Here is a 142,557-nt window from a genome sequence, read left to right as displayed (position 1 = left end):
TATTGAGGACTATGAGACATCGGATGATGAATCAGATGTGGCTGTAAGTGATCAGGATAAATCACTTAGCAAGATGAAAGGAGTAGATATTCCACGAGAGAATCACATCCTTTGTGATCCTGATACTCCTGAGGTTCCATCTGTTGAGAAGCAAGTGATTGATCCTGTCAAGGTTGATAAGACAGGTGTGTCTACTGTTAAAAGCAGTAATGTGCTGTACACCTTGGTTGGAGATAATAAAATCTATTCAGATCATGTTTTTCCAATTAAAAATGTAAATAAATCTTTGATTGACAAAGTCTTTGAAGACAATACAAACAAATTTTTGGGAAAAACACTGCCGGGAATTGTGGTAACACAATGTGATCCAATTCCTAAGGCTGAGATTAGGAAACAGTTTGGCAATCAAAAATCTCCAACCACTCAACAACCGACTGCTTCTAAGGGTAAACAACCACAACGAGCTCCAAAGCCAAAGGCTAAAGTTGAATCAAAAGGAGCTCGTTACATGAAGAAAGGAAAAGATGTTAAGTTTGTAGCATCAAAAGGTACAGATAAAATTGAGACTTTTGAAAACAAATCAAACACTGATTTTGTACAACAAGTCAAGATTTTGAAACGAAACAGTGATAACAATTACACCCAACATACAAACGGGTGTGATGAAAGAGCAAGTACCTCAGGTTCTACAAGCTCAACATCTGGTAGTCGATCAAGTTCTCCTAAGTCTGTTGAAAGGAGAACTTGTTTCAAATGTGGAGAAATTGGGCACATTATCAGAAATTGCCCAAATGCTCCAAAGAAGAAACTTGTTGAGAAAACTCCACCTGAAACAGTTCACCCTCAACGTCGGTCAGTTTCACCTAAACAAGATAAACGAACTGTAAAAGAACAAGAAACTAAACAACGACGTAAGAACATAAAAACTGTTGAAAAAGCTTTAAAATCTGAAGTTAAAACAGTTCAGAAGGAACCAAGAGTGTCACAACCTGTAAAACCAGAATCTTCAAAAACTGGTGGGCACAGACAAACTTGGTTACCTAAGTCGGGTGACAATTCCGGGGGTGCAGTTGTTCTTGAAAACCATCAAGAGATAGAGTTTACGTATCGTGATGCCAAGGGACGACCCAAGACCACTAAGGCTTGGGTCCCCATTCTCAACTGATGTGTTTATTTGACATGTGCAGGATGTTCTAGGAGGAACTATTAATAGTCATTGGATTGTTGATAGTGGAGCATCCAGGCACATGACTGGCGACTTACGGCTCCTGTATGACGTGAGAAATATCAGAGGAGGGTATGTTGCCTTTGCGGGTGATAAAGGAGGGTACATCACTGGAGAAGGAAGTATCTCCAATGGCATCGTGTGCTTTGATAAGATCAATTATGTGAAGCAAATTGATCACAATCTTCTCAGTGTGTCGCAAATCTGTGATAAAAAGTTCTCAGTGATTTTTGATGATGCTGGCTGCTATGTGCTGAAACCTGGATTCAAAATTCCACAAGAATGGGTTCTCTTATCGGCTCCGAGAGTTAATGATCTTTATATTCTCGATATGAGCCAAGCAATTACTACATCTGCACAAGTTACTTGTTTTGTCTCAAAAGCCACAGAAAAGGAGTCTATATCTTGGCACAGAAGAATGGGACACATTCACTTGAGAAAAATGAACCATTTGGTGAAAAATAATCTTGTGAATGGTGTGCCTGTAAGAAGTTTTCATCTACAAGATATCTGTGTCTCGTGCCAAAAGGGGAAGCAAACAAAGAAGTCTCACCCTTTGAAGAAAATCAACACTGTCAGCATGCCTCTCGAACGTCTTCATATGGACCTTTTTGGACCTATGAAGCACAAGACAACGTTTGGTGATGCTTATTGTTTAGTAGTTACTGATGACTACTCTAGATTTTCTTGGGTATCTTTTATGGCACACAAAAGTGAAACTCCTGGCATCCTCAAGGATCTTCTTACAATGTTGGAGAATCTCTATACGTTGAAAGTGAAAAGGATCCGAAGCGACAATGGAACTGAATTCAAGAATCAAGTTATGGATGAGTTTTGTACTTCTAAAGGCATTCTTCATGAGTACAGTTCTCGTTATACTCCACAACAAAATGGTGTCGCTGAGAGGAAGAATCGAACTATTATTGAAACTGCAAGAACAATGTTAGTAGAGTCGGAACTCCCTATTCAATTCTGGGGAGAGGCTGTATCGGCTGCTTGCTACACGTTGAACAGAGTTCTTACAGTTAAGAGACATGGCAAGACTTGCTTCGAACTCCTTCAGAGAAGGAAACCGGATCTTTCTTACCTTGAACCGTTTGGTGCTCCTTGTACTATGATTGAACCGGATGGAAAGTTTGGTGCAAGAGCTATCGAGGGTTTCTTCCTTGGATATGCAACTCCGAATTTTCGTGTTTGGAATCTAGCTACCAAAAAGATTGAGCTATGGAGCGAAGTTAGGGTTCAAAGGTACACGAGTCCTGTTAGGGCTCCGGGTGATCCGTGGATGTTCGATTATGATGGGCTATTTGACTCCTTTAATCTGCCAACCTTTGACGAAGAATCAGCAGCGGCTCGAATGTTGTTGGAAAGTGACAACGCTGCTGTTTCGCCATTGGTTAGACCTATTGTTGTTGACCCTCAAGCTTCTTCGTCAGTCAACAATATGGTTCAAAATGAGGTTTATGAAGATGCTGCTGATTATAATGACTCTTCTGAAGATGATGAATATCATGATGCAGCCGAAGGATCTTCAGCTCCAGCTGCTCCTGTTCAAGGTGCCTCTGGTGATACACCTCATACGCAGAATGTCGATACTGCTGAAGGAAATGCATCCACCTCTAACCACATTCCTGGTGTGGAGTTGGTTGTTGATCTTAATCTGAATAATTTGGGTATCAATGCTCGTGTACCGGATAATCCTGAAATGAGGATTCACGATACCCATCCACAGCAGAATATCATAGGAGATGTCCATCGCGGCGTGCAGACGCGTAATCAGCTGAGAAACAACCGGAATGCTGGTTTGTATTCAGCTATAAGAGAATCTGGCCAACAGAATGACTGGTCCTTCGCGTGTTACGTGTCACAAGAAGAACCAAAGTCGTGGAAAGAAGCATTGAAAGACAGTGCTTGGGTTGAAGCCATGCAGGAAGAATTACAGCAATTTCACAAGCTGGGTGTTTGGAAGCTGGTTGAAAAGCCTGAGAATTACAAGAAGATTGGCACTCGATGGGTATTCAAATGCAAGAAAGACGACCGTGGAGTGGTCATTCGAAACAAAGCTCGTTTAGTCGTTCAAGGTTTTCGTCAGATAGAGGGTATCGACTACAACGAAGTCTATGCACCAGTTGCACGTCTGGAAGCTATTCGGATCTTTCTGGCTTATGCCTCATTCAAAGGATTCAAGGTTTACCAGATGGACGTCAAAAGTGCATTTCTACATGGTGTGGTTGAAGAAGAGGTATATGTCGAACAGCCTCCTGGTTTTGAAGATCCTGTCCATCCCGATCGGGTTTGGTTGCTCAACAAAGCTCTCTATGGTCTTCATCAAGCGCCACGAGCTTGGTATGCAACCTTATCTACATATCTGTTGGAGAACGGTTTTCGAAGAGGTCTTATCGATTGTACTCTCTTCATCAAAGAACAAGATGGAGATCTTCTTCTGGTACAGGTATATGTTGATGATATTATTTTTGGTTCTACTAATGATGTTTTGTGCAGGAATTTCGAGCGCATCATGCAGGATAAGTTCGAGATGAGTGCTATGGGGGAAATGAATTTCTTTTTGGGCCTACAAGTGCAACAAACGGAGTCTGGGATATTCATCCATCAGACTAAATATGTTGGAGACATCCTGAGCCGGTTCCAGATGTCCGATGCAACGCCCATTGGTACCCCATTGCCAACTAATCATGGAATTACTCCTGACTTGAAGGGTGAACCTGTTAGCCCTTCATACTATCGCGCGATGATCGGATCCCTTATGTACCTCACAGCATCAAGGCCAGATATAATGTACCCAACATGCCTGCTTGCCAGATATCAAGTCAACCCGAAGGCCTCACATCTTGCAGCTGTCAAAAGGATTTTTCGTTATTTGAAGGCTTATCCAGACACCGGTCTGTGGTATCCTAGGGATAATAACTTTGACTTGGTCGCATTCAGTGATTCTGATTTTGGCGGGTGTAAAATCGACGGCAAATCCACAACGGCTGGATGTCAGTTTTTAGGAAATCGCCTAGTCACCTGGCAGTGCAAGAAGCAGACGTGTGTCGCTACATCAACATGCGAAGCTGAATACATTGCTGCCTCAAGTTGTTGTTCACAAGTTCTTTGGATCCAACAACAATTGCGGGACTACGGTTTTGAATTCCTAACTACTCCTATATACGTTGATAATTCTGCTGCTTTAGATATCACTAAAAATCCTGTGCAGCATTCAAAGACCAAACACATCGAAATCAAATATCACTTCATACGTGATTGCTTTGAGAAAAGGCTAATCGATGTTGTTAAGGTCCACACCGATGACCAACGTGCCGACTTATTTACCAAAGCTTTTGACAAATCTAGATTTGATTTCTTATTATTGGTAAACGGTATTAAGGTCAAGCAAGAGTAAACCAACATCGGAAAATCATTTTTGTAAATATCTTTGTGTGTTTTTAAATTTATCTTAGTTTGTTGATTTTAGGGGGAGTAAATCCAAAAATCGGAAAATACAAAAACATCGAAAAATTTCAAAAACACAAAAACAATAGAAAAACAAAAATGAGTTTCCTGGCGAGCAAAAGAGAAAATGATAGTACATCAGTGGTCTATCCAAACCTCTTTAAACCTTAAATGCAAATCGATAAGCAGCTCTATATAAGATGTATCGGTAGGCTCACAATCATTTTAAAGTGTGCAGGGTGATATAAATCTTAATCGACTGAAGATCAGGTGGGAACCATTCATTGGCATATGGTCTTGGTACCGAAATTTCGTTTGATAGATTGCCGAGGTTCTGAGATATTCGGTCTTTATGCTGCTTATCATCTGGGTATCATGGTTGTATCTTTTACCGAAAAATAACGGGGACGCAAGTCTAGATCTTCCATGATACTATACATACGTGTACATATTTACATACTGCATTCGACCTCAATAAGTGATAAACAATCACATGTCCAAATCAAATAAGTGATAAAATATCACATTTATCCGGGTGTCAAGTTCGTCTCTCTGCTGTACGGAAGTACTGACCTGTTCACGGACTTGCACCTGTGCCCTCATGCATACGAAAATCAAGTACCTCATCAATAAGTGATTATATCACATAGGACTTGTTTTCAAATCAAAATAAGTGAGTATCTCACAATTTATACGGTCAAACAGATGATAATCGGTATACTCACCGGTAAGATGAACTCTCGTGCATACCTTGATACGGGAATGTGTCGTGATGTGGATGAACACCGGTCGGTAAGTATAAATCATACATTAACGTATCCTCTAAACATGATTACATCTGATAAGTTGAGCTTAAGTGGACAACAATACCGATAATTGTTATAGGATGCTTATCTTAATGTTAACTAACCGAACAACAAGAGTGTTTTGGCATGACCGTACACTGATATGATTCTCTTACCCTCGAAACTCGCAAAAAGAATGTCTGTATATATTTATTTACTGCTTAACTTTTATTGTTTTTTCTTTTAAACAGTTTCGTCGTTTGGTGCATATCAGCACGACATTAGCGGTGATGTCGTTTGATAACACTCAAAGGATTTTAAATTGTTGTCTTTTAATTTCAAAAACACACCTGAAATCTGTGTTTTAACATAAACTTTATAAAAGCCAAAAAGATTTTATTTCTACTTTATTTTCGATCGTACGATGTTGGAGCTCGAGTCTTCGTTACCTGAAACCTGAACGAAAACCGAACTGACTAAATCTTCATAAACGGTCGAAATTTGCATGTTTTGAAAGTTAAAGACTAAAATTGACAAATTTTATTAAACTTTCAAACTGTCGGACGGTGTTTGATTGTGACATGGTTATTCGTGTGTCATTTGTTTATACAATATTCCAAGCAGTTGTTCTCATTACGCGTTTAGATTTCTTGCATGTGCAGATTCTAAAGGCTAGGAGAACATGGTCGATGACAAGCTTTGGAATGAAGACACGACGAGAAGGCGCTCAACTGATGAAGATGATCGAGTAGCCGCTGACCATCCTCAACACCACAAGGATCTCACTTCATAAAGATAAAGTCTTTTCACGAGCATAACTCAAGGGGGAGCTTATGTTAAGGGGGAGTTTGTCAACACACTTCCTACATGATACAGGTAGTTTGTTGATACACTCTCTGCTTTCAAGACGTGAAGACTTTGAAGATCCTCCGACATTGAAGACTTGAAAGGACATCAGAGTTTTGATAACTCGAAGACCAAAGACCGTCGAAGTTCAAGACGAGTCTACAACCATAGAAGATAAAGACAAAGCTACAGCCAAGGGGGAGTTTGTTGGTGCACTTGTGTCTGTACTTTGTCTGTATTCGGTCTGTATGTAAACGATGTCCAAAGTCAGTCTGTAAGTTGACCAAGTCAACTATCCTCCTAGTTTGACTTGGACAACATGATGCTGTCTGGATCGAAGGATAGCCTCGAAGGATACAACTGATCCTTCGAGGTGCTCGAAAGATATGGTTCGACCATAGTTCAACCATTAGACATCGAAGGATGATCCTTTGATGTCCATGCTGATCGTTCGAGCTCCCTGTCATCGATAGATGATCCTTCGGACCATCTATCGATCCTTCGACCAAGACCTGCTATGTATGGGTATAAATACCCATGCAGTGTGTTAGTGTTAGATAGATGCACACTTAGAGAGTTAGAGAAACTCTGCTGGAAAACACACACACACATACTTTAGAGAGTTTGCAAACAGATTGTAAACCTTGTGCTTGTAACCGTAAACCTTCATACGTATTAATACAGTGGTGTTAATCGGTGAACTTTGTGTGTTCTTGTGTTTGTTCTTGCTTCATCCCGGTTTGCCTACTAGCTTGGATTCCGCACTCGCTAGTGGGTTAGTATAACAAGGTTTAGGTTTGTTCTCGATCCTCCGAGAAAAGGGACCTACACCATTGCATATAATAGCTGTGATAATAAATTTGCAGGACCCATACCCTACACCATCACTACGGGCAGTACAAACTATCCCCCTCACCCCTCTCTTGAACAACCCAATTTTGATACGTAGGGCATGTTTAAGAATACCGGCGTTCTTTAAAAACCAATTATTGAGGTTTTCTCTGACAAAAGGCGTCCATATGCAACATGGGTTTTTGAAGAACACCAAACCCTTCGAAACTTTCTTTTTTGTTTTTTCTATTTTCAAACAAAGGGTGAAATCATAATAAAAAAAAATACTAGAAACAAACATTCAATGGGTTACGACGAAGTATAAATATAAAAGACCAAAATTAAAATTTAACCACACCTGGTAGTTTACTCTAATAATAATAGAAGTGCTATCAAAATAAAAGATTAATAATTACGTAAGTAAACTCTTAATAAATTAAGCAATTAACAAATAGCATGTCTAAAGAGGTTGCAAGTCAAAAACGGCTAAACATAAAAAAAAGTTAACATTCAAAGTATAAATTATTATTTCCATCGTTACATACAAAAAAGTGTATAAATAACGCGTCAACCGAACCAGTCCGTCTGATTCACTATGAATGCTAAAGTGTCGGATTTTGGTAATCTCAATTTCATACCCGGTTATAAATTGTGTCTAATATTTAGTATCGCAGACATAGTCGCACACATATTCATTATCCATCGGCTACATACAAGGTATATCCGCACGTATCATGTATACCTCGTATAGTCATATGGGGTAAAAAAATTACCTGTTGGGACACCCATTACCCAAAATCCAATCATCAACTCACCAAAACCCGACTTAAAGTATCAAAAACTCGCACAAAAATCTAACAATTTTATGTATTTTTACTAATATCAAGTTTGTAACTGAAAGATGCTATTTACTATATGTCTTAAAATCATATATATCATATTTTGATGCGGTTAATTGGACAGGATCAACTAATACCATACATATCCCAAACTTACAAAATATAAAAGTGTGTTACCCATCCTGGATGTTTCGTGTTTTTTCATTCATTTAGATTTCTTTTACCATCCTATTTTGGCGTACTTTTGAGTAGAATAAGATATAAAAATACAGATTCAAAAGGAGAATTAGTATGCATGAATGATGTACACCAAAAAAAAGGATAATAAAATAGGAAAAAAAGTCTTACAATATTTTCACGACGCAACTGAAGTTCCAATGCTTTCTCAAGTTTAGCCATAATATAGTGCATATTTGGGCGGTCTGCTCGATCCTCATTTAAGCAAGAATATGCTACCTTTGAGTATATGAGGAGTGATTGCCGGAGACAATATTTGATTTAAAAGATGAGGATGGATTATATCATGCAATGTACCATTTTCATAACCATACTTGGCCATCTGAGCTAGAGACCTATCAGCCTCGTTCTTAATTACTCGTTCTGAATTACTGCTTTCCTCCCACACAATGTTTCGAATAAAACAACACCGAATGAGTAGATGTCCGACTTGTGGGTCACACCTCCCGTCTTTTCGATTGCTGGGTCCATACACCCCATTGTGCCAGCGTGTTCACAAGGGCACACATGATCCTTATAGTTTAGTGATTGTTTGATGGAAAATTCAAAACTGGATAACTTGGCTTCCCAGTTATTGTCTAACAAAATTGTGTTGCTATTGATGTTACAATGTAGAATAGCATAATCACGTCCCTTGTCATAATGTAGGTAACTTAACGCACGAGCCACACCTAGACATATCCTCAATCTTTGCTTCCATGTGAGGTTCAGGCTGTTTAGATACTGGCCTAGACTTCCATTGGCCCCATACGTGGTTACAATGATCTTTTCATCTATCGCGTCACAAAACCCAATAATAGAGACCAGATTTTTATGTTTGAGATCAGAAAGCGCTGAAATTTCTGCCAAGAACTCGAGGTCTCCATCCCCATGCTTACAATCAAACCTCCGTGCAGCAATCTCCATCAACCTCCCAGACCACAAGAGTCGTCCTTTATATACGATACCAACTCCACCATGTTCGATGATGTTATCATGATGATAGTTGTTGGTGGCCTTCGCCACATCTTCAAGTGGGATTTGTAAGTGAGCAAACTGGTTCATTGTTGATGCCATGTTCTGTTTATCAAGCAGAAGGGAGTGTTAAAACAACTTGTTACAAATGAAAGAGAAGGTAAGATCTAATAAGATACATGAGCAACCACACATACATAAATATATCAGATCTAGCAACCTGAATCCCTGACTTTCTATTCCATTAATTAAATAAGCTTAAAAATTGAATAAATATAATGATTTATAGGTAGTCACGACTTTAAAGGTACACATAATATAATAAACACTTAAGTTTACACGTACATTAGGATTTGCATACTCTTTCTATTCGGTTATCAATTACTTTATAGATATTCAAATATAACAAAAAATGAAAAATTTCAAGTATTTTTACAACAAAGATATAAATAATTAAAACGTAAAACAATACACTAAAACATCTAGAATGAATACAGTTTCTAATATACACACACATGTCGTTAAAAGATTAATCTATAAAAATATCATTAATAACCTTTTGATGAACACAAGTTAAAGTCATAATTTGTATTAATGCACTTAAAGGAACCCTGCTTTCATAAAATTGCGATAACTTACTTGAAATACCAATGCTTTCTTGAGTTGCATTAAAACTTTTTCTGTTGTTGGTCGTTTTTCTCTATCAAGATGTAGGCATTGGTAGGCAATCTCTTGAAATGTAATTAATGATTTGGGCATGATCTGTTCCCTCATTTGTTTGAACACCACCTCACCATGCTTTCCTTCTTTAATGCTTTTTTCAATGAAATCTGGTAGATAGTGGCCCTCATGTTTTTGGATTTCAAATGTTGATCTCCCGCACAAAACCTCAAATAAAACAACACCAAAGGAGTAAATATCAGACTCTATGGTTAGGAATCCCGATTGTCTATAAAGTGGGTCCACGTATCCTCTTGTGCCACACGCATGATCCATGATATAGTCTGTTTCCTGATTTATTGAACATATTAGCGAAAGCCCAAAATCAGCCAGTTTTGCTTTCCAATCATTGTTTAACAGGATGTTTTCAGTTTTGATGTCCCTATGTATCACCTTTGCTTGTTTTCCCACTCCTCTGTGTAGGAAATCCAACGCTCTTGCAACATCAATGCATATATTAAGTCGTTTCATCCATGTAAGAGAAGTATCATTCAAATACCTATCAAGACTTCCCTTGGACAAATACTCATAGATAAGGACTTTTTCATCATTTTCATCACAGTAGCCTACAAGACCAATGACATTCTCATGTTTATAATCCAAAAGAATTTGGAGCTCACTAAAGAATTGTTGTTCTCCTTGACCAAACCTTGTATCCAATCGCTTTGCAACAATGGTTTTAAATCCATCTCCATCTTGAAGGTTTCCTTTATAGACTTTGCCAAATCCTCCCCCACCGATGAAATTGTCATCATGAAAGTTTTGTGTCACTCGTTTTATATCTTCAAGTGACATTTTGGGGTTATCCTTGTTGTTGTTCTGTGAAACATGACACACCAAATGAAATAAATATATTAATAACTATAATAAAGTGGTAATAGAAAACTAAATTGGTATTATCTTTTTCTAAATATTATGAAAAACTATAAATGATGAGTAAATTGATAATCGGGTCATATCATTGATCACAAAGAGTGAACAACATGATTTTAATATGATGATAAATGTCCATTATGAATTAAATATGCACGGTACTATGTTTCTAAAGGTTTTGGATTGAATTCTTATTAATTGTTTTACTTGTCATAGCATATCATCTTTGTTCATTGCACAACCCATAGGCTTGACCCGTTAGTAAGTCCTAATTTGTCTTAATAGCTCAACTGTAGTTTCTGTCCAACTAGTCACCAACATAAATTTAACAAATAAAATTTTGAATTTAACGTCACACGCAACAGTTAAATTTCATGTATAGCAGGTTTCTATCAAGTATTGCAGTTGGAGTCAAATAAAAACAGAAGTCAGAATCCAATGTCTGCAGATGAAGTATTACAATCACGCATAGCTTAAACTTCAGATTTCAACAGTTTCTCTTCAACCACCTGATTGTGTGATTCACTGGACTTATAGTCAACAACAGTTTAAGATGCAATTATAATTAGGCTATTGAAGTTATATCCATCAACAACTACGTTTTCCACGTTCATTGAATCATCATCACCCATACTAGCACTTATTTCACTTCTAACATGGTTCAGGCATTTCATCAAACACCTTGTGGTCACACTCGACTTTTTTAAGTCAAGAAGAATAATAAATCAATCAATCAATCATACCCAGTAAAATCCCACAGATAGCAAAGCTATTTGTAGGGTCTGGGGAGGGTGGGATGTAGGCACACCTTACCTCTACCCCTAGGGATAGAGAGGCTGCTTCCAGTGAGACCCTCGGCTCCAAAACACCCAGAAAAGAAATAAATAGAACATGAGGTGTATGTGTGTGTACGAAGCTACCAACATAACATGAGTGGTGAAAGAGTGCATGGTAAACAAGACAAATATAATACAAACAGCCTATACAAATAGCTACAAATAGCCTATACAAATAGAACATGAGGTGTATGTGTGTATGTACGAAGCTACCAACATAACATGAGTGGTTAAAGAGTGCATGGTAAACAAGACAAATATAATACAAACAGCCTATACAAACAGATACATATCTACGACCATACACTATACCTAGAAACACAATTGTACCCTCTCCTAGAAATCCTTAACCTTAATCCTATATCTCCACGAGCTCCTATCATGGACCATGTTCTCAGAGAGGTGCAATTTTTGCAAATCCTGCCTAATCCGCTCATCCCAAGTAATTTTGGGTCTGCCTCTACTCCTCCTCCCTTCCACCTCGAGATTTTCAACCACTCTAACGGGCTCTATCGTCTGCCTCCTCTTCACATGTCCAAAGCACCTCAATCTTCCCTCCTTTATCTTATCTGATATACTAGCTACTTCTAACCTCTCCCTAAAAACATCGTTTCTTATCCGGTCTAACCTTGTGTGCCCACACATCCATCTTAGCATTCTCATCTCTGCCACCTCCATCTTGCGTGCTTGTACTTCCTTAATGGCCCAACAGTCGGTTCCGTATAACATAGCAGGTCTAATTGCAACCCTATAAAATTTCCCTTTCAATTTTGTTGGGAACCTCTTATCGCACAATACCCCAGTGGCAGCTCTCCACCTACACCATCCAACCTGGATGCGGTGGGCAACGTCACTATCTATCTCCCCATCCCTCTAAACAAACGATCCTAGATACTTGAACTTATTGACCTGCGGAACCACTTGCCCGTCAATGGTGATCTGAAAGTCCTCATCGTTGTCTACTCCACTAAATCACAATACAAGTACTCAGTTTTAGATCTACTAATCCTTAAACCTTTGCCCTCTAAAGCTGCTCGCCACTCTTCTAACCTCACATTCAGGCTTTGTTTACTATCAGCAACTAACACAATATCATCTGCGAAAAGCAGGCACCACGGAAGAGCCTCCTAAATTAACTTTGTCAACTCATCTAGGATAACTGCAAATAGAAAAGGGCTCAAAGCAGACCCTTGGTGAAGTCCTACCTCCACAGGGAAAGAATCAGTATCCCCTACAGGCGCTCGGACAGTAATCTTAGTCCTAACATACATATCCTTAATTAAGTCTATATACTTCCCAGAAACCCCTCTACTCTCCCAACTATCCCAAATCAGTCTACGTGGCACACTGTCATAGGCCTTTTCAAGATCAATGAACACCATGTGTAGGTCCCGTTTCTTCTCCCTATACTTCTCCATCAATCTCCTTAGAATATGTATTGCTGATAATAGTACTATTTTGATGACGGAGAACAGAATCAGTTACATGAGTACTTTGTTACCTTTAACCATCAAACCTAGCACCATTTTATAACCTCTTCCCATATCCAGGAGCCAAATATAACAACACTTTTTATTTTTACTCTGACACAACTAAAAGTCACTAAAAATTGAATATTAGTCCCTTTCAACGAATTCTGCCGTTCCCTGTCCTTCCACATGATAGAACTTTTTTTTTTTTTGATCAAGATATATAATAAAAACTTGCGCCATGAACTAACTGGCAATTGGCCTGCTAGTTTGATATAAGATATTGTTAAGGGATAACAATGTTTTATAACATAAGGTATAAAGTATAAACTCCAAATGTCAATCGCCCTCCCGTCCAACTTGTCTAACATCTATGATGACAAGAAAGCATCCTCCGACTACCAAAAGATATTTACAGAAGTCATGAACATATCATATTATTATAGAACAATAAGTAACTGTTACAGAGAACTCTTATACGAATCAATCCCGCAGAAGAAAGTTGCAAGGTCATGTGATGATAATTAGCAGATTGCAGTGATCTGTCTTTGATGTTTGAAGGGTTTGTTTTGTAAAGAGAGTATAATTTAATACGCATCTTCTTGAACTCTTAAATGTGTAAAAAGACTACTCAACCAAGATATATCATCAACAATGGAAGTTTACATATTGTTTCGGTCTACCTCGGCTATGGCTAAAGGGAATGGAAAAGACCAAAGAAAAGAGACAAATGGTGAATCATTCTAATAATGGAAGTTACATTTAAATACATGTCTAATTTACTTAAAATTACATCCGAAAATACAGATTTTATGCTTCAGAAACAGAGCGTATGGGATCATATTTCTTCTTAAAGTCGAGAAAACACCCAAATCTCCTACAATTTGAAAGTGAATGTTTTTTAATTCACCATTAATCCACTCAGCTCAATCTTAGTACCGCAAGTCACAGTGTAAGACTGTAATAAGAACAAAGACGCCAGATACTCGTATGAATACGTCTAAGAAATTCGACAACAAAAGGAATAACAAATCAAACCTTCAGCATTACAGAGTAAACTAAAAGAGAAACCATATAAAACAATGCTTGATAATGTATCGACACAACAACCCTTATTTTGGATTTCAAAATCAACAGCAGACGCTACGCAATTGCAAGTATAAACCAAAGAAACGCCAACGAAAATGGTAGTTTAATCAACATTCAACTAAATTTCGGCGTGGTAAACAATTAGCATACCAGGTACAAACTGAAAAAGAAAAGGCCAGATACAAAATAATCGGCTGAAAAGTCAAAAGTCAACTCTGGGAAGTCAAATGCAGCAACATCTGACATTTTCTAGCCTACATCACAAGAGCAATCAAATTGTTACTAGTTTTGTATTTGCATATTTTTGTATACAAGTTTGATCAAAATAGGTTCTTTTAAGTCATACACAATTGTTGATATGTACTTTGAACTGTTGAGTTAATCGGTTTACTCACAGGTAACACGGGCAGGTTAGCGGGTTACGAATGACGGGTCAACAGGTACAAGTCATATCAGGAGTTTATTCACATTGCATGGTCTTTTGTTATTTAAAGTGTTAGTTTATTAATAGTATCTGTACTACTATTCAAGTATGTACGTGTTTCAAGATTTTACATATTTTTATAATCTGATATGGTGATTTTACTTCCCCAATTTTACATAAAATGCTGACTTTTTTTTGGTCAATGCTGACCGAAACGTCAACAGAAGTCACAATCAATTGGCTGGAAGACAATTTTAGTGCAGCGGGGAGTGATAAACCTATAGGCTTGTAATAATTGGATTAAGTGGAATTTTTTGTCTATTGGACCGTATTCAAGCCCAGAGTGTATGATTGTTTTGGTAGTGATGTCTGAATTTTCAATGGTCCTACACCATATGGATAATTATTTAAAGCAGATTTGCAAATTGTATAGAGAGCCCATAAATAAATCGGCATGGTGGGCTAAGATTAAGCCCATAAATAACTCTTTCTTCAAAGTTAGACTTATTAAAGCTTCAAGTTTGTCCATTTTTGGGAAAGTATATGGTGTACATCCTAAGAAAAAACTCTTGTTGAAAGGGTTATTTCTTCAAAGTTGGGGCAGTATAGGTGAAATAAACATTTATTTTTACAAAAGATTCTAGCTTATTAAGGTTGCCCAATTTGTTACAAGGCCAGACAACCCACTAAACAAATACATATAACTCAAATGTAGAAAGACCTGTTAGGCTCACCAAAAAACCTTGCGTTTATTCTTACATTGGTTGAAAACTCAAGGACACATACAATAAGCCGATAAGGTCAACATTGTCACCAGTCATAACTATTGTAAGTTTCAAATTCACAAGAATACTTGCGATTATTCGTACATTGGGTAACTAAATGAAAGTTCATTATCAAAATAATAATCAAGCTGTAAATAAAGAACTAGAGAAGCATCAATGTGACATTCACTTATACAAACAAATTAAGTTATATGCAAAAACGTCCAACTCAATCCACCCAGCCTGTTTAAACTTAACCTATATGAAACATGACTTGTTTCAACGCGAACCGTTATCCAGCCGACCTCACCTAAAACAACAACAAAAAGCACCTGCAATTTACCCTCCTTTTCATATTTGTGCATTTGTTTCCGACATATTTAGCCAAGAAGGTGTAGTAGCCTTCCTAGGAGTCTGACGTTCCTGTACCCACATATCACCGGCTTAAGACTCCACTTGATAAATCAAAATTAAAAATTCAAAACACAGCAAACTTACAACATTCAGGTTCAGCTGGGTCATCGGCTTGGTCATGTAACATATGTTCCTTGTTATGAATTACAAAAATTTCAGATTTGCTAATCATGTTCATACTGTTCAGTTCATTGGAAAGCTCAACTACTTGTGTCTCGATTATGGAAGCATGAGTCTTCTCCTCCACATAATCAGATTTAACCTCTGTATTCAGCTGGGACAATGTGAAAGCCAAATGGATATTAAAATTGTGATTAGACAATAGCTGCCCCCGGGGGATACTACATCAGGGGATTAATAACTTCATCAATAGTTAAGGAAAAAGAGTAAGTTTGATTAAAAAAAGAAGCTTTGATAACTTCATCAACAGTTAAGAAGGGGCTTAGGACTGGAACACTAGAAGTTAAAAATTGAAGTGTTTTTTCAATATAAATGTAATGATTTGAGTACAAATACTATGGTACATATGAAAATTGGTTTGTGCTTTATTAATTAGTCTACTATTAACAAGCATTTTGCATGTGTATAAAAAAGATTAATTTTTTGGAACTTTGACTTACTTGAAGTGATAATGCTTTCTCAAGTTCCTTGACAACGACTTTCAATGTCGGACGTTGGTCTTGGGTTTCTGCCACACACTGGTATGCAATTTTCATAAATGTGTGCAAAGAATCTTTGTTGGGTCTTCTATTTCGAACATAATTGTTTTCATTGATTTCTTCTTTTAATATAGGATCTATCATGTCCTCTAGTGTTTCTCTGCAAAAGTTTCGTCTTGCTACAGGGCCGAGCCCTTTGTCAATCTCCTTCTTGTAAATTGGGTCATAGGCTCTCCTCCCACATAGAATCTCAAACAATACAACTCCAAAACTATAAACATCTGATTCTCTTTTTAACTTATTGGTCTTCTCATACTCTGGATCTATGTAGCTAGGTCTGCCAAGCCAGTTTATATAGAGAGCTTCGTCTTCTTGATTTGGAGGCAGGAATACGGACCACCAAAAGGCAAAAATCTTTGCTCCCCAAGTCTCATCCAACCCAATGCTGTAGCTACATATATCACGGTGTATTATCGTCTTTTGGTCTTCCATCTCAGAGTGAAGGTACTCCAATGCGTGTGCGATATCAATGCAGATTTTCAAACGCTTTTCCCATGTCAAAATGCGCATATCATTGACGTTTCCCAAATAACCATCAAGGTATCCATTAGAAACATTCTCAGTGACAATAATCATCTCAGAATCTTCAACACAAAATCCAATTAAAGTGACTATGTTAGGATGCTTGACACTCGTAAGCATCTCAATTTCTGTATAAAGCTCTTTTTCTCCATACCACTCATTTCCAGAGGTGTACCGTTTTATAACCACAATGTTGTGTGCCTTGGGATGTTCTCCTATGTTCTTCCCCTTTTCGGATGAAGGATTTTCTTTACCAAAAGAGTGGAGTTCTGCTCTGTACAAAGTATAATCATCATCCGAAGATGCAATTGTGTATGCCTCTGAAAAATTATTTGTTGCTGATTTAATATCATTGAGATGAATCTTGAAGTGCCCCAACGTGTTTTCCTGCAAATATGTGACAAAGGGAAAAACAGAGTTACAAAACTGACATAAATTAAGGAGTGAATTTCAAGGATTGTCCTTTATCTTTATACCAATTTTCAGGCGCTATCCTTTATGTTTAAAATTGACAAGTTTTATCCTTTATGTTTTCATATCATACACATTTTGTCCCTTAGGCCTAACCTAGTTAGTTTTTTCGGTTAAATTTGGTCATATGCTTTGCACATGAGGGCATTTTTGTCAAATTCAAAGGTAAGTTCAACGGCATATTTACAGCTCAAAGCTTCTGCAATCTTTGAATTGACAGAAATGCCCTCATTTGCAAAGCACATGACCAAATTTAACTGAAAAAACTAACTGGGTTAGGCCTAATGGACAAAACGTGTATGATATGAAAACAAAAAGGACAAAACTCGTCAATTTTAAACGTAAAGGACAGCGCCTGAAAATGAGTATAATGATAAAGGCAATCTTTGAAATTCACTCTAAATTGAGAGAAAAAAAGTGTTGTTAAAACTTTTAGAAAAAACTACAGGCTACATTGAATCTATACAATTAGCCACTACTGCAATTATACAAGGCAAATGGGTTCTGCTCTGCTCTGTATAAAGTATAGTAACCCAACTCCACCTCAGTGCCATCTGATTAAACTGTAGGAGACTGGAGCCTTCTGATAGACATATACGAATTCATATATGTTGTTTGGAACATCAATAGAAGTGAATATGTTGCCAAACCTGCTTCCTTTTTACCCTATATTTCGTGTGCCCTTATTTTCCATCTAAGACATAACAGTTGGGCCTTGGCACATTGCACAAAGTTTTATGCTTACCCAGTTTGTAGATAAGACCCAAACAAAATCTTGAATTAGTTAAATACATACATAATATTAAATTATTTATAGTTAGATACATTAGATGATAATCTAAAGGGAATCCAAATCTTGTGTTTTATACATTAAATGTTAATAATCTAAAAAGAATCCAAATCCTGTGTTTTTAGTAAGATTTAATTAAATTAAAATTTCCATTGCATATAAAAGCCATCATAATAAATTTGGACGACCCCTACCATACACCACTGAATACTCGCACAAACTTCTAACAAATTTATATTTTTTTTAGTAATTTCAAATTTGTAACAGCTTAAACATATTATTTGCTATATTTCTTAAGATCATATATCATATTCTATGCTGATGGCAAAAAAATACCCCAGCCTGTAGAAGAATTAGAGACGGGTATACCCGATACCCGACGGGTATTGGGCCGGATATGGGTATGTAAAATTAATATTTCACGGGTATGGGGCGAGTATGAGATTAGATGATACCCAACCTAATTACCCGAAATTATATACCCGTTTACCCGATATATATATATATATACCCGAAAACTTTAAAGTTTAATATTTATTTTCCTTTAACTTTTGTTAGTAATGTTTCATTCTTGTAGTTTTATTAATTAAAAAATAAACTTTTCATTTAAAATCTTGGTTTTAAAAAGCGCGCCCTAGGCGCGTCTAGGCGCAGGGCCTGGGGCTTTTTTGTTTCTCGCCTTGTGTAATTACAGGAAGCGACCAAAAGGCGCATTTTTTGATTTTTTTTGTGGGCTTTTTGGCCTGAGGCGCACGCCTCATGTAACTTAGGCGTTTTACTGCATAAAAATGTTGTACCTTGGGTTTTTTGACTTGTACATGTAATTAAAATGGTATAAAAGCCTTACTTATAGCTATATTTTGGTTAAAGGAAGCTAAAAACCTATGGGATATGTATGGGATATATAAAAAAAATTATATAAACATCTTGCTCCTCGGGTACGAAAAGCCCACCGCTTTTGCGCTTTGCGCTTCTCGCCTCAATTGTAAACCCCTTCGCTTTTGTGCGCCTCTCGCTTTTTAAAACCAAGTTTGAAATATATATTTTGATGACATTATTCGTATTTATATGCTATGAAATACAAAATTATTTTTTGAGATTAATATTGTAATATATCTACATTTTCAAATATATCAAATCTTATGATGGTAATGATGATATGTATGTTATTTAACATAATTTAATAAGTTAAACAAATTTTTAAAACATAAAACCATAAAGGAAAGTAAAAGTATATACACATGAAATCCAAAGGGGTATACCGGATACCCGTGGGTATGCACCATACCCGACTGGTAAATACCCGCCAAATACCCAATGGGTAACGGATCGGGTATAAGACAAGATTTTACAACCTGGTATGGGTATAGGATTGGTCATACCTGGCCCATTGCCAACCCTATCCAAAACACATAATCTTTATTTGACGTTATCACCTAATACCATACATGTCCAAACACACAATTTCATACCAACGCGTCAACCCAACCACTCCATCTAATTCACTATGAATGGCAAAGGGTTGGTTTTGGTGATCTCAATTTGATACCCGATTATAAATTGTGTCTAATATTTGGTATCAGACATGTATACATTACCCGTGGGCTAAAGGGTATACCCGCACATATTTTGTATACCTCATATATACGGTCATGTGGTAAAAATTACCCCTGGGACACCCATTAACCATAATCCAATCATAAACTCACCAAAAATGGATCGTTACTCAAACAAACTTCTGACAAAAATTATATTTCTTTAGTAATTTTAAGTTTGTAACAACTTAAAGATATTATTTACTATACTTCTTAAATTCATATATCATATTCTATGCGGTTAATTGGACGGTATCACCTAATACCATACATGTCTAAACCCACAAAAAATAAAACTATGCTACCCATCCTAGATGTTTCGGTTTTTTCTTTCAATTTGGATTCTTTTACCATCCTATTTTGACTTACTTTCAAGTAGAATAGAAAATAAAGATACTGAAACAAAAGAAAAATTACCATCCAAGAATAATGAATACCAAAAAAAATAGATAATAAAATAGAAAACGGGTCTTACAATATTTTCATGACGCAACTGAAGTTCCAATGCTTTCTCAAGTTTAGCCACAATATGGTGCATATCTGGGCGGTGTGCTCGATCATCATTTAAGCAAGAATATGCTACCTTTGAGTATATGAGGAGTGATTTCGGAGACAATATTTGATTTAATAGAGGAGGATGGATTATATCATGCAATGTTCCCTTTTCATAATGATGCTTGGCCAACTGAGCTAGAAACCTATCAACCTCATTATGAATTAACGCTTTCCTCTCACACAATATTTCGAATAAAACAACACCGAATGAGTAGATGTCCGACTTGTGGGTCACACCTCCCGTCTTTTCAATTGCTGGGTCCACACACCCAAATGTGCCAGTGTGTTCACAAGGGCACACCTGATCCTTATCGTTTACTGATTGTTTGATGGAAAATTCAAAACCGGATAACTTGGTTTCCCAATTACCGTCCAACAAAATAGTGTTGCTATTGATGTTACAATGTAGAATAGCATAATCACGTCCCTTGTCATAATGTAAGTAACTCAACGCACGAGCCACACCTAGACATATCCTCAATATTTGCTTCCATGTGAGGTTCAGGCTGTTTAAATACTGCCCTAGACTTCCATTGGCCTCATACATGGTTACAATGATCTTTTCATCTATCTCATCACAAAACCCAATAACAGAGACCAGATTTTTATGCTTGAGATCAGAAAGCGCTGAAATTTCTGCCAAGAACTCGAGGTCTCCATCCACATGCTTACAATCAAATCTCCGTGCAATGATCTCCATCAACCTCCCAGACCACAAGAGTCGTCCTTTATATGCAATACCAACTCCACCATGTTCGATGATGTTATCATGATGAAAGTTGTTGGTGGCCTTCGCCACAGCTTCAAGTGGGATTTGTAAGTGAGCAAACTGGTTCATTGTTGATGCCATGTTCTGTTTATCAAGCAGAAGGGAGTGTTAAAACAACAGGTTACAAATGAAAGAGAAGGTAAGATCTAATAAGATATATGAGCAACCACACATACATAAATATATCAGATCTAGCAACCTCAGTCCCTGACTTTCTATTCCACTTAATTAAATAAGCTTAAAAATTGAATAAATATACATGATTTAAAGGTAGCCACGACTAATAGTACACACAATATATTAAACTCTTAAGTTTAATACACACGTAAATAAGCAATAGCATACTTTTTTATCCGCTTATCAATAATTTTTTAGATATTCAAATATAACAAAAAAATTACAAAATTCAAGTAATTTACCCTAAAGATATTAATAATAAAAACGTAAAAAATACACTAAAACATTTGGAATAAATACAGTTTCTAATACACACACACATGTGTGTGTGTTTGTTCTTGTCGTTAAAAGATTAATCTATAAAAATACCATTAATAACCTTTTGATGAACACAAGTTAAAGTCATAATTTGTATTAGTGCAGTTAATGGAACTTTGCTTTCATAAAACTGGGATAACTTACTTGAAATACCAATGCTTTCTTAAGTTGCATCAAAACTTTTTTTGTTGTCGGCCGTTTTTCTCTCTCAAGATGTAGGCATTGGTAGGCAACCTCTTGAAATGTAATTAGTGATTTAGGCACGATATGTTCCCTTATTTGTTTGAACACCACCTCACCATGCTTTCCTTCTTTAAAACTTTTTTCAATGAAATCTGGTAGATAGTGGCCCTCACGTTTTTGGATTTCAAACGTTGATCTCCCGCACAAAATCTCAAATAAAACAACACCAAACGAGTAAATATCGGATTCTATGGTTAGGAATCCCGATTGTCTATAAAGTGGGTCCACGTATCCTTTTGTGCCACACGCATGATCGATAATATAGTCTGTTTCCTGATTTATTGAACATATTAGCGAAAGCCCAAAATCAGCCAGTTTTGCTTTCCAATCATTGTTTAACAGGATGTTCTCAGTTTTGATGTCCCTATGTATCACCTTTGCTTGTTTTCCTACTCCTCCGTGTAGGAAATCCAACGCTCTTGCAACATCAATGCATATATTAAGTCGTTTCACCCATGTAAGAGAAGTATGATTCAAATACCTATCAAGACTTCCCTTGGACAAATACTCATAGATAAGGACTTTTTCATCAGTTTCATCACAGTAGCCTACAAGACCAATGACATTCTCATGTTTATAATCCAAAAGAATTTGGAGCTCACTAAAGAATTGTTGTTCTCCTTGACCAAACCTTGTATCCAATCGCTTTGCAACAATGGTTTTAAATCCATCTCCATCTTGAAGGTTTCCTTTATAGACTTTACCGAATCCTCCCCCACCGATGAAATTGTCATCATGAAAGTTTTGTGTCACCCGTTTTATGTCTTCAAGTGACATTTTGGGGTTATCCTTGTTGTTGTTCTGTCAAACATGATACAACAATTCAAATAAATATATTGATAACTAAATAAAGTGGTAATAGAAAACTAAATTGGTATTATCTTTTTCTAAATATTATGAAAAACTATAAATGATAAGTAAATTGATAATTGAGTCGTATCATTGATCACAAACACTAAACAACATGATTTTAATATGATGATAAATGTCCTTTATGAATTAAATATGCACCGTACTGTGTTTTCTAAAAGTTTTGGATTGAACTTTTATTTATTATTATACTTACGTATAAGCAATTCTAGCAAAGTCCTAACTTGATAGTCTAAAAGGTAGGATTGATAAATTCCTACAATGTCTAAAAAGTAAACCTGATAGGTTGATGCAAGACATTATAAAGTGGAAAAGATTTTTAACAATGAATTTCATATAATTTGAACCCAACCTCATAAAGCATTCTAATTTTTTGTTTTCTATATAACAGGGAACCATAACACAGATTACTTCTAGGCGTTGATAAACTGAATTTAGAACAGTAACTTACTTGAAAGAATAATGCTTTTTCAAGTTCCTTGACTACGACTTTCATTGTTGGGCGTTGGTCTTGAGTTTCTGCCACACACTGGTGTGCAATTGTAATAAACGTGTGCAAAGAATCCTTGTTGGGTCCTCTATTTAGAACAAATTTGATTTCACCAATTCCTTCCTTTAATATAGGATCTATCATCTCTTCTAGTGTTCCTATGCTGAAGCTTCGTCTTGCCACAAAAGCCAGCCCTTTGTCACTCTCCTTCTTGTAAATTGGGTCATAGGCTAATCTCCCACATAGAATTTCAAACAAGACTACTCCGAAACCATAAACATCTGATTCTCTTTTCAACTTACCAGTCTTCTCATACTGTGGATCTCTGTAGCTTGGTCTGTCAATACGAATTTTGGGATAGAGAGCTTCGTTATCTTGATTTGGAGGCAGGAATACAGACCACGAAAAATTAATAATCTTTGCCCCAAAATTCTCGTCCAACCCAATGTTGTAACTGCATATATCACGGTTTATTATCATCTTCTGGTCTTCCATCTCATAGTGAATGTACCTTAATGCGTGTGCAACCTCAATGCATATTTTCAAACGGTTTTCCCAATTCAAAAGACGCTTGTCTTTGATGTTTCCCAAATTCTCACCAAGAAATCCATTAGAAAAATTGTCAATGACAAGGATCATCTCAGACTCTTCAAAACAAAATCCAAGCAGATTGACTATGTTGGGATGCTTAACTCCACCGGAAAGAATTTCTATTTCTATGAGAAACTCTGTTTCTCCATAGAACTCATTTCCAGAAGGGGGGTAGCGTTTGATAACTACAGTGTTGTGTCTCTTGGATGATGGATTCTCTTTATCATAATGCTCGAGTTCTGCTCTGTAGAAAGTATAGCCATCTTCGAAATTTGAAATTCTGTATTTCTTTGAGAAATAATGGGTTGCTGATTGAATATGAGTGAGAGGAATCTTCAAGTGTTCCAAGTTCTTCCCCACCTGCAAATTAAATATTTGACAAGGGTGTTACAGCTTAGATAGAAAAACGAGAAGGGAACTGAAAGAAATTGAATAGTTAATATCTCTTCAGATGAAATTAATATCCATCTAATTCCACCCTCTTCGCATGACAGTGAAATTGAATAGTTAATATCTCTTGAGTGAAAGTTTCACATTCGGTTGCCTTACAATGGTCCAGCCCACCACGTTTTTACAAGCCCACAAATCATTTATAGTTTAGCTCAATAAGTAAATAAGGCCCAGATAGATACATTGAGTGATAAAATGAAACCAATATAAATTTTATGGGTTAAGCTTTGTCAAATTTATTGTACGTTGCCTATAATAAGCCTAAGAATAGTTTTGCTAAAATTATATATTGCTGTTAATAATATATGTTGCCTTAGTGTTATTGAAGTGAAATAAGTTGTTAGACCAACTAATTAAGTTAATTGTTGGGAAGAAAGAGGATTATATATGTTAATCTTTATGTAATTTGAATAAAATTAAATAGTAAACTGTAAAATGGAAGTTGAAGAAGTATCTATTGTAACACTTGAAATTATACAACTTATATAACTTAATTCATAAATCAAATGAAAAATTAAATGTTATAAATAATTAGATGATAACGCATAGCAACAAGCATTTTGTAAGACAACTTAACTCAATAAGAATAAGAGAACTTACATGTTAGTTTAATATACCTTTTTTTTTATTTCAAGGTAGACTATGGGAGTTTAAAGAGAGATACATAGGATATGTGTTATGGGGCTCCATTGGGGGCACCAATGGTGTCACATTAGGTACAAGAGGGTCACGTGGGCATGCTTAGTGGGGATAGCAGGCGTGGGGCAGGGGCTTGGTGTGGATGGCGGGCAGGGGGCTCTTTGATGATACCCAATACCACATATCACATAAGGTCCCAACAATCCGGAACCTTTGTGGTGTGAGACTTATTTGACCCCCCCCCCCCCTCTTCCCCCTTTCGCCTAAAGGTCTAAGAGTTGAATTTTCCATTAGTTACGTCATTTTTTTTAACTCGAAGGCATTAAAGCTTGAAACTTTCAAATAATTTCATATACGAGGTGATTTTTTTGGGATCAGCAAATAGTATTTGTTAACTATTTAAATCATGTATGCGAACTCTAAACTATTTAACTATTTATTCTTTTCTGTTACTTTAGGTGTCAGCAAATACTATCAAGTACCGAAACCGAACAGGTGCTGGTTAATGTACCATACTGAACAATTTTTGGTGCCAATGACCTACTTTTTGCGTTTTTGAGGATTGGTGCTTTCAGTTCGGTACTGGTACTTTTGGTTGATTTCCTTCGAACACCGTTCCATACCGAAAACTTTCTGTTTTTACGATTTTCAGGATCGGTACTTTCGGTATTGGTATATTTGGAACCGAGCTCATCCCTTTGTCAGGTAACTTTATGGTAGACCGTATATAAACTTCTATGATTTCATGGATATCCTTAATAAATTAGGTTATATTTTATTTCTATTAAACATATTTAGAGTGAATTGCAAATTTTGTTCTTTATCTATATACATAATTTCAGGCGGTATCCTTTGTCTATATAATTGACGAGTTTTGTACTTATTGTTTCAAAATCTTGCACAGTGTGTCATTTACCCCTAACCTAGTTAATTTTTTTCTGTTATGTTAATTTTGATCATGTAATTTGCACATAAACACAATTTTATCATTTCACCTTTTGAAGGACAAATTATATGAATAACTTAAAAACCTATCCATTTTATTAAGAAACACCTCTCTCTATCTCTCTCTCTCTCAACTCTCTTTCTCTCTCTCTCATGAACCATATCCATCTCTGCAAATCCATCTACCAAAAGCTTAATCGATGGCACTATTACTCTGTGAAAATAATACTAAGGCTTTTTGTTTTTTATCTTACAAATTGGGGTTCAAACATTATACATGTCAAACTCATTGTCAATATTTTCTGTTTTAGCAACATAAATATGTGAAGTCCTTATATTGTTTGCCCTAGATGATATATACTTACAAAATCTCTATCAGTTACAATAGATTTTAACCAAATCCCACCCTAGGATTCAAACCCCCGTCCTACACCATCGCGATTTAGATCTGCGACCAACCTCACCTCTAATCCACCACCTGCCCACACCAACATGATTTAGATCTACGGCCAATCCCAAAATTAACCGCATATCTGACTTTGGAAGAGGCGGTAATGGATGGTTGTGTATGCATATATGTATATAAGAGGCAGTAATGGTGATCTGGAAATTTGGGAATTAGGGTTCTAGGTGGTGACGGGTGGGGGTGGTGTGGATGATGGTGGCGATGGTGGTTGGTGTTGAGGGCAGTGGTGGCTAATGGTGGCAGTGGTGGTTGATGGAGTAGAACTGATGAAAGAGATGAGTAGAGAGAAAGGTAGGTGTATACTATGTGTGTATACATATATGTATAATATTAAATTTATTTTTAAATTCAATTTTGTTTTAATATTTAGATTTTTTATATTAATGGATAATAAGACTAATATACCCTTGTGTTACCTGATTTAAGAGAAAAAAAATACCTTGTTAGCGGTGAAGGACATACCATGTAATATTTTATTATGATAAGTATAAAATTCGTCAATTTTAAAGATAAAGAACACCGCCTAAAATTAGGTATATAGATAAAGGACAAAATTTGATATATTTATAACCAAGTTGTGAGTTAAACCAGATAAGTTGAATTGATATAATAGAACAATGAAAGGAAAAAAATGAGGGTCTTACTAGAATTTTATTAATCAAAGTTCCAATTCTTTCTCGGGTTTAGTAATAACTTGGGTCATATTAGCAGGGGCGGCCCTCAGAATTCATGTACCATGTTCAAGCTCGAAAAAACGCGTCCTTAGTCCTTAACGGAATTGGGTATTTGGAGGTCTAAACCTAATGAAAATGGGCTAATAATTTATCTAAACCTTAAAAATAGTTTTGTAAGTGGGCCTATGTTGGTGTTTGTATGGGTATACCCTATTAATTTATTTTTTACATATACATATCAATTTTTTTTAAAATAACGTGTCCTTGGAAATATCGGGCCCAACCGGTGGTCCTCCCCACCCACCCTTAGGGCCGGCCATGGTACTAGGACGTTGTATTTGCTCCTCCTTTAAGCAATTATATGGAAAAAAAATTGTTATAAAAACTATAAATGTATATCTATATCTATCTATATTATATAGAAAAGTAAATAAAATTGAGGACACATGGAGCGTCATGTGATGATCTTCATAGAGTTTTTCCGCCTATCCCTACTAAATAAGCTAGTAAAATGTGTTTTTAATCTATATCTATCTATACTTTCTATAAAAGGAGAAATCCAAGTGACATAAGAAAAGCTGATGTGTCAGCAGGAGAGGGTGTCCAACAAGGCTTTTCTTATCTCATTATTATTACATCATAAAGCCTAATATATAAAGAGTTTAAAATTCAAAGGTGGCCCACATTCAGATTCCAAAGGTCTGTTGAGGGGAAACGCCTGCCCATTTCAAATAACTTTTGTTTAAACATCTGCCCTCAACATTTTATAATCAAACATCAGTTCTCAATAAACATCTGTTGAGATTTAAAATTCTGGCTCCACATTCAAAATTCAAAATTCAAACCATATATTCTAATCCTATAAATAAGGGTTAATAATTTGGCTCTACATTCAAATCTCTCCCGCTCACATCTGTGATCGTATCTCTCCCTCTCAAATCCATCTTTCTCGTGATTATGTTTATATGTGATCGTATCATTTAGCCCTAACTCAGTTAATTTTTGTGGTTAAATCTGACCAAATGGACCTCACATCAGGGTATTTTTGTGATTAAATCTGACCAAATAGACCTCACATGAAAGTAAAATAATCAAAATATCTTCATGTGGGGTCCATTTGATCAGATTTAACCACAAAAAATCAACTGAGTTAGGGCTAAAGGACATAACTTGCAAGGGTTTGCAAAAATCGAGTACGTTTTCTGTAATTATTGAAGACAAAGGACACAGTTTGTAATAAGTGACATACATAAAGGATGATTTTTGTAATTTACTCTTATTTATTTAGCAAAGATGTTTTCTTTACAAATCCTAAGAAAAACAATATAAAAACATTGTTTGTTTGACTTAAGTTGAACGACCTTATCTCTTTATTGAGTAAACTGCCATTTTGGTCCCTGTGGTTTAGGCACTTTTGCCATTTTAGTTCAAATCTCAAACTTTTTAAATCTGGGTCCCCGTGGTTTGCATTTTGTTACCATTTTGGTCCAAAAACGAAATCAGGTCAGATTTTCAAAACAGAACCTGCTATTTTGTCTTTATGCTCAGGGGTATTTTAGTCATTCTGGCTTTATTATAGAGTAATATTGATTAAAAATAATTAAACCCAAAAATCTGCCTCTCTCTCTAACACCCCTCTGCATTCTCTTTCTCTATCTCTAACACCCCTCTACCTCTCTCTCTTCTCTCTCTCTCTCTATCTCTTCTCTGAACTACCACCACCACACCACCACCCCCACCACCGCATCATCCCCACCACCACCATCCCATTGCCGCCAACACCACCATCCCACTCCCATCATCTTTCTCTTCTCTCTCTCCTCTCTCTCGAACACCACCGCCACCGAACTCCACCACCGCCGTCGTCCCTGCTGTAAAGGCTCCGACTACAACCTTCGTCCTTGAGTTTCAGATATGAGTTCGTGCCGATGGATCTGAAAGAATTTTCAAGATCTGAATCGACTTGGGTTGATTTTTGACGAGTTTTGGTGTAATCGGATTGATTACGGTTCATTTTCGATGCTCTGTAAACAAGTGTGGTAGTGAAGTTGCGAGTTATCCATTGTTATTTGTTTGCTTGAAGAGTATCAGTTGCAGAACTGATGTAATAGACATTGCAGCATTCTTGTTTGACTGGGCATTAAGAAGAAGAAAAGTGGACATGAATCTGGGTTGATGTTGTTGTTAATCGGCTTATTGTTGTCCATCGGTTTAATTTGATGGACTTGTGCAGACTTGGGATAAAGAAAGAGTGGAAGAGATGAGAGAGTAAAAGGGTTTGGGTCTGGGGAGAGAGAGAGAGAGAGAGAGAGAGGAGAGGGACAGATGACATTATGTTTAATCATAATTTTTTTTTTTTGAACGGCAAATTTGGATCACTGACGGACCACTGGAGTATAATTGTGCCACCAGCAGAACCACCCGATCATATCCATCTCCATTAGGCAATAATGCCTATACACCAATTCAGGAGGAAACCCAATAAATCTGGGAAAACCCCCTTTGTGGGAATCGAACCCATGACCTAATGGTCATAAGCCTTATCCCACCCCAAGATAACACTAGGCTATAATGCCATGGGTATGTGTAATCATAAATAGAAAAAGGTTTAATAAATATTTAGTTATAATAATTCTAAAATGACCAAAACACCCCTGAGGGTAAGGACAAAACAGGGGGTTTTAATTTGGGGATTCTGGTCAAATTTCACTTTTGGACCAAAATGGCAACAAAATGCAAACCACAGGCACCCAGATTTAAAAAGTTTGAAATTTGAATTAAAATGACAAAAATACCCAAACCACAGGGACCAAAATGGCAGTTTATTCCTCTTTATTTGCATATATATCTTAAAACAAGTTGTTGGCACTGTTCTACTAAGGGAAAGCCACGTTATAAACTACCTCTCAAGAATTTGCTGGCACTGTTCTAATAAGGGAAAGCCACGTTATAAACTACCTCTCAAGAATTTAAGAGACACCCATCCTAATCCACATATTCACTGCCTTTCTGAAAATTGTTATCAGGCTAATTAAATAAAGTCACATAAATTGTTTTTTTTTTAAAGTCAACCATTAAATAAACAATAGTATTTGGCAAAATAGTGATAGCAATAGTTACAATCACTTTCAAATCATCTTTTCCGCCTTTCCGGTGTGACGACTTGTCAGGGATATAACTTTATTTTTTTTATTATTTAAATAAGGGTTAGTGGGGTTGATTAGAAGAAATATTTTGAACTTTTAAAGTATTAGAGTTAAATGTCATTTTCCTCTTTCTGTTTGTGTCATTCTAACAGTTTAGTCCAAAGGTTTAAAACGTTGTTATTTTAGTTTAAATAATTTTAAACGTTATCATTTTAGTCCACTGGGTTAACTCAATCACAGGGTCTCTCTTGTTTACTTGATACTTATTTTCTCGACTATTTATTTTATTTTTAAGGTTTATTAATAACTATTTAATATTTCATTAACTCAACCCTCTATAATACACGAGTTTCTAACCCAGTTTATAATAATTGAGTATCTCTATTGTTTTTTATCTCGTAAATGATAAACGTGATTGTTCCAAATTTATCATTTCAAATTTTATCTAATGTATTTCAATTTATAGATTTCATCTTTTATAAACATTTCACTAACAAAAAAAAAATGAAGTAAAAAAAAGGAAGTTCTTAGTGTCTTACAGGAATTTCATGCCTTGCTTTCTCAAGTTTGTCGACAACTTGATCCTTACCCAATTGTTGTACTTGCTCCTCCTTTAAGACATCATATCAGAGAATAAACATTTCACTAACAAAAAATGAAGTAAAAAAATAGGAAGGTCTTAGTGTTTTACAGGAATTTCATGCGTTGCTTTCTCAAGTTTGTCGACAACATGATCCTTACCCAATTGTTGTACTTGCTTCTCCTTTAAGACATCATATCAGAGAAAAATAAGTTACTGCTCAAAACTGAAAATTTGAAATAATAACTACAAATTGGTGATGAAAAACTATGTACTAATTAAGTAAGTAACAAACTATAAAACAACGAAGAAATTGATAATATATAATAGATCATAAGATGTTGACAAATTAGTAGAAACAATAAGCATAAAAGCAATTAATTTAACAGTAAATTACCCGTCAAATTTGGTAGAAAAATAATGAGTACGGACAAGGATATTAAGAGATGATAGAAACAATATCATATGCCTTGTCTGATTAAAATGATATGCATATAGATTCTATCAGAGAAATTGGACGTTTCATTTGTAGCTTGTATACACGAAAACGATTGGTGGCGAGAATTCGTCCAGGATATGGGTGTAAAATGAAGATTAGTAGTTTTTTTTCTGGAAAAAGGTATATAATGTCATGGAATATGAACACATTTTTCAATCCAAATGAAATTGCGAGCAAGTAACAAAAACCCACTATTTTTAAACCTAAGGGGGCAGGCACACAATTGACCAAGGGCTTGGGATTCATCCATTGAAATCCCATAAGCTTCAAAGGATGTCCCATCCGAATCCCGTAAGCTTCTAGAAAGGGGCCAATCACGCCGGCCAGTTTTCATTTGTTTTCATTCTTCAAATGAAAACGGTGGAGACTTGGTTTCATGAAAAGTAGATTTTTTTTTTGTTTAAAAAAATATACATATACCATAATATTATTGTATATTTCGGCTTTTGAGCTTTGAAAGGTTTTGTGTTTAGATGGAAGGGTTTTTCTTTCAATTGTGTCTTCATATGGATATTTTAAAGTCCTTTCTATATAATAATCTAGCCAATTTTTTTTGGCAATCTATATGGGTAATATGTATTCCTTATGTGTTAAGATAATATGCACCCAATGATTATATACACACAAACAAACAAACCTAACTTACCTGAAAGACCAATGCTTTCTCAAGTTTATTGAGAACAACTTTCATTGTTGGGCGTTGGTCTTGAGTCTCTGACACACACTGATTTGCAACTTTTAGAAATATGTGCAAAGAATCCTTGTTTGCTCCTCTATTTGGAATACAACTCTTTTTATCGGTGTCTTCCTTTAGTGTAGGATCTATCATGCCTTCTATTGTTCCATTACGGAAGTTTTTTCTAGCCACATGAACGAGCCCTTTGTCACTCTCCTTAAGGTAAATTTGGTCACGAGCCTGCCTTCCACATATAATCTCAAGCAAAACTACACCAAAGCTATACACGTCCGACTCTCTTTTTAGCTTCCCAGTATTCGCATATTCTGGATCCACGTGGTACTCTGACTCAAAATATGTTCTTTTATACAGAGTTTCATCTTTTTTATCGGGGGCCAAGATTACTGCCCATTCAAAATCCTCAATCTTTGTCCGCCAGTTCTCGTCCAACCCAAGTTTGAAGCTAGCTATATTGCCATGTATTATCATTTTTTTTGTCTTCCATCCCAGAGTGTATGTAGTTCAATGCATGAGCAGCATCAATGCATATTTTTAAACGTGTTTCCCAAGTCAAGGTACACACGTTTCCTAAATAATCTTGAAGGAATCCATTAGCAAATTTCTCCACGATAAGCATCATCTCAAAACCTTCAACACAAAATCCTATTAGAGTGACTATGTTGGGATGCTTAACGGTAATAAGCACTTCAAGTTCTGTAAAAAATAATTCTTCTTCGTCCTCGTCATCTCGAGGAAAGAAGCGTTTTATAAGTACAGTGTTGTGTATCTTGGGTTGTGTAGTTTTACCCTTCTCTTCTACAAAGGAAGGAATTCCTTTATCAAAATGGTTGAGTTCTACTGTGTACCTAGCATTGTAATCATCGCTATCAGAATTTTTGTATGTGTCTGAAAAGCTATTGGTGGCTAACTTTATGTCATCGAGCTGAATCTTCAAGTGTTCCAAGTTCTTTAACTGCAAACATGTAAGAAAGGAAAAAGAGAGTTACAAATTATGAAACTATATATACTTGTTAGAAATATGAGAATGAATTTTTGTGGTTAATAGTTTTTTTTATCTCTTTAGAAAATATAGAGGAACTTAAATTTCTTTTTAGAAACTAAATAAAATTAACATAAATAAAAATCTTACAAAAAAAAAAATGTCAGGCATAAAAAGTTGTTGCAAGTGGGTTACACCCGCCCGGCTGCCCAGATCCAAGTCTGTTTAGCGATGGGAGTATGCTATGAAGGATCAACCAAACCAATAGTTACATAAGTAGATTATGCGGTTCTTGAGGTTGTACAAAGAGTTTTATGTTGTATTAATGAAAATATTACGAGGCTGAGGTAGATAAACTGGTAATGAATATTATTATTATAAACTACAAGTAGATTATGCAGTTCTTGAGGTCGTACAAAGAGTTTTATGTTGAAGTAGGCTGAGTTTCGTTAACTGGTGAAGATTATTACTATAAACTACAAATATTATGGAACACTTGAAGTTTGATTACAGGTAAAAAGTGGCTTATTTTTTATATGTATTTGTGTTTGCTAAAAGTACATTGGGAAGCTATACATTGGGGAGGGGTGGATCTACGTGGGCAGGGGTTGCTCATGAATATAATATTAGAGAGATGAAGCAGAAAAATAGAATATTTTGAAGAAAAAAGAGATCTCCAGCCGACGTTATAGTTTCAGATAGGGGTGTTCTTCGGGTTATTTTTTCGGGTTTCCGGTTTTTTGGGTCGGGTTGTTCGTGTTTTTGGCTAGGGAAAAGTGACACGATAACCGACCCATTTAAAGTTTGGGTTGTTGGGTATCGGTTATTCAAGTTCGGGTTACGTCGGGTTGGGTTGTTCGGTTTTCAGGTTTAAATGTCAAATGAAAAAAAAAATAATGTTTTTTTTCACAAAATATCATCAAATATATCATATATATCATGTTGTTAAATAAAAATCATCACAATTTAAACATTATTTAACAATATGGTATGTTAATATTCAAAAACTTAATGTTCGGGTTTTTCAGATCGGGTTGTTCGGGTTTTGTTGGGAAAAGTGATCCAACAACCGACTCATTTAAGGTTCAGCTAGGTCGGATTTGGGTTATCCGGGATCAGGTTTTTGGTTATTCTCTAATTCGAGTTTAGTGGCTTTGATTCGAGTCGGGTCTCTTTGCAGACATACAAAGAAGAAGACTCTTCCTTATCTAAAATGAAAAGATAATTATTATTTGGATTATTTTTCTCTCTTGGATGTTGGAAGTGCCTGAAACCCACCTGAGTTGACCAACCTATCACTCTTTTCTAATTTATTTATATTATTATTACTTTGATTCTATTATTATATTACTATGTGTTAATCGTTGTCTATTACTTCTGTGGTTCATTAATCAAAATCAAAATTGTATTTATTATTTAATATTTAATTTATTCGATAGTCTACTAGTAAATAATCAATTTATTATCAAATATTATATATTATTTAATAAATTTATTATCTGTTAGTTTGTTATTTTTCTGAGTTAAATGCTTGGTTGGTCCCTGTGGTTTGCAAAAATTTCATACTTGGTCCTAGTGGTTTACTAATTACACACGTGGTCCCAAAAGTTGTCAAAAATGAACTCGGTTGGTCCTCTGACCTAACCTCTGTTAAATTTCTCAGTTAACTATGTGTGAAATGACTATATTACCCCATCCCCACCCTTCTTCTTACCCACTCCACCCTTTAACAGCCATCCACCACTACCACCTCCCCAAACCACCCCCACCACCACCGTGCATTACCATCACCAACCACCATCTCCCCAAATCACCATCATCATCTCCATCAAACCTCCATCTCCCCAAACCACCAGCCATCACCACCATCTCCCCAAACCACCACCCCAACCGTGCATCACCATCATCACCCCTCAATCATCATCATCAAACCACAAACGACCACCACTGCCCAAAATGCAATTTCTGATTATGACAAAACATGATTAAATCTATCCAAATGAGTTTTGTAATTAGGATATCATTCATCTCTTCTCATGTGTGTACACTACAGTATCAATTTGTCCTATTTTTAAATAGACAATTCTGAGTTTTGCTACAATTAAACCCAAAGGGCACATTATTGATCTTCTAAAGCATAAAACAAAAATGGGTATTGATTATCAAAAAATTCTAAGGTTTTCTATACTTCTAAGTTGAGTTGCTTTATCCTACCCAAACGACCCTCACAAACATTCACAGACGTCCACCACTAGAAGTCCGAAACAGTTTCGGCAAGCTCCATAAACTCCGGCAACTTCAACTTCTTGTCAACTCCGATCCACAAGCTTCGCAACCTTAAACAATCCACCACTGAACACCTACCAACACCTTCATTGTAGAGTGAGAGAGAAAGATGAGATTGAAAAAGAGAAACAGTGAGAAAAAGTGAGAGGTCTGAATGCACAAGGTTTGATGTGGTGGTTTTTAAGAGAGAGAAAATTAGAGAGAGGGAGAAGATCAGGGTTGGTTACATCTTTTTATTTTATTTTTTATTGATTTTAATTGTCAAGGGGTAAAATGGACATTCTATATGAACTTAACTGAAAATTTTAACAAGGTTAGCTACTAAGGACCATCCATGTTACGAAAATGTAAACCTCGGGCCACTCGTGTAACATTTTTCAAACCATCGGGACCAACTATGTAATTATTGAACCACTGGGACCAAGTCTGCAATATTTGCAAACCATAAGGACCAACCAGGCATTTAACTCTTTTTCTTATTTGGATCTTACTAAGGCTATGGGTATGGGGTGCGGGTTGGAGCGTGGGTTGGGTACAAACGCCCACGTCACCACCTCAGGTGGGCTTGGGTTTCGGCGTGGCCCCTTGGACGGGGGTTTCAGCCCGGGCGTTGGGTGGGGCTACAAACACGACATGGCGGAACCTCGTTAGCCAAGACTACTAGCCGTGTGGGCTAGCCGTTGGATTTTTTATATATTTAAAAAAATATAATGATGTGGCTTGGCCACGCCACTCCAGCCACGCCCACCATACCCCTATGAAATTGGGTTTCGGTATTGGGTGCCCCATAATCCACGTGGACGTACTAAACCCCACCATACCCCATAATCCACGCCCACCATACCCCATGGTCTAATTATATAGTTTTTTGAGTAAATTACAAGTTTTGTACTTAATGTTCTAAAAATCTTGCAGGTTATGTCCTTTAAGCCTAACTCAGTTAGATTTTTTAGTTAAGTTTGCTCATGTGCAAGCACATGAGGACATACTTTTCATTTCTCTTTCTCTCTAATCTGAACTCACCACCACAACCAAATCTCTCTCTACCCACCACCACCACCACCACCCCACAACCTTGACCGTCGCCACCCACCCCACCCCACCTCAGCCTTCACCGCATCCACCCCCACCTACTGACCACCCTAACCCTACTACACCAACCATCACCACCGTACCCGCCATCACCATCACCACCACCACCCCTTCCTGACTGCTTCCCCCTACAACCCGCCGTCCATCACCGCTCCCCCTGCATCCGCCGTCCATCACTGCCTCCCCTGCAACCACAACCTCTCCCGTCGCACCTAAAAGTCAAAAACAGATCTGGGACCCCAAGAACTGTTACTCATTATGTTAGAGTTTGTTTGTTCGATTGATTGTGTGCATAATGAATGATTTGAACTGAGTGTTTGTGTAATTTGTGCATAAATCTGAAGCGATTGAAGGTGTGTTTGCTTGTTCAGTTGATTTGTATATGTTGTGCGAAAACTGAAGCAATTGAACGAAGTTCATGCTCAATTACTCACCGTGTTTATTTGTTCAATGTGTTTTGTGTGTTCAATTGATGGTGTTAGACCTTGGGGTATGGTGGGGCGGGGGTTTGGGGCATGGGTTGACACGTGGAGTTCGAGCCCCCCTCCCCCTCCTGCTCTGGTGAGTAACGTGTCCGTGGGGTATGGCGGGGCGTGGCTAGCCCGCGTGGGTTGACCAGGTTTATTAAAGTAAAAAAAAACCTAAAATTAAAAAATACACGCAATATTTAAAAAAAATTATTATTAAAGTTTCCTAAAAATTAAAAAATTCTACAAATTAAAAAAAAAAGAGTAAACTGCCAGTTTGGTCCCTGTGGTTTAGTCACTTTTGCCACTTTAGTTCAAAACTTAAACTTTTTGCATTTGGGTCCCTGTAGTTTCAGTTTTATATCCATTTTAGTCCAAAAATGAAAACATGTCATATTTATCTTATAAAATCCTGCAATTTTGTCATTTTTCTCGGGGGAAATCAGGTCATATTTGTCTTATAAAATATAGTATTTATTTATAAAAAAAATGATCATTTTGCACCTGCGGAAAATGACAAAATAGCAGGATTTTATAAGACAAATATGACCTGATTTCATTTTTGGACCAAATGGCAATAAAACTGAAACCACAGGGACCCAGATGCAAAAAGTTTGAGTTTTGGACTAAAGTGGCAAAAGCGACCAAACCACAGGGACCAAAATGGTAGTTTACTCTAAGAAAAAGACTATAGCGTTAGGTAGATTTGAAAAGGGCGAGCTTCTCAAACGGCTTCCGCTCCTTGCCTCGGAACTCGATGTTGGCCACCGTCACCCGGTCTTCGTGACTTATATCACCGCCAGGGACGCTGTCGTTGTAGGCTTTAAAATGATCGAGCTTCGGTCGTAGCTCGCGCCACTTGTGTTGGCACGTGTTTAAAATGTGGCGGTCGTTCCCCACGTTGTGTCGGTAGCTAGCGAAAGCTTTCGGCCAGTAACGACTCTCACCGGGTTGGCGGCCCTTTATCGCGTCACCGACGCTCGTGACAAGTGCTAGCTCAACCTCGTGTGTCCAAGAGACCATCGATCAAGTGTGTGTGGGTAGCGGGTTCAGGTAGGTGGAGTGACTTGGGTTGGGGTAGCGATGTGGACAGGCGGTGGGGTTGAGGGTTTTATAGCGATGTGGACAGGCGGTGGAGTTGGGTGAACCGTTTGGCTTGGCCAAACGGTTATATTTTAAAATTTAAACATAGCCCGTTATGCCCTCGCCAACAAGCCAATAAAAGTCGGCCACATAGGACCGCTAGGCATGCCCAACGCCCGGGCTAAATCCCCCGCCCAAAGGGTCACGCTGAAACCCAAAACCACCCAGGGTGGTGACTTGGGTGTTTTCACCCAACCCCCAACCCCGCCCCATACCCCATAGTCTTAATGGTGGGTTTTTATATAGAGAGATGGGGGAGGAGGATGTTTGCGTTTTAGAAAGAGAGAAAGGATAATGTGTGTGGAAATGAGTTTTTTATATTTCCTAGAAAAAAGATTTATTTATTATATTAAGATGTGAAAAGACAATATTACCCTCATATGGGGTCCATATGGCCAAACTTAACTAAAAAATCTAACTGAGTTAGGCCTAAAGGACATAACGTGCAAGATTTTGTAACATTAAGTACAAAATCTGTCAACTTTTGTGCTAAGAACAACGTCTGCAATTTGGTGTAAACATAAAAGACAAAACTTGTAATATACTTTAACTTTTTTTCATAACTCATCTATTTCTCATAAAAACCTTTTATCATAAGGGCATCTAATTTTAAAATTTGTAAATACGAGATGATACTTTTTGCCGTATAAAAATGTTTTGTAGTCGAGATTATTTAGTATTTAAAAACCTAAAACACTTCAATAAATATACTAATTTATAGTTCGTGAACTATTAATACATATTAGAAGATACAAAAACTTAGGTTAGGACCCGACGCGAACTGAGCCAAAAATTTTTATGTTCACTTGTATGAAATTGAAGCATCTAAAAACAGTGACTTCTACATATAAAATTTGGATCCGCCACTAAATGTACCGTAAAAAAATTGCTTGGTGTTTTATGAATCTATATATATACCATATAATAAAGTAAACCTATAAGTGACACATTTCGTATTACTATGCATCATCAGAATTGTTTTCCCGCCCTTTTCTTTCTCTAATTTAGTTAACATTCTTTAGGTTTAAATATAATTTATATAAGATTAAAAAATTATTGAATATTAAAAATAGTGATTATGTATATATTATTATCCAACCTTTATGTTCGAACGTAGACCAAATCAAATTTAAACGACAAATCAAAATGTAATATATATTTGACCTTGTTTTCAAATAAAATTTACGTTGAAACTTACATAAAAGTAAGCATGAAAACGTATTATATTTGACCTGACTCTTCAAATAAAATTTATATCAAAGGGTAGACCAACTCGTATTTATACCATTCGAATCAAGACGTATATTTGACCTGACTCTGAACAAAATTGACATTGAACGTACATAAAAAGTGAGCACGAAAACATATTATATTTGATCTGACTCGTTTCTAAACATTTTTTTTTATTCAAAATGCAGAACAACACCAATTTATAACAGCACGCAATAAGTAAACAAGAAATTAATTTTTTTAAGTTAACAAATACAATATGGAAACAGTTTTTAATTAATTAACAATTGTTATATAGTAGTATTAAAATAAAATTTAATTATAGCTTTCTTTTGTAACGGTAACTAACAACGAGTTATAGAATATGATTAGCAATACTAATTTGTTTAAAATCATTATTATATGGTAATCGTAGTTTTTTTCTCTTAAACTGTTGTTCTATAAGCAGTCAAGTTAAAAAAACACAATGGGAAATAAAGTTAAAAGACCTAAAGAAAAAACAAAATACAAAAAAAAAGACTTACAAAATTTTCAGGTCGCGGCTTAAAGTTTAATGCTTTCTCAAATGCTTTTTGAAGTTCATCAGCAATACTGAGCATGTGTGGGCGATGTGCTCGATCTTCCTTTAAGCAAGAATATGCCGTTTTTGAGTATTTTCTGAGTGAACTTAGAGATATTTGATTTTTGGACATTTGATTCTTTAGATGTGGATGGATTATATCTGGAATCGTTTCGTTTTCATAATGATACTTGGCCAATCCAGCTAGAAACTTATTTTCCCCCGTCTTAATATATGCTCTCCTCCCACACAATATTTCAAATAATACCACACCAAATGCGTAGACGTCCGACTTGTGGGTCACCCCTTTTGTCTTTTCAATTTCTGGGTCCATATACCCTATTGTGCCAATAGGTTCAGAAAGGATAACCCGGTCCATTCGGTTAAGCGATTGTTTGATGGAAACTTTAAAACCGGATAACTTGGGTTCCCAGTTCTCGTCTAATAAAATTGTCGAGCTATTGATGTTAAGATGTATAACACCATAGTCGCGTCCCTCATCATAATGGAGGTAACTCAAAGCACGAGCCACGCCTACACATATCTTCAATCTTTGTGTCCATGTGAGGTTCGGGTTGCTTAGATGCTCCTTGAGACTTCCATTTTTGGCCTCATACGTGGTCACAATGATCTTCTCATGTTGTTCATCACAAAATCCGACAATAGAGACTATATTTGGATGCTTGAGATCTGAAAGCATTGAAACTTCCGTCCAGAACTCGACGACTCCTCCACCGTGCTTACGGTCTAACCTCAGCGCAGATATCTTGATCAACTCTCCGGACCGCTGGAGTTGTCCTTTGTATACATGTCCCAATCCACCGCGTCCGATGATGTTATCATTAGCAAAGTTGTGGGTGGCCTTTACTACGTCTTCAAGTGGGATTAGTAAGTGAGCAAACTTGGGAATTGTTGTTGTCATGATTCTGTTTATAAAGTAAAAAAAAAAGAGTGAAATTTCAGTGAATGGGTTACAACTTACAAATGAATGAGAGAATGTAACTTATACATATGAGCAACCACACTATATATGAAAAGTTTTGAAGCAATTTGTTTTAGAAAAAAAAAATCTGTTAAAAATGATGCCCTTTACTTTTAGAATTCAAAAGTATATATAGTAACCGGGTTAGTAATCCCTGGTTCAAGTCTAGTTGATTTACCAAAACCACCTCAGCAACAAACATATTGTCAAAAAGGGTCGAACCTGGTGATGAGTAGAACGGATATGAAAAGGATCAGCAGCGGACGAGATCTGAATAGTAGCAGCGAGCGGTGGCGAAAGAGAAGGAGATAATATATAGTAGCAACAGCCGGGTCTGTAGGTGCAGCGGCAAGCAAAGTGATCGAGTGGCAGCCGGATGTAAAAGGTTAATTAGAAAGTAGCTAGTAAGATTAATTATTGGTACAAACAATTTCCCGCCAAATTTCAAATACATAGATCACCTCGGGGAATATAAAGAAGAAGCAAGTCAGGACATGGATTAATGTGAAACGTTGAACAAGTCACGTGATCCTTGTCTTACTTGCCTTGAAATTACAAAATGTTTCAGCTGCAACTACAAGATATCCTATGAAAAAAGTTACAACTCCGATGCAAATACTTTCCAGGAAAAAATTACAACATGTTATAAAATAATCATACACGCTGTGTATGGTTCACACCTATTTTTTTTTTTTTTTTTTATAATCAGATAGTATTCGGATATGCTCAACTGAGATTGGAGGAGATATGAAGATTCAGGGTTGAAGACGATAGGTCTTAAGTTTAAGTTTGAATCCGATCTCAACTAGGGGTTACACAGTGAGCCTTTGTGCTGCGGGTTTTTGCCTAGAACTATAGATAGTGAGCATGCTTGCGCTCAGGGCTAGCCCTGAGGTATTCAGATGCTCTGTTCGAGCTCAAAAAATGTGTCTCTTAAAGAATTCAGGTGGCTTGTCCGAGCTCGAAAAAATGTGTCTCTTAGGCCTTGATGAAATCAACGCCTAAATAATAGACAAAGTTTCTAACAAATTAACGCCTAAATAATCGGCAAACAACGCCAAATAACACCCACATAATCAACACTTAACGCCGAATAATACCTAACTAAATAACTAATCAACAATCGACACCAAATAAAACACAAATAATTATAACACATATTTTTTGTATTCGTTTATTTTATTTGCAATACATCATTCTTCAATAAACGTTTCGAGTTATCTTTTATATATATTACACTTATTTTTATAAAAATTATAAATAAATTTAAATAACTAAATCATTTCTATAAAAATATTTTACAATTCTAAAGTTTCAATATAAGATTTGTATTAAATAAAGTTTTAAAAAGTGAAGGACTAAACTTAACATTTAGGCAAAACTGAATATACAATAATACAAGGAAATTTTAAGTTTAAAACTTGTTTGAAAAATATTAGAAACCACAGGGATTGTTATTGTCAAGTCCATAAAACTTTCAAAACATAACAATCAAAACCCGCTTTTGGGGCCTTCTTCCTCGGCGGGATTCCGACAAGTTTCCGGCAACCCCGAAGCCGCTAATCGGATTCATTCATTTGTTTCTTTTGCGTCAACCTTTATCTACATCCTAAACTATTCTATAACCCAAACCATCCTCACGGTCGCTTATCCGGTCACCATCCCTAACTATTCCGGGGACATTTATGTGCCCCTCGGAATCACGGGCGCTGGTCGGGTGGTCCTCCCGGCCCACCCCAGGGCCGGCTGTAACACCCCGTGTTTCGAAAGTCAAAGTCAAAGTTAAGATTGAAGTCAAAGGAAGAAAAGATTGCTAATTGCGATCTGTTACTCCTTGCTCTAATCCTGTTTTGACTTCATTGACTTATAGTTAGCCTCTTTTATCGTTTACGCTAGTTGTATTATGTGGAGTATCTATTAAATAATCGATATTTATCGCTGTTTATCGCATGATTATCGTTTTATCGCCTATCGCAATCTTGCTCACAACTCGAAATACGCATTTTTGGTTAACTTTATATGTGTGTGTGCCTTATGTGTTACTTGTGCATGTTTAATTGTGTTATGTGTGGAAATCAATCGAAACGCGATCGAAACTCGAATCGCAATCAAATCACAAACGCTAAACGTAAGTGAATTAGGATGATTGAATGTTAGATATAGTAGTTGGGATTAAAAGTAATTTGAATAGGAAACCCTATCGCATTCGCTTCGCTCGCAATCGCAATCGAAACGGCAAAACTCGTCAAATCAAGTGACTGCTCGAACAGCCAGTCGGCCGGCCTGCATAATCGATCGATCAGCCTCACTCCTCACCTTTCCAATTTGGGTAAGCCTATAAATACCCCTTGTCACTTTCATACTTTCTACTTTTGGTAACTGACGTCCGACCAACGCATTTCTTCCACTTTTCTTCAGATTTCTCTCGATTCCGGTAAGATCTCATCCTAAATCTTTTACTTCCTTAATCTACACGCGCTCCTACACCTTTCTATCTTTTGAATCTTAACTTTTAACTATGAAATCATCAAGATTCAAGGTGTTCTAGGATGACGTCATCATGTGTTCTTGAAGAACTTCATGTTTTGACCTCAGTCCACCAAGAACAACTTAGATCTAACCGATTTCCACATAAACAAACAAAGATCCTTCGTAGATCTAGACATATTCACGGTGAAAAGGATTGAGAGAAGGTTTTCTAACTTTCTTTCAACTCTTTTACACTCAATGCACTGAAAACCGATAGAATGGGAGCTTGTGCCGGCTTACTACTCATCATTGTGGTTGTGTTGGTTCAAAGATCCGTTTCTATCCACGAGATTATTGATTCCGGGTTAACCAAGAACCAACGTCTTAAGCCGGTGGACTGACTGAACTTAGGTGATTCCTGTTCAATCGGGTCACTAGACCTTAGGATGGGGTTCCGTTGGATAGCACGATATCAACACATCTCGATAAAACGAAAACAATCAAAACAAACCAAGTGTAAGACGAACAGGTCGACCAGGACGGAGTGCCGTCCGATCGGACTGCTATCCGATCGAACAGCCAATTCGAACGACTGGCCTAACCGAACGACTTGCACCTTGGTCCCACTTTAACTCTCGAACTAAATCAACTCTCAAGAGTTTTGGAACACCGAACGGAATGCCGTCCGATTGAGCTACCACTCGATCGACCAACCATCCCAATTATGTGATGTTTCGAAACTTCAGCAATTAAACAATTTTCAACATGTTTAATGCACTAGGGATGCCACCCGATCGAACTACTGTCCGATCGAGTGACCACCTGCTGTGAATTTGTTCTCACTGAAGTGCCCAACCAATCGGGTTGCCGGCCGATCGAACGACCGTTCGATCGACCGACCTGAAAGGTAGAGATACTTCAATGTTTTCAAAATGCTACAACAAAAAATTCAAAAGTCAAGCCATCATACACAAACACATCCTTCTCAAAGGAAGAAACAATCCACTCGAATGACTATCCGACCGGACAACCGTCGGAACGGACTGTCACTCGAACGATCAGCTGTCCGATCGGACTACCATCTGATCGAACTGCTGACCAACCCACTCGCACTCCTTGTTTCGTTTTACGCGTCGCTTATCGTTAAACAATCAATCTGTTCAGGCTAATCTCGCTCTACGCACTCCCTACAATCCATTCAACCGCTGTGAGTATACTCGATCCCTTTTTGCTTTACGCACTTTTGGGTGTTACATACGTTACTTATACTGAATCACATCGAACACACTACGCAACACTTTAAATGTTAACCATTATCGCATGTTATACGTGACTTAATGAATGCTTATTTGTTATGTTTACACATAGAATGATGTCTACCTGCCTTAGCAACGGTAGTACTATTAGTTTGGACTCAACATCCGTTCACTCGGGGGTTGTTAAGGACAATTACCTACATGGCTCACAGTGGTGAGTATGTATCGCGAACTGCCTTGGGCAGTCAACCCGCAGTCATTGGTATCGATAGGTTCATGTCGATAACTAACATGCTTCGTTTTACTCAGTGTGCGTGTTGGTTATGCGTAAACTATTTCGAACTCTATAAGTTATTACAAAACTTGTATGCTCACCTTTACATTATGTGTATTGACTTCTATTTTAACGTATGTGACAGGTGCCTAAGATGCCTATTTGCTTGGAAAACAAGGCTAGGAAAGAGTCCTAGAAACTAACAAATAGTTGTCTGTACTAATGAAACCTGAGTTGTCGAAAGAACAATTTGCCTAGATCCTTTTTGTAATAATTGTATTATCTTATATGACATGGTATAGGACGTGTTGTTTCAAATATTTGGTAAATATAGTTGTTATGGAAACTTTTGGACAATCTGTTTCGCTTAGTGCCACGCCCCGATGTTTCCGCCATCGGTTGGGGCGTGACACCGGCCCTACTTTTGCTACCTAGCCCTGTCTGTGATCGTGGGTGTATAGGGTCACCTTTTGCCATTGGGTTACACCGGGTAGCCGGGCTTTTATTCATTAGCCGTTAATAAAGATAGAATTCGGATTCTATATCCTATTTTGGGGGGTCACACTTGTCCAACCGAATTGTAAGTATAATGTTATACAGTACGATACAACTATATAGTAAGCGTGGGATAAATTAAAAAGTGGCATGCTGAATGGAAAGCATAAAAGGGTACCCGTTTGGATACAAAACCTTCTACAATTACTGTCGATATGTTAGGTTTTGTATACATTACTTTATAAACTTCATTATTGGACGAAAGTTAGCCAATGAATGATATGACCACCGCCATGACGGCATTGCCACCGTGTGACAAATACTGATTGCGTTTTTGGTAGATATAAACATTGTAATCTCCTTCTTGATACTATAAAGATATAACAATGTGTCTATTTATAAAATGGAATAACTCGCCAATATTTCTTGCTGATAAAATGTTTTTCAAACGCGTTTCAGGTAACCCATTGTGAAGGTAATAGAAGCCACCTATGGACCACTGAAGGCTTAAATAAAGTGGCTATAGTTACCTGAATAAAAGAAGAAATTTATATTTTCAATAATTAGAGTTTATCCCTATAAATACATTTGAAATGGAATATGGGTTTTAGCCCTTATGTTTTATATTAAAAGTTTGGTGTTTTTACAAACTCTGAAATTATTTCCTAACTACGATCCTGATGATTTATTCCACTGCAAATTTAATAAACACCGATACCATCCGCCAGGCTCGCGGCACCTGCTCCCAGGGTGGGGTCGGGGGCTGCGACACCCGTTATTAATTTTAGTTATAATAACTACATTTTTATGGTAAGAATCAAATCCCTAGAGATTTTAACCTTCATCCGGGTTTACTAAACTTGCGTTTACGCTCCCATTTCCCAGTATACGTCTTCGCATTTATTTTGACCTGTCAATCAAACAAAAACTTAATCGACCCATATCTTAGTTTCCATTTATAATCCGCGTTTTCACTATATTACCTTTATTTATTTATCATCACAACTTCAATTGTGATGGACTGTGATATAATTTCATTATATTCCTATACTATCCTCAAGTGTGACAATTTTACGAAATTCATTTTGTAGCATTATGCCCAAATGGTTTAAACCTTCGACTATACACTACGAAAAGATTGACCAAATTATAAAACTCTTATTCAACTACCCTTAAGGGTCATTTTCCCGGTTTATCATCCAAGGGCATATGGTCAACTTTAGTCTTTTTAACAACGAAGGACATTTTGAAAATTTGTTTTGACCAAATATACTCTTTTAATCCCTATTCCATTCTAAATTCATTATGTCCCTAAGAACATAATATAAATTTTAAATTTGCTTGATAACTTCATTTTAGGCGAATCCAATTTTCACCCACAACTCACATAGCTCTCCTCGGCCCTACGACCTCATTAAGAGTTTGACCAAATTTCACATACCTGGCTCGGGCCAAAGCATTAACCCGTTTTAATACCTCACTTTTTTAGTTGCTAATTAATAGCAACACAATATTATACGCTATTCATTCCTATGAGCACAAGACTCGACAAGTAACCATTAGTCGTCATCACCATTTGACCCGTTTGACCTAAACGATCAAATATTATATAGATATATTACGAAATGGTATTTATTTACCATTTGACGCATTTGACCTATTACAGTTTTTCACCACAGGGTCAAATTCTTAGATGTCGTTTCCTTTATTCTTGTTGCCCATTATGGCTTACGCCATAATGTAACTTTTCGAAACTCGTTGACTTTCCGTCATCACATGGCTAAATTATCGTTTTACCCCTTTAACCTACAAACATGGTTTTCTACCATTTTTATTTGTTCCAATTCGTATTGATTCGCATCGGAACATCATATTTCAAAGATTCATTTCAATTGCTTAGTCGCTTATCATTAATCATATTGCAATAGTAGACGTATTATTTTAAAGTTGTAAGCTTAACTTACCTTTCAGCCGATTGTACTTTTCCCGCGTACTTGATTCGTTTGACCCGCTTCTTTCCCAAGCTTCCACCTAGCTTGTCAAGTATCAAACTATCATTTATCATTCGCAAGATGGTTAGATTAGTCGTTATTTATCATGACCATTCCACCTTACGAATTTTATATCAAAATTATCAATTGATCCTATTATAGGTCAAATTGACTCTTAGAAGTCAAACTGTCGTTTGACACTTATGAATGCATTAACAATTCAACAAAACTCGTTTAGGCGCTTTATCATACACTTAGTAGGTTTCATTTATAGGCCTTCATACTTGGCTATTTTTTCAATACTTGCTAACAACCATTTATAGAATTCTTGACGAATGATTTTCGCGAGTTGTTAGCATTTAGTTGTCACTTGGGCATTTTACCAAACACCTTATGTGCATAATTTTTAAACTATTCTTATTAGCTCACATTGTCATCATCCTACTACCTCATTACAATTCATCATTCCTTTCTTCAAGTAGCAACCAAATAAACATGTAAATTTCAGTTGTTATAAGCAATTACACAATTTGACCATCATAATTATGGGTTTTAATTCTTATGTCATAACCCAATTCTAATCACCTATATGAACACTTAACAAAATTCCTAATTGTTCAAGTAGTTCATACTTATGAGTTAGTATGGTGTTTATAAACATCGTACAACATCAATCTACATTATCTTACTACTATTTCCACAAGGCCATTCTAATTTCATGAAACTCTTCAACTAATAATTTCATGAATCATGAATTTGAAACATACCTTGTGTCAGGATGAAGTAGTACTCAACAAAACTTCAAACATGCATTATAATTGCTTCGATTTCGATTTAGATTGAGTGATTTTTGAGAGGATTGTCAAGAACAAGGGTTTCCCCTCCCACCTCTTCTCTGTACGCATATACACACATCTTCATGTGTGTTTTTTGTGTTTTGTTTTTCTTTTAGTTAAACAACTTTTCCAATTGTCCATTTATCCCTTCATGTATGGTTTTGTTATAAACAGGGCCACCGATATTACCTCTTATTAACTAGGTTAAACATTTCTAGTTAATTTCGTAAGTTCGGGGAGGTTATAACCCGTTTTATTTCAACTTCCGATAATCCGGGCTTCTTCTCTCTTTTTTATAAGCTTTATTTACTAAAGCATTTATTTATCTTTTATTTAACATTAGTTTTATTTAAATTAAATCCTAATGTTTATCGGGTTAACCTTTACCATTAACAGTATTTTACCTATTCATCTAAATTAATGTGGTTTGATTACCAATCCCGTTTTCAGGGTGTTACACTATATCAGACTTATTGATTTTCAGATGATGACGTATATTCAGTTTCGGTTAAAATAAATATACTTTCATCAGAATCTATATTATGAAAATCATTAATTTGTATAAACTCTCCTTCATCTATCATTTTTTCAATATCCTCATCTATTTCAAATACTTTAAGATTTTTATTAAACTTCTTAGGACACTTATTTGCAAAATGTCCCTCCTCATGAAAAATAAAACATCTACATTTTTTTAGATTTTGTTTTCTTTTTTTTTTTTTGTAGGCTTAAAAGTCTTTCTATATCCTTTTCTTTTATGTTATTTGGTTTTACGTTTTTTAAAATATTTTTTTCTAAAATGGCTTCTTTTCTTATATTTTCTTTTTATCTTTCCATAGTAAAAAGAACTATCGCATCCTATCATTAAAAACATTTTTGGGCTACTACAACATAAAAATATTTTTCTTTTTAAGTTTTTACTCATTTTAGCTAATATGGCGTCTGCACATCACTCGCTCAATTTATCTCTAGCATGTGTTCTTCTTTTTCCTAAAGTATCAATTGTTCCTGGGTTGTATGTACTAATTAGTTTTTATCCTCATGGGTCAGGTATCTTTGCAAAAAATAAGGGTAAATAATTACACGCATCTGGTACTTGATTATAGATATGATAATAATAATCTTAAAAAACACAAATATATTTATCAATTTCACAAATATCACAGAATTGTAGACGTAATAAAGTTGTCAAATATTTTTGTATAGTTGTTGGGTCTTTTATTATATTAGCTTCCCTATTAAAATTTTCATGGGTTTTAATATTTACAAAATTTTCATTTAACTCCATATCCCTTACTTTAGTTATTACGTTCTGTACCTCATAATCTTTTAAGTTAGGGATTATATTATTTTCACTTTCCTGAACTCATTTCTAATTTTCTTTATAACCCTTAGGTATTTTCATGTTTTGTAAGAGCTGGATCAAAGAATCTTGCAATCTAGTTACTTTTTCTATAGTTTTTAACACTTTATTATTTTATGTTATAACAATAACTATTTTCTTTATTATTTTTATCAACTTTAATGATCCTTTTATATATATTTTATATAGATATATTAATAAACGAAGCTTATAAATAGTATTTTCATTATTATAATAATACATATAATTTTTTAAACATTTTTATTATTTTAATATTATAAAATAATTATTTTTTTATTATTTTTCTCAACTTAATGATTTTTTTTTATCATCGTTTGGGATAAATGCTACCTAGTACCATCATTTGCTCATATCTGATCACGGGTACCATACAAATAACAACGGTATCGTAGAACTTTTTTTTGTTGATTTTCTTCGACTTTTAATGATTTCTTCTTTTTAGTTTCAAGGGTAGAAATGAGCTCAGTGCCAACTCATACTAAATTGGCACCGGTGCCTAAAATACCGATTACGGTACCAGTATATGAAAGTAAAAATCAGTAGTAAACCGGAACCATGAATGCCAAAATTCGGTACCAGATTGGTACTTAAGATCTTTCGGTTCTAGAAATTCGGTATCGGTATCCAATACCATTAGATCATCTCTTACTATGGGTTTCATACGAACAATATCATTATCATACAACTTTTTGGTTGATTTTCTTTCGGTTAACTTTTAGTGTGTTTTTCTACATAGTTCTTTATTCTTGTTAGCGGCTCCGTCCGCAACGTGCTCTTAGTGATTTCAAAACACATTTAAAAACATACTAAATAAAAAAATAAGTTTGCCGCAATGCGGCGACGTTGATAAACTTAGTGAATATTTAAACCACTATATATACAAGGAATCCTTAGTTTCAAAATCACCGAAAAAGCAAGATTTAATATATGTAGGAAAAAAAATAATAATATACTAGTATGTTCTAATACCGGATACGAAGCTGAGTAGTACAATGGGTGGGGAGCTCGCTGAATGTGTAGATTACTAGTATGTTCTAAATAATTTTAATATTGCTTATGCTAAAAATGGTTTAGTGCATGTTAAATGTTATTCAGCAGCTTTTCGATGACGTATTATTTTCAAAACGTTTTTAGTTAATCATAAATAGTTATAAATAGCAGGGTAATAGTGCTGAAAGGATGACAATTCAATAAGCACAAAGGAACCTTGTGGCTAAAATATCTTATAAAATTGTCATTAGACAGAGTTTTGATTACCATATATGTATGAAATGTTTTTTTTTATGGAAAAAGGGGTGTTTAATCCTCTGTTTATAAAAAAATATGTTGTGTTCAACTTACAAATTGTTTAAACAAAAAAAAATGAATACAAATGTTTTTCCACTATGTATTTATCAAAACAGATACCAACCAAATGATCGCATACTCAGAGTGTCGAAAATCCGGAATGTGACACCCAACGAGCTCACTGCTTAATGTCCCAAAACCCAAAATAAAATGATAACAAGCATCCCAAATTCACTTTTCTTTTATCGTAGATATTAATTTTTTTTTGTTACCATGAGTAACCCAGCGGAATTTGTGGTACTGTTATTTTCTTATTAATTCGTAGATTCTTGTTACCATGAGTAACCCCAAAGGAATTTGTGGTCCGATTATTTTCTTATTAATTCGTAGATTCTTACTCGATGTTGAGATTTCTGTCATTGTTTATACATAAACATTGAATATTTAAGGGTTTATATTTTTATAAATCATGTTATCAATATATTTCCACTTTTAACTTATGCATTACAAAGACAATGAAGCATAAGAAGCTCCTAACTTATACTATAGGGCACACACGATTATTATAAGTGGGGAAAGATGGATATGGTTAGAAGTGTGCAAAATTATCCGTAACCGAGAAAAACCGAACTCCAAACCATATTCACAAAAAAAGAACCAAAATCTTTTTCAATACCGTATAGTATCCAAATGTTATTCGGTGTTTGGTTCTGTTATCAATACCACAAATCTTGCTTATTTAGATAAGCAAACCAAATTCAATTGCGTACACCAAATTATAACTATAACTAGTTTAATTATTCGATCGTTTATAGATTTAGTTGGTTGAATTCGGTTTGATTAGACACATTTATATAGCTGAGTAAACACCTTTTGCTATTACCTGCATAAAACATCAACATGAACTACTATTAATACAATTTTATAGCACGCACCTTGTTTTGAGTGAATATATGCTGATTGTGTTTAGTTTATTGAGACCGTGGGGTATGGTGGGGCATGAGTTGACACGTGGAGTTGGAGCCCCCCACCAGTGAGTGACGTGTCCGTGGAGTATGGCGGGGCTTGGGTTGGGGGCGTGACTTGGCAGTTTATTAAATAAAAATTACAAAAAATTAAAAAAATACATACAACATTAAAAAAACCTAAAATTTTATTAATTACCTATTGCATCTTCTCTGTGTTCAAAATAAATAAATAAATATCGCAAGCTTCATACCTGACTTTGAGATGTAATTTGAAAGCCAAAGAAATATGCAAGCTGCGTTTGTCAATCGGAATGAATGGTGCTTGCCGATGAGTAATCGGAGATGGTGGCCATTTGCAGGTGAGGTGGTCGCCAGCCGTGAGTAGCACAGATCAACAATGGTTGATGGTGGTAATTTTGACAGTTTGATTTGTTCACCAGAGAAGAAAAGGAAGTAGGAGATAAGGTTTTTAAAATTCAAACACCCGCTATGATATGGCGGTGGACAGCGAATAAGAGGCCGCCACATTGGATCTCAAGCCTGCCCCACGCCCGGCTTCAAACCCAAGCCCCAAGGGCCACGCCCCAACCCAAGCCCACCCGGGGTGCTGGCTTAGGCGTTTTTCCCCAACCCACGCCCCAACCCAAACCCTATACCCCATAGTCTGAATAAGTATTAAAAATTCATCATAAAAGCTATAACTGATTATATTTATCCATTAATTTTAGTTGTTAATTTCAAGTGGACTTAGAGTTCTTTTTTATTCTTTTTACACCTTTGTCAAATAATGTTATTATATTTGAAAATAAAATATTTTATTTTTGAATTGTTTATTTGTTGATGTCGATCTCTCTTCCTTTCGTATCAAATCCACCGTCCCACATTTATTGTATTAATTTATATCGATAACTCTAACTCTAAAACCTAAATCACACATTGTAAAAAGCATGTATCCACCGTGTATCAAGTAAAATATTCATGCACAATGTAATTTGTTTTCTCTTGTTATTATTTATTATAAAAAGATTATATAAATATATAGGAAGTTTCTTGTAAATACTTCAATTGTTCAAATATCAAAAGACTATAATTTATGTTGACATTGACTTCTCACAGCTTACTTCCATATATACACATACCATCTAAACTCATCACACCCCACATCCCCGGAAAACCTTCCTTTCCGGCTAAAAATGAATTACAGCGGCTCCTCACCAACTCTCTCAGCTACATTCCAACGTTCCGCCAGCATCGATCCCACGAAGCACGTAAGCTATGCTCCCGAGCTAACAGCTCCAACCATCTCATCTCTTCTTAACGGACACTCCGAACCTCAGTTGACCGCAAGTAGTCAGCACTGGGTGCCTCCGGTACAGTCAGATGTGCGTCCAATAATGAAGTCAGCTAATCAAATTAGCGATCGCGGGTTGAGTTCAACTAGTTCCAGTGGTAAAGCACCAGGGCTTTCAGGTGCTGTGCACAATATCATGTCTGCGAATGAAGTCACCAGCAAGGTTTCTAGTGAAGAAAAAGCGCCCACAATGACCGGTGTTGCGGAACGAGATCGGAGTAACAAGGGAGAATCGGATGAAGCTGAGGAAGATCATGATAATGAACAGGAGCTTGTGGGAGTGAGTATGGTTGGAAAGAAGTTCAAGCCGGTTAACCCGGAGGCATTCTATGTGGAGGATGATGATGATGAATATTAGATGATCCATCTTACTGATTTTAATGTTAAAGTTTGCAACTTCACATGGGTCTGTGGTCATGCACGTGCATGCATGTGCATTGGCTTAGTTGTTTGTCTTTTGCTTTAATTGTTTTTAATTCATGCTAATATGTAGGAAGTTGTTAGTGTTTACTTAGTCTATTGGTGCTAGTCGAGTAGTGGTAGTCATGGGCCTTTGTATTTGCAACTTTTGAATAAATTTCGAAAAGCAACTGCTCTCTCTTTCATTTACAGTATTCTTTGAGTGCTTTGTGAGGTTGATTGTGTATCAACAAATATCACTTGAATCTTTCAAATTTAATTTGTGTTAAGTGTTTGCTTTAAATCTGAGATCAAAAGAAAATTCGTATTTGTATTTCTCTTTAGTGAATGGGTTGTCAGTTTTAGTTTGTGTTATTTGTTTGGTTTAAATGTGAGATCAAAAGAAAATTCTTATTTGTAATTCCTTTAGTTGAATATCTTTCATGAATGTGTTTTAAGTTGTAGTTTTGTTTAATTGTTTGACACAGTTGATTGTTGTTTTGGTCAACATTTGAACTATTATTTTTATGGGAACGATTCTCACATGTTATAGGAGTCATATGGTATGCAAGTAGTGTCAACCTAGTATATATGTTTTGTCTGATATTAACACATGAGGGGACGCACGAATAATCGATATATGGTTTCGGGCTCTGTAATGCGGGTTGTGATGGCGGGTAGTGGTGGCTGGAGTATATGGCTGGAGATAGACGGGTAGATGGCAGGTTTTTTTTTTGTTACAGTAATCGAAGCTTATAACTTATGCATTACAATGACATTGAAGCTCATAACTTACTCTGTAGGGGTGTGCAAAATTATCTGTAATTGAAAAGCCCCTAAATTCAAAACCGTATCGAAAAAAAAAAAAAAACAAACCCAAATCTTTTTGGTTTATTCGGTTTGGTTTTTGGTTTGCTTATCAGCTCCACAATAGAAGACTATTTGATTCTTGATGATATTTGCGTCGAAGTTTGAGTCTGTAATGTGCTTTTAGACTTCTTAGTTGTTTGTTTTCCCACTCATGAGGGCTTTATACAAATTGAGAAACAAACGGGCAAAGGAAAGAGATGAAGAAGTTTAAGGGTTGCAGCGCAATTGGACCGTGCATATGTGCATTGGCTTGCCAAATATTTGGAAAGAATTCATGGCCATGTTCCCGCAAAACCCCGTGCGGTAAAGTCACCAGACCATTAAATCGAATACGTGCAGATGCACGGATGGTTAGATCTGGACCTATATGATCCTGACCTCACACATTTGTTCTATTAACAATAACGCTTGAATTCAGTTTTGGGTGTACATTCAGCATGACATGTAGAATTCTGTTTTGGGTGTACATTCATCATTAAATCGAATACTGTTTTTTTTCTTATTACTGAAAATTGGATTACTATTTTTTTTTTATTTTTTTTTTTTGCAGCAGCCACTCCTTTTGACTTGAAATGAACCGAATCACTCCGTTCTGGGCTAGTTAGTTGCTAACTTCGGTTCACTTTCTTCAACAAAAATTTGCATTTTAGTTTTTCAGATTAGGACTGGCAATATCTGTGGAACCATGGAAGGTTAAGTTGACCAGTTTAGAATTGGTTTTAGATGTTTTCTTTTCTTTTTTTTTTTTAAAAAAAAAGGTCTTGGGGTGTTGCAAATTTTGTGAAATTTGTTGTCTGTAAGATCCGAAGATGACAAGTCAAGATGATCTGGTCCAAGTGAGAAGAGGCTAAACATTAATAGAGGCAAGGGAGGATTAGGGGTCTTGAAACTCAAACCTGTGAAAGTTAATGATTCAGTATTTACCAAAATGACCCGTGAAGTTTCCACATATGTTGGTGGATAGCATGATGGTGTTAAGCAGGAAAACTTTGACCATTTAGTTTATAAAATAAGGCATGATTGTGAACGTGTTTCCGAAGTGTTGAAGAAATCAAGACTGAAAAGCAGGAAAACTTTGACCATTTAGCTTAGGGGGGTGTCAGGTAAGATATTAAATTAATCATTCAGGGGGTGTGAGTGAAGATATCGAGCATGAAAATTGATCAAACCGTTTCAGTTTTAAATGAAAATGTGGATCTTGGTGCACCAAGTGAACAGATTCGTGAGGCTGCCAAGGAACCTGTTGCAGTATTGACCGAAAAACAAAAGAATCCTAAAGCACCCGAATTAGAAAAAGGCTCAAGAGAACAGTTTCGAAGAAGCTTTGACGAACACGTTGCTATTTTGATTGAAAAGGAGGATCTTGGGGGGCCCCAGATTGAGAAACACAATCAATCGATCACCCCCATGAAGTTGTAGGAAAGCCTGAAGGAACCTGACACAGTTTGGACCGAAAAAGAGGATTTTGGTGCTTCCGAATGAATTGATGAAGAAGCTGATTCAGTTATGAGTGAAAAGGAGGATCTTGGTGCACACAAGTTGGAAAAAATGCTCAAAACATCAAGTTATACAACAAAAAGTCAACAACAGCCATAATCTTGTTTATATGTATATGTTTGTTTCAGTGCTCACTATAGCTTCAACTGATGCCGAAACTTTACAATTGACAAAAAAAAGTCAAAAGTCAACTGTGGGAAGTCAAATGTAGCAACATCTGACATTTTCTAGCCTACATCATTTATGACACCAGTGGCACCAAAAAGAAAAGATAACAAAAGTCAACTGTGAGAAAGTCTCATTGGGATTGGAAGCGGGCGCCTTTGACTGTTGTGGAAGTGGATCAGTTTGGCCAGCTCAACACTGTTTTGGGATCTGTTTTACTTACCAATAATAAGGACCGCTGGGTGTGGGAAAGGGCTTCAGATGGTATGTTCTCGGTTTCGTCGTGCAGAGATTTGATGTGCAGGTTTTCGGTCTTGTTTTCCCCCTTCGATTGGGTTAAATGGGCCCCGAAGAAAGTCAACATATTCGTATGGCGGGCTGAACAAAACCGATTGGCGACACTTAAAGGTTTGCAAAGACGTAATGTTCATTGTGGCTCGACGTTATACAGATTTTGCGGTGAAGCGGAGGAAGACGCGGACCATCTTTTGGTATCTTGCTACGTTGCTACAGTGGTGAGACATAAGGTGTACACCTGGTGCAAGGTCCCTTGGAATCCAATTTCTAATGTAAGGGATCTGCTCAATTTATACAAGGCCGGCGATGTTTCGGGTCACAAAAGTAGTCTGCTAAGACTGATTTTTGTAGCTTCATGTTCGGCGATATGGAAAACACGTAATGAGTTAATATTCTCAGGCAAGTGGGCATCAATCGATCGGATTTTCAGGGAAACGCAGGCGATGCCATTTATGTGGATGAAGCACAGGGCGAAAGAACAAGGCTTAAGCTGGTGATTGAATAAAGTATTTTTTGCCGTCCAAAAAAAAAACAAAAGTTAACTGTGGGAAGTCAAATGTAGTTCCCAACGTTGACGAATGTCAACAATGCATATGAAGGAAGAGAAATAAAGAAGTGATGGAAAACTTTTTTTTTTCAGCAGCCACTCATTTTGACTTGAAATGAACCGAATCACTCAGTTTTGGGCTACTTAGTTGCCGACTTTGGTTCACTTTTTTCAACAAAATTTGCATTTTAGTTTTTTAGATGAAGGCCAACAATTTCTTGACACAAAACAACAAAATATGAATCCATTACAAAATAGGTGGGTTAGTGACTAGTTTAAAGTCTAAACGGGTTCGGGTTAGTCTTGTGTCAACTATGTGAATACGTTTAGCTAAACGGGTCAACAATGTTGGGTATAATCTTGATCGGGTCAAAGTTGGGTGAATGGGCACGGGTCGAAACCGAGTTTAGCTTTAACGGGTCGGTTAGGTTGATGCAAAATTGGTGTAGCTTGACCGAGTAAAACAGATGTGCACGTGTGAAGAAAGCTGAACATTTGAGTTGTTAGCTGGTTTTAAGGAGAATGTGGACTTAGTTTTTGCAGGTGATGGTTATATTTATATTATAAACAGTAGTATTATCTCAATTGTGATGTATCCATCTTTCACATTTTAATAAAGAAGCTTTTCATTTCTAGAAGTTCTCATAGAGTTCTTTTCTTTATATTTGAGAGCAATTTACTTGTGAGTTTGAGTGTGTGATTTTGGGGCCTGAACCAACAAACACCAGGTTGTGTTGACCCAGTCGTCTGCAACAAACACCTTGCTGCGTGGTTGATCCAATTCCCGAGTTTGTAGAAACCCTCCAATGACAAGACATGATGTTATTTTTGTTGGGCATTACGTCGAACAACTTCACTGCATTCCTCCGTTCACCAATCTTCACGTCTTTCATTGCCCTCATCACTTCGGTATAGGGCCTTGCTTGGAAGTTTACCATATCATCAACTTCGGAATTTGTTTATAGAGAATCCTTTCTTGGAAGTTTAAACTTCTCACCAATAAAGGTCATCACAACTTTGCTTAGTACATATAGGAAATCTTGACTGCTCACGTCCTAGTAAAACATCTTTAAGAACTGAAACTAATTAAAGTACTACAGAAGAATCTGAAAGTACAACTATGAAAGCTTTGAAATCAACTTGCATTAAACATGCTTAAATAAAAATGGAATAAAGTCGCACGTAGTGGTAATGGAGACGTGGGTGCTTGTAGCATATTATCAAAACATCTTTTGTTGCTGTTGACTATATTGACTTTTTTTTGGTCGAAGTCAACGTTAACTTTGTACACTTTAATATTTTTGCAGAATTTATGTTCAGCAGGTTTTCATTATCTTGATGGCTGTTGTTCATTTTGTCTCCTCTCAACCCGACAAGTTAGTTACAAACTAACCTACAAAACATTTCTGGGTTCTTAAAATCACTTGCACAAAAAATCAAGAATTTTACATTTTGTAGATTTAGAACAGGTTCGAAACAAAACAATCGATACTTCATATCTCATTGAAGTGGGTTTCATTCAAGCATTTCATCAAACAGATAGTGTGCATAGCAGATTATCACTTTGACATAATCAATATCGAAGAACCCATGCCATTTAAACACAAAATACACAAACTCTAATCTAGTCATGTGAACAAAATATAAAAGAATGTTAGAATATAGAACATTTGAAGTCTTAGGCATCAATCAGGATCAAAAAGACACTAATGTATCAAGGCCTCGCAATGCTTGAAATAAAGGATCCTAAATATTTTGCAAATCAATGTTTCTCTCAATTCTCGTTGATTGTGTTTTACCGGTGATTGATCACTAATTTCAATTGTTACTGCAACTTGGTTCTTCAAGAATTGCAGATCACATTAAAAAGGTTGATCAGGTGAGATAAAAAAAAATCAGATACATGTGAATCATTTAAGTGATCGTAGTCCAATAGTCTCAAAAAGTATAAATTACCTTTGTAGCAACTTTAAGGGCATACATGTTTAGTGGTAACAATAGGTCACAAATCATCAAACTTATGAAACCTATTGTTATAGTTGGATTCAAAATACTTATATATTGCATTATTGAGGGGGTAATTATCTCTCCTTTGAAGTTGTAATCCAAGTTTATTGTATATTAGACCCAGGACATTATTTGTCGCTTCATCCTTAACCACATCCATGTCACATAATTACCAATATAACCAGGAGACAAAATCAAAAGACTATCTAACAGTTGACTTGATAACAAACAATTCACCAAAAGTTAATAAAAGCGTATGAAACCTGTTTGACTTCCCAAAGCGTAACAACCAACTTTTGAACTTTGAATCCATCTCATCATAGTTCTCATCCATTAATAATTTAACTTTTATATGACCCGTTCAAAAGAAAACAGGTGAAATGTAGAACCAAATGGGAAGCAAGAACTCACAGAGGCATTTAATCAAACAGGTGGTGTGCATAAGTGCATGATTATAAATTAATAAAATATTGAAAATTGAACATGAATAAACCAAATCATACTTTACAATGGTGATAAGAAGTGTCTCATTCAGAAGATATTTTACACATGTTGGTGACTACGCACCCCTTGTTTTTGGGCCTAAAAACGTGTTGAGCTAGTAAAGAGTAAAGTAACTGAAGATGGATGAGAATAGTAGATGGGGTTTCATGTTGGGCTCAACACGTTTCACGCCCAAAAACAAGGAGAAATTCGGTATAAACAATTGGAACCCTAATTTTTATGAATCGGGTCATGATCTTCATACAATCAAATTACACATCAAACAATTTCTTAAGCATTAGAGTAAACTAGTGGGAAACCCGCGTCGCCGCAACCATTTACAATGCAGTACTTATTTTCTAATTAGTTTATCAATTCTTTCATGATACATTTTTCTTTTGCATTTTTACTTGGTCCCGCACATGTCACTAACTTTCCCCTGAAGTCTTTCATAGCTAAGACCAAGGGGTGTGGTCTCGGGGAGGATCGCGGGATGCTGAGGTTGAAGGTTTCCCTGACGGGGAACACCACCCCCACCGTAACAATTTCGGTGCCCACGGGATCTCCTCCCCGTCTGCCCCGATCAAATTTTATCTCTTGATTCTCTCTATCTTAATATTATTGGAAGGGGATGGATGGGGAGACCATACCCCTTGATGGGGGAAGAGGAAGGGGAAGAAGAAGGAGGTGAGGTGGAGGTGGGGGAAGGGAACCTTATTCACCAAAGTGGACTAAAGATACGTCAACTATTAGATAAGTCAAAATAGATAGATTGTTTTCTGATTTCAATTGCATAATTTGTATACATTTTGTATCAACTTAAACAAAATAAGTGAATGTAAATGAAGTTGAGCATCAGTTGATCTTTGTCGCAAAATGAATTATGCAGTTTTGTAATAAAAAAAAAAATCAAAGTTAATAGGCTTTGCAATAAAGAAAAAAAATCAAAGTTAACAGGCTAATGAGCATCACCTGTAGTTAAACAATAATCTTCACTAACATTGTGTTTGCATCCAGTAATCAACAAGAGTAAAAGGAAGAAACGCGATAACATAGTTGTTCTGTATGGATATTGGATAGGGCTTGAAAATCGATTTGATTTCAAGGGAATTCTCATATTAGAAGTTGAATAAAAACCCACAAATGGATCCTGATGAAATTGAAAACTTGTGGATAAAACTAAATCTAGGAAAACGGACGGTCGTGTGAGGTGCAGTGACAGGTCAGAACGGGTTGGGGCTGCGTTGAGTTCAGGTTGGAACCGGTTATTTAAATTAAGGGGTTCTTTTGGTTCAGGTCAGAACTGGCTTCTGACACGTTTTCAGGATAATTGTACCAGGGGAGGCTGATTCAATGAAAACAAACCTTAAAAACCCATTTTGTTATTGTAGGTAAACACTGGTGTTACTTTTTATTCTCAACTATATGCTTTGGAGGAAGCACTTGGTTATATAATTCCCTTAACCTATAGTATCTAATAATAATAATAACATGTTAGTCTAGATTAATTACAGTATATTTTAGCAGTATATATTAGAAATTTTCTGATATATGTATTCTCACCGTTCTTTAGTAACTATTACAAGTTTCAAATTCACAAGAATACACTCATTATATGTGTCGGACCTGGTTGACTTTCAATTTCTAAAAGTACTTATGCTTGAAGCTCAATCACCTTCTGATAGAGGTGTACAAAAAAACCGATCGTTTTTTTAACCGTTTTTTTTAAAACCGGTTTTAGAATCGAACCGAACCGGCGGTTTGTGACTGGTTACTATTCTTGATCTGAAAAACCGGTCAATAACCGAAATAGGTTTAAAAAAGAACCGGTTAAAACCGGTTTTTTTTGGCAAAAACCAGTTAAAAACCGATCCCAACCGGTTACACCGGTTACTGTTTTGGACTTGAAAAACCGGTTAGTAACCGAAACCGGTTATTAAAAAAACCGGTTTTTCAAAAAAAAAAAAAACGATTTGTACACCTCTACCTTCTGATATCTACACGTGATTACATATTTCTTAACTACATTTATGAGGCAAAACATTCACTGATAAAATCTAGATTATTATGAGCAAGTTCAGGGGCGTCCAGTTCTATTTCGGGGCCTACAACGAAATTTGATGCTTTTTTTACTAAATGAAAATTTATTATAGCTAAAGAAGCATCAACATGACATTCATTTATACAAACAAATTAAGTTATATGCAAAAAAAAAAAAAAAAAACAAAAAAAAAAAAAAACAGTGCAAGTGTGCAACTCAATCTAACTTGCCTGTTTAAACATATATATGAAACAAGACCCATATGAACGCGAATCTATTATTCAACCCACCCCACCTAATACAGTGACGAAAAATACCTGCAACTAAGCCTCCTTTTCATATACGTGCATTTGTTCATGAGATATTCAGTCGAGAAGGTGTAGCAGTCTTCCTAAGAATCTTCCTGAACTCACATATCAAGGTTGTCAGCAGCTTAAAACTCCACATGATAAAATCATTTTAAATATTTATAACAAAGCAAACTTACAACAGTCAGATTCAGCTTAGTCATCGGTTTGGTCAAGTAACATCTTTTCCTTGTTATGTATTTCAGAATTTTCAGATTTGCCAGTCATGTTCATATCGTTCAATTCACTGGATAGCTCAACTACTTGTGTCTCAATTATGGAAACCTCCGAATTCAACTGGGGCAATGAGAAAGCCAAACAAAAATTAAAATCGAGATTAGAAAATGACGGAATAGGATTGGCAGCCCCAGGAAACTTTGTCTGGCCTTTCTAATTCGATTGGGATAATGGTATAAAAAGTTACCAGACATAATTTTTATTTCATTACATGAACAGAAGTTAAAGCTTTGGTTTATGCATTAAACAAACATGGCTAGATTACATGATAACTATGATCATTAACTTACTTGAAATTCCAATGCCTTCTTAAGTTCTACCAAAACTTTTTTTATGGTCGGTCGTTTTTCTCGTTCAAGATGTAGGCATTGGTAGGCAATCTCTTGAAATGTAGTCAACGATTGCGGCACGATTTGTTCCTTGATTTGTTCAAACACCACCTCAGCATGCTTTCCTTCTTCAAATTTGTTTTTAATGAAATCCGGTAGATAGTGACCCTCATGTTTGTGGATTGCAAACGTTGATCTCCCGCACAAAATCTCAAATAAAACAACACCAAACGAGTAAATATCAGACTCTATGGTTAGGAATCCCGATTGTCTATAAAGTGGGTCCACGTATCCTCTTGTGCCACACGCATGATCGATGATATAGTCAGTTTCCTGATTTATTGAACATATTAGCGAAAGCCCAAAATCAGCCAATTTTGCTTTCCAATCATTCTTTAACAGGATGTTTTCAGTTTTGATGTCCCTATGTATCACCTTTGCTTGTTTTCCTACTCCTCCGTGTAGGAAATCCAACGCTCTTGCAACATCAATGCATATATTAAGTCGTTTCACCCATGTAAGAGAAGTATCATTCAAATACCTATCAAGACTTCCCTTGGACAAATACTCATAGATAAGGACTTTTTCATCATTTTCATCACAGTAGCCTACAAGACGAATGACATTCTCATGATTATACTCCAAAAGAATTTGGAGCTCACTAAAGAATTGTTGTTCTCCTTGACCAAACCTTGTATCCAATCGCTTTGCAACAATGGTTTTAATTCCATCTCCATCTTGAAGGTTTCCTTTGTAGACTTTACCAAATCCTCCCCCACCGATGAAATTGTCATGGTGAAAGTTATGTGTCGCCCGTTTTATGTCTTCAAGTGATATTTTGGGGTTATCCTTGTTGTTGTTCTGTCAAACATGACACACCAAATAAAATAAATATATTAATAACTTTAATAAAGTGGTAATAGAAAACTAAATTGGTATTATCTTTTTTTAAATATTATGAAAAACTATAAATGATGAGTAAATTGATAATTGGGTCACATCATTGATCACAAACACTGAACAACATGATTTTAATATGATGATAAATGTCCCTTATAAATATGCACTGTATTGTGTTTTCTAAATGTTTTGGATTGAACTTTTATTTATTATTATACTTACGTATAAGCAATTCTAGCAAGGTCCTAACTTAATATTCAAAAAGGTAGGATTGATAAATTCCCACAATGTCTAAAAAGTAAACTTGATAGGTTGATGCTAGACATTATAAGGTGGAAAGGATTTTTAACAATGAATTTTATATAATTTGAACCCAACCTCATAAAGCATTCAAATTTGTTTTCTATATAACAGTGAACCATCACACAGATTACTTCTAGGCATTGATGTAGGTCCCTTTTCTCGGAGGATCGAGAACAAACCTATACCTTGTTATACCAACCCACTAGCGAGTGCGGAATCCAAGCTAGTAGGCAAACCGGGATGAGACAAGTATAAACACAACCACACAAAGATTCACCGATTAACACTAGTCGTATTAATGCAAATGAAGGTTTCGGTTACAAGCACAATGTTTACAAATCTAACATGTAAACTCTCAAGTGTGTGTGTGTGAGTTCCGACAGAAAGCTCTCAAAGAAACTCTCTATCTCTCGGTTGTCTTTCTGTCTATGTGTCCTATGAAACTCAACACATGCATGGGTATTTATACCCAGCCCAAGATGCTATGTCCGAAGGATTCGACAGATGGTCCGAAGGATCATCTGTCGACCACATGTTACACGAAAGATCAGCATGGACCTCGAAGGATCATCCTTCGAGGTCTAATGGTCGAACCATATCTTTCGAGCATCTCGAAGGATCAGTTGTATCCTTCGAGGCTATCCTTCGATCCAGACAAACATCTTTCTAACTGTTGACCAAGTCAAACCGGAGGATGGTTGACTTTGTCAACTTACAGTACTGACATGGACATCGTTTACATACAGACCGAAAACAGACAAAGTACAGACACAAGTGCACCAACAAACTCCCCCTTGGCTGTAGCTTTGTCTTTGATCTCTAAGCTTCGTCTTGTTCTTCTAAAAGTGTAGACTCGTCTTGAACTTCGACGGTCTTTGGTCTTCAGGTCTTCAAGACTCTGATGTCCTATCATGTCTTCAATGTCGGAGGATCTTCAAAGTCTTCACGTCTTGAAAGCAGGAAGTGTATCAACAAACTACCCGTATCATGTAGGAAGTGTGTTGAAAAACTCCCCCTTAACATAAGCTCCCCCTTGAGTTATGCTCGTGAAATACTTTAACTTTATGAAGTAAGATCCTTGAGGTGTTGATGATGGCCAGCGGCAACTCGATCATCTTCATCTTTTGAGCGCCTTCTCGTCGTGTCTTCATTCCAAAGCTTGTCATCGACCATGTTCTCCTAGCCTTTAGAATCTGCACATGCAAGAAATCTAAACGCATAATGAGAACAACTGCTTGGAATATAGTTAACATAAACACATGACACACGAATGACCATGTCATAATCAAACACCGTCCGACAGTTTGAAAGTTTTTCAAATTTATCAATTTTAAATTTTAACTTTCAAAACATGCAAATTTTGACCGTTTATGAAGATTTAGTCAGTTCGGTTTTCAGTCAGGTTTCAGGTAACGAAGACTTGAGCTCCAACATCGTACGATCGAAAATAAAGTAGAAAGAAAATCTTTTTGGCTTTTATAAAGTTTATATTAAAACAAGCCTAAAATCTTTTTGGTATTTTTGGAATTAAAAGACAACAATTTAAAATCCTTTGAGTGTTATCAAACGACATCACCGCTAATGTCGTGCTGATATGCACCAAACGACGAAACTGTTTAAAAGAAATAATAAAAGTTAAGCAGTAAATAAATATATACAAACATTCTTTTTGCGAGTTTCGAGGGTAAGAGAATCATATCAGTGTACGGTCATGCCAAAACACTCTTGTTGTTCAGTTAGTTAATATTAAGATAAGCATCCTATAACAATTATCGGTATTGTTGTCCACTTAAGCTCAACTTATCAGATGTAATCATGTTTAGAGGATACGTTAAGGTATGATTTATACTTACCGACCGGTGTTCATCCACATCACGACACATTCCCGTATCAAGGTATGCACGAGAGTTCATCTTACCGGTGAGTATACCGATTATCATCTGTTTGACCGTATAAATTGTGAGATACTCACTTATTTTGATTTGAAAACAAGCCCTATGTGATATAATCACTTATTGATGAGGAACTTGATTTTCATATGCATGAGGGCACAGGTGCAAGTCCGTGAACAGGTCAGTACTTCCGTACAGCAGAGAGACGAACTTGACACCCGGATAAATGTGATATTTTATCACTTATTTGATATGGACATGTGATTGTTTATCACTTATTGAGGTCAAATGCAGTATGCAATATGTACACGTATGTATAGTATCATGGAAGATCTAGACTTGCGTCCCCGTTATTTTTCGGTAAAAGATACAACCATGATACCCAGATGATAAGCAGCATAAAGACCGAATATCTCAGAACCTCGGCAATCTATCAAACGAAATTTCGGTACTAAGACCATATGCCAATGAATGGTTCCCACCTGGTCTTCAGTCGATTAAGATTTATATCACCCTGCACACTTTAAAATGATTGTGAGCCTACCGATACATCTTATATAGAGCTGCTTATCGTTTTTCATTTAAGGTTTAAGGAAGTTTGGATAGACCACTGATGTACTATCATTTTCTCTTTTGCTCGCCAGGAAACTCATTTTTGTTTTTCTATTGTTTTTGTGTTTTTGAAATTTTTCGATGTTTTTGTATTTTCCGATTTTTGGATTTACTCCCCCTAAAATCAATAAACTAAGACAAATTTAAAACACACAAAGATATTTACAAAAATGATTTTCCGATGTTGGTTTTACTCTTGCTTGACCTTAATGCCGTTTACCAATAATAAAAAGTCAAATCTAGATTTGTCAAAAGCTTTGGTAAATAAGTCGGCACGTTGGTCATCGGTGTGGACCTTAACAACATCGATTAGCCTTTTCTCAAAGCAATCACGTATGAAGTGATATTTGATTTCGATGTGTTTGGTCTTTGAATGCTGCACAGGATTTCTAGTGATATCTAAAGCAGCAGAATTATCAACGTAAATAGGAGTAGTTAGGAATTCAAAACCGTAGTCCCGCATTTGTTGTTGGATCCAAAGAACTTGGGAGCAACAACTTGAGGCAGCAATGTATTCAGCTTCGCATGTTGATGTAGCTACACACGTCTGCTTCTTGCACTGCCATGTAACTAGGCGATTTCCTAAGAACTGACATCCAGCCGTTGTGGATTTACCGTCGATTTTGCATCCGCCAAAATCAGAATCACTGAATGCGACCAATTCAAAGTTATTATCCCTAGGGTACCACAGACCGGTGTCAGGGTACGCCTTCAAATAACGAAAAATCCTTTTGACAGCAGCAAGATGTGAGGCCTTCGGGTTAACTTGATATCTGGCAAGCAGGCACGTCGGGTACATTATGTCTGGCCTTGATGCTGTGAGGTACATAAGAGATCCGATCATAGCGCGATAGATTGAAGGGCTAACAGCTTCTCCCTTCAAGTCTGGAGTAATTCCGTGATTAGTTGGCAATGGGGTACCAATGGGCGTTGCATCATACATCTGGAACCGGCTCAAGATGTCACCAACATATTTAGTCTGATGGATGAATATCCCAGACTCTGTTTGTTGAACTTGTAGGCCCAAGAAGAAAGTCATTTCCCCCATAGCACTCATCTCGAATTTATCCTGCATAATGCGCTCGAATTCCCTACACAAGACATCATTAGTAGAACCAAAAATAATGTCATCAACGTATACCTGTACCAGAAGAAGATCTCCATCTTGTTCCTTGATGAAAAGAGTACAGTCGATAAGACCTCTACGAAAACCGTTCTCCAGCAGATAGTGAGATAAGGTTGCATACCAAGCTCGCGGTGCTTGATGTAGACCATAGAGAGCTTTGTTGAGCAACCAAACCCGATCGGGATGGACAGGATCTTCAAAACCTGGAGGTTGTTCGACGTACACCTCTTCTTCAACCACACCATGTAAAAATGCACTTTTCACGTCCATCTGATAGACCTTGAATCCTTTGAAGGACGCATAGGCTAGAAAGATTCGAATTGCTTCGAGACGTGCAACAGGTGCATAGACTTCGTTGTAGTCGATCCCTTCAATCTGACGAAAACCTTGAACGACTAAACGAGCTTTGTTTCGGATAACAACTCCGCGGTCATCCTTTTTGCATTTGAAAACCCAACGGGTACCAATCTTCTTGTATCCAGCAGGTTTCTCTACTAGTTTCCAGACACCCAGCTTCTGGAATTGTTGCAGTTCTTCCTGCATTGCCTCAACCCAAGCGTTATCTTTCAAGGCTTCTTTCCACGTTCTGGGTTCTTCTTGTGAGACATAACACGCGAAGGACCAGTCGTTTTGTTGCCCGGATTCTCGAATAGCTGCATACAAGCCTGCATTGTTGTTGTTTCGCAACATGTTTCTTGTTTGTACGCCACTTTGCACATTTCCAATGATGTTTTGTTGAGGATGGGTATTATGAATCCTTGTTTCTGGATTATCTGGAACTGGAACATTTATACCCAGGTTGTTAAGATTAAGATCAACAACCAATTCAAGACCCGGAATTGACGAAGAGGATGATGCAGTAGTCTCAGCTGTTCTATGTGTATCCACTGGAGGAGTACCCTCTGAAGTACCATGAACTGCTGTTGTAGGAGCTTCTTGATCTGCATCTAGAAATTCATCATCCTCTGAAGATTCGTTCAATTCGTTTGCATCATGAAAATCCTCATTGTTGAGAGTATTGTTGTTCACCGAAGAAGATGGTTCTTGATTCACAAGAATCGGACGAACCACCGGTGAAACTGTTGCATTGTCACTCTCGAAAAACATCCTAGCCGCAGCATTTTCTTCAACGGCTTCAACATTGATCGAATTGAAGAAGTCATCGTATTCAAACATTCAAGGTTGACCCGGATTTTTGACTGGCAAGGTGTGCCTTTGTACTCTGACCTCAGACCATTCCTCGACCCTTTTAGTCTCTAGATTCCAGACTCGTAAGTTAGGGGTGGCATACCCAAGAAAGTATCCATCAATTGCTCTTGCCCCAAACTTTCCATTAGGATCGATGATTGTGCAAGGAGCTCCAAACGGTTCGAGATAAGACAAATCTGGTTTCCGTTTTTGAAGAAGCTCAAAGCAGGTCTTGTTGTGTCTTTTGACTGTAAGGACTCTATTCAGTGTGTAACATGCAGAGGCCACAGCTTCAGTCCAGAATGGAATGGGCAACTGCGACTCTACCAACATTGTCCTAGCAGTCTCGATCAATGTGCGGTTCTTACGTTCAGCGACACCATTCTGTTGAGGAGTATAAGCTGCACTAAACTCATGAAGAATACCCTTTGAAGTGCAGAACTCCGCCATGGAATGATTCTTAAATTCAGTACCATTGTCGCTACGTATCCGCCTAACCTTCAACTTATACAAATTCTCAATCTGAATGATCAAGTTTTTGATAATGCCAAAGGTTTCACTCTTGTGTGCCATGAACGCAACCCAAGAAAATCTTGAATAATCATCAGTAACCACGAGGCAGTATTGATCACCTCGAATACTCTTGTGCTTGACAGGACCGAATAAATCCATGTGCAAGCGTTCAAGAGGAACTGCCACCGTGTTGATCTTCTTTGTAGGGTGCTTCTTCTTTGTTTGCTTTCCTTTCTGGCACGAAACACAGATGTCTTGAAGATGAAAATTCTTGAGGGGAACACCATTCACCAATTCATTTGAAACCAAATGATTCATTTTGCGTAAGTGAATGTGACCCATTCGTCTGTGCCAAGAGATAGTGTCCTTTTCTGTGGCTTTGGAAACGAAACATGTTGCTTGTGCAGACGTAGTGATAGCCTGGCTCATGTCAAGGACGTACAAATCATTTATCCTTGGAGCCGACAAGAGAATCCATTCTTTTGGAATTTTGAAGCCGGGTTTCAGCACATAACATCCATTAGCATCAAAGTGTACTGAGAACTGCTTGTCACAAATTTGAGAAACACTAAGAAGATTGTGATCAAGTTGTTGCACAAAATTGATCTTGTCAAAGCTGACAATCCCGTTAGATATCATTCCTTCACCCGTTATATATCCACCTTTATCTCCAGCAAAAGCAACATAACCTCCTCTAATAGATTTAACGTCGTAGAGAAGCTTCATGTCGCCTGTCATGTGCCTGGATGCCCCACTATCAACAATCCAGTGACTACTGATAGTTCCTCCTGAAGCACCCTGCACATGAACTCAAATGAATTAGTTGGAGATGGGGACCCAAGCCATTGTGGTCTTGGGTCTTCCATTTTCATCAATGACAATAACTTCTTGTCTTTGATGGTTGGTGAATTGTGATGGTCCCCCTGATTCAGTAACCGTTTTTGGTTTCCAAGTCTGTTTGGTTTCACCAGTGTTTTTCTTTAAAAGTTTAACTTCTTGATGATTTGAAGTTTTAGAATTGTCTGGTTTTACAACAACAGATTGTTTTTGAACCGCATCGGTTTTAATCGCTTTTTCTATCTTTTTGACCTGTTGGCGTTTCTGTTTCTTTTCCCTTTCTTTTACAAGGCGGGGATCTTGTTTTGTGGAAACAGTTGGCTTACGGTCAGTTTTGCCACGGGGATCATCAACCTTTCCTTTCTGCTTATGAAGATATGGGCAGTTTCTAATAATGTGCCCAATGGTTCCACACTCAAAACATGATCTTCGTTCTACAAACCCCGAAGAATCATGTGATCGTCTAGCCGATGATGTTGAACTTTGTGAACCCGAGGTACTAGGCTTTGAACTGCTTGGTTCATTTCTTTTCTCGACAATTGTTTTCTTGACAAAATCTAAGTTAGATTGATTTTCAAACTTTTCAATTTTGTCTGTTCCCGTCGATTTCACAAAGTTAACATTCTTCTTCTTCTTTTGGTTCGGCTTCTTGTTAGCTTGAGCCGGTGTTTTACCTTTGGGTTTGGTGTGATTTTGCTGTGTTGGCACGGTTGGTAATTTCTTGTTACCAAATTGTTTTCGAATTTCAGCCTTTGGAATAGGAGGACACTGTGTAACTGTAACTTTAGGTCCTGCCTTTCCCAAGAACTTACTCGTTGAATTCTCAAAGACTTTGCAGATTAAGGATTGATTAACATTCTTAATGGGAAAATCTTTGTCTGAGTAAATTTTATCATCACCAACTAGAGTGTACAGCAAATTCACACTCTCCGGCTCTTCTGCAGATGAGGACTCAGTTGCAATAGTCTTAGCGGGTTGAACAGGGGGATCACATAGAATGTGATTCTCAAGAGGTATGTCCTCATTTTTGGCTACCGCATCAGACTTTGCTGGGACAGTATCGTCAGATTCATCATCAGACGAATCAGCATCCTCAATCACAACTGGAGGATCTTGATTCTGTTCAGCACTCACAAATGTATCTGCTGACACATCTGAATCTGAGGATACTTCCTTTTGGTATCCGAGTCCTGCAGCAAACTCCTTAACATCTAGAGGCACAGAAGGTTCAAAGAAAACCCTGTCCTCTTCATCAGGCATGGCATCATAATTATGTCTCACTGGTGGTGGACACTTCTTGTACCCTATGCATGTGACATCTCTCTTTTCCTTCTGAACGTCAATGATGTGATCTAACACATAGCTAGAACTCAAATAACTGTCTAGCTTGAGTTGGATCGCATCACTTTCGGTTTTCACACAAGCCATCTCTTTTTGCATACTCTCAAGGCGAGATATATACAAATTAATATCAGTTTGTTTTCTTGAAACCATTTTAGTCAGTTCAGTTTTATCCTTCTTTAACGTTTCAATTACTGACTTAAATTCTTTTTCATGGTTTTCATAAAACATGTTGGCTTCTGTGCATTTAGAGAGGTCCACAGTCAATTTCTGATTGTGGAGAAAGGTCACATCATATTTTTCTTGCAAAGCGTCATGCTTACTTTGCAAGTCACTCAGATTCTCATTCACAGTAGTATGTTTGTCTTGCAAGTCAAACAAACTAGCTTGTAAAGCATCATGTTTGCCTTGCAACTCAGACATATTTTTCTCCATTTCAGCACATCTAGCATGCATCCTAGCACATTCATCACAATTAACAGCAGTGGGTTCATCGACACATACCTGACTTGATGAACCGTCGACATTAGCCATAAAGGCTGAATGGAGAGAAGACGAAGTATAAGCAGCTTGATCCACCAGAATAGATCTTCTTTGAGTTTCTGCTGCAGCTTCCTCCAGGAGTTCATCAATATCTGCATCGATTGCTGCATTCAATGTCTCACCCACATGATCATCACCAGAATTAGATGATTCTTCATCAACACTTCTGCTGTACCCAGAAGAGTCTTCATCTTCAGACGATTCACCACCACTGGCAGAAGATTCTCCACCACTGGTGTGAATTAGCTCCTTCACAATCCGAGCAAAACATGCTGTTCCATCGGGAGCATCACCACCCAACTGGATTGACCAGTCACAACCTTCATCTACCTGAACTGCAAGTGCCCGGTTGGTTTGGTTGTTGACGGGTACCATGGTACGATCATTGTTTCTGTTCTGCCGATTGCCTTGGTTTCTGAAGGGGTTTTGATTTCCGTGCTGGGCTGGCTTGGTGCATTCCCGTTTAAAGTGACCCCGTTCACCACAATTGAAGCACTTTACAGCTTGCTTATCGAACCCATACTTGGTGTCTCGCTTACTTTCCAAGCTGGTTCTTCCAGTACTCTCCATCCAATCCTTTGCTCTTCTCACAGCACTCGCAAAGGCCCACTTGATGTCCATCAAGTCCATCTCCTCTTTATCAATCTGCCTGTAATCTTCTTGTGTCAGATTAATGTTGCCAATCTGACCTTCTATCAACCCACAGTACGCGCTCACTACAGTGTTAAGCAGCTCCATGTGTTCCTTAGCCACTTCTACACTGATTTTAGAGAAGCTTGACGTGTCGAGCTGTACTGTACTTGACTTTGATTGTTGACCAGCAGATGATGTTCCTCCATAACATGCACGTTGTTGTTGTTGAGCAGGAGGAGGTGGAGGTGGTTGGATTGGATTTCCATACATGTCTGTGGTGGGAGGTGGCTTAACAGGAACTTGTATTGGATTGCCAAAACAATCTGTGCTTGTGACAAACGCTGTTTGAAGTGGAGCATGTGAACCGGTTCTTGCAGACGAAGAACTGGAAGTTCCACAGTACATTTCTGGATTCTGTGGCAATGGAACTCTCTTCGCCTTCAATGTTTCCTCCTGATCCTTGTTTTCCAACAGTTGAACGAATTCGTTGATATTAGTGGTTCTCAACACCCCGTTGTACTTCAGGATTTCCAAGAAACTACTCCATTGAGGAGGCAAAGCATCAGCAAACTTCTTCACAACTTCAGCTTGAGTTGTCACAACACTATAATTATCCAATTCCGTAAGCAGATGATAAAATCGGCTTGTCATATCTCCCAAGGACTCCTTATCCATACAAGTGAAGCCTTCGAATTCTTTCTTGAGAAGATCATGACGCATTTGACGTGTTGCTGCATTTCCCACTCCTCTGTTTTTCAATCCATCCCATAACTTCTTTGTTGTCTTGAAGCTGACAAACTGATGGTAGATATCCTTGCTCAACGCCTGAGTGAGAATGGCGTATGCCTTCTTTTCCAGATCATAGGTTTTCTTTTTATCTTCTGGAAGATCAGCAAACGTAGTAGAATCTGAAGCAGCAACCTCGATGGCTTGATCGAAATCTGTGGTGAAACGTATCCACAGTTCCGTATTTTGACCAAGAACATATGTTTTAAATCTCTCAACCCATCCTGGATATTCATTCAAATGCATCAACTTTGGAGGTCGATTCAAACTTCCTGTTTCACTTTCGCTTAGTAGAATACTTTGAATGCTCGGAGTTTGATTCGATACCAAAGCCCATTGATTTCCCTGAGAAGATGTCGATACCGGCGACTCGGCCCATAAAGGAGATGACCTGGTATTCGTGTATTTTCCATCGTCTGGAGCCGATGTACCCCACCATGAGGGAGTGACATTTGATCTTGTATATTCACCATTGTCTGGAGCCGGAGTTCCCCACCAACTCGGATTCATGATAGATAAGCAAAATAAATGCTAAGTAAGAATGATCCGAAAGATAACACAACCGAAGGTTCCTGGTCGAAAGATCTGAAATCACAGAAAGTTGTTAACAATAAACAGATCACAATCGAAAGATATAATCTTGTTCGAAGGATCAACAGTACTCGAAGGATTACTGTTGACTCTCGAACAATGATCTCGAAAGACTCAAGAACACGAAGGATTCCCTTTTGAAAGATCCTTATCTTTCGTGTTAAATCCTTATCTTTCGATCAACAGATCTCGAAAGATTCACCAATACGAAGGATCCTAATCTTTCGGACACTAGTCTTTCGAAAAGATTCCTCTGTCGAAGGATATGTTTCAGACTTCGAAGGATGGGTCGAAGGATATATATCTTTCGAGCCCTCCTTGATCGAAAGATATCGAAGGATGATCTTTCGATGTCGAAAGATATCTTTCGAGAGCTCTGACACAAACTGATCTGATGTGAAAGGTTGGTGAAAAGGTGACAGGTTGGTAAGGTCAACTTTCGGCAAAAGGTATGGTCAGACGTACTTTCCCACCAACTTTGAAAAGATTGCCCAAAAAGGAAAACCTTATCTTCACACTAGTCACCGGAAACCTTGACCGGAACTTGACCGGAAATACCAAGTTACTTAAAAATACTTTTTCAAGTTACCCAACCCAACCTTGAACACTCCCGAAGGTTTAGAAACCGTTTTTCAGTTTAAACAAGCAAGAAAAACCACCAAAAACGAGTGCTAAACCAAGTGTTCAAACACACCAAACACTTGAACAAACCCGGTTTTAAACAAGGTAAAGAGCGAGGCTCTGATACCACTTGTAGGTCCCTTTTCTCGGAGGATCGAGAACAAACCTATACCTTGTTATACCAACCCACTAGCGAGTGCGGAATCCAAGCTAGTAGGCAAACCGGGATGAGACAAGTATAAACACAACCACACAAAGATTCACCGATTAACACTAGTCGTATTAATGCAAATGAAGGTTTCGGTTACAAGCACAATGTTTACAAATCTAACATGTAAACTCTCAAGTGTGTGTGTGTGAGTTCCGACAGAAAGCTCTCAAAGAAACTCTCTATCTCTCGGTTGTCTTTCTGTCTATGTGTCCTATGAAACTCAACACATGCATGGGTATTTATACCCAGCCCAAGATGCTATGTCCGAAGGATTCGACAGATGGTCCGAAGGATCATCTGTCGACCACATGTTACACGAAAGATCAGCATGGACCTCGAAGGATCATCCTTCGAGGTCTAATGGTCGAACCATATCTTTCGAGCATCTCGAAGGATCAGTTGTATCCTTCGAGGCTATCCTTCGATCCAGACAAACATCTTTCTAACTGTTGACCAAGTCAAACCGGAGGATGGTTGACTTTGTCAACTTACAGTACTGACATGGACATCGTTTACATACAGACCGAAAACAGACAAAGTACAGACACAAGTGCACCAACAATTGATAAACTGAATTTAGAATAGTGACTTACCTGAAAGAATAATGCTTTCTCAAGTTCGTTGACTATGACTTTCATTGTTGGGCGTTGGTCTTGAGTTTCCGCCACACACTGGTGTGCAATTGTAATAAACGTGTGCAAAGAATCCTTGTTGGGTCCTCTATTTAGAACAAATTTGTTTTCACCAATTTTTTCCTTTATTAAAGGATCTATCAACTCTTCTAGTGATCCTGTGTTGAAGCTTCGTCTTGCTACATGGGCCAGCCCTAGCTCACTCTCCTTAAGGTAAATTGGGTCATAGGCTAACCTCCCGCAAAGAATCTCAAACAAGACTACTCCAAAACCATAAACATCTGATTCTCTTTTTACCTTACAAGTCTCCTTATATTCCGGATCTATGTAGCAGTGTTTGCCAATTGGGTCAAGATAGAGAGCTTCGTCTTCTTGATTTGGAGGCAGGAATATGGACCACCAAAAGTTAACAATCTTTGCCTCCAAATTCTTATCCAACCCAATGTTGTAGATCCATATATCACGGTTTATTATCCTCGTTTGGTCTTCCATCTCAGAGTGAATGTACCTTAATGCGTGTGCAACATCAATGCATACTTTCAAACGTTTTTCCCAAGTCAAAAGACGTTTGTCTTTGAGGTTTCCCAAATAATCACCAAGAAATCCATTAGAAAAATCATCAATAATAAGGATCATCTCAGAAGCTTCAAGACAAAATCCAAGCAGATTGACTATGTTGGGATGCTTAACTCCACCGGAAAGAATTTCTATTTCTGTGAGAAACTGTTTTTCTCCAAACAACTTATTTCCAGAAGGGTAGCGTTTGATAAGTACAGTGTTGTGTCTCTTGGATGATGGATTCTCTTTATCGTAATGCTCATGCTCGAGTTCTGCTCTGTAGAAAGCATAGCCATCTCGGGAAGATTCAATTATGAATTCGTCTGAGAAATAATGGGTTGCTGAATGAATATGAGTGAGAGGAATCTTCAAGTGTTCCAAGTTCTTCCCCACCTGCAAATTAAATATGTGACCAGGGAGTTACACATATGATAGAGAAATAAGAAGGGAACTGAAAGAAATTGAGTAGTTAATAGATGAAGTTAATATCCATCTAATTCCACCCTCTTCGCACGCAGTGAAAGTTCTAGCGGATTTGAGGTAAGCACACATCCATCACTCGACTCTGGAAACCAGACGACCCCTGCTTTGCTTCTATTTCATGTGCCCTAGTTTCACATTGGTTGCCTTACAATGGTCCAGCCCACCACGTTTTTACAAGCCCACAAATCATTTATAGTTAGCTCAATAAGTAAATAAGGCTCAGATAGATACATTGAGTGATAATATGAAACCAATATAAATCTTATGGGTTAAGCTTGGTCAAATTTATTGTTCGTTTCCTATAATAGGCCTAAGAATAGATTTGCTAAAATTATATATTGTTGTTAATAATATATGTTGCCTTAGTGTTATTGAAGTGAAATAAGTTGTTAGACCAACTAATTAAGTTAATTGTTGGTAAGAAAGAGGATTATATATGTTAATCTTTATGTAATTTGAATAAAACTAAATAATAAACTGTAAAATGGAAGTTGAAGAAGTATCTATTGTAACACTTGAAATTATACAACTTATATAACTTAATTCATAAATCAAATGAAAAATTAAATGCTATAAATAATTAGATGATAACGCATAGCAACAAGCATTTTGTAAGACAACTTAACTCAATAAGAATAAGAGAACTTACATGTTAGTTTAATATACCTTTTTTTGTTTTTGATTTCAAGGTAGACTATGGGAGTTTAAAGAGAGATACATAGGATATGTGTTATGGGGCTCCATTGGGGGCATTAATGGTGTCACATTAGGTACAAAAGGGTCACGTGGGCATGCTTGGTGGGGATAGCGGGCGTGGGGCAGGGGCTTGGTGTGGATGGCGGACGGGGGGCTCTTTCATGATACCCAATACCACATATCACATAAGGTCCCAATAATCCGGAACCTTTGTGGTGTGAGACTTATTTGACCCCCCCCCCTCTCTTCCCCCTTTCACCTAAAGGTCTAAGAGTTGAATTTTCCATTAGTTACGTCATTTTTTTAACTCTAAGGCATTAAAGCTTGAAACTTTCAAATAATTTCATATACGAGGTGATTTTTTTGGGATCAGCAAATAGTATTTGTTAACTATTTAAATCATGTATGCGAACTCTAAACTATTTAACTATTTATTCTTTTCTGTTACTTTAGGTGTCAGCAGATACTATCAAGTACCGAAATCGAACAGGTGCTGGTCAATGTACCGTACTGAACAATTTTTGGTGCCAATGACCTACTTTTTGCGATTTTGAGGATTGGTGCTTTCAGTTGGGTACTGGTACTTTTGGTTGATTTCCTTCAAACACCGTTCCATACCGAAAACTTTCTGTTTTTACGATTTTCAGGATCGGTACTTTCGGTATCGATATATTTGGAACCGAGCTCATCCCTTTGTCAGGTAACTTTATGATAGACCGTATATAAACTTCTATGATTTCATGGATATCCTTAATAAATTAGGTTATATTTTATTTCTATTAAACATATTAGAGTGAATTGCAAATTTTGTTCTTTATCTATATACATAATTTCAGGCGGTATCCTTTGTCTATATAATTGACGAGTTTTGTACTTACTGTTTCAAAATCTTCCACAATATGTCCTTTACCCCTAACCTAGTTAATTTTTTTCTGTTATGTTAATTTTGATCATGTAATTTGCACATAAGGACAATTTTATTATTTCACCTTTTGAAGGACAAATTATACGAATAACTTAAAAACCTATCCATTTTATTAAGAAACACCTCTCTCTCTCTTTCTCTCTCTCTCAACTCTATTTCTCTCTCTCGTGAACCATATTCATCTCTGCAAATCCATCTACCAAAAGCTTAATCGATGGCACTATTACTCTGTGAAAATAATACAAAGCTTTTTGCTTTTTAACTTACCAATTGGGGTTCAAACATTATACATGTCAAAATCATTGTCATTATTTTCCGTTTTAGCTACATAAATACGTGAAGTCCTTATATTGTTTGCCCTAGATGATATATACTTACAAAATCGCTATCAGTTACAATAGATTTTAACCAAGTCCCACCTTAGGATTCAAACCCCCATCCTACACCATCGCGATTTAGATCTGCGACCAACCTCACCGCTAATCCACCGCCTATCCCACATCAACATGATTTAGATCTACGACCAATCCCAAACTTAACCGCATATCTGACTTTGGAAGAGGCGGTAATGGTTGGTTGTGTATGCATATATGTATAGAAGAGGCAATAATGGTGATCTGGAAATTTGGGAATTAGGGTTCTTGGTGGTGACGGGTGGAGGTGGTGGTGGATGATGATGGCGATGGTGGTTGGTGGTGAGGGCAGTGGTGGCTAATGGTGGCAGTGGTGGTTGATGGTGTAGAACTGATGAAAGAGATGAGTAGAGAAGTAGGTGTATACTATGTGTGTGTATATATATATACTATTATATTAATTTTTTAAATTCAATTTTGTTTTATTTATTTAAAATTTTTTATATTAATGGATAGAAAGACTAATATACCCTTGTGTTACCTGATTTAACAGAGAAAAAAAAATACTTGATTAGGGGTGATGGACATACCATGTAATATTTTATAACAATAAGTATAAAGCTCGTCAATTTTAAAGATAAAGAACACCGTTTGAAATTAGGTATATAGATAAAGGACAAAATTTGAAATTTACTCATATATTTATAACCAAGTTGTGAGTTAAACCGGATAAGTTGAATTGATATAATAGAACAATGAAAAGGAAAACATTGAGGGTCTTACTAGAATTTTATGTGTTAATCAAACTTCCAATTCTTTCTCTGGTTTAGCAATAACTTGGGTGGTATTAGGACGTTGTATTTGTAAGCAATTAGAGTGAATTTCAAGTTTTGTCCTTTATCTTTAGGCCACTTTGCAAGTTTTGTCCTTTATGTTTAAATTTGACGAGTTTTGTCCTTTATGTTTAAAAATCAAACACGTTTTGTCCTTTATGCTTGATTTTTAAGGACAAAACGTGCTTGATTTTTTTAAACATAAAGGACAAAACGTGTTTGATTTTTAAACATAAAGGGTAAAACGTGCTTGATTTTTAAACATAAAGGACAAAACTCGTCAAATTTAAACATAAAGGACAAAACTTGCAAAGTGGCCTAAAGATAAAGGACAAAACTTGAAATTCACTCAAGCAATTATATGGAAAAATATATTATAAAAACTATATATCTATCTATATTATATAATAAAGTAAATAAAATTGAGGACATATGGAGCGCCATGTGATGATCTTCATAGAGTTTTCCCGCCTATCCCGACTAAATTAGCCAGTAAAATGTGTTTTTAATTAAATTATATAGATAGATATAGCGGTTCCAATATGAATGCTCTAAACACTTAAATATCCAATTCTTTTTTACCAATATGAATGCTCTAAACACTTTAATATCCAACTTTTTTTTTAATTCTTGATCTTGATTAACATTTCTAAACTTTATTAGCGGTTGTGATTGATTAAGTGGATAACTTTCTTTTCAGACCTACATCATGATAACGATTCAAAAAAATATATATATTTCAATAACTAAGATTCTCATGTATAAATATTTTAAATAATGTTTATCATCATTGTTTAAAAAAGGTTTATAATATAATGAAGGGTTCATATGAGAATAATTTTTTTGTAAGAAGAAAAAAGAAAAAGTTTCAACCAATAAGAATGCTTCATTTTACTTTATTTAATATTTGCATTTAATTTTAATACAAGGGTATATTGGTAACTTACAAAAATCTTTAATTTGTATTCTTCCCCTTTAATAACTAACTAAATTAAATTTGTAATTACTTTTCAAAATATATATACTTTTTCAAATTAAAAAACAACCTAATTTAAAGTGTAGGATAAATTACGAGTTGTGTAGGATATATTTCGAGGTGTGTAGGATAAATTTCGACTGTGTAGTACAAAATTCTATAATCTATAGGGTATATGTAGGAAAATTTTGATATGTGTAGGTTTTGTAGATTATATGTAGGATAATTAATGATTAGTTGACTAATTAATTAAAGAGTTATAAATGAAATAGTATTTTACTAATATATCCTTTCTTCTTTTTCTTCTCACATTAAATTTCTTTTCAAATGAATTTTCCCCAATGTAAGGTATTACAATTTATTTATTAGATATTTTTAGTCTCGAATGTATATATGTAACTAAATGAGGATTTCAATACGTCTTAATTCTACCATATTTTAATTAAGATTGTATTATTGATTCTGTGATTAAAATAATATCCCAATATATCTTAATCCTCTTTTATTTTAATAAGAAATACTACATCAAAGTTTATTTTTTAAACATATCTTTAAGACTATATGTGTTAAGTGATTACATTATATTTATTCTACATGTGTAACACGAGTTTATTCAACCCGTACAGTGCAATACACAACTTTTTTAAAGATATAAGTTTTTTATTATTTAGTAAATAAAACTATAGTTATTCAACCTCTATAATACATGAGGTTCTAACCTAATTACTAACAACTGAAACTTTCAACACTCTTGATGTGTATTTTTGAAGGGATCTTATTAGAAAAGAGTAAATTATTGAAATCGTCCTTTATGTTTGCATCATATTGCAAACTATGTCCTTGGTCTTCAAAAAGTACTAAAAAACGTCCTCCATGTTTGCAAACTCTTACACGTTATGTCCTTTAGCCATAACTTAGTTTTCATGGTTAAATCTGAACAAGTGGACCCACATAAGGGTATTTTGGTCCTTTTACCACATACGCTTAGATAAATAAATAGAAATAAAACTCACAAACTCTCTCTGTCTCTACAAACTCTCTCTCTCTCTCTCTCTCTCTGTATACAAACTCTCTTTACAATCTGGTTTGGCAGCACCTCCATCGAACCACCATCACTATCACACCACCACCGCCATCGCTACACCACTCTCTCTAGACGTGTTTCCAGAAGAATTGTCTGGTCTTCCACCAGATCGACATATAAAATTTAAAATCGATTTAATAACCGGGAGCTAAGCCGGTAGCTAAATCATCGTACCATTTAGCACCTTGGGAAATGAAGGAGTTAATGAAGCAACTCCAGGAACTATTAGATAAATGCTTTCTACGTCCAAGTTCATCACCCTGCGAAGCTAGAGTACTGTTTGTTAAGAAGAAAGACGGAACGATGCGTATGTGCATTGATCACTGCAAGCTGAATAAGATCACCATTAAAAACAAATATCCATTGCCCAGAATAGATGATTTGTTGATCAACTTCAGGTAGCGAGTCATTTTTCTAAAATCGATCTTAGATTAGGATATCATCAGCTAAAGGTTCAAGAAGAAAATGTACCTAAGACTGCTTTTAGAACTAGATACGGCCATTCAAGAACCTAATAAATAGTGTCTATAGAATGTATCCAGATAGGTTTGTCATTGTCTTTATAGATGACATACTTATCTATTCTAAAACTCAAGAAGATCATGCTAAGCATCTAACGATAATTCTAGAAATCTTAAGAAAAGAGAAACTATATGCCAGATTTTCTAAGTGTGAATTCTGAAAGAAAAAAGTTCAATTCCTAGGGCACATAATAAACAAAAGGGGATTCAAGTTAATCCAACAAAGATTGAAGCAAGATCCAAATGGGAAGCTCCAAAGACGCCTATGGAGATTAGGAGTTTTCTTGGGCTAGCGGATACTATTGAAGATTTATTCAAGGCTTCTCAAAGATTGCTACTCCATTGACAGCCTTAACACATAAAATAGCAAAATTCCATTGGGTCCCAAGCAAGAAGAATCCTTCAATACCCTCAAATAGAAGCTAAGCACTATTGCGATCCTATCACTACTTGAAGGATATGAAGATTTTGTAATTTACTGCTATGCGTCTTATAATGGTCTAGTTGTGTGTGTTTGATGCAAACGGAAAAGGTAATAGCATATGTATCACGACAACTAAAAATTCATGAAAAGAATACACGTACGACCACGAACTTGGTGCCATAGGTTTGCTCTTAAGATATGGAGACACTATTTATATTGGTACCAAATGTGTGATTATATAGACGATAACACATATTCGACCAGAAATGTTGAACATGAGACAAAGAAGGTGGATGGAATTAATTAAGGACTAAAATTGTAAAATTAAGTGTGTTTTGTTGGTATAATTTAAAGGGATTTAGATTCCCATCCAGGCAAAGCTAATGTAGTTCGATGATGCAATTAAGCACGAAGGAGAGAATCAAACCAATGGTAAAAGCCTTAAGATTGGATATTAAAATCAATTGTTTAAATCGGATTCAAATTAAAGCTTTAAAAGATGACCATCTCAAGAAAGAACATGTGAAGAGAAACTTAAGTTGATGACAAAGGTGAAGATGGAATTCTAAGGTTTGATAAAAGAATTTGGATACAAAGATTGGTGATATCCAAAATAAGTTGTTAGACGAACCCATAGGTCCAAATATACAATACATCCAGGATCAGATAAGATGTACAAGAACCTGAAAAGTCATTATTGGTATTCTAGAATGAAAAGATCTATTTCCTCAATACGTTAGAGTTGTGTTTGGACTTGCCTTCAAATAAAAGTTAAACATCAAAAGCCTGTTGGATTATTGCAACATAAAGAACTACCAGTATGGAAGTAGGATAGAATAACCATGGATTTTGTCACTAAACTTCCAAAGAAACAGAAAGGGGCATGATACAATATGGGTATAGTAGATAGGCTAACCAAGCACATTTTCTACCCATCAATGAAAGTTACTCTTTTAGAAAGGTTTAGCTAGAATGTATATAAATGAAATTGTTACCGACATGGTGTGCCACTGTTCAATAATAGAGATATTCGATTCACATCAAGTTTTGGACTTGTTTCTAGAAAGAATTAGGCACTTGAATCAATTGAAGTCGGGTGTGTAATTGACTTTGGTGTAGTAGGTATACTCACCTACCATTAATTGAATTTTCTTTACAATAATATTTACCATGCTAGATCAAAGCATGCGCCATTTTGAAGCTTATGTGGGAGAAAGTGTAGAACCCTACTCTGTTGACTGAAGTAGGAGAAAGTCAGTTGTCTGGCCCAGAAATTATACAAGAAACAACTAATAAGATAGTACAAATTAAGCAACGATTAAAAGAAGCTTAAGATCGTCAGAAAAGTTATGCTAATAGATGAGAAGACTTTTAGAATTTAAAGTTGGAGACTATGTTATGTTAAAGGGTTTCTCACGGAAAGGCATTGTGAGATTTAGGAAAAGAGGAAAATCGGCCCAAGATACATTGGTCCTTATAAAATTATTTCTAAGTCAGAGCTGTAGCATACAAGTTAGAATTACTCGACATTGAAGGAATTCATGATACCTTCACGTGTCTAATTTACACAAGTGTTTGGCTGACCCAGCTCAAGCTATTCCACTAGAAGATGTTCAAGTCAATGAAGAAACTCTATTTTACGGATACAACCGGTAAAGATTTTGGATACTACAAGTGTTGAAAATTTAAGAAGAAGTTATACCAATGGTGTTAGTGCAATGGAGGTCAAAAAGGACCAGAAAGAACATGGGAATTGTCTAAAGAATAAAGCAAAGTATCCTCGTCCATTCAGCGGAACGGAACAATTTCAAGACGAAATTCCTAATTTGGTGGGATATGTAATACGTGTTATCATGTCTTATATTAATTTATAATTTGGTTATATTTCTGTTCTTACATATAATTTATATAAAATATAATTATTAGTGCTATTAATTTAAAGGAGTAAACTGCTAAATGGTCTCTGAGGTTTTAGTCATTTTTGTCACTTTAGTACAAAACTTAAACCTTTTGAATCTGTGTCTCTACATTTCAATTTTATTACCATTTTCATTTAATATCACATTGATTATTAGGAAACATGTTTGCTTTTTGAATCCTAACGAAAAACAAATATACGAGTAAACTGTCAAAATGCCATGAGGTTTGGTCACTTTTGTCCAAAACTCAAACCTTTTGAATTCAGGTCCCTGTGGTTTCAATTTTTTTATCATTTTCATCCAAAATCAAAATCTGGAAGATATTTCAGTTAACATCCAATTTTTTTTGTCTTTTTCTCCCCTTTTTAGTGAATGGCAAAATGATATTTTAACATTTTATTATAACGAACTAAAAAAATCTAACCATTTTGCCCTTCATTAAAAATGAGAAAAAAGACCCAAAAAAAAAACTGGATTTAACTGAAAAATCTTACTAGATTTTGGATGAAAACGACAACAAAATTAAAACCACTGGGACCCAAATTCAAAAGATTTGAGTTTTTGACTAAATGACAAAAGTCACCAAACCTTAGAGACCATTTTGAGAGTTTACTCAATAAGATAAAAACATTGCTTGTTTGACTTAAGTTGACCAACCTTATCTCTTTATTTGCATACATATCTTACAGCAAGTTGCTGGCAGTATTCTACTTAAGGAAATCCACCTTTCAAATAAGCTACCTCTCAAGAATTTAAGAGGGTGTACCTATTGGCACACCCAAATGCCTTATATGCATATTAAAAAAGACTTTTTTGTCCTATATGCATACCCTGCAGTGTCGAGTTGTGGCCATAGCGCGGCGTTTTGGTCCGGTCAACTAGACAAAAGACTGACGGGTATGTTGACCAGATCAAAACGCCGAGCTTTGGCCGCATTTTGGTCATGTCAACCAGACAAAAGACTGACAGGGTGTCTGGTTGACAGGACCAAAACGCGGCCAAAGCTCGACGTTTTGGTCCGGTCAACAGACCCGTCAGTCTTTGTTTGTATGGTTAACCGGACTAAAACGTCGCGCTTTGGCCATAGCTTGACAATGCAGGGTTTGCATATATGACAAAAAAACCTTTTTAGGCTGACTATCTACGCACCAAGTGTGCAAATAGTCTCCCCCTTTAAAAAGACACCCATCTTAATCCACATATTCACTGCCTCTATAAATAAAGAATAAAAATTTCTGAAAATTATTATCAGTAATACTTTAAATAAAGGCTCATATTATATATATCAATTACAAACAATGGTTTGCTTCAGTTGACTTTATGTATTTGAAATTTTGCCACCAAAGTTCAGTTACTTTTTTTTTTTTTTTTTCACTTAGTTAAAGTTATGTTATTATCTCAACTTTTAATTCATTCTTTTTCTCCTACCTTTCTAAAAACTTAAAAAGCTATTACTTTGACTCTTTTAATTTACTACGTTTTACGTCAGGTGGCAATATAAATTCGTGTTTATCTACATTCCGACGTAAAGTTTACGATGTGTTTTCCCCCATGGTTCTACATTATTTCTTTTGTTTGGTATACGAGGTGCCGGTATCCTACTGCTAATCAAATTCTCGTAGAAACGCGTTATTATTGAACCAATGATATCAAACGAATGTTGATACCGGTATCGTTATTCGTTTTAATTGTTTTGATCGATGTAAAACACATCTCGATATTGATAATATCACGACTTTATTATTTTAGTTTTCACTTTCGGTTGCTATATAGGGTTTCTGTATCGTAACGGTACCGTAATGAGCTTAACCAATTTCGACCGGATTCCTGCTATTAACGTTAGTTTTACCATGGCGTCTAAGTTTCCATTTGAAATTTGTTAATAAATCAGATAGTCATCTCTAGTGCGGTACCGTACCGATGTTATAAATTTATTATGAACCGAACCAACATTGACAGGTTTCCTGCCATTAACGTTAATTTAACCACTGCGTCTACGTTTTCGTTATATAACTTATTAAAAAACGAGTCACCCGCCGCGGAGCGGCGAGTGTAACCCTAGTTAAATAAAACAAATAGTATTTGGCAAAACGATGATAGCAATAGTTACAACCACTTTCAAATCATCTTTCCGGTGTGACGACTTGTCAGGTGTATAACTTTATTTATTTTGTTATTTAAATAAGGTTTAGTGGGTTGATTAGAAAAAATATTTTGGACTTTTAAATTTTAGTGTTAAACGTTATTTTAGTTTTTTTGGTTTATGTTATTTTGCTGGTTAAGTTCAGTCCAAAGGTTTTTAATGTTTTCATTTTAATCTATTGGGTACTTAACTCCATCTCAGAGTCTCTCTTATTTTCTTAATACTTATTTTCTCTACTATTTATTTTATTTTTAAGGTTTATTAATAACTATTTAATATCTCATTAACTCAACCCTCTATAATACACAAGTTTCTAACCCAGTTTATAATAATGAGTATCTCTATTGTTCTGTATTTGGTAAATGATAAACGTGATTGTTCCAAATTTATCATATTCATATTTTATCTAATGTATTTCAATTTATGGATTTTATCTTTTATAAACATTTCACTAACAAAAAAAAAATGAGTAAGAAAGATAGAAAGGTCTTAGTGTCTTACAGGAATTTCATGCCTTGCTTTCTCAACTTTGTCGTCAACTTGATAAAAAAATCATTAACCATGAAGGGTTACATGTTTAAGGTTGTCTACATTTACATTCTAAGACCCTACCTTATCTTTGCTATTGATGAGATTTACTGAATATGATGATGACGTTGTTTGATTGGAGCTCAAATGAAGAATTAAATGACTGGTAATGTTGAAGCTTTATTATAAGGATTATTACAGGCCAATTTCCTATATTGAAAACCTGGAATCGGACATGTATAGATATAAATGTTTTTAGCCATAATATATTAATATGGATGAAAATATGGCCTTTTATGAAACATTGAACATATTTTGGCTTTTTTAATAAATAATGTTTATGTTTATAATAAAATACAGACAAATACTTGTGTCATTACGAAACATTTCACACATTTTCACTTATGTTTACCATACATTGTTACATTGTTACTTACTTGATGTTTTATGTCAGTTGAGTTAACTATCTGTGTTTTTATGTTTTAATCGTCAAATGGTTTAAAGACTCAACGCAATCTAAATTATTGAAATTGTCTCTAATCTTACTTTTTATTTTTAGGCATATATACATGTTCATATAAATTTATTTGATGAACTCATATTATACAAGTAAATATAATAAAAATTTGTCATAACACTAAAACCTACCACCTGTATCTACTAGTTGTTTGATATGAACAACTAAATAAATTTTGAGAAATATATTAATTAAAATATACCCCGTGGAAACTTTTCTAAAATGGTGTGTGCTATCATCTGACTTTCTTCTTGATGTGGGTTGGATTATATGTTCACTCGTATACGACTGTCAAGTTAGCTCTGTGTAGAGGCATGCTAGGCATTCTGTTGTGGCATCAATTACAAGACGCCAACCATGAATTTTGAGAAGTTTCATGTCATGTCCACTTTTTATGTTATTACACTCTCGCGCGAGAGGGTTTAGATTAGACTATGGGATGTGAAGGAGTGTAGTCCTCAAAGGATGATCCGTTACATAGGCGTCTACGTAAGCAGGTGTGAAGATGAGCTAAAGGGGCCGGACACTAGGGTATGAGGAATAAGCTCAATATACATAGTGTGTTATGTATGTATATGTGTGTATAAAGAAGAAAAGAGAGTAGGGACGTCTCACGGCAAGCTTCCGACATTGGCGACGGACGGACCGGGAGGGGCGGGTTGCGCCAGGCCTCGGCCGTACCTGGACGTGCCCCATAGCGCTATTCTTATCAGACGCGGCATCTTAAGAAAGATAAGATATGATGTGATTGACGATTTTCTCGGTGTGTGGCGTAGTGCCATCCACCCGTTTTGAATTTTGGATTGCACGTGGATTCAATTTGGCTGTTTATTCTGAAACCAAAAATAATTAGTTTGTACGTGGCTGAATTTGATTTTAAAAAAAGCACTTCTGGTGCTGCCATTCAATTTGTATGTAGTATATAATTCCGAATTTGATCAAGTAAAGTCCTTAATAACAATCTACCCTACTTATTTATGTAATATAATAGTTATATATTAGGATTCACATAATTTTATAATAACTACTTTTTTATCACTAAGTTTATTCATTTTATAAATATCTATCATAATTTAAACAAAAGGTGAAGTGAAAATAAATAAATAAAAAAACAAAACAAAAGGAAGGACTTACAGGAAGTAGTTCTGGAGGTCCTATCTCAAGTTGGTCAACAACTTGGTCAATTATCCGTATTTGTAGTCGCTTCTCCTTTAAGAAATAACATGAGAGAAAAAAGATTATCTACTAAAACCCGTAAATTTCGTGATAAAACCTATAAATTGGTGTTGAAAAACTACTTGCAAAAGAAACTACAAACAATGAAGAAATTGATAATATAATAGATGATATGGTGTTGACATTTATGTATAAAGATAATACCATAAATACCATCAAATGAATTTAACAGTAAATTACATGTCTAATTTGGTGAGAAAAGGATATTACAGAAGATAGATACAATATCGTATGCCTTGTCCAATTGAAATGGAATATTTATATACATTCTATCAAAGAAATTGGATGGCGAGAATTCGTCCAGGATATGACATAAAATGAAAATTAGGTTTTAAAGAAAAATTCATATAAAGTGTTGATGCACTTGTGTCTGTACTTTGTCTGTATTCGGTCTGTATGTAACGATGTCCATGGTAGTCTGTAAGTTGACCAAGTCAACCATCCTCCGGATTGACTTGGCCAACAGTTAGAATAATGTTGAAAGATGTTCTGTGTCGAAGGATAGGAGATCGAAGGATAATGCGGATCCTTCGATCTCATCGAAAGATATGTTTCGAAGGATAGACCTCGAAAGGTGATCTTTCGAGGTCCCTGCTGATCCTTCGAATGCTTTGTCATCGATAGATGATCCTTCGGACCATCTATCGGATCCTTCGGACCAGACATCAAGGGCTGGGTATAAATACCCATGCAGTGTGTTGTGTTTCATAAGACATACACTTAGAGAGACAGACAGGAAGATAGAGCTGAGAGCATTCTGTCCGAAACACACACCACATAGTGAGAGTTTGCAAGTTAGATTTGTAAACATTGTGCTTGTAACCGGAACCTTCATACGTATTAATACAGTGGTGTTAATCGGTGAACTCTTGTGTTTGTTTCTCTACTTGCTTCATCCCGGTTTGCTTACTAGCTTGGATTCCGCACTCGCTAGTAGGTTTGTATAACAAGGTTTAGGTTCGTCATCCTCCGTGAAAGGGACCTACAAGTGGTATCAGAGCTTTGGCTCTTACCTTGTTTAAAACCGGGTTGTTCGAGTTCTTGGTGTTTTTGGACACTAGGTTTAGCACCCGTTTTGGTGGTTTTTTCTTGCATCTTAAAACTGAAAAACGAGTTCTAAACTTTCGGGAGTGTTCAAGGTTGGGTTGGGTAACTTGAAAACTTGTTTTTAAGTGACTTTGATTTTTCCGGCCATATTTCCGGTGTGTTCCGGTGACTGGACTTGTTGGATAAGATTTGCCTTTTTGGGAAATCTTGTTTGAAAGTCAAAAGGTTGGTGAAAAGTTGTTGGCAGAACATCCTTTCTGCCGAAAGTTGGTACACCAACCTATCACCTTTCGTACCAACCTGTCACCTTTTTCAGTTGTGTCAGAGCAATCGAAAGACATCCTTCGACATCGAAAGATAATCTTTCGATCAGGGAGGCTCGACAGATACCCATCCTTCGAATATCCTTCGAAGCCTGTGTTCTATCTTTCGAGCCAAGGAATCTTGTCGTAGGATACATCTTTCGAGCTACTGTTTCTCTACGAAAGATAAGGATCCTTCGAGTTGGTGAATCTTTCGAGATCTGTGTTCGAAATATCAGGAGAATCTTTCGAAATCATCTTTCGAGAGATAAGGACCCTTCGTGTGATCAATCTTTCGAAGTCAATCCTTCGAAATCATTGTTCGAAACTCAACAGGGATCCTTCGAACCTTGTTGATCATTCGAACAAGTGTTGTTCCTTCGAACAAGTCTTGTATCTTTCGATTTGTGTCTGTGTACACTTAACAGTTTGTGCTTGTGTAGATCTTAAATTAATACTTGATCAAAATGAGCTGTACAAGTCCCTGGGATTGGAGTGTGGACTCACGATCCAATCAAGAGTTAGTCACTGCTGCAGATTGGGCAAAGAGTATGCTTCCTCAACCATCAATCAGTCCAAGTCAATGGGCTTTGGTATCCAATCAAAGTCAAAGCATTCAAAACCTTTTGATCAGTGAAAGCGAAACGGGTAGTAACAATCGTCCACCAAAGCTGAATCATATGAATGAGTTTCCATCATGGAAAAACCGCTTTCACACGTATGTCCAAGGGCAAAGCACCGATCTTTGGACGTGTTTCATCAATGCATTCAATGAAAATCTGGAGACTGCTGCGTCCACTTCTGAGGGTTATGCCAATATGCTTGAGAAAGACAAGAAGGCTTATGAATTGGAGAAAAAGGCCTTTGCCACACTTACTCAAGCACTTAACAAAGACATCTACCATCAGTTCTCATACTGCAAGACTACGAAAGCATTGTGGGACTGTTTAGTTGCTAGAGGAGAAGGCAATGCAGCTGCTCGAAAGTCTCGGCATGACTTGTTGAAGAAAGAGTTTGAATCCTTTCAGTTTTTGGAAAACGAGACTCTGAATGATATGACCACACGTTTCTATCATTTGATTAGTGAAATGTGTGCTTATGGAGTTGTCTCTACTCAACAAGACATGGTAAGTAGGTTTGCTGACGCCTTACCTCCAAAGTGGAGCTCTTTCATTGAGCTGTTGAAGCATACTGGAACTCTAGATCAAGTTAACATCTATGAGTTCATTCAGAAACTGGAACACAAAAATGATGAAGAAATCAGGAAAGCCAAGAGAGCTCCCGCCCCTCAAAATACAGAAATGTATCTTCCGGGTTTCGATGCTCTAGCAAGAGCAGCTGCAGCCCAGCAACCCAAACTGCAGACTGCATTTGTCTCCAACACAAGTTCCTTTCCATTTCCTCAGTCAACAGCTGCTCCACAACAACCTCAATTTGATCCGAGGTCTTACATTCCTGTCCCAACACAGCCACAACCACAACCTCAACAACAACAACAACAAGCTCATTATACAAGCAATCCTCAACCTCAAAATCCTAACACAATCCGAGTCGACAACTCAAATCTTTCACATCTTAGCATTGAAGTTGCTAAGGAACATATGGAAATTATCAACACCATGGTCAGTGCTTACTGTGGTTTGATAGCAGGTCAGCTTGGAAACATCAATATGACCAATGAAGACTACCAACAGATCGACAAGGAAGAAATGGAGTTGATGGATATCAAGTGGGCTTTTGCAAGTGCGGTTAGAAGGGCCAAAGACTTCATGGCTCGTACTGGTAGAACTTCGTTAGAAGGAAAGAAAGATACGAAGTATGGGTTTGATATCAATGCCGTTACATGCTTCAACTGTGGCAATAAAGGGCACTTCAAACGTGAGTGCACTCTACCAACAAAACACGGCAATCACAACCCTTTCAGAAACCAGACGAATGTGAATGCCCAACAAGAAAACCGTGAACGGAGGATGGTGGCAGTGAATAACAATCAGGGACAGCCTGGAACTACAAATCACAATCGAGCTTTGGCTGTTCAAGCTGATGAAGGATGTGACTGGTCAGTGCAGTTTGGTGAAGGTGATCAGGGAAGTGGAACTGCTTTGTATGCTAAGGTCATCGAGCAGGTTCATAAAGAAGAATCTTCTGGGAGTGATGACAGTTCTGGTTATTCTGGAAGTTCGGATGAAGAAGGCTCTGTTTCTGGGGATAATCACTCGGAGCCTGGAGTGAAGGAAGAAGGAGATGATGATATTCAAGATCTACTGAGTGAAGCTGATGAGCTTAAATGTCAAAAATCAATTCTGATTAGGAAGGCTGCTGCTACATCAAAGGAAATGGAGAAGCTATTCTTTGAAGATGGAGCTTTTTCTTTTCAAACTGCCTTTATGGCAAACGGCTCAGCCTCTTCTAGTCAGGTAAATTCTGAACCTCCTGCTCCTAGTATTTGTAGCTCATGTGCTGAGATGAAGCTTGAATCAGAAAAGCTTCATAGTCATAACCAGAATTTGGTTATTGAACTGTCGGAATGCAAAGAGGCAAACATGGCTTTAACCCGGAATGAAAAAGAATTTAAATCTGTAATAGAAACATTAAAGAAAAATGTGTCCGAGGTTAACAAAGTAGTTTACCACAAGCAAGTGAGTATAAATGAATATATTAACATTGTGGAAGAAACTAAAAAGCAATTAGCCATTGCCCAATGCGAACATGATGCGATCAAACAGAAATTGGATAGTTATTCTAACTCCCAATTTGTGCTTGATCACATCATCGATGTTCAACAACTAAAGGGAAATCAGAAAGGCATAGGGTATAATAAATGTCCGCCCCCCTTGATGAACAACTATACCAAGATGCCTGATGAGGAGGAAATGCCTCGGTATGAACCCAGTGTGCCTCTTGATGTTGAGGAGTTTGCTACTGGCCTTGGGTTCAAACCGGACAATTCTTCAAACACAGCCTCTAAGGAACAAGAAACTTCATCATCCATGAAGCAAAGTCCTCCAATTATCGAGGACTATGAGACATCGGATGATGAATCAGAAGTGGCTGTAAGTGATCAGGATAAATCACTTAGCAAGATGAAAGGAGTAGATATTCCACGAGAGAATCACATTCTTTGTGATCCTGATACTCCTGAGATTCCATCTGTTAAGAAGCAAGTGATTGATCCTGTCAAAGTTGATAAGACAGGTGTAACTACTGTTAAAAGCAGTAATGTGTTGTATACTTTGGTTGGAGATAATAAAATCTACTCAGATCATGTTTTCCCAATTAAAAATGTAAATAAATTTTTGATTGACAAAGTCTTTGAAGACAACACAAACAAATTTTTGGGAAAAACACTTCCGGTAATTGTGGTAACACAATGTGATCCAATTCCTAAGGCTGAGATTAGAAAACAGTTTGGTAATCAAAAATCTCCAACCACTCAACAACCTACTGCTTCTAAGGGTAAACAACAACAACGAGCTCCAAAGCCAAAGGCTAAGGTTGAATCAAAAGGAGCTCGTTACATGAAGAAAGGAAAAGATGTTAAATTTGTAGCATCAAGAGGTACAGATAAAATTGAGACTTTTGAAAACAAATCAAACACTGATTTTGTACAACAAGTCAAGATTTTGAAGCGTAACAGTGATAACAATTACACCCAACACACAAACGGGTGTGATGAAAAAGCTAGTACCTCAGGTTCTACAGGTTCAACATCTGCTAGTCGATCAAGTTCTCCTAAGTCTGCTGAAAGGAGAACTTGTTTCAAATGTGGAGAAATTGGGCACATTATCAGAAACTGCCCAAATGCTCCGAAGAAGAAATTTGTTGAGAAAGCTCCACCTGAAACAGTTCACCCTCAACGTCGATCAGTTTCACCTAAACATGATAAACGAACTGTAAAAGAACAAGAAACTAAACAACGACGTAAGAACATGAAAACTGTTGAAAAAGCTTTAAAATCTGAAGTTAAAACAGTTCAAAAGGAACCAAGTGTTTCACAACTTGTAAAACCAGAATCTTCAAAAACTGGTAGGCAAAAACGAACTTGGTTACCTAAGGTGGGTGACAATTCAGGGGGAGCAGTTGTTCTTGAAAACCATCAAGAGATCGAGCTCACGTTTCGTGATGCTAAGGGACGACCCAAGACCACTAAGGCTTGGGTCCCCATTCTCAACTGATGTTTTTATGACATGTGCAGGATGTTCTAGGAGGAACTATTAATAGTCATTGGATTGTTGATAGTGGAGCATCCAGGCACATGACCGGCGACTTACGGCTCCTATACGACGTGAGAAATATTAGAGGAGGGTATGTTGCTTTTGCGGGTGACAAAGGAGGTTTATCACTGGAGAGGGAAGTATCTCCAACGGCATCGTGTGCTTCGATAAGATCAATTATGTTAAGCAAATTGATCACAATCTTCTCAGTGTGTCGCAAATCTGCGATAAGAAATTCACGGTGCATTTTGATGATGCCGGCTGCTATGTGCTGAAACCTGGATTCAAAATTCCACAAGAATGGATTCTCTTATCGGCTCCGAGAGTTAATGATCTTTATATTCTCGACATGAGCCAGGCGATTACAACATCTGCACAAGTCACTTGCTTTGTCTCAAAAGCCACAGAAAAGGAGTCTATATCTTGGCACAGAAGAATGGGACACATTCACTTGAGAAAGATGAACCATTTGGTGAAAAATAATCTTGTGAATGGTGTGCCTGTAAGAAGTTTTCATCTACAAGATATCTGTGTCTCGTGCCAAAAGGGGAAGCAAACAAAGAAGTCTCACCCTTTGAAGAAAATCAACACTGTCAGCATGCCTCTCGAACGTCTTCATATGGACCTTTTTGGACCTATGAAGCACAAAACAACGTTCGGTGATGCCTATTGTTTAGTAGTTACTGATGACTACACTAGATTTTCTTGGGTATCCTTTATGGCACACAAGAGTCAAACTCCTGGCATCCTCAAGGATCTTCTTACAATGTTGGAAAATCTCTATTCGTTGAAAGTAAAAAGGATCCGAAGCGACAATGGAACCGAATTCAAGAATCAAGTTATGGATGAGTTTTGTACTTCTAAAGGCATTCTTCATGAGTACAGTTCTCGTTATACTCCACAACAAAATGGTGTCGCTGAGAGGAAGAATCGAACGATTATTGAAACTGCAAGAACAATGTTAGTAGAGTCGGAACTCCCTATTCAGTTCTGGGGGGAGGCTGTATCGGCTGCATGCTACACGTTAAACAGAGTTCTTACAGTAAAGAGACATGGCAAGACTTGCTTCGAACTCCTTCAGAAAAGAAAACCGGATCTTTCTTACCTTGAACCGTTTGGTGCTCCATGTACTATGATTGAGCCGGATGGAAAGTTTGGTGCAAGAGCTATCGAGGGTTTCTTCCTTGGATATGCTACTCCGAATTTTCGTGTTTGGAATCTAGCTACCAAAAAGATTGAGCTATGGAGTGAAGTTAGAGTTCAACGGTACACGAGTCCTGTTAGGGCTCCGGGTGATCCGTGGATGTTCGATTATGATGGGCTATTTGACTCTTTCAATCTGCCAACCTTTGACGAAGAATCAGCAGCGGCTAGGATGTTATTGGAAAGTGACAACGCTGCTGTCTCGCCTTTGGTTAGACCTATTGTTGTTGACCCTCAAGCTTCATCGTCAGTCAACAATATGGTTCACAATGAGGTTTATGAAGATGCTGCTGATTATAATGATTCTTCTGAAGATGATGAATATCATGATGCAACTGAAGGATCTTCAGCTCCAGCTGCTCCTGTTCAAGGTGCCTCTGGTGATACACCTCATACGCAGAATATAGATACTGCTGAAGGGAATGCATCCACCTCTACCCATATTCCAGGTGTGGAGCTGGTTGTTGATCTTAATCTGAATAATTTGGGTATCAATGCTCGTGTGCCAGATAATCCTGAAATGAGGATTCACGATACCCACCCCCAGCAGAATATCATAGGAGATGTCCATCGCGGTGTGCAGACGCGTAATCAGCTGAGAAACAACCGAAATGCTGGTTTGTATTCAGCTATAAGAGAATCTGGCCAACAAAATGACTGGTCCTTCGCGTGTTACGTGTCACAAGAAGAACCAAAGTCGTGGAAAGAAGCATTGAAAGACAGTGCTTGGGTTGAAGCTATGCAGGAAGAATTACAGCAATTTCACAAGCTTGGTGTTTGGAAGCTTGTTGAAAAGCCTGAGAATTACAAGAAGATTGGCACTCGATGGGTCTTCAAATGCAAGAAAGACGACCGTGGAGTGGTTATTCGGAACAAAGCTCGTTTAGTCGTTCAAGGTTTTCGTCAGATAGAAGGGATCGACTACAACGAAGTCTATGCACCAGTTGCACGTCTGGAAGCTATTCGGATCTTTCTGGCTTATGCCTCATTCAAAGGATTCAAGGTTTACCAGATGGACGTCAAAAGTGCTTTTCTACATGGTGTGGTTGAAGAAGAGGTATATGTCGAACAGCCTCCAGGTTTTGAAGATCCTGTCCATCCCGATCGGGTTTGGTTGCTCAACAAAGCTCTCTATGGTCTTCATCAAGCGCCACGAGCTTGGTATGCAACCTTATCTACATATCTGCTGGAGAATGGTTTTCGCAGAGGTCTTATCGATTGTACTCTCTTCATCAAAGACCAAGATGGAGATCTTCTTCTGGTTCAGGTATATGTTGATGATATTATTTTTGGTTCTACTAATGATGCTTTGTGTAGGAATTTCGAGCGCATCATGAAGGATAAGTTCGAGATGAGTGCTATGGGGGAAATGAATTTCTTCTTGGGCCTACAAGTGCAACAAACGGAGTCTGGGATATTCATCCATCAGACTAAATATGTTGGTGACATCTTGAGCCGGTTCCAGATGTCCGATGCAACGCCCATTGGTACCCCACTGCCAACTAATCACGGAATAACTCCTGACTTGAAGGGTGAACCTGTTAGCCCTTCATACTACCGCGCAATGATCGGATCCCTTATGTACCTCACAGCATCAAGGCCAGATATAATGTATCCAACTTGCCTGCTAGCCAGATATCAAGTTAACCCGAAGGCCTCACATCTTGCAGCTGTCAAAAGGATTTTTCGTTATTTGAAGGCGTACCCCGACACCGGTCTGTGGTATCCTAGGGATAATAACTTTGACTTAGTCGCATTCAGTGATTCTGATTTTGGCGGATGCAAAATCGACGGCAAATCCACAACGGCTGGATGTCAGTTTTTAGGAAATCGCCTAGTCACATGGCAGTGCAAGAAGCAGACATGCGTCGCTACATCAACATGCGAAGCTGAATACATTGCTGCCTCAAGTTGTTGCTCCCAAGTTCTTTGGATCCAACAACAATTGCGGGACTACGGTTTTGAATTCCTAACTACTCCTATTTACGTTGATAATTCTGCTGCTTTAGATATCACTAAAAATCCTGTGCAGCATTCAAAGACCAAACACATCGAAATCAAATATCACTTCATACGTGATTGCTTTGAGAAAAGGCTAATCGATGTTGTTAAGGTCCACACCGATGACCAACGTGCCGACTTATTTACCAAAGCTTTTGACAAATCTAGATTTGACTTCTTATTATTGGTAAATGGCATTAAGGTCAAGCAAGAGTAAACCAACATCGGAAAATCATTTTTGTAAATACCTTTGTGTGTTTTTAAATTTATCTTAGTTTATTGATTTTAGGGGGAGTAAATCCGAAAATCTGAAAATTCAAAAACATCGAAAAATTTCAAAAACACAAAAACAATAGAAAAACAAAAATGAGTTTCCTGGCGAGCAAAAGAGAAAATGATAGTACATCAGTGGTCTATCCAAACCTCTTTAAACCTTAAATGAAAAACGATAAGCAACTCTATATAAGATGTATCGGTAGGCTCACAATCATTTTAAAGTGTGCAGGGTGATATAAATCTTAAATCGACTGAAGACCAGGTGGGAACCATTCATTGGCATATGGTCTTAGTACCGAAATTTCGTTTGATAGATTGCCGAGGTTCTGAGATATTCAGTCTTTATGCTGCTTATCATCTGGGTATCATGGTTGTATCTTTTACCGAAAAATAACGGGGACGCAAGTCTAGATCTTCCATGATACTATACATACGTGTACATATTACATACTGCATTCGACCTCAATAAGTGATAAACAATCACATGTCCAAATCAAATAAGTGATAAAATATCACATTTATCCGGGTGTCAAGTTCGTCTCTCTGCTGTACGGAAGTACTGACCTGTTCACGGACTTGCACCTGTGCCTTCATGCATATGAAAATCAAGTTCCTCATCAATAAGTGATTCTATCACATAGGGCTTGTTTTCAAATCAAAATAAGTGAGTATCTCACATTTTATATGGTCAAACAGATGATAATCGGTATACTCACCGGTAAGATGAACTCTCGTGCATACCTTGATACGGGAATGTGTCGTGATGTGGATGAACACCGGTTGGTAAGTATAAATTATACCTTAACGTATCCCCTCGCCACGATTACATCTGATAAGTTGAGCTTAAGTGGACAACAATACCGATAATTGTTATAGGATGCTTATCTTAATGTTAACTAACTGAACAACAAGAGTGTTTTGGCATGACCGTACACTGATATGATTCTCTTACCGTCGAAACTCACAAAAAGAATGTCTGTATATATTTATTTACTGCTTAACCTTTATTGTTTTTCTTTTAAACAGTTTCGTCGTTTGGTGCATATCAGCACGACATTAGTGGTGATGTCGTTTGATAACACTCAAAGGATTTTAAATTGTTGTCTTTTAATTTCAAAAATACCAAAAAGATTTTAGGCGTGTTTTAATATAAACTTTATAAAAGCCAAAAAGATTTTCTTTCTACTTTATTTTCGATCGTACGATGTTGGAGCTCGAGCCTTCGTTACCTGAAACCTGAACGAAAACCGAACTGACTAAAATCTTCATAAACGGTCGAAATTTGCGTGTTTTGAAAGTTAAAACTAAAATTGACAAATTTATTAAACTTTCAAACTGTCGGACGGTGGTTGACTATGACATGGTCATTCGTGTGTCATTTGGTTATACTAACTATTCCAAGCAGTTGTTCTCATTACGCGTTTAGATTTCTTGCATGTGCAGATTCTAAAGGCTAGGAGAACATGGTCGAAGACAAAGCTTTGGAATGAAGACACGACGAGAAGGCGCTCAAAAGATGAAGATGATCGAGTTGCCGCTGGCCATCATCAACACCACAAGGATCTCACTTCATAAAGATCAAGTCATTCACGAGCATAACTCAAGGGGGAGCTTATGTTAAGGGGGAGTTTGTCAACACACTTCCTACATAATACGGGTAGTTTGTTGATACACTCTCTGCTTTCAAGACGTGAAGACTTTAAAGATCCTCCGACATTGAAGACTTGAAAGGACATCAGAGTTTTGAGAACTCGAAGACCAAAGACCATCGAAGTTCGAGACGAGTCTACAACTATAGAAGATAAAGACAAAGCTACAGCCAAGGGGGAGTTTGTTGATGCACTTGTGTCTGTACTTTGTCTGTATTCGGTCTGTATGTAAACGATGTCCATGGTAGTCTGTAAGTTGACCAAGTCAACCATCCTCCGGATTGACTTGGCCAACAGTTAGAATAATGTTGAAAGATGTTCTGTGTCGAAGGATAGGAGATCGAAGGATAATGCGGATCCTTCGATCTCATCGAAAGATATGTTTCGAAGGATAGACCTCGAAAGGTGATCTTTCGAGGTCCCTGCTGATCCTTCGAATGCTTTGTCATCGATAGATGATCCTTCGGACCATCTATCGGATCCTTCGGACCAGACATCAAGGGCTGGGTATAAATACCCATGCAGTGTGTTGTGTTTCATAAGACAGACACTTAGAGAGACAGACAGGAAGATAGAGCTGAGAGCATTCTGTCCGAAACACACACACACATAGTGAGAGTTTGCAAGTTAGATTTGTAAACATTGTGATTGTAACCGGAACCTTCATACGTATTAATACAGTGGTGTTAATCGGTGAACTCTTGTGTGTTTGTTTCTCTACTTGCTTCATCCCGGTTTGCTTACTAGCTTGGATTCCGCACTCGCTAGTAGGTTTGTATAACAAGGTTTAGGTTCGTCATCCTCCGTGAAAGGGACCTACATAAAGTTATGGAGCATGCATGGGCGAACCGTCCCAATTGACCAGCATAATAATAAACCTTAATTATATAGGATGGCTAGATATCAATTAATGAGTTTTTAGGTAACCATGCTTTCTTTAAAAGGCCAACAAAATAAATGCTCAGCTACCTGAGGTAACCCATTGGCAAAATAAATGCTCGGCTACCCGAGGCTACCCGAGGTAACCCATTGGCAAAATAAATGCATACGCCTGCGACCGCAGACAAGCGCTAGGTTGTCCACTATCACTGGTTCGGGGAAAACACGCCGTCCAAAAGCTCAATGCGGTAAAATCCGGTTGGAATCAGATTCGAATTTGAGACCTATAGCCTCAAACCAAAATTTTCACTTCCCTTCCAATACCAATTGAGCTATAGTTCATTAGTTAGGTAACCATTCTTAATTCTACATGTTTCAGGCAACCACGCTCAGGATTCATGATAACATCATATAGGATGCCTAGATATCAATCAATAAGTTTTATTTATTTTGAGTTATTGGAACAAGTTTGAAAAACAATATTTATTTTGAGTTTTATTTATTTATTAATGAGTTTTATTTATTTTGAGTAGTTTTTTTTTACTTTGTTTGGTTGAGTTTGAAAAACAATATAATTTTAAATATTTCAATTTTAATAGTAATTTTCTTTTTATAATCTTGGTCTTTTCTTAACATGAAGTGATCACCATGGTTTTCGCACATAATGAGGGTGTGATATTGGGTTATGGATGTTCACACTTCTTTTACTATTACCTATACTCTCTTTTGTTACATATTATGTTGCTTTTGAAATTGGTTACGGTGTCTTCCTTTTATTTGAGACAAAATAACTAAATAAGCTTTTGAGAAATATATTTAATTAAAATATACCTTTGGAAACTTTTTAAAATCGTGTCTGTGCTATCATCTTCGTGGTGTGGGAGTTGGATTATATGTTCATTTGTAGATACAAGTTATGTAGTTAATATCTCGATATATCACTGATATATATGGGTTATCGGTCTCCTGCTGAAATATCAGTGCAAAATATTGGTCTGAATATCAGTATTGATAATATTGGCAATATCAGTATTTGACCGATATATAACCGATTTTTCTGATATCAATACCTTTCATCTTATTTCTACCATTCGTCTTTCTTCTTATTGTTGATATTAGTGTTTTGAGTCTTAATTGTTAGTTATTATTGTCAAATTTTAATGTTTTAAGTCTTAGTCAGTTCCTACTTGCTACAATTGTTAACGTTTTGCAAGTTGGAAAAGGTTAATTACTTAATGGTATGAGAGCATACTGAATTGTTAGTGTTAAATTGCTATATTTATAAATTTAGCATGATACTAAAATTACCAATATTGCACCATAATAACCGATATCTCAAATATTAATCCTTCACCAATATCTATCTGATATTTACCGTATTACTAGTTAGGATTGGTGAGGACTATTGAGTTGTCTCCGTGTGGAGGCATTCTGCTATGGCACCAATTACAAGACATCATCCGGAAGGTGTGAGAAGTTCATGTCATGTTGGTGCACTTTTTGTGTCTGTTACTAGTCTTTTATGTAATGTCGTATTTTATAAGGTCTTAGTCTTTTATCGAGTCTGTATCCGTAGTCGACCAAGTCGGATATCCTCCTATCCGCTTGTGTCCGACGTATTTTGTCTCTCCTTGTATGTATTTACGGTAAAACTATGCATGTCGCATGTAAGGGTATTTATGTCAATATGTAATAACCTTCTGTGCTATCTGTTTCTGCAAACTGTTGTGCAGAAACAGTTTACAACTTTGCAGGCCTTGACGAAACAGGCCTGTTTCGTCAAATTGATGTCGACGAATCAGGTTTGTTTGTTTCGTTTGTGATTCGTCAAGGTAGTCAACGAATCAGACTTGATTCGTTGACTGTTGGGCTTGTTAATGGGCTTTGTTCTGTTTCGCCAACCCATCTTCTGTTTCGTCAAGCAGATAAGCCCACCTGCTATATAAAGGCACAGAATGTTCATTGCAAAGGTTAGAGATGCTAGTTTACTCTTGTTGCTTGTAAGAACTGTGTTTGTATCAGTTGGCATTTCTCATCAAGATTAATCAAATGATTGTGTTTCTTTGGTTAACCGCGTGTTTATCTTGTTCTATGTTTGGTTGGCTAAGTTAAGTGGATTCCGCACACTTAACTTTGTTTGTTATAAACAAGGATTCCGTAGTGAAAATCGATCCTCCGAATTAGGGACCTACAAGTGGTATCAGAGCATTGGCTCTTATCCTTGTTTAAAATCAAACATAGTTCGGGTTGTTGAACAAGTTGTTGTGTTTTTATAAAACTTTGGTTTTTAAGGCTTTTATATATTTCTGGAAATTTGGTTCTTGAAATCTTGTTTTTCTTTGGGATTTTGCTAAAATTTTAGTGAAAACCTCACTTGTTTGTGTGCTCTTCATACTCACAAGTTGGTTTTGATTGAAATTTTTAGTTAAAATTCGTATTTGAAAATTGTCAGTTCATCCTACAGTTCTAGTGTTCTTCATTTTCTCATACTATCTTCAAAGTGTTCTTGTAAAAGGTTGGATTTTGATCTAAAAGATAAGGTCTTGTTATTTGAAAAAGTGTTTGACTTATACATCCACCATACTTCTAAGTTGGTGGATAGCAGGTGTGGGAAATCGTGTGAGGTAGACAGGTTGGGTATAAACTTTTCACCAACTTTCACCAACCTCTGACAGTTTCTTTTTGGCGAATCAAAAACTCAACGAAAAAGAAAGTCAACGAAACAGGAAGTATCTTGCCAAAGGTATCTTTGACGAAACTGAAAGGTGTTTCGCCAAAGATCCCTTCGACGAATCACATCTATCTCGCCAAAAGTCCCTTCGACGAATCAAAGTCTGTTTCGACAAAGGTCCTTTTTTGACGAATCACAAGTCTGTTTCCTCAAACTTCTTTGAAGAAACAGGTTTTGTTTCGTCAACTGCTGTTTCGTCAAAAGTATTATTCTGTTTCGTCAAGGCAGTTTCAAATTTTCAACAGAAGGTTTGCAAGTTACCCATAACAGTGTCTTTTCAAGTGTTTGTTCAAGTTTTCAGGTAGTGGACATCAAAAATGAGTTGTACAAATCCTTGGGACTGGAGTACGGACCCACAGCCCGGTCAAGATCAAACTTCCGCAGCAGCGTGGGCGAGAAGCATGTTTCCACAACCGGCAATCAGTGCCAGTCAATGGGCTTTGGTATCCAATCAAAGTCAAAGTATTCAAAATTTGCTAATCAGTGAAAGTGAAACAGGCAGCAACAATCGTCCACCAAAGTTAAACCATATGAACGACTTTCCATCATGGAAAAGTCGGTTTCACACATATGTGCAAGGGCAAAGCACCGAGCTTTGGACGTGTTTCATCAATCAATTCAACACCAATCTGGAAGTTGCTGCATCCACTTCAGCGGGTTATGCTAACATGTTGGAAGATGACAAGAAAGCCTATGATCTGGAGAAAAAGGCTTTTGCTACACTTACACAAGCACTTAACAAAGATATCTATCATCAGTTCTCCTACTGTAGAGACACGAAAACATTGTGGGATGCTTTGGTTGCGAGAGGAGAAGGCAATGCAGCTACTCAAAAGTCCCACCATGATCTGTTGAAGAAAGAATTTGAGTCTTTTCAGTTTTTGGAAAATGAAACCCTTAATGATATGACTACGCGTTTTTATCATTTGATTAGTGAAATGTGTGCTTATGGGGTTTTGGCTACCCAACAGGATATGGTGAACAGGTTTGCTGATGCGTTACCTCCAAAGTGGAGTTCGTTTATAGAGTTGTTGAAGCATACTGGTACTCTAGACACAGTAAATATCTATGAGTTCATCCAGAAGTTGGAACATAAAAATGATGAAGAAATCAGGAAAGCCAAGCGAGTTCCTGCTCCTCAGAATACAGAAATGTATCTTCCTGGATTTGATGCCTTAGCCAGATCTAATGCAGCTCAGCAACCAAAACTGCAAACTGCATTTGTGTCCAACACAAGTTCTTTTCCGTTTCCTCAATCATCTGCTGCTCCGGCTTTCGATCCAAGAACTTATATTCCAACACCTCAACCTCCACCGCAAGTCAATCCGGCACAACCACAATTTGATCCAAGATCTTACATTCCGGTTCCATCACAGCCGCAAGTCCAACCACCACAACAAGCTCATTTTACAAACAATTCTCAACCTCCAAACCCTAACACTGTTCGCGTTGACACTTCAAACCTTTCTCAAGTCAGTATTGAAGTTGCAAAGGAGCATGTAGAACTCATCAATACTATGGTCAGTGCTTACTGTGGGTTGGTTGCGGGTCATATTGGAAACATCAACATGACCCATGAAGATTCTCAACAGATTGACAAGGATGAAATGGAGTTGATGGATATTAAGTGGGCTTTTGCTAGTGCTGTCAGAAGGGCAAAAGATTTCATGGCTCGTACTGGAAGAACTTCGTTGGAAGGAAAGAAAGACACGAAGTATGGGTTTGATATTAATGCTGTCATATGCTTTAATTGTGGCGAGAAAGGGCACTTTAAACGTGAGTGCACTCGACCAACAAAACAAGGCAATCATAACCCCTTTAGAAACCAGACGAGGACTTCAAATGTAAATGCCCAGCAAGAAAACCAAGACAGGAGGATTGTGGCAGTCAACAACAATCAGAACCAGTCTGGACCATCAAATCCCAATCGGGCTTTGACAGTTCAAGCTGATGAAGGATGTGACTGGTCTGTTCAGTTTGGAGAAGGTGATCAGGGTGGTGGAACAGCTTGTTATGCAAAGATTATCAATCACATCAAGCATGTTCATAAGGAAGAATTTTCTGAGAGTGATGACAGCTCTGGTTATTCTGGTAGTTCTGATGAAGAAGGCTCTATTTCTAGAGATAATCAATATGAGCCTGATGTGAAGGAGGAAGGAGGTGCTGATATTCAAGATCTATTGGATGAAGCTGATGAGCTTAAATGTCAGAAATCAATTCTGATCAGGAGGGCTGCTACTGCATCAAAGGAAATGGAGAAGTTCTTTTCTGAAGATGGAGCTTTTTCTTTTCAAACTGTCTTTATGGCAAATGTCTCAGCCTCTTCGAGTCAGGTAAATTCTGAACCTCCTGCTCCTAGTGTTTGTAAATCATGTGCAGATATGAAGCTTGAATCAGAAAAGCTTCATAGTCATAATCAGAATTTGGTTATTGAACTTTCGAAATGCAAAGAGGCAAACATGGCTTTAACTCGGAACGAAAAAGAATTTAAATATGTAATAGAAACATTAAAGAAAAGTGTATCCGAAGTTAACAAGGTGGTTTACCATAAACAAATAAGTATAAATGAATACATAAATCTTGTTGAGGAAACCAAGAAGCAGCTAGCCATTGCCCAATGTGAGCAGGATGCAATCAAACAGAAATTGGAAAGTTATTCTAACTCCCGATTTGTGCTTGATCACATCATCGATGTTCAACAACTGAAGGGAAATCAAAAGGGCATAGGATATAAGAAATGCCCGCCCCCTTTGAGGCATAACTATACCAAGATGCCTGATGAGGAAGATATGCCACGGTATGAACCCAGTGTGCCTCTGAACTTTGAGGAATTTTCTACTGGCCTAGGGTTCAAACCGGACAATTCTTCAAGCACATCCACAAAGCAGCAAGAAGCTTCAGCATCCATGAAGCAAGGTCCTCCAATTATCGAGGACTATGAGTCATCGGATGATGAATCAGAATTGGATGTAAGTGATCAGGATAAATCACTTGGCAAGATGAAAGGAGTAGTCATTCCACTTGAGAATCACATCCTTTGTGATCCTGATACTCCTACTGCTTCATCAGTCGAGAAACAAGTGATAGATCCTGTCAAGGTTGACAAGAAGTCTGTGTCTGCTGTTAAAAGCAGCAATGTGTTGTACACATTGGTTGGTGGTGATAAAATTTACTCAGATCATGATTTCCCAATTGAAAATGTTAATCAATCTTTGATTGATAAAGTCTTTGAAGATAATACAAACAAATTTTTGGGAAAAACTCTTCCGGGAATTGTAGTAACACAATGTGATCCAATTCCTAAGGATGAGATCAGAAAACAGTTTGGTAATCAAAAATCACCAACCACTCAACAATACAGTGCTTCTAAGAGCAGAAAACCAATCAAGCGAGCTCAAAAGCCTAATGTCTCTCAAATGAAATCTGAAACAAAAGGAGCTCGAGTTCAAAAGAAAACAAAAGATGTCAAGTTCGTGTCATCCAAGGGTACTGATAAGATTGAAACTTTTGAGAACAAATCTAACACTGATTTTGTACAACAAGTCACAATCTTAAAACGTAACAGTGATAACAATTACACTCAACATACAAATGGGTGTGATGAAAAGGCTAGTACCTCTGGTTCCACGAGCTCGACATCCCATGGTCAATCAAGTTCTCCTAAATTCGTTGAGAGGAGAACATGCTTTAAGTGTGGGGAATTTGGGCATATCATCAAAAATTGCCCAAACGCTCCAAAAGAAAAATTTGTTGAGAAGACTCCACCTGAAAAGGTTCACCCTCAACGTCAGTCAGTTTCACCAAAACGTGATAAACGAACTATTAAAGAACAAGAATCGAAACTGCGACGTAAGAATATAAAAACTGTTGAGAAAGCTTTAAAACCAGAAGTTAAAACAGTTAAAAGGGAACCAAGTATGTCACAGCCGTTAAAACCAGAATTTCCAAAAACAATTTACAACACTCAATCTGGTAGGCAAAAAGAAACTTGGAGACCTAAAACGGGTGATAGTTCAGGGGGAGTTAATGTGTTTGAGAATCATCAACAGATCGAGATCACGTTTCGTGATGCTCAGGGACGACCCAAGACCACTAAGGCTTGGGTCCCCATCCTCAACTGATTTTTGAACGACATGTGCAGGGTGTTCCAGGAGGAACTATTAATAGTCATTGGATTGTTGATAGTGGGGCATCCAGGCACATGATTGGCGACTTACGGCTTCTGTACGACGTGAGAAATATTAGAGGAGGCTATGTTGCATTTGCGGGAGACAAAGGCGGATATATCACTGGAGAGGGAAGTATCTCCAATGGTATTGTGTGTTTCGATAAGATCAATTATGTTCGTCAAATTGATCATAATCTTCTGAGTGTGTCGCAAATCTGCGATAAAAAGTTCACCGTGCATTTTGATGATGCCGGCTGTTATGTGCTGAAGCCCGGATTCAAAATTCCACAAGAATGGATTCTCTTATCGGCTCCCAGAGTTAATGATCTTTATATTCTCGATATGAGCCAAGCCATTACCACGTCTGCACAAGTCACTTGCTTTGTCTCAAAAGCCACTGAAAAGGAGTCTATATCTTGGCACAGAAGAATGGGGCACATTCACTTGAGAAAGATGAACCATTTGGTGAAAAACAATCTTGTGAGTGGTGTCCCTGTGAGAAGTTTTCATTTACAAGATATCTGTGTCTCGTGCCAAAAGGGGAAGCAAACGAAGAAATCCCATCCTTTGAAGAAAATCAACACTGTCAGCATGCCTCTCGAACGTCTTCATATGGACCTTTTTGGACCTATGAAACACAAGACAACGTTCGGTGATGCCTATTGTCTAGTAGTTACTGATGACTACTCTAGATTTTCTTGGGTATCCTTCATGGCACACAAGAGTGAAACTCCTGGCATCCTCAAGGATCTTCTCACAATGTTGGAGAATCTCTATTCGTTGAAAGTGAAGAGGATCCGAAGCGACAATGGAACCGAATTCAAGAATCAAGTTATGGATGAGTTCTGTACTTCTAAAGGCATTCTTCATGAATACAGTTCTCGTTATACTCCACAACAAAATGGTGTCGCGGAGAGGAAGAATCGCACGATAATTGAAACTGCAAGAACAATGCTAGTAGAGTCGGAACTCCCTGTTCAATTCTGGGGGGAGGCTGTGTCGACTGCGTGCTACACATTAAACAGAGTTCTTACAGTAAAGAGACATGGCAAAACTTGCTTCGAACTCCTTCAGAAAAGGAAACCGGATCTTTCTTACCTAGAACCTTTTGGTGCTCCTTATACCATGATTGAGCCAGATGGAAAATTTGGAGCAAAGGGTATCGAGGGCTTCTTCCTTGGGTATGCAACTCCTAATTTTCATGTTTGGAATTTAGCTACCAAAAAGATAGAGCTATGGAGTGAGGTGAAGGTTTAAAGGTACACGAGTCCTGTTAGGGCTCCGGGTGATCCGTGGATGTTCGATTATGATGGACTGTTTGACTCCTTCAATCTGCCAACCTTTGACGAAGAATCAGCAGCTGCAAGAATGTTATTTGAAAGCGACAATGCTACTATTTCGCCATTGGTCAGACCTGTTATCGTTGACCCTCAAGGTTTTTCATCGGTTAACAATACGGTTCAAAATGAGGTTTATGAAGATGCTGCTGACTATAATGAGTCTTCTGAAGATGATGAATATCATGATGCAGCTGAAGGATCTTCTGCTCCAGTTGCTCCTGTTCAAGGTGCTTCTGTTGATACACCTCATGTGCAGAATGTGGATACTGCTGAAGGGAATGCATCCACCTCTACACACATCCCTGGTGTGAAGTTGGTTGTTGATCTTAATTTCAATAATTTGGGTAACAATGCTCGTGTGCCAGATAATCCCGGAATGAGGATTCATGATACCCATCCCCAGCAGAACATAATAGGAGATGTCTATCGCGGTGTGCAGACGCGTAATCAGCTGAGAAACAACCAGAATGCTGGTTTGTATTCAGCCATAAGAGAATCTGGTCTGCAGAATGACTGGTCCTTCACGTGTTTATGTGTCACTAGAAGAACCAAAATCGTGGAAAGAAGCGTTGAAAGATAATGCTTGGGTTGAAGCCATGCAGGAAGAACTACAGCAATTTCAAAAAGCTTGGTGTTTGGAAGCTTGTTGAAAGACCAGAGAACTACAAGAAAATTGGCACTCGATGGGTTTTCAAATGCAAGAAGGACGACCGTGGAGTGGTTATTCGTAACAAGGCAAGATTGGTCGTTCAGGGTTTTCGTCAAATTGAGGGATTGACTACAATGAAGTCTATGCACCAGTTGCTCGTCTGGAGGCTATTCGGATCTTTCTTGCTTATGCATCATTTAAGGGATTCAAAGTCTACCAGATGGATGTGAAAAGTGCTTTTCTTCATGGATAGTTCAAGAAGAGGTGTATGTGGAACAGCCTCCAGGTTTCGAAGATCCAGTCCATCCTGATCGGGTTTGGTTGCTCAACAAAGCTCTTTATGGTTTACATTAAGCACCTAGAGCTTGGTACGCAACCCTATCCAACTATCTTCTGGAGAATGGATTTCGGCGAGGCCTTATTGATTGCACCCTCTTCGTCAAGGAACAAAATGGAGATCTTCTGCTGGTGCAGGTATATGTTGATGATATATATTTGGTTCTACTAATGAATCTTTGTGCAGGGAATTCGAGCAAATTATGCAGGAAAAGTTCGAGATGAGTGCGATGGGGGAGATTAATTTCTTTTTGGGCCTACAAGTGCAGCAAACCGAGTCTGGGATATTCATCCATCAGACTAAATATGTTGGTGACATCTTGGGCCGGTTCCAGATGTCAGATGCAAACGCCCATTGGTACTCCACTTCCGCAAAATGCACGGATTACTCCGGATTTGAAGGGTGAAAGCGTCAACTCCTCCTATTATCGTGCTATGATCGGATCTCTCATGTATCTTACTGCTTCGAGGCCTGACATCATGTATCCAACATGCCCTGCTCGCAAGATATCAAGCTAAAATCCGAAGGCCTCCCCATTTGTCAGCTGCAAAAAGGATTTTTCGCTATTTGAAGGGATGTCCCAGACACCGGTCTTTGGTACCCTAGGGATGATAGCTTTGATTTGACCGCAATACAGTGATTCTGATTTCGGCGTTGCAAATGGATGGCAAATCAACAACAGCAGGATGTAGTTCTTAGGAAGTCGCCTGGTGACGTGGCAGTGCAAGAAGCAGACATGCGTTGCTACATCAACCTGTGAAGCAGAATACATCGCTGCCTCCAGTTGTTGCTCCCAAGTCCTTGTGGATACAACAACAAATGCGCGACTACGGTTTTGAATTCCTAACTACTCCTATTTTTGTTGATAACAATGCTGCCTTACAGATCACTAGAAATCCTGTGCAGCATTCCAAGACCAACACATCGAAATTAAATATCACTTCATACGTGATTGTTTTGACAAAGATTAATCGATGTGATTCATATCCCCCCAGAACACCAACGTGCCGACCTGTTACAAAAGCATTTGATAAATCACGGTTCGATTATCTACTTTTGGTCAACGGCTTAAGTATACCTGAGTAAACTACTTTGGCTAATCGGGTTGTTTTTTCGTTGTGATTCGTCAAGGTAGTAAAATCAGACTTGATTCGTTGACTGTTGGGCTTGTTAATGGGCTTTGTTCTGTTTCGCCCCCATCTTCTGTTTCGTCAAGCAGATAAGCCCACCTGCTATATAAAGGCACAGAATGTTCATTGCAAAGGTTAGAGATGCTAGTTTACTCTTGTTGCTTGTAAGAACTGTGTTTTGTATCAGTTGGCATTTCTCATCAAGATTAATCAAACGATTGTGTTTCTTTGGTTAACCGGTTTTATCTTGTTCTATGTTTGGTTGGCTAAGTTAAGTGGATTCCGCACACTTAACTTTGTTTGTTATAAACAAGGTTCCATAGTGAAAAACGATCCTCCGATTTAGGGACCTACATGTCATCTCCACTTTTTAGGCTACACGGTATGGGTCCTCCCCACATCGTCTTGGACCGGCGACGGGGTGAACACCATGCCCCCCCCACGTCCGGCTTCCCCGTCCGAATCTCGCCGTTTGCGACGTTCCAAAATTGTGGGCCCCAATCCGAATTTGACCGTTAAAAACAAAGAAAATTAATAATTTTCAACGGCTATTTTTTAAATCCTCCCCCATTTCAATTCAATTTTATAAAATTTCACCTCTTTTACTCATTTTTTCACAACTTTTCACCCACTACATCTCACATCTCTCTCACATTTTATAACCCTCTTCCCTTTTTATAAAAACTCATCTATTTTTTTACCCGCTACCACCTCATCTCTCGCTAAAAATTATCATGGCTTCACTCATTTCTTCAATTTCTTCTATGTCTTCATCGTCTTCGTCTGCGTAGTATTCATCATCTATTTACTAGCTTATTTTAATATGTTAGGATATTTTAAGTTTATCTTTTTTTTACCTTTATTTTTTTAAGTTTTGTTTTTTAAATTATTTCTTTAAGTTTAATTTTTTTTAAGTTATGTAATGTTTTTAATATTAATGAAAATATTTGTTACTTTATTTGGTAAATGTTAAATAAAAGTTGAAGATAAAAAAAATAAAAAAACAAAAGTGGTGGAGGACTATGACTAGAACCATCCTCTCATGCCTCTAGTTTCTCATTGCCCTCTATTTTTGGAGGATGATCCATCCTTGAGAGGACTATGACGTGTCGCCTTCGTGGCGGATCATCCTCCAAGGATGAACCCTCACCATACCTTGTAGTCTTATGTTATTACATTCGCGCACGTGATATGATGATTTTCTCGGTGTGTGCGTAGTGCCATCCACACATTTCGAATTTGGGATGCACATGGATTCATTATTAACTATTTCTTTCACTAAGTTTATCTTTTCATAAGTATCTACTCATAATTCAAAAAAGGTGAAGTGAAAATATAAATAAAAAGGAAGGACTTGCATGAAGTTCTGAGATGCTATCTCAAGTTGGTTGAAACTTGTTCATTATCCGTATGTTGTACTTGTTTCTCCTTTAAGAAATAACATGAGAGAGGTGTTAATGCTGAAAGTTTTTTTTTTTTTTTTTTGAACGGTGAGAATCTTAACAGTTGAGAGAGAGATCTCACACCCTCTCAACCAGAGGCACTAACCCCACTCTGGCTAGATTATGGTTATGCAAGAATGAGAGGCGGAATGGAAATGGATGATTACGAGGGAATGAAAAAAAAGATGTTGGTTGGTCAATGGAATGGAGTCACCCATTCCAAAAGACATTCCATTCCCTCAAAATCACTCCATCAACCTCCATGTTTTTTCTTCAATTCATCCATCTTGAACCATTTATCAACAACACCACAACCCACACCTTCGCCACAACCCATCACCAACGCCATTGCGCAACCGCCACCACCTTCTCACCACTCTGACAGCCACCACCATCGCCGCCAACACCACCAACATCGACGTCACCACCAACCATCGTCGATGCCACACCAACCGCCGCCACCGCCACTCGTCTGTCGCCGCACCGTCACTTGTCGTCATTGCCGCACCGCCGCTCGTCGTCGCCACACCACCACCATCGACGCTGCGCTGCCACACCACCACCACAATCATACCACCGACCACCACTCACCGCTGATGTTTTCTTGCATACCAACAATACATAATAAATTTATTCCATTCCCTCGTCCATTCCATTACCCCATACCAAAACAGACCCAAGGGTGTTGGATGGAACGAATTTGAGGGAATAGAATATCTTATATAATGGGTGATTTCATAGATTTTAACGTTTAAGATTTCACCCGCTGACCTTATACATTGCTTTTTGTTTCAGGTTAAGTCCTTTATTACAAACCTAGTTAATTTTTAGGGTTTAGCGTTTGGGATGCAAAAATGTGCCGAATATACTATGTACTTTAAATCCTTTTCATGTTTTCCCCAAGTACAGCGCAGTGTTGGTGCACTTGTGTCTGTACTTTGTCTGTATTCGGTCACGATGTAAACGATGTCCTGTTCTTGTGTTGTAAGTTGACCAAGTCAACCATCCTCCGGTTTGACTTGGACAACAGTTGGTAAAAGTTGAAAGATGTACTGTCTCGAAGGATAAGAGATCGAAGGATGATATGGATCCTTCGATCTCATCGAAAGATATGCTTCGAATGATTAGACCTCGAAAGATGATCTTCGAGGTCCCTGCTGATCTTTCGAGTGACTTGTCTTCGATAGATGATCCTTCGGACCATCTATCGGATCCTTCGGACTGCACATCATGAGCTGGGTATAAATACCCATGCATTGTGTTGAGTTCAGTAGGACAGACAGAGAGAACACACACATCCGAGAGATAGCTTTGAGAGCATTCTGTCCGAAACTCACACACACACTTTGAGAGTTTACAAGTTAGGTTTGTAAACATTGTGCTTGTAACCGAAACCTTCATTTGCATTAATACAAGTTGTGTTAATCGGTGAACCCTTGTGTGTTGTGTTTATACTTGCTTAATCCCGGTTTGCTCGCTAGCTTGGATTCCGCACTCGCTAGTGGGTTAGTATAACAAGGTTTGAGGTTCGTCATCCGACAAAAAGGGACCTACAAGTGGTATCAGAGCTTGGCTCTTTACCTTGTTTAAAACCGGGTTTTTCAAGTTCTTGGTGTGTGTTTGAACACTTGGTTTAACACCCGTTTTTGTTGGTTTTTCTACACTTTTAAATTGGAAAACGTGTTTTAAACTTACCGGGAGTGTTCGTAAGTGGGTTGGGTAACTTAAAAACTTGTTTTTGAGTGTGTTGGTAATTTCCGGCCATATTCCGGTCAATATTCCGGTGACTGGTTTGAGGATAGGGTTTTCCTTTTTGGGTAAATTATCTTTCAAAATCTTGGTTGGTAGAAAAGTTGTCAGCCTGCCATACCCTTTTGATGAAAGTTGACTTACCAACCCATCACCTTTTCACCAACCCGTCACATATGTGTCAGTGTGTCAGTGCACATTCGAAAGATATCCTTCGACTTCGAAAGATATCCTTCGACATCGAAAGACCATCTTTCGATCAAGGAAGGCTCGAAAGATCATCATCCTTCGACCCATCCTTCGAAGTCTGAAACATATCTTTCGATAAAGGAATCTTTCGAAAGTCAGCTATACGAAAGATAAGGATATTCGAAAGATAAGGATCCTTCAAAAGGGGAATCCTTCGAGTTCTTGAATCTTTCTAAATCATTGTTATTGTTCGAGATTCAACAGTAATCTTTCGAGTACTGTTGATCCTTCGAACAAGAGTTGATCCTTCGATTGTAGTCAGGTTATTGTTAACAAGTTTCTATGATTTCAGATCGTTCGGAACAGGATCCTTCGGCCGTGATATCTTTCGGATTACTTACTTAGCATTTATTTTGCTTATCAATCATGAATCCGAGTTGGTGGAATCCTGCTCCAGATAATGGTGAATATACAAGATCAAATGTCACTCCCTCATGGTGGGGTACACCGGCTCCAGACGATGGAAAATACACGAATACAAGGTCATCTCCTTTATGGGCTGAGTCGCCGGTATCAACTTCTTCTCAGGGAAAATCAATGGGCTTTGGTATCGAATCAAACTCCGAGCATTCAAAGTATTCTACTAAGCGAAAGTGAAACAGGAAGTTTGAATCGACCTCCAAAGTTGATGCATTTGAATGAATATCCAGGATGGGTTGAGAGATTTAAAACATATGTTCTTGGTCAAAATACCGAACTGTGGATACGTTTCACCACAGATTTCGATCAAGCCATAGAGGTTGCTGCTTCAGATTCTACTACGTTTGCTGATCTTCCAGAAGATAAAAGAAAACTTATGATCTGGAAAAGAAGGCATATGCCATTCTCACTCAGGCGTTGAGCAAGGATATCTACCATCAGTTCGTCAGCTTCAACACAACAAAGAAGTTGTGGGACGGATTGAAAAACAGAGGAGTGGGAAATGCAGCAACACGTCAAATGCGTCATGATCTTCTCAAGAAAGAATTCGAAGGTTTCACTTGTATGGATAAGGAGTCCTTGGGAGATATGACAAGCCGATTTTATCATCTGCTTACGGAATTGGATAATTATAGTGTAGTGACAACTCAAGCTGAAGTTGTGAAGAAGTTTGCTGATGCTTTGCCTCCTCAATGGAGTAGTTTCTTGGAAATCCTGAAGTACAACGGAGTGTTGAGAACCACTAATATCAACGAATTCGTTCAACTTTTGGAAAACAAGGATCAGGAGGAAACATTGAAGGCGAAGGAGAGTTCCATTGCCACAGAATCCAGAAATGTACTGTGGAACTTCCAATTCTTCGTCTGCAAGAACCGGTTCACATGCTCCACTTCAAACAGCGTTTGTCACAAGCACAGATTGTTTTGGCAACCCAATCCAAGTTCCTGTTAAGCCACCTCCCACCACAGACATGTATGGAAATCCAATCCAACCACCTCCACCTCCTCATGCTCAACAACAACAACGTGCATGTTATGGAGGAACATCATCTGCTGGTCAACAATCAAAGTCAAGTACAGTACAGCTCGACACGTCAAGCTTCTCTAAAATCAGTGTAGAAGTAGCTAAGGAACACATGGAGCTGCTTAACACTGTAGTGAGCGCGTACTGTGGGTTGATAGAAGGTCAGATTAGCAACATTAATCTGACACAAGAAGATTACAGGCAGATTGATAAAGAAGAGATGGACTTGATGGACATCAAGTGGGCCTTTGCTAGTGCTGTGAGAAGAGCAAAGGATTGGATGGAAAGTACTGCAGAACTAGCTACACCAAGTATGGGTTCGATAAGCAAGCTGTAAAGTGCTTCAACTGTGGTGAACGGGGTCACTTTAAGCGGGAATGTACAAAGCCAGCCCAGCACGGGAATCAAAACCCCTTCAGAAACCAAGGCAATCGGCAGAACAGAAACAATGATCGTACCATGGTACCCGTCAACAACCAAACCAACCGAGCACTTGCGGTTCAGGTAGATGAAGGTTGTGACTGGTCAATCCAGTTGGGTGGTGATGCTCCCGATGGAACAGCATGTTTTGCTCAGATTGTGAAGGAGCTAGTTCACACCAGTGGTGGAGAATCTTCTGCCAGTGGTGGTGAATCGTCTGAAGATGAAGACTCTTCTGGGTACAGTAGAAGTGTTGATGAAGAATCATCCAATTCTGGTGATGATCATGTGGGTGAGACATCGAATGCAGCAATCGATGCAGATATTGATGAACTCTTGGAGGAAGCTGCAGCAGAAACTCAAAGAAGATCTATTCTGGTGGATCAAGCTGCTTATACTACTCGTCTTCTCTCCATTCAGCCTTTATGGCTAATGTCGACGGTTCATCAAGTCAGGTATGTGTCGATGAACCCACTGCTGTTAATTGTGATGAATGTGCTAGGTTACATGCTAGATGTGCTGAAATGGAGAAAAGTATGTCTGAGTTGCAATGCAAACATGATGCTTTACAAGCTAGTTTGTTTGACTTGCAAGACAAACATACTACTGTGAATGAGAATTTGAGTGACTTGCAAAGTAAGCATGACGCTTTGCAAGAAAAATATGATGTGACCTTTCTCCACAATCAGAAATTGACTGTGGACCTCTCTAAATGCACAGAAGCCAACATGTTTTATGAAAACCATGAAAAAGAATTTAAGTCAGTAATTGAAACATTAAAGAAAGATAAAACTGAACCGACTAAAATGGTTTCAAGAAAACAAACTGATATTAATTTGTATATATCTCGCCTTGAGATTATGCAAAAAGAGATGGCTTGTGTGAAAACCGAAAGTGATGCAATCCAACTCAAGCTAGACAGTTATTTGAGCTCTAGCTATGTGTTAGATCACATCATTGATGTTCAGAAGGAAAAGAGGGATGTCACATGCATAGGGTACAAGAAGTGTCCACACCAGTGAGACATAATTATGATGCCATGCCTGATGAAGAGGACAGGGTTTTCTTTGAACCTTCTGTGCCTCTAGATGTTAAGGAGTTTGCTGCAGGGCTCGGATACCAAAAGGAAGTATCCTCAGATTCAGATGTGTCAGCAGATACATTTGTAAGTGCTGAACAGAATCAAGATCCTCCAGTTGTGATTGAGGATGCTGATTCGTCTGATGATGAATCTGATGATACTGTCCCAGCAAAGTCTGATGCGGTAGCCAAAAATGAGGACATACCTCTTGAGAATCACATTCTATGTGATCCCCCTGTACAAACCGCTCAGACTGTTGCAACTGAGTCCTCATCTGCTGAAGAGCCGGAGAGTGTGAATTTGCTGTACACTCTAGTTGGTGATGATAAAATTTACTCAGACAAAGATTTTCCCATTAAGAATGTTAATCAATCCTTAATCTGTAAAGTCTTTGAGAATTCGACGAGTAAGTTCTTGGGAAAGGCAGGACCTAAAGTTACAGTTACACAGTGTCCTCCTATTCCAAAGGCTGAAATTCGTAAACAATTTGGCAACAAGAAATTACCAACAGTGCCAAAACAGCAAAATCACACCAAGCCGAAAGGAAAATCACCGGCTCCAGTCCAAAAGAAGCCGAATCAAAAGAAGAAGAAAAATGTTAACTTTGTGAAATCGACGGGAACAGACAAAATTGAAAAGTTTGAAAATCAATCTAACTTAGATTTTGTCAAGAAAACTATTGTCGAGAAAAGAAATGAACCAAGCAGTTCAAAGCCTAGTACCTCGGGTTCACAAAGTTCAACATCATCGGCTAAGCGATCACATGATACTTCGGGGTTTGTAGAACGAAGATCATGTTTTGAATGTGGAACCATTGGACATATTATTCGTAATTGTCCATATCTTCATAAGCAAAAGGAAAAGGTTGATGATCCCCGTGGCAAGACTGACCGTAAGCCATCTGTTTCCACAAAACAAGATCCCAGACTTGTAAAAGAAAGGGAAAAGAAACAGAAACGCCAACAGGTCAAGAAGATTGAAAAAGCAATTAAAACTGATGTGGTTCAAAAACAATCTGTTGTTGTAAAACCAGAAAATTCCAAAACTTCAAACAATCAAGAAGTTAAAATTTTAAAGAAAGACACTGGTAAAACAAAACAGACATGGAAACCTAAATCGGTTACTGAATCAGGGGGACCATCACAATTCACCAACCATCAAAGACAAGAAGTTATTGTCATTGATGAAAATGGAAGACCCAAGACCACAATGGCTTGGGTCCCCATCTCCAACTAATTCATTTGAGTTCATGTGCAGGGTGCTTCAGGAGGAACTATCAGTAGTCATTGGATTGTTTGATAGTGGGGCATCCAGGCACATGACAGGCGACATGAAGCTTCTCTACGACGTTAAATCTATTAGAGGAGGTTATGTTGCTTTTGCTGGAGATAAAGGTGGATACATTACAGGTGAAGGAATGATATCTAACGGGATTGTCAGCTTTGACAAGATCAATTTTTGTGCAACAACTTGATCACAATCTTCTTAGTGTTTCTCAAATCTGTGACAAGAAATTTTCAGTACACTTTGATGCTAATGGATGTTATGTGCTGAAACCCGGCTTCAAAATTCCAAAAGAATGGATTCTCTTGTCGGCTCCAAGGATAAATGATTTGTACGTCCTTGACATGAGCCAGGCTATTACTACGTCTGCACAAGCAACTTGTTTCGTTTCCAAAGCCACAGAAAAAGACACTATCTCTTGGCACAGACGAATGGGTCACATTCACTTACGCAAAATGAATCATTTGGTATCAAATGAATTGGTGAATGGTGTTCCCCTCAAAAATTTCCATCTTCAAGACGTCTGTGTTTCGTGCCAGAAAGGAAAGCAAACAAAGAAGAAGCACCCTACAAAGAAGATCAACACGGTGGCAGTTCCTCTTGAACGCTTGCACATGGATTTGTTCGGTCCTGTCAAGCACAAGAGTATTCGGGTGATCAATACTGCCTCGTGGTTACTGATGATTATTCAAGATTTTCTTGGGTTGCGTTCATGGCACACAAGAGTGAAACCTTTGGCATCATCAAAAACTTGATCATTCAGATTGAGAATTTGTATAAGTTGAAGGTTAGGCGGATACGTAGCGACAATGGTACTGAATTTAAAAATCATTCCATGGCGGAGTTCTGCACTTCAAAGGGTATTCTTCATGAGTTTAGTGCAGCTTATACTCCTCAACAGAATGTGTCGCTGAACGTAAGAACCGCACATGATCAGATTACAGTAATGATCGAGTGACTAGGACAATGTTGGTAGAGTCGCAGCTACCCATTCCATTCTGGACTGAAGCTGTGGCCTCTGCATGTTATACATTGAACCGAGTCCTTACAGTAAAAAGGCACAACAAGACCTGCTTTGAGCTTCTTCAAAAACGGAAACCAGATTTGTCTTATCTAGAACCGTTTGGAGCTCCATGCACAATCATCGATCCTAATGGAAAGTTTGGGGCAAGAGCAATTGATGGATACTTTCTTGGGTATGCCACCCCTAACTTACGAGTCTGGAATCTAGAGACTAAAAGGGTCGAGGAATGGTCTGAGGTCAGAGTACAAAGGCACACCTTGCCAGTCAAAAATCCGGGTCAACCTTGGATGTTTGAGTATGATGACTTCTTCAATTCGATCAATGTTGAAGCCGTTGAAGAAAATGCTGCGGCTAGGATGTTTTTCGAGAGTGACAATGCAACAGTTTCACCGGTGGTTCGTCCAATTCTTGTTAATCAAGAACCATCTTCTTCGGTGAACAACAATACTCTCAACAATGAGGATTTTCATGATGCAAACGAATTGAACGAATCTTCAGAGGATGATGAATTTCTAGATGCAGATCAGGAAGCTCCTACAACAGCAGTTCATGGTACTTCAGAGGGTACTCCTCCAGTGGATACACATAGAACAGCTGAGGCTACTGCATCATCCTCTTCGTCAATTCCGGGCCTTGAATTGGTTGTTGATCTTAACCTCAACAACCTGGGTATAAATATTCCAGTTCCAGATAATCCAGAAACAAGGATTCATAATACCCATCCTCAACAAAACATCATTGGAAATGTGCAAAGTGGCGTTCAAACAAGAAACATGTTGCGAAACAACAACAATGCAGGCTTGTATGCAGCTATTAGAGAATCCGGGCAACAAAACGATTGGTCCTTCGCGTGTTATGTCTCACAGGAAGAACCAAGAACATGGAAAGAAGCCTTGAAGGATAATGCTTGGGTTGAAGCCATGCAGGAAGAACTGCAACAATTCCAGAAGCTGGGTGTCTGGAAACTCGTAGAGAAACCTGCTGGATACAAGAAGATTGGTACCCGTTGGGTTTTCAAATGCAAAAAGGATGACCGCGGAGTTGTTATCCGAAACAAAGCACGTTTAGTCGTTCAGGGTTTTCGTCAGATTGAAGGGATCGACTACAACGAAGTCTATGCACCAGTGGCACGTCTCGAAGCAATTCGAATCTTTCTAGCCTATGCGTCCTTCAAAGGATTCAAGGTTTATCAGATGGACGTGAAAAGTGCATTCTTACATGGTGTGGTTGAAGAAGAGGTGTACGTCGAACAGCCTCTAGGTTTTGAAGATCCTATCCATCCCGATCGGGTTTGGTTGCTCAACAAAGCTCTCTATGGTCTTCATCAAGCGCCGCGAGCTTGGTATGCAACCTTATCTCATTATCTGCTGGAGAACGGTTTTCGTAGAGGTCTTATCGACTGTACTCTCTTCATCAAAGAACAAGATGGAGATCTTCTTCTGGTACAGGTATACGTTGATGATATTATTTTTGGTTCTACTAATGATGTCTTGTGTAGGGAATTCGAGCGCATCATGCAGGATAAATTCGAGATGAGTGCTATGGGGGAAATGACTTTCTTCTTGGGCCTACAAGTTCAACAAACAGAGTCTGGGATATTCATCCATCAGACTAAATATGTTGGTGACATCTTGAGCCGGTTCCAGATGTCTGATGCAACGCCCATTGGTACCCCATTGCCAACCAATCACGGAATTACTCCTGACTTGAAGGGAGAAGCTGTTAGCCCTTCAAACTACCGCGCTATGATTGGATCTCTTATGTACCTCACAGCATCAAGGCCAGACATAATGTACCCAACGTGCCTGCTTGCTAGATATCAAGTTAACCCGAAGGCCTCACATCTTGCTGCTGTTAAAAGGATTTTTCGTTATTTGAAGGCGTACCCTGACACCGGTCTGTGGTACCCTAGGGATAATACTTTGAATTGGTAGCTTTTAGTGATTCTGATTTTGGCGGATGCAAAATCGACGGTAAATCCACAACGGCTGGATGTCAGTTCTTAGGAAATCGCCTAGTCACATGGCAGTGCAAGAAGCAGACGTGTGTAGCTACATCAACATGCGAAGCTGAATACATTGCTGCCTCAAGTTGTTGCTCCCAAGTTCTTTGGATCCAACAACAAATGCGGGACTACGGTTTTGAATTCCTAACTACTCCTATTTACGTTGATAATTCTGCTGCTTTAGATATCACTAGAAATCCTGTGCAGCATTCAAAGACCAAACACATCGAAATCAAATATCACTTCATACGTGATTGCTTTGAGAAAAGGCTAATCGATGTTGTTAAGGTCCACACCGATGACCAACGTGCCGACTTATTTACCAAAGCTTTTGACAAATCAAGATTTGACTTTTTATTATTGGTAAACGGCATTAAGGTCAAGCAAGAGTAAAACCAACATCGGAAAATCATTTTTGTAAATACCTTTGTGTTTTAAATTTGTCTTAGTTTATTGATTTTAGGGGGAGTAAATCCAAAAATCTGAAAATCCAAAAACATCGAAAAATTTCAAAAACACAATAACAATAGAAAAACAAAAATGAGTTTCCTGGCGAGCAAAAGAGAAAATGATAGTACATCAGTGGTCTATCCAAACCTCTTTAAACCTTAAATGAAAAACGATAAGCAGCTCTATATAAGATGTATCGGTAGGCTCACAATCATTTTAAAGTGTGCAGGGTGATATAAATCTTAATCGACTGAAGACCAGGTGGGAACCATTCATTGGCATATGGTCTTAGTACCGAAATTTCGTTTGATAGATTGCCGAGGTTCTGAGATATTCGGTCTTTATGCTGCTTATCATCTGGGTATCATGGTTGTATCTTTTACCGAAAAATAACGGGGACGCAAGTCTAGATCTTCCATGATACTATACATACGTGTACATATTACATATTGCATTCGACCTCAATAAGTGATAAACAATCACATGTCCAAACAAATAAGTGATAAAAAATATCACATCTATCCGGGTGTCAAGTTCGTCTCTCTGCTGTACGGAAGTACTGACCTGTTCACGGACTTGCACCTGTGCCCTCATGCATACGAAAATCAAGTTCCTCATCAATAAGTGATTATATCACATAGGGCTTGTTTTCAATTCAAAATAAGTGAGTATCTCACAATTTATACGGTCAAACAGATGATAATCAGTATACTCACCGGTAAGATGAACTCTCGTGCATACCTTGATACGGGAATGTGTCGTGATGTGGATGAACACCGGTCGGTAAGTATAAATCATACCTTAACGTATCCCCTCGCCATGATTACATCTGATAAGTTGAGCTTAAGTGGACAACAATACCGATAATTGTTATAGGATGCTTATCTTAATGTTAACTAACTGAACAACAAGAGTGTTTTGGCATGACCGTACACTGATATGATTCTCTTACCCTCGAAACTCGCAAAAAGAATGTTTGTATATATTTATTTATTTACTGCTTAACTTTTATTATTTCTTTTAAACAGTTTCGTCGTTTGGTGCATATCAGCACGACATTAGCGGTGATGTCGTTTGATAACACTCAAAGGATTTTAAATTGTTGTCTTTTAATTTCAAAAATACCAAAAAGATTTTAGGTGTGTTTTAATATAAACTTTATAAAAGCCAAAAAGATTTTCTTTCTTCTTTATTTTCGATCGTACGATGTTGGAGCTCAAGTCTTCGTTACCTGAAACCTGACTGAAAACCGAATTGACTAAATCTTCATAAACGGTCAAAAATTTGCAGATTTTGAAAGTTAGAATTTAAAATTGATAAATTTATTAAACTTTCAAACTGTCGGACGGTGTTTGATTTTGACATGGTCATTCGTGTGTCTTTTGTTGATACTATTCCAAGCAGTTGTTCTCATTACGCGTTTAGATTTCTTGCATGTGCAGATTCTAAAGGCTAGGAGAACATGGTCGATGACAAGCTCTGGAATGAAGACACGACGAGAAGGCGCTCAAAAGATGAAGATGATCGAGTTTCCGCTGGCCATCATCAACACCACAAGGATCTCACTTCATAAAGATAAAGTCTTTTCACGAGCATAACTCAAGGGGGAGCTTATGTTAAGGGGGAGTTTGTCAACACACTTCCTACATGATACGGGTAGTTTGTTGATACACTCTCTGCTTTCAAGACGTGAAGACTTTGAAGATCCTCCGACTTTGAAGACTTGAAAGGACATCGAGACGAATCTACAACTACAGAAGATAAAGACAAAGCTACAGCCAAGGGGGAGTTTGTTGGTGCACTTGTGTCTGTACTTTGTCTGTATTCGGTCACGATGTAAACGATGTCCTGTTCTTGTGTTGTAAGTTGACCAAGTCAACCATCCTCCGGTTTGACTTGGACAACAGTTGGTAAAAGTTGAAAGATGTACTGTCTCGAAGGATAAGAGATCGAAGGATGATGTGGATCCTTCGATCTCATCGAAAGATATGCTTCGAATGATTAGACCTCGAAAGATGATCTTTCGAGGTCCCTGCTGATCTTTCGAGTGACTTGTCTTCGATAGATGATCCTTCGGACCATCTATCGGATCCTTCGGACTGCACATCATGAGCTGGGTATAAATACCCATGCATTGTGTTGAGTTCAGTAGGACAGACAGAGAGAACACACACATCCGAGAGATAGCTTTGAGAGCATTCTGTCCGAAACTCACACACACACTTTGAGAGTTTACAAGTTAGGTTTGTAAACATTGTGCTTGTAACCGAAACCTTCATTTGCATTAATACAAGTTGTGTTAATCGGTGAACCCTTGTGTGTTGTGTTTATACTTGCTTAATCCCGGTTTGCTCGCTAGCTTGGATTCCGCACTCGCTAGTGGGTTAGTATAACAAGGTTTGAGGTTCGTCATCCGACAAAAAGGGACCTACACGCAGGTTGCACCTTACTAGTTTACAATGACACATTACCTCTATCAATTTATAATTTAGTTTCATTCATAAAAAAAAATACCAACCAAAAAGATGAAGTAAAAAAAAAGGAAGGTTACCAATGGGGTGGTGGTCCATTGGCAAAGGCAAAACCTTTAAAACACCTAGGTTGGGAATGAGAAGGTCTTGGGTTCAAGTCCCACAGACGACAGAGATTAAAGAAATTCACCTTTCAAAAAAAAGGAAGGTCTTACAGGAATTTGAAAAGTTGTTATCTGAAGTTCGTCGACAATTTGGTCCTTATTTGGCTCATGTACTTGCTCCTCCTTTAAGAAATAGTATTTGAGAAAATAAAATTAATGCTCAAAACTATACATTTGTGATAAAAATACAAACTGGCTGTGAAAGCTATTTGCTAAGGAAAACTATAAAACAATGAAATAATTGATAATATAATAGATGATAAGATATCAACGAGATTGATGTCTAAAGACGATACCTTAAAAATTAAAACCATCAAATAAATTTAACTAGACATAAATTACCAGTTAAATTTGGTAACCAAATAATAAACATGAAAAGGAAATTAACATAATATAGAATTAATACCATATGCAAGTCAAATTTGGTAACAAAATAATGAATATCAAAGAAAGTGGGCATTCCATTGTAACTTCTATACACGAAAACGATTGGTCGCGAGAATTCGTCCAGGATATGGGTGTAAACTGAATTAGTTTTTTTTTGCGTTGAACAATGCATATAAAGTTATGGAACATGCAATATTTCAAATCCAAATAAAAAGGTGAGAAAGTGACGAAAACACATTATTATTTAGCTCAAGAGGCTGCCAATTAGCAAGGGCATAACCTTCATCAAAGGAGGTCCCCATCTAAGTCCCATAAGCCTCAACCAAGAGGCAGCCTCGCTAACCAATTCTTTAAATGGAAGCCCTAGAGATTGGGTTCTTATAAAGTAGAAATTTACTTAATTTAACAAAAAGTATGGACATACAATTTCAGTTGTGGATAACTTTGATGTCTTTGTAAGAAGTCTAGCTTAAGTTTCAATAGTATTATCATAGGTTGGCTTTAATATTTGAAAGCTTTTGTGTTTAAATGACAGGGTTCTTCTCTTCAATTTTGTCTTATTTGGGTATTTTCAGGACCCGTTCTATGTAATAATTTAGCCAAACGAAATTGTATCATTGAATATGCATAATACTTATTTTTAGGCTATAGGGTGTGGGGATCATGGTTGGGACATGATTTGCCAACTAGGAACATGAATGGAAGGCTACACCACCCCCCTTGATTGATCCACCATGGTTTGCATGGATTAAACCATGGCAACCATGGTCCTCCTTGCCATTTTTCAACAAATCATTTCCTTTTTGTTTAGACAAAGATAATAAATAAGGGGCTAATGGTTTGGGTCATGACCACACCCTTAGGGTAGTGGTTTTAGATGGTGGATTAAAGATGAGTTACATGGCACTAACATGAAGGGTCATGGTGGTCATGAGGGTCATGACCACACCCTATAGCCTTATGCATTAAGATAATATGCACCTCTAATTACACACAAACATAAACATACCTGACTTACTTGAAAGACCAATGCTTGCTCAAGTTCATTAAGAACAACTTTCAATGTTGGACGTTGGTCTTGACTCTCCGCCACACACTGGTTTGCAACTTTTAAAAATGTGTACAAAGAATCCTTATTGGCTCCTCCAATTGGCCTATGACTCCGTTTACTGGTTTCTTCCTTTAGTATAGGATCTATGATGTCCTCTATTGTCCCATTGGAGAAGTTTTGTCTTGCAACATGAACCAGCCCTTTCTCACTCTGCTTAAGGTAAATTTGGTCCTGAGCTTTTCTTCTGCATAGAATTTCAAACATAACTACTCCAAAGCTATATACATCCGACTCTCTTTTTAGCTTACCAGTCTTCGCATATTCTGGATCCACGTGCCATGTTGACTTAAAATATGTTCTTTTACATAGAGCTTCGTCTTTTTGATTTGGAGGCAGGAATACTGCCAACTCAAAGTCTTCGATCTTTGCCCTCCAATTCTCATACAATCCAAATCTAAAAGGATCTATATCACTATGTATCATCATTTTTTTATCATCCATCTCATAATGAAGGTAATTCAGTGCGTGCGCACCGTCAATGCAGATTTTCAAACGTTTTTCCCAAGTCAAATTATGCATTTTTTTTTGCGTTACCCAAATAATCACCAAGTGATCCATTAGAAAATTTCTCGGTGACAAGTATCCTCTCAAAACCTTCAACACAAAATCCTATTAGAGTGACTATGTTGTGATGCTTAGCACTGGCAAGCATTCAAGTTCTCTGTGAAAAATAATTCTTCTTCCGAAGCTCGTCAACTTTAGGAAGGGAAGCGCTTTATAACAATTTGGCGTTGTGTCCTCTTAAATAGTTTTAAACTTTACTTATCCTTCGATAATGAAAAGAAGGGTTTTTCTTATCAAAAATGGAAAAGAGTTCAATTGGGTACCGAAGTAATTAGCAATCACCAAAAGAGAGTTTTACCATTTTGTGTCCTGAAAAAATTATGTGGTGGCAAACTTTATATATTCATTGGAGCTCAATCTTTCAGAAGTTGTTCCAAGTTATTTCCCTGCAAAAAATGTGACAAAAGGGAAAAGAGAATTGACAAAATTAATGAAATTAATATATAACCTGTTATGATTACATGAGAAACGAATTGTTGGTTAATTAAAATTAATCTTGAAGGCTCTATGTAAATGGAAAGCGTTAAGAGAGAACCCCAGTTTGGATCCTGAAGGCTCTATGAAAACAAGAAATGTGGGGTCCCATGAATTTGAGTGGATTCAACGGATGGTATTTCTTTAGTTTGGTATTTGGTATTTGGGATTCAGAGGTTTTTTTGATCGAGTATAAAATTCTAAAAGAGGTTTTTTTTCATCGTTTCTACATTTAACATCCCTTCTAAAGTCCATCTACTGAAAGGATGGATACGTAAGAAATGCTAAACGTAAAGGAGAATAAGGGGTAATTGTCAAAGGTTAATAGAACAAAAGTACAATTTTCTTCTTATTTCGTTAAAAATAATTTTGTGGGTAGTGGCGGTGGTAAGATGGGTGTGAATATATACGGGTACCAAAAGACATCTTAATAATTATATCACAAAGAAGCAATACAAGATTTAAAATATCAGTACTTCGAATTAAAACATACAATATAAAAACTTTTACTAATAAACAACTGACATATGGTGATTTTGAGATAATTTTAATTAAGTTTCATTTAGTGAAACTAACAACAATGAAATTTTAAATTATATTTAACAATATTATTTTGAACGTCCAACATAGGCAGACCTCACCTGGCGCACCTATAGGTAAAAGGCCACTCACGTCTAGGATCGTAGATCTTAGGTAATTTATAGCTACAATAAAAACATTTGTTATTTAATAAACAACTGTTATATAGCAATTATTTTAATTAATTTTTATTTTAGTTGTAACTAACAGTGAATTTTACAGTATAATTAACAATATAACATTGTTAAAAATTAACAAATACGGCGATATCAGTTTTTTTTCCTCTTAAAGTGATAATCTTTGAAGCAAACAAATTAACAACAAAGGAAAATTAACTTAAAGGCGTAAAGAAAAACAAAAAAGCCAAAAAAGGTCTTACAAAATTTTCAGGTCGTGGTTGAAACCTCAATGCTTTCTCCAATGCTTTCTCAAGTTTATTAACAATACTGAGCATATGTGGGCGATGTGATCGCTCTTCCTTTAAGCAAGAATATTGCCGTTTCTGAGTATGTTCTGAATGATCTTACGGATATTTGGTATCCGGAATTTGATTCTTTAGATCAGGATGGATTATATCTGGCAACGTGTCGTTTTCATAATGTTGCATGACCAATGGAGCTAGTAATCTATTAGCATCGTTCCTAATATAATGCTCTCCTCCCACACAATATCTCGAATAAAACAACACCGATGCATAGATATCCGACTTGCAGGTCACCCCTTTGGACTTTTCAATTTCTGGGTCCAAATACCCTATTGTGCCAATAGGTTCAGAAAGGACGACCTGGTCCATTCGGTTAAGTGATTGTTTGATTGAACTTTAAAACCGGATAACTTGGGTTCCCAGTTCTCGTCTAATAAAATTGTGGAGCTATTGATGTTAAGATGTATAACACCATAGCCACGTCCCTCGTCATAATGGAGGTAACTCAACGCATGAGCACGCCTACAGATATCTTCAATCTTGTGTCCATGTGAGGTTCGGGTTGCTTAGATGCTCTTTGAGACTTCCATTTTTGGCCTCATACGTGGTCACAATGATCTTCTCATGTTGTTCATCACAAAATCCAACAATAGAGACTATATTTGGATGCTTGAGATTAGAAAGCATTGAAACTTCGGTCCAGAACTCGACGACTCCTCCACCGTGCTTACGATCTAACCTCAGCGCAGAGATCTTGATCAACTCCCCGGACCGCTGGAGTTGTCCTTTGTATACATGTCCCAATCCACCGCGTCCGATGATGTTATATGATGAAAGTTGTTGGTGGCGTTTAGTACGTCTTCAAGTGGGATTTGTAAGTGAGCAAACTTGGCGATTGTTGTTGTCATGATTTCTGTTTATAAAGTAAAAAAAAAAAAGAGTGAAAATCAGTGAGTGGGTTACAACTTACAAATGAATGAGAGAACGTAAGTTATACATATGAGCAACCAGACTATATATGAAATCTTTTGAAGCATTTGTTTTAAGAAAAAAAATCTTTTAAAATGATGTCCTTTACTTTTAGATTTCAAAAGTATATATAGTAACAGGGTTATTAATCCCTGGTTCTGGTCTCGTTGATTTACCAAAACCACCTCAGCAACATTTTGTTGAAATGGGTTAAGCGGTCCAACCTGGTGATAAGTAGAAACCGTTATGACGGAGCAGCAGCGACGACAGCTGATGGACGACGGTAGACGAGATCTGAACAGTAGCACCTGCAGCGATAAGCCGGATGTGAGAGGAAATTGGAGTGGAAGGGATGATGGGAAAAAGGAAAAGTCGGTCTATGAAAAAAGTAGTGGAAATGATGACAAATAAGACAATACGAACGTACACCGTTGGAGCGTTGCAGAAAAGGGAAAGGGCAGTGGCGGAACTAGAACAAAAATTCAGGGGTATCCCAAAAAAAAAAAATTTTTTTACCGTGCAATCGTACAATATTAAAAAAAACAACAATACATAAAATAAAGTAAAACAAATACCTAATAGATTTGTCCACTTCTTTTTTTCATAGCTTGAAATCGTTCCATCACATCTTCGTCTTTTTACTTCACTTTAAAAAATCCTTTTCGACCGCACAAACCATAGCATTGTTCAAGAATTCCGGACCGATTCGATTGCGTAAAATCCGTCTTCACAAGCTTCAATTTCGAGAAACATCTTTCAATGGTTGCGGTTTGCCACCGTTAAAAGCAAAGCTAGCTTAACTACCCGATAAACTGTAGGACAAGAACTATGCGTTCCGTTTCAACCATAACATGCGCAAGATCACTTATTCCATTCAAGTCTTCAAAGTTATCATCATCGCTTATTGTGTGACGAAATGACTCAATATCACCCAAAGACTCCCTATTTCTTGTGTAGTGAAATCATCCGGTGTAGGTCCCTATCCGGTGGATGACGAACCTAAACCTTGTTATACAAACCTACTAGCGAGTGCGGAATCCAAGCTAGCAAGCAAACCGAGTTAGTAGCAAGTTAGAGAAACAAAACACACAAGTTCACCGATTAACACAACTTGTATTAATGCCATGAGGGTTCGGTTACAAGCTCAATGTTTACAGAAATGTTCTAATAAACTCTCAAAGTGTGTGTGTGAGTTCCGGACAGAATGCTCTCAAAGCTCTCTATCTCTCTATCTCTCGGATGTGCAAAATGGCAGAACTAACTCACACATACACTGCATGGGTATATATATACCCAGCCCATGATGCCAGATCGAAGGAATCCGATAGATGGTCCGAAGGATCATCTATCGAGGATGAGTTGTTCGAATCATCAGCATTGACCTCGAAGGATCATCCTTCGAGGTCTATCAGTTCGAACTATATCTTTCGTGCAACCTCGAAGGATCAACAGAATCCTTCGAGAAGCTATCCTTCGATCACAACATCTTTCAATATACAAACTGTTGTCCAAGTCAAACCGGAGGATGGTTGACTTGGTCAACTTACAACACAAATCAGGACATCGTTACATACAGACCGAATACAGACAAAGTACAGACACAAGTGCACCAACAAACTCCCCCTTGGCTGTAGCTTTGTCTTTATCTTCTATAGATGTAGACTCGTCTCGAACTTCGACGGTTTTTGGTCTTCGAGTTCTCAAAACTTCTTGATGTCCTTTCAAGTCTTCAATGTCGGAGGATCTTCAAAGTCTTCACGTCTTGAAAGCAGAGAGTGTATCAACAAACTACCCGTATCATGTAGGAAGTGTGTTGAACAAACTCCCCCTTAACATAAGCTCCCCTTGAGTTATGCTCGTGAATGGACTTTATCTTTATGAAGTGAGATCCTTGTGGTGTTGATGATGGCCAGCGGCAAACTCGATCATCTCATCTTTTGAGCGCCTTCTCGTCGTGTCTTCATTCCAAAGCTTGTCATCGACCCATGTTCTCCTAGCCTTTAGAATCTGCACATGCAAGAAATCTAAACGCGTAATGAGAACAACTGCTTGGAATATAGTAATAAACAAATGACACACGAATGACCATGTCATAATCAAACACCGTCCGACAGTTTGAAAGTTTAATAAATTTATCAAGTTTAAATTCTAACTTTCAAAATCTGCAAATTTTTGACCGTTTATGAAGATTTAGTCAGTTCGGTTTTCAAGTCAGGTTTCAGGTAACGAAGACTCGAGCTCCTACATCGTACGATCGAAAATAAAGCAGAAGATTAAAATCTTTTTGGCTTTTAAAGAGTTTATATTAAAACAACAGATTTTAAGTGTGTTTTTGAAATTAAAAGACAACAATTTAATATCCTTTGAGTGTTATCAAACGACATCACCGCTAATGTCGTGCTGATATGCAACCAAACGACGAAACTGTTTAAAAAGAAAAACAATAAACGTTAACAGTAAATAATAAATATATACAACATGCTTTTTGCGAGTTTCGAGGGTAAGAGAATCATATCAGTGTACGGTCATGCCAAAACACTCTTGTTTGTTCAGTTAGTTAACATTAAAATAAGATCCTATAACAATTATCGGTATTGTTTGTCCACTTAAGCTCAACTTATCAGATGTAATCTATGTTTAGGAGGATACGTTAATGTATGATTTATACTTACGACCGGTGTTCATCCACATCACGACACATTCCGTATCAAGGTTATGCACGAGGGTTCATCTACCGGTGAGTATACCGATTATCATCTGTTTGACCGTATAAATTGTGAGATACTCACTTATTTTGATTTGAAACAAGCCCTATGTGATATAATCACTTAATTTGATGAGGAACTTGATTTTCGTATGCATGAGGGCACAGGTGCAAGTCCAGTGAACAGGTCAGTACTTCCGTACAGCAGAGAAGCGAAACTTGACACCCGGATAAATGTGATATTTTATCACTTATTTGATTTTGGACATGTGATTGTTTATCACTTATTGAGGTCGAATGCAGTATGTAATATGTACACGTATGTATAGTATCATAGAAGATCTAGACTTGCGTCCCCGTTATTTTTCGGTAAAAGATACAACCATGATACCCCAGATGATAAGCAGCATAAAAGACCGTATATCTCAGAACCTCGGCAATCTATCAAACGAAATTTCGGTACTAAGACCATATGCCAATGAATGGTTCCCACCTGGTCTTCAGTCGATTAAGATTTATATCACCCTGCACACTTTAAAATGATTGTGAGCCTACCGATACATCTTATATAGAGCTGCTTATCGTTCTTCATTTAAAGTTTAAAGAGGTTTGGATAGACCACTGATGTACTATCATTTTTCTCTTTTGCTCGCCAGGAAACTCATTTTTGTTTTTCTATTGGTTTTTTGTGTTTTTGAAATTTTTCGATGTTTTTTGGATTTTCAGATTTTTGGATTTACTCCCCTAAAATCAATAAACTAAGACAAATTTAAAAACACAAAGGTATTTACAAAAATGTTTTTTCCGATGTGGTTTACTCTTGCTTGACCCTTAATGCCATTTACCAATAATAAAAAGTCAAATCTTGATTTGTCAAATGCTTTGGTAAATAAGTCGGCACGTTGGTCATCGGTGTGGACCTTAACCAACATCGATTAGCCTTTTCTCAAAGCAATCACGTATGAAGTGATATTTGATTTCGATGTGTTTGGTCTTTGAATGCTGCACAGGATTTCTAGTGATATCTAAAGCAGCAGAATTATCAACGTAAATAGGAGTAGTTAGGAATTCAAAACCGTAGTCCCGCATTTGTTGTTGGATCCAAAGAACTTGAGAGCAACAACTTGAGGCAGCAATGTATTCAGCTTCGCATGTTGATGTAGCGACACACGTCTGCTTCTTGCACTGCCATGTGACTAGGCGATTTCCTAAAAACTGACATCCAGCCGTTGTGGATTTGCCGTCGATTTTGCATCCGCCAAAATCAGAATCACTGAAAGCTACCAATTCAAAGTTATTATCCCTAGGGTACCACAGACCGGTGTCAGGGTACGCCTTCAAATAACGAAAAATCCTTTTAACAGCAGCAAGATGTGAGGCCTTCGGGTTAACTTGATATCTGGCAAGCAGGCATGTTGGGTACATTATGTCTGGCCTTGATGCTGTGAGGTACATAAGAGATCCGATCATGGCGCGATAGATAGAAGGGCTAACAGCTTCTCCCTTCAAGTCTGGAGTAATTCCGTGATTAGTCGGCAATGGGGTACTAATGGCGTTGCATCAGACATCTGGAACCGGCTCAAGATGTCACCAACATATTTAGTGATGGATGAATATCCCAGATTCTGTTTGTTGAACTTGTAGGCCCAAGAAAAGTCATTTCCCCCATAGCACTCATCTCGAATTTATCCTGCATAATGCGCTCGAATTCCCTACACAAGACATCATTAGTAGAACCAAAAATAATGTCATCAACGTATACCTGTACCAGAAGAAGATCTCCATCTTGTTCCTTGATGAAAAGAGTACAGTCGATAAGACCTCTACGAAAACCGTTCTCCAGCAGATAGTGTGATAAGGTTGCATACCAAGCTCGTGGTGCTTGATGAAGACCATAAAGAGCTTTGTTGAGCAACCAAACCCGATCGGGATGGATAGGATCTTCAAAACCTGGAGGCTGTTCGACGTACACCTCTTCTTCAACCACACCGTGTAAAAATGCACTTTTCACATCCATCTGATAGACCTTGAATCCTTTGAAGGACGCATAGGCTAGAAAGATTCGAATTGCTTCGAGACGTGCAACAGGTGCATAGACTTCGTTGTATATCCTAATCTGACGAAAACCCTGAACGACTAAACGTGCTTTGTTTCGGATAACAACTCCGCGGTCATCCTTTTGCATTTGAAAACCCAACGGGTACCAATCTTCTTGTATCCAGCAGGTTTCTCTACGAGCTTCCAGACACCCAGCTTCTGGAATTGTTGCAGTTCTTCCTGCATTGCTTCAACCCAAGCGTTATCCTTCAAGGCTTCTTTCCACGTTCTTGGTTCTTCTTGTGAGACATAACACGCGAAGGACCAGTCGTTTTGTTGCCCGGATTCTCGAATAGCTGCATACAAGCCTGCATTGTTGTTGTTTCGCAACATGTTTCTCGTTTGAACGCCACTCTGCACATTTCCAATGATGTTTTGTCGAGATGGGTATTATGAATCCTTGTTTCTGGATTATCTGGAACTGGAACATTTATACCCAGGTTGTTAAGATTAAGATCAACAACCAATTCAAGACCCGGAATTGACGAAGAGGATGATGCAGTAGTTTCAGCTGTTCTATGTGTATCCACTGGAGGAGTACCCTCTGAAGTACCATGAACTGCTGTTGTAGGAGCTTCTTGATCTGCATCTAGAAATTCTTCATCATCCTCTGAAGATTCGTTCAATTCGTTTGCATCATGAAAATCCTCATTGTTTGAGAGTATTATTGTTCACCGAAGAAGATGGTTCTTGATTCACAAGAATTGGACGAACCACCGGTGAAACTGTTGCATTGTCACTCTCGAAAAACATCCTAGCCGCAGCATTTTCTTCAACGGCTTCAACATTGATCGAATTGAAAAAGTCATCATACTCAAACATCCAAGGTGTGACCCTGATTTTTGACTGGCAAAGTGTGCCTCTGTACTCTGACTTCAGACCATTCCTCAACCCTTTTAGTCTCTAGATTCCAGACTCGTAAGTTAGGGGTGGCATACCCAAGAAAGTATCCATCAATTGCTCTTGCCCCAAACTTTCCATTAGGATCGATGATTGTGCATGGAGCTCCAAACGGTTCGAGATAAGACAAATCTGGTTTCCGTTTTTGAAGAAGCTCAAAGCAGGTCTTGTTTGTGCCTTTTGACTGTAAGGACTCGTTCAATGTGTAACATGCAGAGGCCACAGCTTCAGTCCAGAATGGAATGGGGCAACTGTGACTCTACCAACATTGTCCTAGCAGTCTCGATCAATGTTCGGTTCTTACGTTCAGCGACACCATTCTGTTGAGGAGTATAAGCTGCACTAAACTCATGAAGAATACCCTTTGAAGTGCAGAACTCCGCCATGGAATGATTTTTAAATTCAGTACCATTGTCGCTACGTATCCGCCTAACCTTCAACTTATACAAATTCTCAATCTGAATGATCAAGTTTTTGATGATGCCAAAGGTTCACTCTTGTGTGCCATGAACGCAACCCAAGAAAATCTTGAATAATCATCAGTAACCACGAGGCAATATTGATCACCTCGAATACTCTTGTGCTTGACAGGACCGAACAAATCCATAGCAAGCGTTCAGAGGAACTGCCACCGTGTTGATCTTCTTTGTAGGGTGCTTCTTCTTTGTTGCTTTCCTTTCTGGCACGAAACACAGATGTCTTGAAGATGGAAATTTTTGAGGGTACACCATTCACCAATTCATTTGAAACCAAATGATTCATTTTTCGTAAGTGAATGTGACCCATTCGTCTGTGCCAGAGATAGTGTCTTTTTCTGTGGCTTTGGAAACGAAACATGTTGCTTGTGCAGACGTAGTAATAGCCTGGCTCATGTCAAGGACGTACAAATCATTTATCCTTGGAGCCGACAAGAGAATCCATTCTTTTGGAATTTTGAAGCGGGTTTCAGCACATACATCCATTAGCATCAAAGTGTACTGAGAACTGCTTGTCACAGATTTGAGAAACACTAAGAAGATTGTGATCAAGTTGTTGCACAAAAATTGATCTTGTCAAAGCTGACAATCCCGTTAGATATCATTCTTCACCCGTTATATATCCACCTTTATCTCCAGCAAAAAGCACATAACCTCCTCTAATAGATATTAACGTCGTAGAGAAGCTTCATGGTCCCTGTCATGGCCTGGATGCCCACATCAACATCCAATGACTACTGATAGTTCCTCCTGAACAGCCCTGCACATGAACTTAAATGAATAGTTGGAGATTGGGGACCCAAGCCATTGTGGTCTTGGTCTTTCCATTTTCATCAATGACAATAACTTTTGTCTTTGATGGTTGGTGAATGTGGATGTCCCCTGATTCAGTAACCGATTTAGGTTTCCAAGTCTGTTTTGTTTTACCAGAGTCTTTCTTTAAAATTTTAACTTCCTGATTGTTTGAAGTTTTAGAATTTTTCTGTTTTACAGCAACAGATTGTTTTTGAACCTCATCAGTTTTAATTGCTTTTTCAAACTTCTTGACCTGTTGCCGTTTCTGTTTCTTTTCCCTTTCTTTTACAAGTCTGGGATCTGTTTGTGGAAACAGATGGTTACGGTCAGTCTTGTCACGGGGATCATCAACCTTTCCTTTTTGTTTATGAAGATATGGACAGTTTCTAATAATATGCCAATGGTTCCAACTCAAAACATGATCTTCGTTCAACAAACCCGAAGAATCAAGTGATCGCTTAGCCGATGATGTTGAACTTTGTGAACCGAGGTACTAGGTTTTGAACTGCTTGGTTCATTTCTTTTCTCGACAATAGCTTTCTTGACAAAATCTAAGTTAGATTGATTTTCAAACTTTTCAATTTTGTCTGTTCCCGTCGATTTCACAAAGTTAACAGTTTTCTTCTTCTTTTGATTCGGCTTCTTTTGCACTGGAGCCGGTGCTTTACCTTTGGGTTTGGTGTGATTTTGCTGTGTTGGCACTGTTGGCAATTTCTTGTTGCCAAATTGCTTTCGGATTTCAGCTTTTGGAATAGGAGGACACTGTGTAACTGTAACTTTAGGTCCTGCTTTCCCAAGAACTTACTCGTCGAATTCTCAAAGACTTTGCAGATTAAGGATTGATTAACATTCTTAATGGGAAAATCTTTGTCTGAGTAAATTTTATCATCACCAACTAGAGTGTACAGCAAATTCACACTCTCCGGCTCTTCTGCAGATGAGGACTCAGTTGCAACAGTCTTAGCGGGTTGAACAGGGGGATCACATAGAATGTGATTCTCAAGAGGTATGTCCTCATTTTTGACTACCGCATCAGACTTTGCTGGGACAGTATCATCAGATTCATCATCAGACGAATCAGCATCCTCAATCACAACTGGAGGATCTTGATTCTGTTCAGCACTCACAAATGTATCTGCTGACACATCTGAATCTGAGGATACTTCCTTTTGGTATCCGAGTCCTGCAGCAAACTCCTTAACATCTAGAGGCACAGAAGGTTCAAAGAAAAACCCTGTCCTCTTCATCAGGCATGGCATCATAATTATGTCTCACTGGTGGTGGACACTTCTTGTAGCCTATGCATGTGACATCTCTCTTTTCCTTCTGAACATCAATGATGTGATCTAACACATAGCTAGAGCTCAAATAACTGTCTAGCTTGAGTCGGATCGCATCACTTTCGGTTTTCACACAAGCCATCTCTTTTTGCATTGTTTCAAGACGAGAGATATACAAATTAATGTCCGTCTGTTTTCTTGAAACCATTTTTGTCAGTTCAGTTTTATCTTTCTTTAATGTTTCAATTACTGACTTAAATTCCTTTTCATGGTTTTCATAAAACATGTTGGCTTCTGTGCATTTTGAGAGATCCACAGTCAATTTCTGATTGTGGAGAAAGGTCACATATTTTTCTTGCAAGGCGTCATGCTTACTTTGCAAGTCACTCAAATTCTCATTCACAGTAGTATGTTTGTCTTGCAAGTCAAACAAACTAGCTTGTAAAGCATCATGTTTGCCTTGCAACTCAGACATACTTTTCTCCAGATCAGCACATCTAGCATGCAACCTAGCACATTCATCACAATTAACAGCAGTGGGTTCATCGACACATACCTGACTTGACGAACCGTCGACATTAGCCATAAAGGCTGAATGGAGAGAAGATGAAGTATAAGCAGCTTGATCCACCAGAATAGATCTTCTTTGAGTTTCTGCTGCAGCTTCCTCCAAAAGTTCATCAATATCTGCATCGATTGCTGCATGTGATGTCTCACCCATATAATCATCACCAGAATTGGATGATTCTTCATCAGCACTCCTGCTATAACCAGAAGAGTCTTCATCTTCAGACGATTCACCACCACTGGCAGAAGATTCTCTACCACTGGTGTGAACTAACTCTTTCACAATTTGAGCAAAACATGCTGTTTCATCAGGAGCATCACCACCCAACTGGATTGACCAGTCACAACCTTCATCCACCTGAACTGCAAGTGCTCGGTTGGTTTGGTTATTTGCAGGCACCAATGAACGCTCAGTGTTTCTGTTCTGATTCTGCTGGTTGCTCTTTCTGAAGGGATTTTGATTCCCGTGCTGTGCTGGCTTTGTACATTCCCTTTTAAAGTGGCCCCGTTCACCACAGTTGAAGCACTTAACAGCCTGCTTATCGAACCCATACTTGGTGTCTCGCTTACTTTCCAAGCTGGTTCTGCCAGTACTTTCCATCCAATCCTTTGCTCTTCTCACAGCACTCGCAAAGGCCCACTTGATATCCATCAAGTCCATCTCTTCCTTATCAATCTGCCTGTAATCTTCTTGTGTCAGATTAATGTTTCCAATCTGACCTTCTATCAACCCACAGTACGCGCTCACTACAGTGTTAAGTAGCTCCATGTGTTCCTTAGCTACTTCTACACTGATTTTAGAAAAGCTTGAAGTGTCAAGCTGTACTATATTTGGCTTTGATTGTTGACCTGCAGCAGATGATGTTCCTCCATAACACGCATATTGTGGTTGTTGAGCAGGAGGAGGAGGAGGTGGTTGTATTGGATTTCCATACAGATCTGTGGTTGGAGGCGGCTTTACAGGAACTTGCACTGGATTGCCATACATATCCGTGCTTGTGACAAACGCCGTTTGAAGTGGAGCATGTGAACCGGCTTTTGCAGATGAAGTAGTGGAGGTGCCATAATACATCTCTGGATTCTGTGGCACTGCAACTCTCTTTGCCTTCAACGTTTCTTCCTGATCCTTGTTCTCCAGAAGCTGCACAAAATCGTTGATATTTGTAGTTTTCAACGTTCCGTTGTACTTCAAGATTTCCAGGAAGTTATTCCATTGAGGAGGCAATGCATCGGCAAACTTCTTTACCACCTCTGTTGGAGTCGTTGTGACTTCAAAGTTGGTCAGCTCAGTAAGTAGGTGATAGAAACGGCTTGTCATATCTCCCAAGGACTCCTTATCCATACATGTGAAGCCATCGAATTCTTTCTTCAGTAGATCTCGTCGTAGTTGACGTGTAGCTTCATTACCTACTCCTCTTGTCTTCAATGCATCCCACAGCTTCTTCGTAGTCTTGAAACTGACGAACTGATGATAAATATCCTTGCTCAGTGCTTGAGTGAGAATAGCGTATGCTTTCTTTTCTAAGTCATACGTCTTCTTTTGATCATCAGGAAGATCGGCAAATGTAGCTGTCGAAGAAGCAGCAACCTCGATAGATTGATCGAATTCCGTAGTGAACCGCAACCACAACTCTGTATTTTGACCAAGAATGTATGTATGGAAACGATCAACCCATCCCGGATATTCATTAAGATGCATCAACTTTGGAGGCCTGTTCAAACTTCCGGTTTCACTTTCGCTTAGTAGAAGACTTTGAATACTCGGAGTTTGATTTGAAACAAACGCCCATTGACCAGCTGGAGTGGCATTTGTTTGTGAGGATGTAGATACCGGAGATTCGGCCCATGATGGAGATTGACTGGTGTTCATGTATTTTCCACTGTCTGGAGCCGGATTTCCCCACCAACTCGGATTCATCTTTGACAAGAAAAATAAATTCTATGTCCAAGTCACGAAAGATGATGAGCACCCGAAAGATCACAGACAGTCGAAGGACCCTAGTTCGAAAGATCTTAAAAGAAAAACAGAAACTTGTTAGCAATAAACAGACCACACTTCGAAAGATATAACCTTGTTCGAAGGATCAACAGTACTCGAAAGTTACTGTTGACTCTCGAACAATGATTTCGAAAGATTCAAGAACTCGAAAGATTCCCTTTTGAAAGATCCTTATCTTTCGTGCTAAATCCTTATCTTTTCGAACAACAGATCTCGAAAGATTCACCAATACGAAAGATCCTTATCTTTCGGACACTTGTCTTTCGAAAAGATTCCTTTCAGACTTCGAAAGATGGGTCGAAGGATAACAATCTTTCGAGCCTTCCTTGATCGACAGATGTCGAAGGATAGTCTTTCGATGTCGAAAGATATCTTTCGAGAGGTTCTGACACAAACTGATCTGATGTGAAAGGTTGGTGAAAAGGTGACAGGTTGGTAAGTCAACTTTCGGCAAGATGGTATGTGCAGGCTGTCCTTTCACCACCAACTTTGAAAATTTTGCCAAAAATGATCAACCTTATCTTCAAACCAGTCACCGGAAGTTTTAACCGGAGCTTTCGCCGGAAAACACAAAGTTACTCAAAAACAAGTTTTTAAGTTACCCAACCCCACTTTAAACACTCCCGGTTAGTTTAGACACGTTTTTACTCAAAGAAAATGCAAGAAACTAAGTAAAAACAGGTGCAAAACCAAGTGTTTCAACACACCAAAACTTGTAAAAACCCGGTTTTAAACAAGGTAAAGAGCCAAGCTCTGATACCACTTGTAGGTCCCTATCCGGTGGATGACGAACCTAAACCTTGTTATACAAACCTACTAGCGAGTGCGGAATCCAAGCTAGCAAGCAAACCGAGTTAGTAGCAAGTAGAGAAACAAAACACACAAGTTCACCGATTAACACAACTTGTATTAATGCAATGAGGGTTCGGTTACAAGCTCAATGTTTACAGAAATGTTCTATAAACTCTCAAAGTGTGTGTGTGAGTTCCGGACAGAATGCTCTCAAAGCTCTCTATCTCTCTATCTCTCGGATGTGCAAATGGCAGAACTAACTCACACATACACTGCATGGGTATATATATACCCAGCCCATGATGCCAGATCGAAGGATCCGATAGATGGTCCGAAGGATCATCTATCGAGGATAAGTTGTTCGAATCATCAGCATTGACCTCGAAGGATCATCCTTCGAGGTCTATCAGTCGAACTATATCTTTCGTGCACCTCGAAGGATCAACAGAATCCTTCGAGAAGCTATCCTTCGATCACAACATCTTTCAATATACAAACTGTTGTCCAAGTCAAACCGGAGGATGGTTGACTTGGTCAACTTACAACACAAATCAGGACATCGTTACATACAGACCGAATACAGACAAAGTACAGACACAAGTGCACCAACATCCGGGTACATCATTTGATTATTTGGGCCAACATAATCAGAATAAATTGGGCTTATTTCAGTTTGTAATTTTTTTAGGGGTGTCCTAGTAATTGTTGAGGGGTGTCCTTAGTATAAAAAACGAAAAAAAAAAATTTTACACTAGCGGATAAAAGTTGAGCCGTAGCCCGGGCTACGCCTCGGACCACATTAGGTCCGCCCTTGGGAAAGGGTAGTGTACCTTCCTGCAATTTTCTGAATTTAATGTTAATATACGATTTTAAGTTTTAGAACATTGAGTATGGGGGAGGATAGTCTCCAAAGAACTATCCTTCACATAAGCGCGTAAGCAAAGGAGGAGGACCCTCCCTTTGAAGACTATCCAAGGGTGTGGGGATGATTCTTCTCCATTTTTTATTATTATTTATTTGATTTAAATAATTAATAAAAACAAAGTAAATAAAAGTAAAAAAGTTAGGTTTAAATAAAACCTAAAAAACAACAACCTAAAGTTACGTTTAAATAAAAAAAAAACACATCTAAAAAAAACCTAGAGTTATATTTAAATTAAAAAAAAACACACTTAAAAAAACCTAAAGTTACATTTAAAAAAACTACACTTCATCACTCCATTTTTTCCTAATTTTGTCCTTCATTATTTGGGTTGTAGGGATCCATAAATTTTTTTAAGGTTGGGAGAGGTTATTTTTCATAAAAATGGGAGAAAAGTGAGAGTAGTTTGGTAAAAAAATAGGGTGAAAAGGGGTTTAATTTATAGTGGTGGGGTGAATTTTTAAAAAAAAAAAAAAAAATGGTTGCAAGTTACCGTTAAGGGCCCACCCATTCAAAAAGCTTGGCCCGTCTCCCACGTTAAAATTCCGGAGTTTTTGCCGTGCCGGACCCCAAGGGGGCGGTGTTTTACGGGGCTAAAGGGGGGGGGGGGGGTGGACGGCCCTCTGCCGATCCCACACCCAATGGTCTTATGTTCTTCATTTTAATATAACTTTTGTTTATTTTTAAAGATTTATAATTACTGTATGATTTTTTTTCAAAATGTCGACCTGTCAGACAAGAAAAATGAATCTAGAGCATTGGTTGTATTTTTAAACATCGACGATTTAATTCAAAGTAGTTATTGAGACTATGGAAATTATCTTTTTCTATACAAAAATGAATCATTATCGCCTTCTTTAGGTCACATCAGACTCTCTTAACCAATTTCCATCCATCCTATTTAACCTAAATCATGGAAATGGATACACACGTCACACCGGCCCACACATTCTCAAACCAATTTTTAAATAATTAATATATAAATTAAGAGTTTATCCGGATGGTTTTATTTGATACCGCATGGTATGGGATGGTGTTGCACTCGGTACCCAACCTTGACATCATCATCATCCCTATTTGATCCTAAATTCCGAGCAACCTTACTTAGAAAAGAAATGAGATGCAATAGAACTTTAAATAATGAATGTCTGGTAGTGATCCGATTTAAATCTTGGATTCAAAATCATAATTTCACTTTTTCCTTAAAACTAGAATGCGGATACATGTTTTTGTTTTTGGGGCATGATGGTTGAAAATTAATTACCGTCATTAATTTGGTTGATGTTTTCGTTTTCCAATATATGGTGTATGTTAGGTTATTCGGCGCGATCGTCACGGCACCCACGGGCGATGATGTGGCAACGTAGACAAGAAGTGGACATCATGGCCTATTAGCGTGAGTGCAATTTCGTAGAAAGCAATTTGTGAATATTTTTTTTAATAATACTATATTTATTAGTTAATTTGATTTTTCTTTAATAACTTGTGCTCTTAAACTCTTAAGAAAAATCTAAATATACATTGTCGTTAAATTTTGTTTTTATGAACATTTGGTATAAACTTTATTGTTTTTCCTATCTAAAAATAATAATTTTACTTTTTAAAAACTACAAAAACCACATACCTTATATTTTTTTTCGACACCAAAAGA

The 142,557-nt window shown here is 37.7% G+C and overlaps 7 protein-coding genes across 7 annotated transcripts; all 7 read right to left on the bottom strand.

The window, feature by feature from the left end:
• Nucleotides 1-8,327: 8,327 nt before the first annotated feature.
• On the bottom strand, nucleotides 8,328-10,043 carry LOC118489668 (probable serine/threonine-protein kinase PBL28). The gene is made up of 2 exons (XM_035987192.1): nucleotides 9,810-10,043; nucleotides 8,328-9,275 (listed from the first exon to the last, which is right to left on the bottom strand). The coding sequence occupies exons 1-2, from the start codon at nucleotides 9,942-9,944 to the stop codon at nucleotides 8,571-8,573; spliced, it is 840 nt and encodes a 279-aa protein (XP_035843085.1). The 5' UTR covers nucleotides 9,945-10,043; the 3' UTR covers nucleotides 8,328-8,570.
• On the bottom strand, nucleotides 10,033-10,703 carry LOC118489677 (probable serine/threonine-protein kinase PBL17). The gene is made up of 3 exons (XM_035987202.1): nucleotides 10,540-10,703; nucleotides 10,151-10,456; nucleotides 10,033-10,058 (listed from the first exon to the last, which is right to left on the bottom strand). Exons 1-3 carry the CDS (start codon nucleotides 10,643-10,645, stop codon nucleotides 10,033-10,035), a joined length of 438 nt encoding a protein of 145 aa, XP_035843095.1. The 5' UTR covers nucleotides 10,646-10,703.
• A 1,232-nt stretch (nucleotides 10,704-11,935) lies between these two features.
• Nucleotides 11,936-13,017, bottom strand: LOC118489676. The gene is made up of 4 exons (XM_035987201.1): nucleotides 12,805-13,017; nucleotides 12,650-12,726; nucleotides 12,495-12,566; nucleotides 11,936-12,416 (listed from the first exon to the last, which is right to left on the bottom strand). Exons 1-4 carry the CDS (start codon nucleotides 13,015-13,017, stop codon nucleotides 11,936-11,938), a joined length of 843 nt encoding a protein of 280 aa, XP_035843094.1.
• A 3,454-nt stretch (nucleotides 13,018-16,471) lies between these two features.
• LOC118489675 lies at nucleotides 16,472-40,618 on the bottom strand. The gene is made up of 8 exons (XM_035987200.1): nucleotides 39,687-40,618; nucleotides 31,915-32,917; nucleotides 30,729-30,800; nucleotides 23,240-24,229; nucleotides 21,820-22,719; nucleotides 20,332-21,264; nucleotides 16,602-17,387; nucleotides 16,472-16,492 (listed from the first exon to the last, which is right to left on the bottom strand). The coding sequence occupies exons 2-8, from the start codon at nucleotides 32,431-32,433 to the stop codon at nucleotides 16,472-16,474; spliced, it is 4,221 nt and encodes a 1,406-aa protein (XP_035843093.1). The 5' UTR covers nucleotides 32,434-32,917; nucleotides 39,687-40,618.
• Nucleotides 39,478-40,643, bottom strand: LOC118489674 (receptor-like protein kinase FERONIA). The gene is made up of 2 exons (XM_035987199.1): nucleotides 39,687-40,643; nucleotides 39,478-39,600 (listed from the first exon to the last, which is right to left on the bottom strand). The coding sequence occupies exons 1-2, from the start codon at nucleotides 40,641-40,643 to the stop codon at nucleotides 39,478-39,480; spliced, it is 1,080 nt and encodes a 359-aa protein (XP_035843092.1).
• Nucleotides 40,644-61,817: 21,174 nt separating this feature from the next.
• On the bottom strand, nucleotides 61,818-75,598 carry LOC110891449 (probable receptor-like serine/threonine-protein kinase At4g34500). The gene is made up of 3 exons (XM_035987198.1): nucleotides 74,924-75,598; nucleotides 62,195-63,094; nucleotides 61,818-61,964 (listed from the first exon to the last, which is right to left on the bottom strand). Exons 1-3 carry the CDS (start codon nucleotides 75,596-75,598, stop codon nucleotides 61,824-61,826), a joined length of 1,716 nt encoding a protein of 571 aa, XP_035843091.1. The 3' UTR covers nucleotides 61,818-61,823.
• Nucleotides 75,599-110,796: 35,198 nt separating this feature from the next.
• On the bottom strand, nucleotides 110,797-125,996 carry LOC118489673 (probable receptor-like protein kinase At2g23200). Its single transcript, XM_035987197.1, has 3 exons — nucleotides 125,263-125,996; nucleotides 123,893-123,989; nucleotides 110,797-110,867 (listed from the first exon to the last, which is right to left on the bottom strand). The coding sequence occupies exons 1-3, from the start codon at nucleotides 125,920-125,922 to the stop codon at nucleotides 110,797-110,799; spliced, it is 828 nt and encodes a 275-aa protein (XP_035843090.1). The 5' UTR covers nucleotides 125,923-125,996.
• Nucleotides 125,997-142,557: the final 16,561 nt, after the last annotated feature.

The sequence above is a fragment of the Helianthus annuus genome, unplaced genomic scaffold, assembly GCF_002127325.2.
Source record: "Helianthus annuus cultivar XRQ/B unplaced genomic scaffold, HanXRQr2.0-SUNRISE HanXRQChr00c001, whole genome shotgun sequence".
NCBI lineage: Eukaryota > Viridiplantae > Streptophyta > Magnoliopsida > Asterales > Asteraceae > Helianthus > Helianthus annuus.
This window is presented reverse-complemented; position numbering and strand designations above follow the sequence as displayed.

Coding starts and splice junctions, on each gene's coding strand:
- LOC118489676 (XM_035987201.1), bottom strand. CDS start 13,017: ATGGAGAAGTATAGGGAGAAGAAACGGGACCTACACATGGTGTTCATT. Junction 12,727..12,804: donor CTGATTCTTTCCCTGTGGAG/GTAGGACTTCAC, acceptor AAGTTAATTTAG/GAGGCTCTTCCGTGGTGCCT. Junction 12,567..12,649: donor AAACAAAGCCTGAATGTGAG/GTTAGAAGAGTG, acceptor ATTGTGATTTAG/TGGAGTAGACAACGATGAGG.
- LOC118489675 (XM_035987200.1), bottom strand. CDS start 32,433: ATGATAATACATGGCAATATAGCTAGCTTCAAACTTGGGTTGGACGAG. Junction 22,720..23,239: donor AAAAAGCATTATTCTTTCAA/GTAAGTTACTGT, acceptor CATGTTTGACAG/AACAACAACAAGGATAACCC. Junction 21,265..21,819: donor AGAAAGCATTGGTATTTCAA/GTAAGTTATCCC, acceptor CTTGATAAACAG/AACATGGCATCAACAATGAA.
- LOC118489668 (XM_035987192.1), bottom strand. CDS start 9,944: ATGAGGGAACAGATCATGCCCAAATCATTAATTACATTTCAAGAGATT. Junction 9,276..9,809: donor AGAAAGCATTGGTATTTCAA/GTAAGTTATCGC, acceptor CTTGATAAACAG/AACATGGCATCAACAATGAA.
- LOC118489677 (XM_035987202.1), bottom strand. CDS start 10,645: ATGATGACAATTTCATCGGTGGGGGAGGATTTGGCAAAGTCTATAAAG. Junction 10,457..10,539: donor GCAAAGCGATTGGATACAAG/GTTTGGTCAAGG, acceptor TTGGTCTTGTAG/GCTACTGTGATGAAAATGAT. Junction 10,059..10,150: donor TATCATGGATCATGCGTGTG/GCACAAGAGGAT, acceptor GTTTTATTTGAG/GTTTTGTGCGGGAGATCAAC.
- LOC110891449 (XM_035987198.1), bottom strand. CDS start 75,598: ATGATCCTTATTATTGATGATTTTTCTAATGGATTTCTTGGTGATTAT. Junction 63,095..74,923: donor AGAAAGCATTATTCTTTCAG/GTAAGTCACTAT, acceptor CATGTTTGACAG/AACAACAACAAGGATAACCC. Junction 61,965..62,194: donor AGAAGGCATTGGAATTTCAA/GTAAGTTAATGA, acceptor TCATTGCCCCAG/TTGAATTCGGAGGTTTCCAT.
- LOC118489674 (XM_035987199.1), bottom strand. CDS start 40,643: ATGACAACAACAATTCCCAAGTTTGCTCACTTACTAATCCCACTTGAA. Junction 39,601..39,686: donor AGCCGCGACCTGAAAATTTT/GTAAGTCTTTTT, acceptor GACTGCTTATAG/AACAACAGTTTAAGAGAAAA.
- LOC118489673 (XM_035987197.1), bottom strand. CDS start 125,922: ATGGATCACTTGGTGATTATTTGGGTAACGCAAAAAAAAATGCATAAT. Junction 123,990..125,262: donor TGGTCTTTCAAGTAAGTCAG/GTATGTTTATGT, acceptor TATTTCTTAAAG/GAGGAGCAAGTACATGAGCC. Junction 110,868..123,892: donor ACCTTCCTTTTTTTTGAAAG/GTGAATTTCTTT, acceptor AATACTACGCAG/ACGAAGACGATGAAGACATA.